The following is a 143,645-nucleotide window of genomic DNA, read 5'->3' as shown; positions in this document are numbered from 1 at the left end:
CAAACGGTTTGGACTCCATCCTCCACGCTAGGGGTAACTAAAGCTATTGAAGGTTTTGAATAGAGAGATGATGTGCTCGGTTTCTACCCACGTCTAATGAGCGTTTACCGTGTGCCAGGAGTCCTCCGGTCTTTTCATACACGGTTATATCATTTAATGTTTTCAGTGGTTCTGTGGGGGGTAGGTTTGATCCCTTCCTCCCTCGCTTCATCCATCCATCCATCCATCCAATAATTTTTTACAAATTGAAGATAGCTCTGTGCTAGTCACTGTGTTTATGTTCTTCCACCAGATGAGAAAACTGAAGGGTTCTCACTCCCAGAAGATTAAATCAGTTCCCAAAAGGCATTATTTAGAAAGAGGCTTGGTCGAGATTTAAATCTAGGAAAGCAGGCTCCAGGGCAAAGGCTTTCCCCTAGGTCAGCAGCATTGCTCAGCTCTCCTCTGGGGTGGGACTGCAGGCCCTGGCTCTGTCCTGAAGGCAAGGTCATCTGGGGGTTGAGGTATGAATTGATCTTGAATAAGAGCAAAGGGTTGGTGAGGCTTCTGTAGACAGGTAAATAGGCTACAAGGCACATGTGTGTAAGAGCCTGGCACACCTGGTCACCTGCCATTTCTCTGCTTGCTTTCTTGCTAACAGAACTCATGTTTTTTTTTTTTTTTTGGGGGGGGGCAAAGTGTAGGAGAACTGCAATGTATCCACCTGCCAGGTATGAATTGTAATTGGTTTTAAGCCAATCATGGCTAAGCTAATACCGTTTACTAGGCATTCACCTTTGCTGCCCCATTTGTAGCTATTGGGGGCCAGGTGATCAAGTGTTTGTCAGTGAGAGAGAGAGGAAATCTACTGAGGGCTTCTGAAACACGTTTTTGATTCCCCTGATGCAAGGTGGTGACATTAGCCCTCTCTGGCTGCCTCACTGCATTCCGATTTTGAATGTAGCCATGATTCCTGGAGCTGTGGCAGACATGTTGTGACCATGAAGAAACAGACACAAAGACAAAAAACTGACAAACGGAAGGTGGCAGAGAGAAAAGACCTCAGTTCTTAATAAGCTTGAGTAGCTAAAGTAATGGCAGCAAGGACTGCCTTCCAGATGTCCTGATACTGTGAAAAAAGTGAATTCCTCGGAGTTTACATTTTTTTCATTGCGTCCAGCTAACCATGTGCTAAATCATGTACTAAGACAGCGAGGAGGAGGCAGGAAGAAGAGAACTTATCAGGAGTGTAGGGTGATGTGTAGCGCGCCAGTGAGAATGTTGCTTTGTTTCCTGATTATTTTATGTGTCGTAAATCTTGAAGACAGAGTCACCTTTTCTTTTCTATTTTTTTTCTTTCCTGTATGTACTCACCTAATCTTTGCCTTTTCTTTGAATCACATTAAGTCCACGAACTCCATGACCATTGGTTCGGAATGAAGAATTTCCCCCTTTGTTGAGTGTCCTGCACCTTTGTCAAGCTATCCGAATTTTCCAGGGCAGAGAGCAGAGCCGTAAACTCACTGTGCTCCTGACGACTTTCACAGATGCTCTGCTTATCATTTTGTTTAGTGCCCAGAAGGGAGGCTGATAATTTAGAATCGTAAGTGGCCCTTTGGGAAGAAAAAAATGACCTCAAGCTGGCAAATGTCATAAAGGATTTAGAATGGGGGAGGAAGGCAGTTGTAAAAATAAAATGACAAAGACAATGGAAGAAAGGGAAAGAAAGGATGAAAGAGTTTTTTTGTAAAGGCTCCAGGATTCCCTGCCCCACCCAACACACAGTCCTCTGCTTAAATCCTAGAAGCAGACTGATGTCTTTTCTAGCAGTGAAGGCACATTTCGGAGATATCTAATTATAATAGCCTCCCATGGCCTCGCTGTTGGTTACCTTGCACACAGCTGTTACCCAAATTTACCTTAATCTATGAGAACAGAATTCTATTTTTAATTACCCTCCAAAGTGTGGCAACACTATTCAAATTAGAAAGGCCTTGCAGTGGCCCTAGACCCAGAGTAGGGAATCTCGTTTTCCCATGGGTAAGTTGCTTCTTATGCATGAGCAAAGAGTTTTCTTGAGATGGGATCTACTGGTGAAGATGCCATGAAGGTTGTCGAAATGACCACAAAGGATTTAGACTATTGTATAAATTTAATTGATAAAGCAGAGGCAGCGTTCGAGAAGACCGACTCCGATTTTGGAAGACGTTCTACTGTAGGTAAAACGCTATCAATCAGCATCGCATGCTACAGAGAAATCGTTTGTAAAAGGAAGAGTTAATCTATGCAGCAAACTTCATTGTTGTCTTATTTTAAGAAATTGCCACAGCCATCCCAGCCTTCAGGAACCACCACCCTGACCAGTCAACAGCCATCAACATGGAGGCAAGATCCTCCACCAGCAAAAAGATTATGACTCAGCTGATCATTTGCAAAAAAGTATTTGTTAGTAATATAGTATTTTTATTTAACGTATACACATAAGTTTTTGAACATAATGCTATTGCACGCTTAATAGATTATAGTATCGTGTAGACGCAACTTTTATTTGCATCGGGAAACCAAAAAAATTCATGTGATTCACTTTATTGCAGTAGTCTAGAACCAAACCCTCAATATCTCTGAGGTATATTTGTATACAAAATATACAAAGAATGCTCAAAATTCAATAGTAAGAAAATAATCTAATTTTTTTGAATGGGCAAAAAATTTGAACAAATATTTTACCCAGAAAGATATATGCATGGCAAATAAAAATATGGAAAGATGTTTGACATAATTAGTCATTAGAGAAATCTGAACTAAAATCACACTGAGATACTACTACCTACTTATTACAATGGCTAACATTAAAAAGACTGGCCACACCTAGTGTTAATGGAGTGTGAATCAACTGAAACTCTCACACCTGCTGGTGGGAATGTAAAATGGTAGGACCACATGGAAATAGTTTGGCAATTTCTTAAAGGTTAAATATATCTCTCCATATGACCCAGCCATTCCATTTGTATTTACTCCCCCCGCCCCCGCCCGGGCCCCAAATACAAGCATCTGTTTATACAAAGACTTGAACGTGAATATTCATATTGGCTGTATTTGTAACAGCCAAAACCTAAAAATGGTTTCGATTGTGGAAACAATCAAAATGGCCATGAACAGATGAATGAATAAGGTGACGTGTAGTCATTCAGTGAAATATTACATAATAATAAAAAGAGAGGAAGTATTGAGTTGATATATGCAGCATCATAGGTAACCCATTAAATAATTATGTGAGTGATAGAAGCCAGCCAAAGAAGAACATACTATATGAGTCTAATTTTTTATAAAATCCTAGGAAAGCAAATATATCTATAGTGACAGCTGTTTAATAAGTCAATTAGGGAGGAATGAGAGGGAGAAATTATAAAGAGGAAGAAGAAAACTTTTGGAAGTGATGGATATGTTCATTATCCATTATTGATTGTAGTGATAGTTTCATGCATATATACATATGTCAACACTTATCAAATCAAATGCTGTAAATCTATATAGTGTACTAAATGTCATTATAACAAAAAATCTTTAGGAAATAATAACAGATACCATAAAAATGTATTTATAAGAATGTTCGTTGCATAAATATTTATAGTAGCATAAAAATTTAGAGGCAGATTAAGTGTTCAATAATAGGAGGGTATAAAGTAAATTATTCTACCTTATAAAAGTATGTATTAAACATTTGTATAATGTGAGATTCATGATGGACTTTTACTGACTTGTGGAAGGAACACAATATATTAATGAAAAAAAGTAGGGTATAAAACCTTGGGGTCTAATCACAATTTAGCTCACACTCACTTTCTTAAGAAGATGTACTAAAATTATCTCTAGGTACTGATATTATAGCTGTTTTTTTTTTTCTATCTTATTTATTCTTTTACTCCCATATTTTCCAAATTTTTTTTTTACAATAATCACAATTAACTTTTTTTATCCAGAGAAATAATAATTCTTCTTAAAGAGAAAGAATTATCCAGATTGGTGACTATATGATTCGTAAACCATCAGCTACTAGGTGGCTTCTCCTATGTGTTGCCGGTCTCTTGGCTTGTTCATTATGCCCACACACTTGTTCGTGGTAGGTAGTATTTTTGGTCACACCTTTTTGTTCCTTTCCTGTAAAATATATTGACAGACTCAGCCATGTGACTTGCTTTAATGAGATGTGAGCAAACATGATCAGGGCCGCAGCGAAGGCGAAGCTTCAGATGCAATTGTGTGGTTTGGCTCAACCACTTGGATTCCTGCCCTCTGTCGTAAATATCACGACACACGAAGAAGACATGTGGAGTAGACCCAAAGTCATCGTGTCATCTGTAATTCTCATGTAACAAGAGCGACAAGAGCAAGAAATAAATGTTTGATGCTGGAAAGCTCTGAGATTTTTGGACTTGTTTGTTACCCAGCAAGAGCTGAGCAGTACATTTTGTACATCATAAGTTCTAACCTCTTAGGTAGCAAGGACTGAAAACTGTAGTATGGCACAGCAGCGTGTGCACCACAAAACCTAGAATCCGAGTCAGGAGACTACTATGCTCTAAATTCCGCACCTTGGGGTAGAGGTGTATGGATGAGGGGTGGGGCCTTAGGCGTGGTGCTGGGTAATGCTTGAAGACACCCCTCTAAAAAGGGAGAAGGGAAAAGGAAACTTCAGAAAGAAGGAGAAGAAAACTTTGAATATGGGGATGACAAGAATGAGGCGAGACCGTAGAGATGGAAAGAAATGGGTAAGAAAGATGGAGAGGAAAGAAGACACGTAATCAAAAAGTAGTGGAGAAACGCTTTCCAGAACAGCTCCCACAGGTATCCTTTCTGTTCTTAAAAATGGTATTGGCCTTATTTCTTCCTCAAGTTCACCTTTCACCTCATTTCCTCCTCCAGAAAGTAGAAAATGCCCCAGTGTGGATTTTAATGAAAGTTAAAATCTACTGTCCTCGCAGCTTAGGGCACCATTGGGGCCAGGTTTTTTTTCTTATCAAACATGAGAGATTCCTTTTAGGTTCTCTTGTGTACATTGCTTTTTTTGGGGTCTACTTGTCTCTGAATTTTCCTTTTTTCTTAACCTGCAGGTCTCCAACTCACGTCCACCCTGTGCATTTAATTTCTCTCAGGGAACATACCAGCATCTTTAGATGTGTGTACAGTGCTTTTCCTCCTTCCTTGGAAAACAGGGTAATTTGATATCGTTGGCCCAAGAAATGTCACTGAACTTTGAGATATAGGTGGCGAGAATTTAAATTCATATTTAATAAGCAACTTGCCATTTTTATAAAGTCTTTTTTTAAGTAAAAAGAATCTATGTTCAAGAGAAATTCACTTAGAATTAATTCACTAGGAATTAAATTGAAAAAAGGTAATGCTGTTAATGGTCTTTTTAAAAAAAATAATTCAAATTAGAAACACTAATTATAGGAACTCTTTTATATAACATGAAACACAGTTCTGTGCGGCACGAGAAGAGGGCTGGCTAGAGAACTCTCAGAGAACAAAGTTTCTGATTTCTGGAGGAATTTGAATGAGGAATGGAATTTTCCTCGAGGAAGTACTTCATCGTTCTGCTGATAATCTGTGTGGTTGTTTGCGGGAGACCAAAAGACATAGTAATATCAATATTTAATTCTGGGATCTAAGGGTTCACCATCTTGGACGTATGTAAAGTCAGGAAGGAAGGAAGCCAGAATGTTCGAGGGGACCCCCCTGATCGGGAACACACAGGGAGCGAGTGATAAGGCTGGGATGTCTGTGTTTCGCCCAGAGCGTTTGTTCTTCTTACTTCTCAAAGTCCTCCTGAGGACAGGCAAGGATTTCAATCACGATCAGGAGGCTGTGCCTTCTGACTCATTATCATTATCGAGGTTATATTTGCCAGTCAGGGTGAGGCCAAGGTGCTAAACTGTGATTTTCAAACTGTGGATTGTGTCTTATTATTGGGTCATGAAATCAAGTTTTAGAGCATCTTACTGTGTATTTAAAAAAAAAAAAAAAAAGAACAGAATAGGAACTACCAGACTATATTAGATGCATGCAGAAAAAGTTTAATAGGTTGAATGTGTCTCCCTACTCCCATTCATACATTGAAATCCCAACTCCCAGCACCTCAGAGGGTGACTGTATTTAGAGACAGGGTCTCTAAAGGGGCAATGAGGTTAAAATGAGGCCATTAGGGCGTGTCCTAGTCAAACATGCTGGTTTCCTTATAAGAAGAGGCGATTGGGACACAGACCCACAGAGGGAAGACACTGTGAAGCATGGTAAGAAGGCAGGCATCTACACGCCCAGGAGAGAGGCCTTGGAAGAAACCGACCCTGCCAACACCGAGTTCTTAACTTCTAGCCTCCAGAACTGTGAGAAAATAAGTTTCTGTTATTTAAACCACCCAGTCTGTGACACTTGGTTAAGGCAGTTCTAGTACATTAAAAGAAGGGGTATTATTTTGTAGAGTTTTAATTCCAATCACAATCTCTCTCTCTCTCTCTTTCTCTCTCTCTCTCTCTCTCTCTCTCTCTCTCTCTCTCTCTCTCTCACACACACACACACACACACACACTCTCTTACTATAGACTTATAGCCTAAAATTATTGAGGAACGTTGAGTTAGAACGAGGCCACAACATTTCCACATTCAGGGAGCGAGCCGCGGAGAACATCTGCAGCCATTCGAGGCAGAAGAGCGATGACAGGACACAGGCCCTCGTACCCGGAGCAAGCAAAGGCTTCCTGTGGCGTCCTCAGGAACAAGAGAGAGAAGCCCTGGACTTGGCACAGGGACCTCTTCTTTCCTGTATATGAAATCCAGTGTTTCTCTTTACCAGGGAAAAAGAATGTGTCAGAACAAAGCAACGATCTCTAAGTGCAAATTATTTATATTGATTTTTTTAATGGAGCAATTTATTACCCAGTGAGGTCAGCCATTTGGAATTCACCCAGGAGCCTAGAAGAAAGCCAAAAAGTTTACAAGTCAGTAAGCCTCAGTGTCATAAAATCCGTGCTCTGAAGTTTACCAACTTTATTCGCTCACAGGAAAGCTCCTCTGGTTTTTGCTCAATCGTTTTATTTTTATTTTACACCGTCAGAGTTTTAAAGAAGTATTATTTTAACTTTAAAACATTTTAAATGGCATTATATTTGTTGGCCAAAACCAAGAGTCGATTTTCTCCTAATTCAAATCTAATTCTGGGTGATGAGGTAAATGTTTTAGGACACCTGAAACTAAAACTTAGACTCCTCAAAGAGCCATTTTGATTTCCCTTTATTTTCTATTCAAAAAAATAATACCTTTTTCTCTTTCTTCTTTCTTTCTTTCTTTCTTTCTTTCTTTCTTTCTTTCTTTCTTTCTTTCTTTCTTTTCTTTCTTTCTTTTTTTTTTAGATATAACCATGCAGATTTCTCTTTTATTAGTGAGATGATTTACATCTGCACAGGTCAGAGCAGACCAGGATGGCCCACCTTGTAAGGATCCTGCACCTGGGGTCTGCTCAAGAAGAGGAGAAATTGCTGGACCTTTCATGGCCTTCTTTTGGGGTAAATCTGATTGACAGCAACAACGTCCAATCACATGTTTATTACCCGATTAGTACAGGCTTAATGGGCCTTCCCCTTTCCATTCTTTGGAACAAATTTCTCGAAAGAGCTTTGTTACAATGCTGTGAATTGCATTGAGGTACACACGACTCTTATTTCTTGAATATAGCACCTACTGGTATTAATTTAATATCTTCTTTTCCTCTCAAAAGAGGGAGGAAAATCACAAATTGTGAGGTTAAGGCTTGTAAAGGGGAATTTGACCAAGGGTCTCCCAGAGCAATCACTCTGATAAATCTAGTACTCATCTGACACCATACATAGTTATTACAATATTATTGGCTATATTCCTTATGCTATGCTTTATACTTCCATAACTATTTTTGTAATTACCAGTTTGTACTTCTTAACCTCTTCCCCTTTTCATTCGTCTAACTCCCCTCCCATTAGGCAACCATCAAAATGTTCTCTGTATCTATGAGTTTCTTTCTGCTTTGTTTATGTTGTTCTTCATCTTCCACATGTAAATAAAATCATGTGGCATTTATCTTTCTCTGTCTGACTTACTCTACTCAGACAGAATCCTCTACGTCCATCCATCTTGTTGCAGATGGCAAGATTTCATTCTTTCTTTATGGCTGAGTAACATTCCATTGTGTATGGGCACCACCTGTTCTTTATCCATTCGTCTATTATTGGACACTCAGGTTGACTCCACATCTTGAATATTATAAATAATGCTGCAATGAATATATGAACTCATGTCTTTCAAAATAGTGCTTTGAGTTTCTTTGAAAAAATACCCGGAAGTGGGATCACTGAGTTCTTTTTTGTCTCTTGGTATAGCCTTTGTTTTAAAGTCTATTTTATCTGGTGCAAGTATTGCTACCCTGCTTTTTTGTTTTTCCATCTGTTTACTTCCAGTCGCTGTTTTTTCAATCTGAAGCGTCTCTTGTAGACAGCATATGTAAGGGTCTTGTTTTCTTATCCATTCGGCCACCCTGCCTTTTGATTAGAGCATTTAATCCCTTTCAATATAAAGTAATTGTTGATAGATATGTAGTTATTGCCATTTTATTATTCGTATTCTTGGTCTTTTTTTTCTTTTTTCTTTTTCTTAAATAAGTTCTTCCAACGTTTTCTATAATACTGGCTCAGTGGTGATAAACTCCTTTAGCTTTTTGTCTGGGAAGCTCTTTATTTGCACTTTAATTCTAAATGATAGCTTTGCTGGATAGAGTAATCTTGGTTGTAGGTCCTTGGTTTTCATCACTTTGAATATTTTGTGCCAATTCCTTCTAGTTGGCAAGGTTTCTGCTGAGAGATGAGCTGACAGTCTTATGGGAGCTCCCTTGTAGGTAACTGCTTTCTCTTGCTGCTTTCAAGATTCTCTCTTTGTCTTTAACCTTTGGCATTTTAATTATAACGTGTCTTGGTGTGGGCCTTTTTGGGTTCATCCTGTTTGGGACTCTCTGTGCTTCCTGGGCTGTGTGTTTACTTCCTTTGTCATGTTAAGGAAATTTTCTGTCCTTATTTCTTGAAATAGTTTTTCGATTCCTTGCCCTCTCTCTTCTTCTGGTATCCTCAGGATGTGAAAGTTGGTATGCTTGATGTTATCCCAGAGGCCCCTTAAACTAGCCTCATTTTTTCAGATCCTTTTTTCTTATTGCTCCTCTGATTGGGTGTTTTCTGCTACATTTTTTTCTAAACTGCTGATTTGATCCTCTGCTTCATCTAATCTACTGTTGATTCCTTCTAAGGTATTCTTTGTTTTAGTTATTGTATTCTTCCTTTCTGACAGGCTCTTTTTTATGTTTTCTTTCTCCACTTTGTTGTTTTCTATCTCTTTGTTAAAGTTTTCACCGAGTTCATCTACTCTTCCCCTAAGTTCATTGAGCATCTTCATAACCAGTGTTTTGAACTCTGTATCTGGTAGATTGCTTGCCTCAGTTGTGTTTAGTTCTTTTTCTAGAGCTATATTCTATTCTTTCATGTGGGTCGTGTTTCTTTGTCTCCCTATTTTTCCTGCCTCTCTTTGTTCATCTCTATGTGTTAGGTAGGGCTGTTATGTCTCCCTGTCTCAGTAGAGTGGCCTTACATTGTAGCCGTACTGTGGGGCCTAGTGGCACAGTTTCCCTGGTCATCTGAGTCAGATGCTCTACCTGTGTCCCGCGTATGGGTTGTGAGTGCCCTTCTGTTGTAGTTGAGCCTTGGTTGCTGTTTGCAAGTCAATGGGAGGGACTGACTCTCAGGCCACTTGGTTGTGAGGACTGGCTGTGACCAGTGTAGGAACTATTGTGCAGGGCCTGACTCTACAGAGAAGGATTTGCTTTAGCAGGGCTCTGATGCCTACCCAGTCTGCCTTTTAGATGTGTCATCCTCATATGTGATTCTGGGTTGTGCTCTAGCTCAGGCCGAAGCCAGCCATCAGGCACACAGGCCAGGGACACCTGGGAAGGGCCCTGCCACAGGCAGACCAAGTTCAACTGTAGCCTGTGCCCTGCACAGGGCTACTTGGCATGAGCCACTGAGCAATTCACAGATGGCCACCACCCACACTGGGCTTGGAGGTACCTCAAGAGGCCAAGCTCCTAACTGAGGCCAGCTGCTGCTAGTACCTGGCTTGGGGCTGTTCAGCTAGAGGTATGGGGCATGCTGAGGCATGCTTGTTTAGTTTTTATGAACCTTTGAGAGATTTTAGGAAAGTGCAGCATGAGTCAAGACAGAACAAGCCACCGGAAGTGGCTTGGGTGGGCCCACACATTTGGAGGGGCAGGTTCTCAGGGAATCACTTGGACAAGGCAAGTGTTAGCTATGATGATAGAGACTCATATACGGCAGCCACCTGTGTCTGCAAGCCAGGCTGGGGAGGGCTCAACAAAGGAACAGTGCCGCCAGCACTTCTGCCTAAAAGGAAGCTGCCCTTCAAGCCCTTGGCCTGAAGCCAGATAATTCAGTTTCTCCCCATATGTCCTTGGCTCTTGCCACAGTGCTGGAGCTCAGAGCACGTGAGTCCGTCAACAAGTAAGTCCACACATGGGCCCCTTAAGAGGAACGTCTGTGATGCCCTCAGCCCTCTGTCTCACTGAGCCACAATCTTTGCTGGTTTTTACATCTAGAAGTTATGGGGACTTCTCTTCCTGGTACTGAAACCTTGGGCTGCGAAGCCTGGTGTGGGGCTGGGACCTCTCGCTCTTCTGGGGGGACCTCTGCAACTGAGATATTTCTCAGATTCTTGACCACCGCACAGGTGTGGGACTGGCCTGTTTTGTGTCTTTGCTCCTCCTACCAGTCTCGAGGTGGCCTCTTATGTGTGTGCCCAGTTGTAGGACTTCTGTTCAACTAGACTTTCAGTGACTCTCAATTATGACTGTAGTTGAGTTGTAATTTTGATGTGGTTGTGAGATGAGGCGAGTACAGGTCTACCTACTCCACCTGGAAGACTATGCTTAGCTTTTTGAAGAACCATTAAACTGTTTTCCACAGTGGTCACACCATTTTACATTTCCATTAGTGGTGTATGAGGCTTTCAATTCCTTTACATCCTTACCAACACTTGTTAATTTCTGTTTTTGTTTTCGTTTTTATAGTCATCCTATTAGGTATGAAGTGGTATATCACTGTGGTTTTAACTTGCATTTCCCTAACAACTGATGATGTTGAGCACCTTTTTGTGACCTTATTGACCATTTGTATATCTTTTTTGTAGAAATGTCTATTCAAATTTTTTGCCCATTTTTAAATAGGGTTGTTTGTCTTTTTTGTTGTTGAATTGTAGGAGTTCTTTATATATTCCAGATATTAAGCCCATATCAGATATATGATTTGCTAATATTTTCTCTTATTCTGTAGGTTGTCTTTTTGTCCTTTGATGGATAAAATTTTTTATTTTAATCAAGTCCAGTCTATCTGTGCTTTCTTTTTGTGGCTTGTGCTTTGGCGTTATATCTAGGAGTCCATTGCCAAACCCAATGTCATGAAGATTTGCTTCCATGTTTTCTTTTAAGACTTTTGTGCTTATAGCTTTTATGTTTAGGTCATTGATCTATTCTGAGTTAATTTTTATATATGGTATAATGTAAGGGTCCAATCCTTTTGCATGCAGAAATCCAGTTGTTGCAAAAACATTTTGTTGAAGAGACTGTTCTTTTCTCATTGAATAGTCTTGGGACCCTTGTCAAAAGTCAATCCACCCATGTATATGTGGGTTTATTTCTGGACTCTCTCTCAGTTCTTTTTAATTGTTCTATCTATCCTTATGCCAATACTACACTGTTTGATTATTTTCACATCGTAGTAACTTTTGAAATCAGGACACATGAGTCCTCTGACTTTGTTCCTCTTTTTTAAGCTTGCTTTGGCTATTCGGAACCTCTGGCAATTCTATGCAAATTTTAGGATTGACTTTTCCATCTTAAAAAAAAAAAAGATTGCTGGAATTTTGTAAAGAATTTGCTGGAATTTTGATAGGAATTGCATTGAATTTGTAGGTCACTTTGGATCCAGTTCTGGCTTTTTTCCTGGACTATTAGGACTATCAAGAAGCCTTCTCACCTGATCCCAGAGGAGCTAACCTTGGAACTTCTTAGCCAGGAGGTTCAGCACCTGCCCAGGGCTCTGTACATGGTGAGTTGGTGAGTTTGGAGCAGTGAGGTCAGTCAGAACATTCAGTGCCTGTCTCTTCTCCCAGTACTGTCTGAATGTATCATTCAAAACACAGCACATCTCTCTCTTGCATTTGTTCCAGCCTGTAGACCAAAGTATAGAACCCACTGTCTTAGTGGTTGATGAATCAGCACCCAATTGAGGAACTGAAATTGGACCAGATGGGTGTTCTGAGGCTAATTGGGAAGCAGACATTGAATTAACCCTTAGTTTTCCAGTAGCTTTTCCATTTTTGTGAATGTATTTAGTACTTTCGGATTTAAATATATTTTTCAATTCACAACCATATTGGCTAGGAATGCATTCAGTTACATGTAACAGTAGATTTATTTTTCTCATACAATAAGAAGCTGAAAGGTAGGTGGCTCCTGGCATTACTTCCATTCGTTCTGGCACTAAAGATTTCAGGGTTGACATCTTTGCAGTTCTCTTTGCCTTCACCCACAATCTCAAGATGGATTCTCCACTTCAAATATTACATCTACAGGAAATATTACATCTACAGGAAAGCATGGGAGGGGCACCCCAGCGCTTACATCAAGAAGACACATTTCCTAGAAGCCCACAAAAGTCTTCCTATTATATTTTGTTAGAATTGTGTCCCATGGCTAGCTGTAGTCACAAAAGATCTGGGAATTTAGGGAACAAGATTGTAATGATTGGCTTCAACCAATCCTGACCCATTGCTTGGAACTAGGTGCATTACCTTCCTCAACGAAATTGGGATTCTTTGGGCAAGGAATAAAACTTAAGAGTAGAATATCAGTATTTTTGTGTGTGTGTGTATATATACACACACACACACACACACACACACACACACACTTACATACAATTATTTTATCATATGTTTCTTTAACACTATCTTTTGCTCATGAGGTTGTTCTCATCCCTGGTATTCTAAGAATACCAGAAGTCACTTGTTTTCTTTATTTCCCTCTTGAGCCTATGTAGTGGGTTTGGCACATAGTGAGTGCCCAATAAATATGGGGTGGTCTCACCAACAGACAAGTTAGAAAGTTGACTTCTTTAGGATAGTATGTGCAAGACAGGACTAGAAACTGATTTTTGTCTTCTGCTGGTTAAAGTCTGATTATATTAGTGAAGAGAAGACAGGATGTGGACGTCCTGTGAGACCGTAAGCAAACCTGAGCAGGGTCGTGGGCTGTGTCTTTAAGAACTTAATTCACACTATCTATAGTATGCTTCCTAATTATATCCTTTAAATGTTAAAACACTTTCTTTTCTTGTCCTTTAGGGGAAAAAGTCATGCTTCAAAAAAAAACATCTCATCAATGATTCAATCAAAGAAATGTCTTAATGAGAAGACAAAGTGAAAAAAAAAAAATCCCCAACATTATATTTGGGTAGATTTCAATAGTTAATTTAGATTTCAAAATGTGAATGTAAATTAAAAGACTAAATACTTAAAAGTAAAAAAATATTCCATATTTGACATTAAAGTCAGTGAATTGATCACATTTGCTGAGTGTAGCTAGTAAAAAGTGCTAATTTATGGCTAAGTAATTAAACAGGGAGGCAGATGGAGAATCAAATGAGTTTTCCTCACATCCAAATTTGCATACTGTTTCCAATGGTGCACACAGTTATGTCTCTATATGGCGCCCTCCAGTATTGGAAGAACATGGAGAGCTATTTATGTCAGTTTTGCTCACGCATCACCAAAGGAAGAAAAGGGGAATTACATGGAAACATAGACTTAGAAGATAAACTACAGAGCTCTTGTTCTCTCTTGTTCTTCACTCGTTTATTCCTTTTGTTCCCATTTCACAATGGGAAGAACAGGCAACTGCGAAGTAACAAAATTCTCTCCATTCTCCACTGTGTAATGGAAAACACACTGGTCTAGGAATCAGAAGACCATTTAATTCCAGTTATCTCAGTAAGTAGGTATGTGACATTGGGTAACCCTCTTCTCTCTAGTCCTGAGTTGCCTCATTAGACACTTGAGTTTATGTTGACTAGATTATCTCTGGACAGTATGGTGTTGTGGAAGAAGCAAGGGCTCCTTTAATCTTGGACCAACTACATACTAGCTGAGGGATCCTAAAAGAATTACTTTAACCACTGTGTGCTACAGTTTTCTATCAGAAAAATGGGACTGTTGGCTGAATATTTCATGTAAAACTCTTAAAAAGTGCTTGGGATATAATAAGTACACCTCAGATGTTAGCTATTATCTTTAAGATTGTCTCTTGCACTAAGAGTCTCTGAGTCTATTGAAATATGAAGACAGGTAACTTAATGACAGCCAATCTGGGCTGTTCCTTCCTTGTATCACCCTGTGGTTTCTAGAAATCACTAGCAGGGGTTATTTAACTGTTGGGACCTTATTTATACTGTCCTTGATGCCATAGTGCCAGCAGAGGTTAAATTTTCAATCCCTTCCAGGCTGTGCGAGTGCTCATACCCACCCGGGTGGAGCCGACTGGGGCAAACAGTTCGTCAATAGCACCATGCGCAGAGTTGTGTTCAGGATTGCCAGTGGAAGTTGCAGAAGGAAACCTCGACCTCCATCTCCCATGCCTTTAGTCCCAACGCTCAATAGAGAGTGTGTATGGCTCTGGGATGGCATAAAAAGTACAAAATGTGACCTAGACTTGAGCTGTCAGACACCTTCCCTCACCCACACATACACTAACACAGAGCTGTGCCAAGGAGAGAAGCAATTCCCTTATCGCTGTGTGCAGAGGTCATTATTTAATCTTTCGCTGGCATTTTAATCTCTCATGAATAGAATGATCAGGGGCCAGTTGGTTTTACCATCTACTGAATTTTCATTTTTGTGTGGTAGCCAGTTGTTTGGGATTACAAAAGTACTGAAGTCTTTAAAATAAAGTTGTAATAGTTGTCCCTCACTGGAAATGAGGCCGCTTTTTTTTCTTAAAGTATCTTAATTTACTTCTTCATGTTCTACTGTAATAGAAAATCAAGATGCTCTGCTCTTCCCTACCCAAGAGCTGAGAACCGAGTCCAAACCAGGCAACTTGGATTCTTTTGTCTTGTGATATCCGTAGATTATGTATGTATACATATATACATATATATGAATATACATGTAATGTAATACACTTTTAAGTTCATCTTTATTAAGGCTTCTGTTGTGTGGGAGTCTAGCGTGGCTTTCTTGAAGAGTATCTAAGATATCATCTTGTATTTTCTTCTGCCCTGGGTTTTTTTTCTAGCTCAAGATCAACTTTTATACTAATTTCCAGTGTTGATGTTTCCTGGACTCTACAATTAGTGTAAATTAGAATCTCAGATGCATGAGGCAGTGGCTTAATTTTTATTTCTTTTTATTTTTTACCTAGAGCCCAAGTGAAAAAAGGATGAGCTTTCTTCCTTAACTAATGGCTGTGCTGATGGATGAGTTTTTTTCTGGTCCGCCCTTTTGCTGAAGTTGCAGCTACTTGACAATTTAGCTTCATGTTGGGGTGTTCACTCCCCCTTCTTCATGTCACCTGGGGCCCACCTAGCACCCATCCCTATATGAATATGGAAACCCAAATCCCTTGATCATCTGGATCAGCAACCACCCCCCAGTGTATCTACAGTGTCAGCTCATGTGGGGGTTTTCAGTTCTCTCTTCTACGCAGCCCTGGGAATTCTTTTTTCTCTTATGAGCTCAACCTTAACATTTTAAAAGGTTTTTTCAAACTATATTTTAGGCAGCATTTCTAGGAATTTTTTGAGAGAGGTTTACGTTATCTCAGCCAACCATCTTGCCAGCAGCATATGCCCTCCCCCCATTATTGTTTTCAACACGTCTTTTGCTAAGAAATCACTGTTACTGGAATGATATGAGCACTAGGCTCATTATGCATAGCAGGTTAGTTACATTTATAGGAAGAGAGAGAGAGAGAGAGAGAGAGATTTAGTAAGAAGGGGAATTCTTTTACATCGAAAATATAATTTTGAATCAGTTTTCTGGGGCTTATCAGTTTTTAGTCTTCCATAACTTATAGTCTGAACACAGGGGGTTGAATTATTGTTTTAGGACTAATTGCCCAATGTGTGAATTCTTAGATATTTTGCTTTCATTTTTTTTCCTCTATTTGTTAGCATCTCTACTTTTGGCTAGACCATGAAAAAAAGATGTCATGCAAAACACTTAACAAAGCTATTTAGTAACAATCATTAACATCTTTGATAGAACCATGATTGGAAAGTAATAGGAACAAGAGGCTAAAAAAAGACCTGAATCTTCACCATCCCTGCTCTTGTCCTCTTATTTTATATGTACAAATTTGACAGCTGAATCTGAAATCCATAGGACCACACTGTTACTATGGGAATTTAAAACTCTGCTCTGTGGACCTATAGAGTTCCCCAGAGAGTCCTCAAAGAATTCTGCAGGAAATAATCTATCTGTTTATTTATTCAGCAAATATTCACTGAGTGCTGGCCAGATGTCTGGCACTGGGTTGCGTATGGTCTTTGGGGAGATAGAACTGCCAAGATTCTGGTCCTCACTCTTTTAACCAAAGCATTTCTGCTGGCATCTGTTTTAGAGCCAGCATTCTGTATAGAGGGGGTTCTGGTTAAAGAAGTTTGAAATCTTCTGTGACATAAGGCCCTTATCGAATAGAAGTTTCTATTAAGCAAACCTATTTTGGGGCCATGGCCTAACAGTTGTGCAAATATATTGCACATCTAGCAAAATGGTGAACACATACTGGGCGTGAGTATTGTTCAGTGTGGCTATATTCTGCTACTGTAAACAATGACCCCCAAACCTCAGTGGCTTACAACATAAAAGGTTTATTTCTTGCTCATGTTATATGTCCATCACACATCTTGTATGGCTTTGCTTCACATATCATCCTACTTTGGGACTCAGGCTGACAGAGCAGTCTATACTCTGAACGTTGCTGGCCCATGGCAGGGGTCAGAGAACGTGGAAAAATTTACATTGGCTCTTGCGCCTTCCACCTGGAAACTATGCATATCACTGCTAGAGACTTTTCATTGGCTAAAACAAATTATATAGTTTCACCTGACATTATTGGCATGAAGAAATACAATTGTCTCACAAGGAGGGGCAGCAAATATTTGAGAACGATAAAGCAAAGTGTCATAATACTCGGCAAATATTTGTCAGTTCAACAACTCCGCACAACAAATAATCATGTGCCAGTGTATTCTCAAATCCCAACCACATAAGCCAGTCTCTCTGAGTGAAAGTCTATGATTGTGTGCATTTTTAATTAGTTTAAAATAATCTCAAGATTTTTTTTTTTTTTTTTTTTGCCACAACTAAGTAACAACTACCCTTCAACAACTGGGTAAAGAAACGACAGCATCCTTTGCCCCAACCCCACATCTCTTCTGCTTTTTCAAAGTGCATTGTAAAACATCGGAAAGAAAAAGGTCCAGAACTTCTAAGGATTAAGAAGAAATTCGCATCAGCAGAAAGCTAGGCTGTAAACCCCAAGGAGTTGAAGAGCTTAGTTCCGGAGCCAGATTGTATAAGACAGGGCTTAAAAAATAATCTGGAGCCATCCTATGCAAAACAAATTGTCCGCCAAGAGGGAGCCTCAAAGGGTTGCAGGGTATGAAGGAATGAAATGGATTCCAGACTACCATGAAAATTTTCTTGATTGAAACAAGACCAATTTATGGAATCATGCTCTCTGTGAATCTATGATTTCCTCCCTTTTTTTTCTGCACAACTATGAAGGAAAGCATATAGAAAATTTTGGCGTGGCTGGACTACATACAGGAGAGATGCTTCTCTGTGTAAAGAGATATATGGATGAAAGCTATGGTTGCACTCTGCTATGCAAGCGACTGGGACATTTGACTTAAACTACCTTTAGCAAAAGGGAATAATACTGGACTAATTTGTGCAAAGGTGTCCTGACTGTATGCTCTAATGGCCTGGCTTCGGCTCTCTCTCCAGCAGCCTCTCTCATCGCTCTGCCCTAGCCACAGCGAGCTCCCTGCCCCCATGAACACCCTCGTTCCCGGCTCTTTGCTGTAGCAGTTGTGGGACTCTTCATCTTGAATGCTCTTCACATGGCTGACTCATTCTTGGTTTGAGATCTCTGTCCAAATACTGCCTCCTCAAAAAGGTCTTCCTTGACCACCCTAATCCAGTGACTGTCCTGGTCAAGTTACCCACTTATTTAGTGATTCCATAAATGTTTAACAGATGCCTACTATGTGCCAGGCATTGTTCTGTTTGTTGGAACATTGAATCAAACAGACAAGAATTCCTGCCACGTGGAGGTTTCTTTCAAATGGTGAGAGATGGACAGTAGATGGAATGGTTAATTTTGTGTTTCAGCTTGGCTAGGCCATGGTGTCCGGGTGTTTGAGCAAACACCAGTCCAGATATTTCTGTAAAAGTATTTTCTAGACGCGATCAAAATTTAAACCTGGTGGGTGGGCCTCATCCAATCCACTGAAAGCCAGAAGAGAAAAGACTGTTTCCTGAGGAAGAGGAATTCTGCTTCCAGCCTGCATTCAGGCTTGAGACTGCATTCTTCTAGAGGTCTCCGGCCCGCTCTGCAGACTTTGGGCTTGCCAGTCTTCCGATCATATGAACAAATTCCTTAAAATAAATATTCTCTCTCTCTCTCTCTCTCTCTCTCTCTCTCTCTCTCTCTCTCTCTCTCTCTCTTTCCCTCCCACTTCCCTCCCTCATATATATGTATGTATTTGTGGGGTCCACTGTGAAATGAATATGTAGGACTCTTGGTAAAAAATTATTAACAGTGGAGCATTAAACCAGGCACGAGGCCCTTCTTGTGCCCATAAAGCCAGCCCTGCTCCCAGGACTGGGCTGCCTCAGTATCCCCACTGTGCTCAGTCACTGCCCGGCAGCAGCCGTGGGCAGCGTGGCCCAGTGCCGGGCACTGATGGATTTTAAAGCCCAGCAGGCAGGGTCCTCTGTCAGTTCTGCTCCTTGTCATGAAGGCCTGTGAGATGCAATTCAGGGCGTCCACAGTTGTGCTCAAATTTATTTTGTGTGTATGCGTTTTTCGTATTTTGTCTCTTAAGAAAGTGGAGAATGAACATATTTTCCTCTCTTTCCACTGAATACCTTAAAAATGGGGCTTTAATTCTGATATAATTTATTTGTATTAGTGGTGCGAATTGAAGTGGCGATTTGATTCGTGAGCATGTCTTTGTACGCTTTTCTAGGAATTCTTCTAAGGATAAATTTCTACAAGATAAATTGCTGGGTCAAAAGTTATGCACATTTTCAGGATCTTTCAATGTATTCATGCATCATGGTTTTCTCATTTCCGAAGATGCAAAACTAAATATTTCACAAAACTCTTTTTGCATGTTTTAAGTTAGATTTATTTTCTCTAAAACAATAAGGGGTTAATATATTTTTCACTATTCTAAATGATTATCTTTATGGCTTTTGCTTTTTTATACTTGGTATTTTAATAAAATCAGTAGTGCTTCTGAAAGAAATATCAGGAGGCTTTCTAAAAATATCACATCTTTGCAAAACTGTTCAGATTTAAAAATGAAATGTGTCCCTAATAATTGAATCCCACTGAAAACCAATTCATTGCAATTCTAAGGAGGAGAGAAAAAATTGCATGGTGAGAGGCGTGACTGTCGCATGTCACCCATGACTTGCAAACTTGCTTGAACAAAAACCTGGAGCCCAGATGTACACGAAGAAAAAAATTCAAGCTTTTCGCTTCACGATAGTACTATGACGCTTCATCTCTTAGAACAGGACAGTGTGCTCTGATTTTAATCTTGTTAGGGACCACCCTGTGTCTTTCATTTTTGCATGCCTTTAGTTCTATTAATGGTGGGTGTTAAACTGATGCATAGTCTAATTTTTATGGTTGCACTAAAGTTGCAGAGTAAAGAAACGTGCTCTCATAGCACACCATGCAGCTAGAGCTGCATTTACAATTTATAGTCTCTGTATAATCAAGTGCTCCTTAAATTAGTATTTTAAATGCTACATGCTTAAAAGTTGCACTTTCTGTGAAGCAGCTGGTTTCATGGTATCAAGGAGTGTGATGCCTCCAGCTTTGTTCTTCTTTTTCAAGAGTACTTTGGCTATTTGGTGTCTTTTGTGGTTCCGTACAAATTTTAGGATTGTTTTTCTATTTCTGTGAAAAATTCCATTGGACGTTTGATAGGGATTGCATTGACTTTGTAGATTGCTTTGGGTAGTATGGACATTTTAACAATATTAATTATTTAAGTCCATAAACATGGACTTTCATTTATTTGTATTTTCTTTAATTTCTTTCATCAATATCTTACAGTGTTCATTGTACAAGCCTTTCATCTTCTTGGTTAAATTTATTTCTAGGTACTTTGTTCTTTTTGATGTAATTATAAATGGATTGTTTTCTTAATTTCTCTTTCTGATTATTTGTTTTTAGTTCTAACACTTTTCTTGGTGGTACCTTTAGGGTTTTCTATATATAATATCATATCATCTTCAAATAAAGACAAATTTACTTCTTCCCTTCTGTCTTGGATGTCTTTTATTTCTTTTTCTTGCTTATTGCTCTGGCTAGTACTATGTTCCAGTACTATATTTAATAAAAGTGATGAAAGTGGGGATCCCTGTCTTGTTCCTGATCTTAAAGAAAAAGGTCTGTTTTCCACCATTGCATTAGATGCCAGCCGTGAGCTTGTCGTATACAGCCTTTATTCTGTTGAAGTATGTTCCCTCTATACTCAATTTGTTGAGAGTTTCTGTCATGAATAGTCAAGTTCATTTCAATGACTTGTCACTATTACTGATCCCAGCATCTAATGAACAGTATCAAGATCTCTGTTCAGTAGGTACTTCCTACTACGTCTTTGTAAGCACTTGTCTTTTTAACATGTGTCTGGCGTGGTATTTCCACTAAAGCAGATGATCACAGTCTTTAGTACACGGTATGCAGTCTTCGATCTGGTGGATGTATTCTTTTCTATCACAATACGGAAGTAGAAAAAAAAACAATTTGCATTCACTTAGAACAGGCGATAGTATACACTTACAGTTTTGCATTGAGTTATGTTAATTCTCCCCCTCTATATTATATATATAGTCTAAAGAGAATTGGTCCAGCTGGACATCCTGCAGCGTGTCACCTTGACCCACTCTATCAATACGTTGTGACAATCGAATGGTGAACAAGGGGCAGCGAGTGTACTGGAGGTGTTGGTGAGAATTTTGGAAGATAAAGCCCATGTTTTAGAGGCCCACTGCATCATGGTAAGAGTCAAGTGGTTTGAGGTATGCTGGAGCCTGCTCTCCAGAATAAAGGACAAACTATCGTGTCTCATATCTCCCATCATGAAGAAGACAGCACAGCTGGTAGGTCCTATAGTTCTGGAGGTGGCGTATGCTGTACCTGGGAATACTCTCTCAACCCATAGGCTGGGGTACGCAGAAGGCTGCTAGCTTTAAGTAAGGCCCAGAGGGAGGTCTCTGGAGGAGATCCAGGCTTCAGTGCAAGTGTCTCTGCTGCTTAAGCCATAGAAGACAGCAGACCTTAGGTTATAAGAGATCAGTGGTGGGAAAAGATCACCATGTGCAGCTTACAATAAGTCCCAGTAGGAGAATTATAATGCAGACTCCTAGGGTTTTGGAATAAGACCAGGCCAAGTGCACTGGAGAATTTTACATTCTTCAAAAAAGAGATGCTGGTGCACTGCTCTGGACTCTGATAGATAGAGCATCTGGACACAGGACACCAAGTGATGTACCTCCAGAGCTGCCCATCATAGGCTGGATTCTGTCAGACTCATCAGGGTAAGACTCAGTGGGCTCCGTAGCATCCACTGCAAGAGAGAAGCTCAGCATCCAAATTGAAAACAAGCAGGGCCTGTGGGCCCAAGGGAGCTGTGAAAGCAGGTGGCTTAGACCTCCATACCCTGCATTGCTGTTGCACGAGCAACTCCCCATCAGCTCATGCCTATGGCCACGATTGGGACCGGGTCCCTTATGACATGCTGATGGAGGAGGAAGAAGCATAAGCTTTGGTTCTTGGATGGTGTTCGTGTGAGTGCAAGCCAAAAGGAGACAGTGAATGTACTGTGGCTGCCCTTGGGACTGGCCTTAAAGATATCTGTGAGGGGAACGTCTTCTGCTGGATGGAGCTTCAGTGGCAAACCTGGTCATCACCTGGTCTGGATGGAGAATTCTCTCTTCTCTCTCTCTCTCTCTCTCTGTCTGTCATCTCTCTCTCTCTCTCTCTCTCTCTCTCTCTCTCTCTCTCTCTCTCTCTATCATCTATCTATGTATCATCTATCACCTACCTACCTACCTACCTACCTACCTATACAGACTCATTGGCAAGTAACAAATGGCCTCGTCAGTTAATCAAGAGCCTAGAAAGAGTAAAATTTGAATATCAGGGTTATGGAGGTCCGAGGTAGGGGTGTTTAACGGACCTATGACGGTGGGCACAAAGCGTGAAGGCATTTGCACCCACGTCAGCATGCGCTAGAAAGCCTCCACATTGGAAAGAAGAGGCGCTGAACAACTGCAGCTTTCAACCATTAACTTTTCATTTTATTTTAAATTTACTGTTTTCTAATTTATGTCTTAGACACTTTCCATTTTGACTTAAGACAACAATAACCAAAACAGTTTCTATCTGTGTGACATATTCATGTATATTTGTCTCATTTTATCTTGGCAACAGTCCTGGGAGCTAGAAATGACAGAGAGGAGTTATTTCTTTTTCAGATGGAGAAAACTAATGTTCAGAGATGATAACTGCCCTGTCCAGGGTCAGGGAGCCAGCCAGTGAGGGAGGTTCTGGTTTCTGGGAGTTTTCTGTCTGTGGTTCCTCGGGCATCCTCTCAGTCTGTAGAGGGAAAGAAGAGCAGAGTCAGTCAGCAGGGGGCGCCTGCCTCTTCTTGCCTGCATCCTGCTGCCTGCCAGCCCTCTGCCATCACCCTGCCTGAGTGCCCAGGCTGTGACTGGAAAGTGGGCTCAGGTCCAGAATGCCTTTCTCTCATAGCATCTCCTCTCAGTGGTCACATTTTAGAGTTACCCCTGACGTGTGCTCTCTCCAGGTCCCACTGCACACCGGTTGACGCCGCCCATTTCTTCAAGAAATAGACAGGCGTTAGCACCTACAGATGGAGGCCATAAATTTCAGGCTTCGTGCTAATAATAACCTCTCCTTCCTCCATAATACAAATGTGGAGCCTGTCGTGGAGGTTTATCTCTGTGGCACGAATATTGATTTTCTTCAAATATGCCTTTTATGATGCATGCTTTCTCCAGCAGGACTCAGTTTCATTGTGTTTCTTTTTTCTGCTTCCCCATTTATTACGGTCCCCTCTTCCACAACAGGAGACTCTGTGAATCACAAATCCGTTCACCCACGACAGGTTCGTATTGAGTACCTCCCATGTGCCAGGCACCAAACATAGGGCACTTGAAAACAAACCCCAGCCCTCGTGGGACCTCCTTTCTAAGGAGGGAGGCAGATAGGAAACAAAACAAATAAGGAAACTATATGGTTTTTCACATGGCATGAAGTGCCATGAAGAAACACAAAGCAGAGAAGGGGAGTGGGGAGTTGGGAGGGGGCGGGGGGGGGCGGGGGATGCGGCAGGAAGTGTGTGTGGGGGCGGGGGGTGGGGTGGGGGAGGGTGTGGTCTGGAGGAAGCTTTCGTTGTAAATGAAGAGGTCAGACATGGGCTCCCAGAGAGGATGACAGTTGAACTAAGGCCCTAAAATATTTGGGAGAAAGCTATTCCAGGAAACTGATAACGTAAAGGGCCCACTGCAGGAGAGAGCCTGGCGTGTTGAGGAGCAGCACGCGGGCCGTTTGGGCTGCGGTAGATGTAAGCAGGCAGAGATAAGGTCAGAGAAGCGGAGGACGGAGGGAAGGCGCATGCGCCCCTCACAGGGTGGGATGCCACGCGGATGACGTTGGTACTGACTTGACTTAAGATGGGAAGCCACTTCCAAATGAGAGATGCATGCGAGGAGAGACCGTTCAAAGCAGTATGTGTGATGGCCTCTTCCTGTGGAATATTTTAATTTCCCTCCCTTCTCAATAGCTTGTTTCTGGATTTGGAGGAAGGAGCCAAACTTCAAGATGTGGAGCCCTAATACCCTGGGCTCCTCTGTGGCTGGGTGTGTGCATTTTCTCTTACTGAAATACCCATGGCATTGGCCTGGGAAGACTGGTGGAGGTACAACCGTGGTAAGAATCTGGCTCTTCTGAGGGTAGCCATCAGCATCCTGTTTGAAGAATGCTCGTTTCTCTCCCTGAATAATTAGCTCAGAGTTGCCGGGAAGTGAGTGGTTGTAGGAGGGCAGGCTTGGTACCACCACCCGCCCTCCATCACTCTCCAGGTGCCACACAGAGCCCAGAGACTCTCTCCTCTAACGCACGGGCAGATCGGAGTTGAGATGACGTAGCACAGAAACCTAAAACGTGCCAGGTGTGCACAGGGGTTGGGATGCAGACAAAGTCCCCGGCTTTCTAGAACTTAAATTTGGGAGGAAGAGACAATAAACTCATAAACTAATGTGCGCTCTTCTGTCAGCTACTGATGAATGGCGTGAGGAAAGTCAGAGCAGGGGGTGAGGTTAGAGAGTATGGCTCTTTGATTGAGAGAGCAGAGTCCTCAATGAAGGGAGGGACAGATCCTAAGAAGATCTAGAAGGGCATTGCTGGCAGAGGGAGCATCGAGGGCAAAGGCTCTAAGGTGGGAAGAGCTTGGTGGTTTGCAAGAATGCAAGAGGCAGGTACAGCTGGGTCTCAGGAGCCCAGACGTTGAAGAGGGAAGAGAAAGGCAGAGGCCAGGCTAGGATAAGGTGTTGAGGGTGTCTTCCCTGTGATGGGGACATTTTGGGGCAGGAAAGTGATATGATCTGATTCTGATTTTTAAGAGATGGTTTTGGCTTTGGAGTGGAAGTAAGAGAAATCAAGAGATGATGGAGGATGGTGGCTTATAGATGGTGACAGAGGATGGTGAGAAATGACCCCACGTGGGTGTATCATGAAAGTAGAGTCCACAGGGTTTGCCAAGGGATTGCATATGGGGGTCAGGAAGGACGGGAAGCGAGGGAAGACTCTTAGATTTAGATTTTTGGGTGAATTTGGGTGAAATCTTAGGAAAGGAGTGAGGGTGTGTGTGTGTGTGTGTGTGCGATCTTTTCCCACCACTGTATCTCTTATAACCTGAGGTCTGCTGGCTTCTATGGCCTAAGCAGCAGAGACACTTGCACTGAAGCCTGGATCTCCTCCAGAGACCTCCCTCTGGGCCTTACTTAAAGCTGGCAGCTTCTGTGTCCCCCAGTCTGTGGGTTGGGAGAGTATTCCCAGGTACGACCTATGCCACCTCCAGAACTATTGGTGTGTGTGTGTGTGTGTGTGTGTGTGTGTGTGTGTGTGTGTGGTGAGTCCAGCCTAAGTCTGGGGTCCTATCAGATACCTGGTGGAGATGAAAAGAGTCAGCCACAGGACTTGGGATTCAGGGGAGAGATCCAACCTGAGGAAAATGCTTTGAGATTCCTCAATAATAGGGACAGTCACGTTTGGGAAATTCTGGGGGATTCTCGAGTGACTTCTCTCAGTGTTGTGATATTGATGGAAGAAGTGAGAACTAAGATTTGTCATGTGCTTCTAAAGTGGCAGGCACTAGGCTAGGTGTTTTATGTGCATAATCTCATTTCGTCTTCACACGTCCTTGATGCCCCAGTTTTACAGATGAGGGAAACCGAGGCACAGAGAAGTGATGAGTCACGATTTATTTTCAGAGAATTATTTTAAGTAGTTCTAAGTCCACGCTCGGCCACCTTCACACACCACCAGAATCGATGACTAAGGAACCCATCCTTCCTCAGCCTTGCATTGTGTGCATTCGTCGGCCGAGTGTTGCGGAAAGAATCATGGGGAACATGGACCCTGAGGACATGGGTACAAGCCCTGCCTCTGTCATTTACCGGAAGCTTTGTTTAAGGAGAATTAGTGTATAGAGTTCACAGAACGTCCTGCAGGCAAAGTTTATTCATGCCTGCCGTCTTGGCTTTGCTATCCGGTTCCTTCTCCAGTCACCGGCCAACTTCATTTCCTGGCCGTGCCAGCCCGATTACTTCTAATTGTCTTTGACTGCTTCCAGCTGGGTCTCCTCACTGGCGTTCTGTGGGAGCACAAAGACGGTCTCCCAAGCATATGGAGGAAGAAGATGGGGAAGGAGATGATGGGGAGGAAGGAAGCAGCTGGTACAAGTCAACCGAGGAAGCTTTTCGGGGCTGTCCAGCCCACTATGATCGGTAACTTTTTTTTTTTTTTTTTAAGGGTTAACTCATCTAAGTTAGAGAATGGCCCATTTTGACATGACAATTTTTTATTTGTTGACCCCCAAAGCAACCGACAGTTAACTGCAAATGCTTTTAGAAGGTTATCAGAAATATCCCCCCAGGACAGACATGGTCTTGTTCTCTGGAGCCATGAAACTCCACTCACTTGAGAATCAGTGAACAATGACTTTCACTCATTTATTCAACAAATACTTATTGAACAATGGTCATGTCTCAGGCATTGTGCTCGGTGCTCTAGGGCAAATAAAATATGAAATAAGACATAGCTCCTGTTCTCAACAAGTCTAAATATAAGAAAAAGAAAGACATTCATTCATAGTAATAGAGGACTTAAGAAGAAAGTACAATGAGTGATATGTAGTAAGAATGGAGATGTGATTTGCCTCGTGCAGCTTGTTGATTGCAGAGGACTTCGTGGGGAAGGGGACATCCATACTTGGTAGAAAGGAGGCAGAGGCAGCAGACTGGGGGTGGGGGTAGCAGGGTGCCATAGGCAAAGGTGCAGAGGTGAGGAAGCCTGATCCTGGATGAAGACGCTGAAATCTAGCGCCCGGGGAGACCCCACAGGAGAATCAGAAATTTAAGATAATTAGTAGAGAATCTTCAATGCCGGACGTATCTAATAGGGGGGCAATACACAATTGTTTTGTGCACTAATTTGTCTTACATACAGGCATTTCTGGGGTTACTCCTTATTAAGCAACGTCATTTCATAGAACAGGACCTGTAGTTCAAAAACCAGTTCCTAAGCCCAGGCAGGTGTAGGATTTGGACTTCTCTTTGGCCTCCATCCCAGCTGATGGAATTAGCAGTGAACTTGAATCAGACCCAGGCATCAGGCTTGAAAAAGATTTAATGGGCCTGGTTTTTCTCTCTTCTTCACCCCTTTCCTGACCTCCACCCCGAGAGGATAATTAAAGGGAAAGAAAATCCCTATTTCATTGTAAATGTCTTCCACCATTTTTTGTACCTGATGCTATTTTTTTTTTTTTTTTTGGCCATAAAGAAGCTTTGACAAACAGTCTCTGACATTTGCCTCACACCATAATATCGGAATTTCTAAGTTTTCATATAGAGCTCATGTGCTGATATTTTTAAAAGTCATACTCTATTAACATAACATTGGGGGAACTCCAAAACCTTTTCTGAGATAAGATTCAGAATGGTTTTAAGCCCTAATTGAGCTCAGTCATCCTCATTCATTAGACAGTTGAACATTTACTCTGCAGGTGCTTGGCTGGCTATCCAGCCCGCCCATCCCCCTCCCGTGTTACTGTCCTCTTAAAAGGTGATTATTGAATCAGAGCCATTAAAGCAATCGGGTGGGCCTTGTAGAAGTTGCAAGGGTGGGGTGGTGGCAAAAGAAGTCCCTTAAGCACAGCAAGAAAAACATTTGGAACTGTGTCTTTAATATTGGAAAATGAAAACAATGAGACTGAGACAACACCACTCAGTCATAACAAGGCTGGTGACTTGTAACATGTGACTAGTTGATTATAGCATACAATTTAAAATTAGATGTGTCTCTGGGTCATCTTTCAGATGGGTCAGAAAGCCCCTAAGACGCTGGATTAATGACAACTGTTCTCCCCATCGATTCCCGCCGCCCCCTCCCCCCCTTTAATTTCACAGCCTTGACATGGATCATGCATTACTTATTTGCTAAGAAGTCAAATGAAAGGAACTTGGTTGGTTGGGACCGAATCTTCTCTTTCAACTCTGACGTTGTATGATCAGGGGTTAAGTATGCAACAAGCGTTGGTGCCTTTTACCTGGCTGCTCAACAGGTAGCATTTTGTAAATGCCTCTCCCTACCTAGCCCCCAGCTTCTCCCTCACGAGATTCTCATTTTGGGTTTGAGAAAACGCTGTGAATCCCGGAGAAGATCAGAATCCCCAGGGCAGCTGTATTTGTTTATGAGGAATGAGCACAATCCAGAGGCGCGCAGAACAAAAGCCTCCCGGAGCAGGGAGCGCTGGTCCACCTCGTCCTGCAATCGCCCGCAGCATTTCAATGGAGAGCGAAGGTGTACACGAACAGGCAGCGGCAGCAAACGCCCTGCCTGGTTCCTACGTGGCTGCTGCTACTCTTATTGTTGCAGCTGCTCCTCCTCCAGCACAGCAGTCTGGTGTGCATGCGAGCGGGAGCAGACGTCCCGCCACCTCCCAACCCTTCCTTCCACCCATGCACTCAGGGTCCAGAGGGCCCTACTGTGTGCCAGGCCCCGGGGTGGACACCCGGCATCTAACCAAGAGTCTATAAGGCGCCTCCCTCCCTTCCTCCGGCCCCGGATGGGTGCGGCCGGTGGGGGATTTCACCGCCACAAGGTCCAGAAAGCCCAAGCCCAGATTCCGGGCGAGAGGCGCAGCCGGAGGTGACCCGACTTGGGCGGCGGGGAGCGCGCGTCTCCGAGGCTGCGCGGGGTCCCCCTGTCTGGCGCTCAGGTGGCTCCGCCGCGCTCTCGGCCGCTCCCCTCGCAGGGCCCTCCCCCCTCCAGCGAGGGTCGAGTTTGGCTGTTGCGCGCGGGGAAGGAGGGGCTACGAGGGATTTGAAAGTGCCCAGGCTGCGGAGTGGAGCTCGCATCTGTTCCCGCCGCCCGCGACCGGATTAAATTTCTGCAAATTCGAACTGAATAGGGCTTTCTTCTGCTGCCTTCCAGAGGGCGCCTGCAGCCCGCCGCGCGCTGCTCCGGGGCGGGAGCGGCCGCCGGGCGCCCAGCAAGGAGCCAGCCAGCGAGCCGGACCCGAGTCCGTGCGGGCCGGAGGCGGCGGCAGGGCGGAGGCTGCGGAGGTGCCCGGGATCGGGGACCGCGGCGCGGGACCGCGCCCCCCGCCGCCCCTCCCCGGCCGGCGCGGCTCCCCGCTCCCCCGAGTGGGGCGACTGTCACCGGCCGCCCCGACGGAACCCCAGGCGGGGTCCCATGTCCTGAAAGGGGCCCGGGCGGCCCTCTGAAGAAGAACTTCTTGGGGGCGGGTCCCCGGGACCCCGTCTCCTGGGCGGCCGCTATTGTCTGCGCGCGGCGCTCGGCGGCGGCCCGGGGCGCGGGAGACGCGGACCGGGCGGGGCCGGCCCCGGGGCGGCGGCAGGAGGAGCCGGGGCGGCCCGGGGAGCCGCAGTCGGAGGAGGAGCTGCGAGCGCGGGAGCCGGGCCGGGGGCGCGCGGGCCGCGGGCGGGCGCGATGCCGGCGGCGGCGGGCGACGGGCTCCTGGGCGAGCCGGCGGCGCCCGGGGGCGGCGGGGGCGCCGAAGACGCGGCCAGGCCGGCGGCGGCCTGCGAGGGAAGTTTCCTGCCGGCCTGGGTGAGCGGCGTGCCCCGCGAGCGGCTCCGCGACTTCCAGCACCACAAGCGCGTGGGCAACTACCTCATCGGCAGCAGGAAGCTGGGCGAGGGCTCCTTCGCCAAGGTGCGCGAGGGGCTGCACGTGCTGACCGGGGAGAAGGTGAGCCGCCCGCGGCGCGCGTCCCTGGCCCCGGGGTTGGGGGCGGGGATCGAGGCAGGAGGGCCGCGCGGACCCTGCAGAGAGCACTGCGCTGGGAGTCCCGCTGCGTAGTCCCGGCCGGGCGCCTCCCACGCCGCCTGCTTTCCTTCTTGGGTTGCAGGAGGGGTCGAGCCAAACGCCTGTGCAGGCCGTCGCAGCCGGGGTACCGGCCTTTCCCCAGGGGTACTCTGGGGTCAGTTTCCCCTTGGGGGGCCTGGTTTCCCCGCGAAGTCGCCCGCAGCCCTTTGGCTCTCGGAAGGGCGCCGCCTGGCGGACACCAGCGCAGGGGTTGGGGGGGGGGGGGTCTTGGCTCTCCCGGGCTCCACCGAAGGAGGATGAGCAGAGTAGCAGCAACCCGGACAGCAGCGCGTGGGCCCGTCTGTTAAGGATGGGAGGGCGGATTAGCCAACCCTTGCGGGGACTTAGAGTGCGAGCCCCCTGGGCTCTGGGGGAGAAGGTGGGGAACAGGGACGCTCCTCTCTAGCTGTGGCCTGGGGCAGCTGCGGAAGTTAGTAATGCTCTAGGAGAGTTTTCGTCTCTCCTTCTCCTCTCTCCCTACCCCTCTCCGTTCCCTGGGTGGAAGCTGCAGCAAGGACCCTGCTCTGGTAGGTATAGACTACACAGTGATACCCCAAACTTCAGGGGTTGAGAGGAGCCTTCTTATATTTCTGGAAGAGGGGAAAGCAAAAGAAGACAGCCCAGTCCCCCTCAGCGCAGGCCCAGAGGGGCACTGTCTCCAGCCTTGGGAGAAGTTGGAAGTTAGTTGTGAACCTTTGCCAGGCCAGGCCCAGGTACATCTAAATTGTAATTCAGATCTGTGAGAAGAAACCCAAGATATGATGACTTAACTTTCGAGATGAGTGGCCCTGGCACTGGGTCACCCCAAGCAGTGAGGCTGAACCAGCCTGGGAGTTGCCTCAAGGTTGGAGCTACTTCGGCCCCAAGCTCGTGGGCATCTCAGACTCAAGGCTTCCCCCAGGCTGGGACCTAAACCCCTTTTCCCCTTTTCATAGCCCGTCGCCCAGGGAGGCATCGAGAGTATGGGAGGGACAGGGTTGCTTCCTGCTTCCTGCGTCCCTTCCGCCTGCTGACCTGGGGTCCTCTGCCCAGCCTGGGAGCTCCCGGGGTTGCCCTGCTGTGGGACCTGCTGTGGGACCTGGGACTGCAGTGTGGGCCGCCCTGCCCTCCTGTCCCCAGTATCTCCTGCCTTTAGTTTCCCTCCTCGGTTCCCCACTGTGTCTTGGAGCACCTTGCAATTGAGTGCAGGTCTCCATCGCCCTTGTCATTTGTCCTTGGTCCCTACGGAAGCTCGGTGCGGGACGCCCCTTTGTTTTGGGTATGCGAGGGTTGAGTAATTTAAAAAGTGCCTTTTGCTTGAATTTCCATGCAAAAAAGGGAGTGTTTCAGGCTGAACTCACTGAATTGAATAACACTTCAAAGAAGACGCAAACAGCCCCCAAAACTCCAGACCTCATTTTGGTCCAGAGAGAATTGGCATATTTTAACCGGTTGGTTCTCGGCAGGCCAGCGACTTACACATCCCGCCAGGGCGCAGCCTCCTAATTACAGCGCGCGCCCTTCTCCGTCCCTGTTTAATTCGTGTTGGCACGGGTGGTAGAACTTTATTTTCATTCCAAACATATAGGACTCAGTCCGGTTGTGTATGTTTCCTCTTGAAACTTAGCAAAGAGAGACGAGGCTTTATGCTGACAGCATAATGGCCAACATTACGGCCAACATTACAAGCACGTTTATCTCGCCTGGCCTGCCGCTAGGCGCCTGCTGGCTTCTCTCCACCTTCCCGTTCTGGTCCGTGTCGTGGCTCCCGCCCCTCGCCGGTGCATTTTTGCTTCATAACATCAGGCTGTTAGCTTTGGCCGAACGGAGCGAGGTCGCACTCGAAGCTCAGTAAGTGTGGCGTTCCCCTCCCCCACCCCCATCCCCTCGTGGTTTCTGGAGCTCTGCGCTGGGCCCACGGGGCACACCGGAATGTGGGCGCTCCTGCCCAAATGGGGTCCAAATGTGGAACTCCCCTGCACCCCTACGTGCTCATGCCTTCTCTCACCGTACCTTTGTCAAATAATGAATCTCGCTTCCTCTCAGCAAGGGAAGAATGATTAATTGGGGGTAAAATTATTGTGATGGACTAGTTGGTTGGATCTGGTTAAGGACAGTCGTTCTTAGGGTGGAGGAGGGTGGAGGAGGTCGGAGGAGGTTGGAGGAGGTCAGAGGAGGTGGGGAGGTTTTCCTGATGTTCATTCGCCAGCCTCCAGCATCGTGAGAAATCTGGATTTGAGTTCCCTAATTGCCAGCTTTAAAGAAACAATGGGTGTCATTCATTGCTTTTATCTCTGAAATCCAGCACCTTTAGTGCTTAACTAATAGAATTGGGTTTTGGCAGATGGAGAGAGATTAAAGTGTGTGTGTGTGTGTGTGTGTGTGTGTGTGAGAGAGAGAGAGAGAGAGAGAGAGAGAGAGAGAGAGAGAGAGAGAGAGAGAGAGACAGAGACAGACAGAGACAGAGACACAGAGAGACTGACTGACTCTGCCTGGGAAAGATTGCTGAGCTCCTGAGTCCCCATCCCCACTCATGTTCTGAATATTTTCTTACTAAGGCCAAAACAAAGGTGAAGTCAACCTCACGCCACTTGCTTGCAGCCTTGTGATCTCTTTGAAAGGTGAGCTATTAAGAGGGTTTTCCCTAGAGAAGAGTTACTCATGTGAGCTAAGCCAGGGGAGACTTTGAGGTGACAGGACCTCCAGGAAGGGAAATGAAGCATCCCCCACCATGGGCGATATGAGTGGCCTGGGAAGGCCTCTCACCCAGACGCTTTTTGGATAAAGCACTTTGCTTTTCTCCTTATTAAAAAGACACAGACCACAGCGAGAGTGGAGTTACAGTCATGAGCACCGTAGGAAGAAATAGATGTATGCCTCTGTGCCACTCCGAGTGGAAGGATCCAGGGCAGCAAGTGGTGGGGAATCAGTTCTTGAAACAGCTGGAAGAAGGAATGGAAAAAGGGAACAAAGTGGGGTGCTACCCACATTTGGTCTGCTTCCCAGTTGCAGTCTCAAACTATGCACTTTGCTTTGGGTAATTTATGCCAAGATATTCAGAGTACTGCTGATGTGTGTGTGTGTGTGTGTGTGTGTGTGTGTATGTGTGTGTGTGTGTGTGTTGTCTTTTAACTTGGTGCATATTTTCAGAAAGATTTGGGTGAAATCCTCCATGGCTTGCTGGGAATTACTGTCTGCGTCCAGATGACAAACAGCCACTTTTTCTGGCTTTCATTTCAGGCTTCAGTCTTATCTTATCAAGCGGCTTCTTTTCCCACCACAGCCTGCCTACATGACAGTATTTTGCCTGCCTTTCCTCTGAAGTTGTTTGTTTGAAAGTCATTTGAATCTAGATGGCCCTTTTACTGCTCAACTTTGGGCGAGACCTAATTTTGTCCTCTTTAGCTCTCAGTTGAAGCAGTCTCTGTTAATATGGCTTTAAAAATAAATAAGCCACTTGGTCCTGTGAAACTCTTAATTGGTACCTTCTCAGAAGTCAGGGCTGGCTGTCTTTGATGAAACCTAACTTGATGATTGGAGGAGGGAAAATGGTCAGAAGATCCAGATTTTGAGAACTATTCTCTGTGGCTTTCAGACAAAGAGCTAAGTTGCTGAGCAGAAGTAACCAGTGATGACTGCAAGACCCATAGAGATCGTGTTTGCTGCCCCTCACATTGACCTCTGATACCTATGAAATGCATAGTCTCTGGCTCATCAGTACATTAAAAAAAAAAAATTAATAAAAATATAGTTGAAAGGCTCATGGAGAAAGGCATAGGTGTACCTCAGGTCTAGAGCTGGTTTCCTGGGCTGCGAAAATGGGAACGTGCTTGATGCCACAGTCACCTTCTTCAGTGATTAAGTCTAAGATACAAAGTTGGGTACCAAACATGATTGGTTAAGATGTTTAAATAGCATGTTCTAACCTTTGGTTAAAAAAAAATAAGCCTGTTTATTACTTTCATTGGAGCTATTTTGGGGCTAAAAATAAAAATCGCCTGCTTAGTAAGTTGCCAATAATTATGCTTTGAGCACGATTGCCAGATACCTGGAGTGAAGGAGTTACTAAAAATACAACTTACTATGTTTTGCAGAGCAGGATATATGACTAATTTTAAAGGTGGCCTTTTAGCAGATCTGTTTTTAGCAAGTATTTCTGAAACAAACAGGTGCTAAATCCTGTTTTTTTTGTTTTTTTGTTTTTTTGTTTTTTTGAAGTGCTAGAAATTCAGGGGTAATAGCTCAGAGGAATAAGAAATGCTTAGAGAACTGGAAACTCCTATTAATCCTCAGCAGGGATTTCTTGGCAAAAAGGAGGCGTTTGGCACAAGCACCTGCTCAGTGTGTCGTGTGTGACAAGGCAGGACCTATAATTTCCGAGATTGCATGCTTCAGTGTTGGGTGCAGTCTTTTTTTGAACTTTTTGCCTTGCCTCATCTTTTTGAAGTCCTGGCGCACGATGGAAATTGGCACGTAGCGCTCTGCTGTTAGCATTCATTGATATCCAGGCTCCGCGGACTTCAAAGGGTGCTTTGAGTCGGCACAACAGGGCTGTATGGTACCCACGGGGAGGAGTACAACCTGAAATTTGCTCTGCAGGTGTCGAGTCACTAGCACGGGCTGAGAGTTTGGGAACAGTGTTCTGCACGCTGCCGGCTGTTCTAAGTGCAGTGTGGAAGTCATCCTCCCCCATGGTCACCCTCCCAGCAGGTGCGGAGAGTGGCAGCTGTGCCTGCCCGAGGAGATGGGCAGGCTGGGTGTCCTCCATGGGAAGGTGGCTTGGGCATGAAGTGTCATTTACCTTAAGGTAGACACTCTGTCTTGATTATTCATGGTAACAGAGCGGCTTGCTTTCTTAGCCAATCTAAACCCAGAGATCATCCCTGAGCCTTATTTTAGCAAACTGGTGAAAACCCTTCCTCTGGACACTTCCAAGTGCTGACCTGAACTGAATTTCACGTTCTCTGATGGGGTCCTGCCGGCTGGCTGGTAAGATGACCAATGGAAAAAGATGAACCATGGGGCCTGAGTACTCGCCGAGTAGGCTGATAGCTTTACAAGGTAGAGAGAGCTGTTGTTGCTCCTGCATCGTAAATACCAGCTCAGTGGTGTAGTGTTTTGTGGTTTATTCAAGGTCCTCCATTCCACGTTAGACGCTTGCAGCAACCCTGCGCCTTGACTAAGGGAGGAATGCCTTGAGTCGATTTCCCCTCTGACCTTCTCTATTGTTAGGGCTGCTGTGACGGTAACCACAGACTGGTGGCTTAAAAGAACAGAAATTTATTCTTTCACACTTCTGAAGTCCCGAAGTTCCAAACCAAGGTGTCAGCAGGGCCACGCTCCCTCTGAAGGCCCCAGGGGACGGTCCTTCCTGCCTCTTCCAGTTTCCTGTGCTTCCCCTCCTTCCTTGGAGTTCCTTGGCTTAGAGATGCGACACTCCAAATCTCTGCCTCTGTTATCCCATACCTTCTTCCCTCTGTGTGCCGCCTCTGCCTCCAGATCTCCCTCTTCTTCCTTATAAGGACACCTGTCATCGGATTTAGGGCTGACCCTCACCCAATAGGATGGCATCTTAACTTGATTACATCTGCAAAAACCCCTTTCCAATAAGGCGACATTCACAGGTACCAGGGGTTAGGACTTCAACATATCTTTTTGTGGGACACAATTCGACCCATAACATCTTTTCTTAGATTGTTAGAAGAGCGTTGCAGGTGATGTCCTGGTAAGTGGGCTTTGAGCGAGAGACAAAGGGGGCTTTAGGGAACGGACTCAGGACCAGTACTCCCGAGGGGAGGACAGGGCAGGGGCGGAGCACAGTGGCTTCGGGCTCCAGTGCAGTACTAACCGAAGCTCCTGCTCATGCCATGGTGAGCCTTGGAGCTGAGATGGCCCTTCAGAGGTGTCCAGTTTGGGGCCAGGGGACTGGGCCTTTATACGTCTGCACAGACCCATCATTGGATGGGGGCTGCCCTGGGCAGGCGGCATGGCCTTGGACACTTGCTGAGGGCAGTTCCTGGGGCGAGGTCACAGCTGAGAGCCAGCAGCGGCAGCAGCCTAGGGAGGAAGTTCTTCAGCCCCGAAGTGAAACTTGGGCAGCGTGGCTTGGTGTCCGCACCTTTCTGAGGGAGGTGGGACCAGGGCCGAAGGACTCTTAACCTGAGTCCCGGCCAGCTCCACAGAGGAAGTGATGGCTTCTATATTCTATATTCTATATTCTATATTCTATATTCTATATTCTATATTCTATATTCTATATTCTATATTCTATATTCTACCAGTGAATCTATGTTCCAAATGCTCTTAACGTCGAGGAAATGTTCTGGCCTCATGTTTCTCTTCACTTGGAAGTCTCTCTGTTGGGTTTATGGTACTTTTATGTGTTCTATGTGTTTCCTCTTTGGTTTGGGACAAATATTTGAGTGGACAAAAAGTCTGCTTGGGTCAGAGCCATCTCTCAAAAACCTCTTTCCCCCTCCACCATGCTAGCTCTGTTCTATCCAGCTAGGTGATTGTAATTACTGAGTTGTTTTTTTGTTTTTGATTGTTTTTGTTTATTTTAAAGGTCCATTTGGTTAAGTGTGGTGTGGTTAATGCAAACACATGGTCCGCAATTCAAAGGTTTCAGGGGGCCATGAGGTGAGAGGTGATTCTGCCTCTCCCCTTCGTGCTTTGGTGAGCGTCCCCAGCTTCCAGTTTCCTGTGTGTCCTCCCTGAGCTACTCCGTATGCACACACGCGTGTGTACATATTTGTAAACGTACAGGTACAGAACGATGTATTTTTACACCGTGCATGCTGTTCAGTGTCTGACTTTTTTCACTCGGCAATATGTCTTGAACATCCTTACCCAAAATGACAACAGGATTCCCTTATTCCTTTTAATTACTGCAGAGTGTTCATCGCATGGCAGTAACATGCTTACTTCACTGATCCTTGCTGGTTAAGTCATTGCACCTTATTTAAAGAGTTAAAGACAGTTAAAGAATGGACTTTTTAGTCTGTATGCAATTTCCTACTGTCCCCAAACCGTGCCCCAGTAAATATCTGTGCCTATTTGTCATTTCATGAATGTTTCTATTATATCTGAGTGATAAATCCCTTGTCTCAGGTGAAGGGATCTGACTGTCTCTCAGCTATTGATAAATATTGCCAGATTTTGTCTTCCTTGGAGGCTTTCTCAGTTTATACTCACGTGAACCTGGCGCGGGAGTATCTTTTCACATGTTTGTCCATGTGAAGCACTCTTAAACACACCTGTCCTTCGTCACTCTCTGCACCTTCGCCCTGTTCCGTCTTTCCTCAGAGTGCTTCTCGTCACCTGTATTAGTTTTCTAGGGCCGCTGTAACAAAGTGCCGCAAACGTGGTGGCTTAAATAGCAGAGATTTATTGTCGCACGACTCTAGAGGCTGGAAGTCCGCAATGAAGGTGTCAGCGAGGCTGGTTCATTCCGAGGGCTGTGAGGGCCCCTTCCAGGCCTTTCTCCTTGGTTTGTAGAAAACCGTCTTCTCCCCATGCTTCTTCTGTCATCTTGGCTCTACGTGTGTCTGTCTCTGTCTCTGTATTTCCCTCTTTTTATGAGGACACCAGTCATGTTAGATTCGGGCCCGCCTTGATGACATCACTTCCTCTTGATTACTTCTGTAAGTCCGTTATTAGTTGTACTTGGACATGCCTCCAAATAGAGGTCATATAAGGCCACATTTTGAGGCACTGCAGGTTAGAACTTGCTAGCACCCGAATGTTTGTGTTTCCCCCACAATTTATATGTTGAAACTTAACCCACCACTTGAGGGTGGGGCCTTTGGGAGGTGATTAAGCCATGAGGGCAGAGAGCTTCATGAGTAGGATTAGTGGTCTTATAAGAGACCCCAGAAAGCTCCTCCCTGGCCCCTTGTGAGGACACAGCGAGAAGATGGCTGTCTGTGAGCCAGAAAGAGAACTCTCACCAGACAGCAAATCTGTCGGTGTCATAATCTTGGACTTCCTGCTTTCAGAAGTGTGAGACATAAATCTCTGTTGTTTATAAGCCACCTAGCCTATGCTATTTTGTTATAGCAGCCTAAGTGGTCCAAGACAAGACTTAAACATATGAATTTTGGGGGGAGGGGGGGACACACTTCAGCTCATAATACCATCTGACCCCACGGTATATATTTATGCGTTGATGTGTTTATCGTTCGTTTCCCCGTTAGACTGTAAGCCCTGTGAGGAGGGGATCACTGTTCTCTCCCGGGTGCCCGGAACAGGACCTGAAACAGAGACGATGTTCAGTAAACACCTTTTCAATGGATCATAGGATACTTTGATCTTCTCTGGACAGGAGGACAGATCCCAGATGACGGTGTCCAAGTTGGCAGGGAACAGTTCTGGAAGCGCTGTCTCTTTCACCCCTTGCAGGTGATGAGACTGAGGGGTGCACCTGTGCAGGTGATGAGACTGAGGTTGTCCCTCTGGCGCTCTTTGGGAAAAACCCAGCCCCAGAACAGCTGTGCCTTCTGCAGGGACTTGTTAAGGAAGGCACCTAGGTATCAGAGTGACAGGTGAGCAGCCAGAAGCAGAAAAATATTTTGCCGTGTCATGGGACTTTTAATGGACCCTCAGCTCTTTCCTAAAAAAAAAAAAAAAAAGTACCAACAGTGCAACAGATGGGCAATGCTGTTATTTGCAAACATACATTTTTGGGATGTTTCCCATGGAGATATATGGAAGTTTGGATCTGTCTCTTTGACTATAATTTTTTTTATAAATTTGTCAGTCTCTGAAGCCAAGTCGCTGCCAAAACATTTTGTAATCCTGCTTGCTTCTCTTGCCCGTTCTCTGAGCCATTTGACTCATTCTCATCTCCCACCCTGCATTACTTCTGCCATTTTTTATCCCCTCTCGAGTTCTTGTCTTACATCCCATCCCACCCTTTGGCTTTTGGGTAAGGCATCTGGTTGTCTTTCTGCCTCTGCTCCAGACATTCTCGTTCCATGAAGCTCCTCTCTTGGTCACTACCTGTTCTTTGTCAGAGCTCAGTGATAGCACACGGGAGAGTGGCCGTCATTGCTGGCTGTCCGCTGAGCACCGAGTGTGGTCTGAGGGTCTAAGGAAGGGGAAGATGTAGCAGCTGCGCTTGAGAAGTCTTACAATCACTGTGTGGAGATGCTAGGCTGAGGCTCAGACGCCCAGGAACTCCTCTGTCTACCTGGAGCAGAACAGGGATTTTATGACCTCCCAATCTCAGATACCTACAGGAAAGAACTGAGTGCCACTCTTTGCTTTGCCCACGAGAGTGTAATACTGATAATGATAATTAACACTGATAGCGCTCATACTGTCTGCTTGGTTCTGTGCTAGATGCTTTGCTGCATAATAGAATTTATTCCTTACAGTGGCCTTTTTTTGGTTGTTCCAATTTTGCAGATTAGGGGGACCAGCTGTCCTGGTGTATCCAGGACTCTCTTGAGTTTAGCACGGAAAGTCCTGCATTGTGGGAAACTTCTCAGATAATGGCAAAACCAGATTTACCCAAGAAAATATTTCATCAGAGTGTATGGAATGTCATTGAGGGTTTTCCAAAGATATGAATGAGCAGCTAGTCAGGCCACGCATGAATCAGCAATGAATAAACCACAGTCCAAAGCCTCAGGCATAAGCGGGGTGCTTGTGGCTGATAACTCTCCACACGTGGTCTCAGGCAGTGACGGGCACGTCTCCAACCCCTTTGCTCCACCGTACTAGGTCGCAGGGCACTCACAGTCTCTAAGTGTGATCAGCGGTACTGCTCAGCCAGCTTTTACAAGTCCACTGTGAGCTGAGGAGTGTGAACCTTCTGTGTGAGTGTATGTGTGTGTACCATCCACACGTAACTGTACATATATGTATTTGCACTTGACCCTTAACTCAGAGATGAGGGGCACTGACTCCGTGCAGTCGAAAATCCACGCATAATTTTTGACTCTCCCCGAAACTTTACAGTTGGCTCTTCATATCTGCAGATTTCACATCTACAGATTCAACCAACTGCTGATCCAGAACAGTAATATTGGTCCGTGGTTGGGAATTTGAAGATGCAGAAGGCCGATTGTGCTAACAGCCCACTGTTGACGGAAAGCCTCACCGATAACGTAAACATTCAGTTAACACATACTTTGTATGTTACATGTGTCATATACTGTATTCTTGCAACAAAGTTAGCTACAGAGAAGAAAGTGTTATTAAGAAAATCGTAAGGAAGAGAAAATACAGTTACTGTATTTATTGAAAAAAATCTGTGTATAAGTGTACCCATGTAGTTCCAGCCCGTGTTGTTGAAGGGTTAACTGTATATGTATATACACAAATGTATGTGTGTGTGGATATATATATATCCACACACACATACTATTACATGTAAATCGTGATATTATGCTAAATATAAATATAAACAAATAACGTTTTGGTAGCAGATTTTCTTAGGGAACGGAGCAGCAGGGACATGACTGGCAGCTATTTTGAGTAGCTCTGGTCAGCACTCAGTCTTAGTTTCAGTACTTTTCTTTTGCACTGGAGAGAGACAAATCTCTAGGAGGGGAGAGCATTTTGAATCCTATGGTGCCACCGCAAGTGCGTGTCTTATGTAGCACACCCGACGGTCCCCTGGAGTCTTCTCATGAAATTGCCCTCCTGCAAGAACGAACACAGGTTGCTTATTACGAACAAAACGAAGAAGCCAGTGCCTTTGCCGCATTTATTATGCACACTATCTGGAGCTAGACCAGCGTTTCCAAGCTCTCTTTGGGCTGAGAAGGGGCATCATCAGAGGTAAATGGAATGAGGAAGTGCTCAGGTGAACAAGCATCTCAAGGAAAGTTGGCCATTGAGTCCTGGAACCGAATATTCTAGCATTTTATCGGAGCTCTGTCTTAGTGGAACCGAATGGGTAAAGATAAGTGTTATCACTTACGTAATCTGGTTTTTAGTTGGAATTACTGCCGCTCTGATGGAGAAGTCGGGCTTTCTAAGTGCATTCTTTATTTCAGGTTAAAAATTTAATTAGCGAAATGATGACTCAGTTCTCAGCTGAGCATTTACATTTAGTAACATGAATAAAAAAAAAACTTGTTTTGAAAACATGTCTCCAGGTTTGTAAAGTGCCATTCCCTCAGGATGACATTTTATTCTATTAAAAACTAACATTTGTGAGCAGTAGTTGCAATTTCAAGCCCAATTTGACGTAATGAAACTTGAATTTCCCTCTGGAGGGAATGTGCTATATGGCTATTGTACTCCCACCTAATTCATTACTCTGAGATGCTTTTTGCTGGACCAAGAAGAGCTTTTGATCATAGAGAGCCATTAAATGAAAGCACCGGAGAGTGTGTAGAGTAACAAATAGCTCCTTTTCAGTAATAAGACGTAGAATAATGCCTTCCAGTTTCTAAAGGGTCATAGTTCCTTAAAAGTAGATACACATCATCTCATATAAATCAGTATCTTTCTTATGGTCAACTATAAATATTTTTAAAATAAAATTTTAAAGAATTTTAAAGTATAAATATTTATTTAAATTATTTATTTTGAAGTATGAAGTATAAATACTTAAAAAAATTTTTAAAGTATTTTTGACCAAGTATTTAGTGTTTTAAAATTCTTTAAACCACTTCAGTCACAGGTATATTCTAGAACATTTAAAGTTGTCAATCAATCACAATAAATTCTGGGCTGATATTTGTTCATTGCCATGTATTTTTCTTACACAGCTGCTTACATGTGTACTTTTCATTATAAACTCTGCCGCGAATCACATTTTGTTATCTCTTCCCCTTCTGTTTTCGATACCTTAAAAAAGTTACCCTTTTTCTTCCCATTAATTAAACATGATTTTTTTTTAAACCCTGGTTTCTTGTGGAAAATAAACAGAAACACAAAGAAGAAAATGAAAATTAACACTGCGATCACACAACGCAGCAAGAATCACACTGAGCATTCAGGCGTTTGGAACATTTGATGTAGATGCGCGTGGACGAATAGATTCACAGGCACGTGCCACTCAATGCAATTTCTGTCAACAGTCGGCCACATATTCCGCTGTGGTCCCATAAGATCATAAGGTTGCTGAACAATTCCTGTCGCCTGGTGACTTGAAGCTGTCCTAACATCATAGCTCCATGCATTACTCAAGTTCACGGCGATGCTGGTGTAAAGAAACCTATTGCCCTGCCAGTCATATAAAAGTATAGCACAGATATGTACCTACCGTACGTCATACTGGGTAATAATCATGAATGACTATGTTACTGGTTTATGTGTTGATTATATACTATTTATCGCACTCTTTCTCCTTGTGAAAAATGAAGTTTGCTGTAAAACAGTATGTTGCGTTACACCAGCAGCAGCCTCAGACATCTCGTGTGCACTGCATCTCTCGAGTGCATCATTTTCTCTCGCGCTAATCTCTTGTTATTTTGTGGAGTAATGTGCTGTACAGGCTTGTAGCCCGGGAGCAGTCGGCTATAGCATGGAGCCTGGGTGTGCAGTAGGCCGTGCCGTCTAAGGCTTGTGTGTGCTCTGTGATGTTTGCACAATGACACGTTGCTCAGAACGTGTCTTCATGTTAGGCAGTGTAACGATAGTTGATTTTTTCCTCTTTTTTTTTTTTTTAAGTTGCACTTCAGAAAGATGTCAAATGACAGAATAGTGTATAGAAGTAACTTTTTAAAAGTGCAATTTTATAATTGGTAGGGTTAATCATAATATATGTACTTGATTGAAAATTGGTTTCTTTTGTTGCTTTTAGGTTTATATCCCACATATAAGTGATAGGTGGTTTTCAACTTTTTCTGTCTGGCTTATTTCTCTTAGCATGATTATCTTGAGGTCCATCCATGTAGTCACAAATGGCAGCATTTTATCTCTTCTTATGGCTGAGTAATATTCCGTCGTATTTATGTACCACAGCTTCTTTATCCAGTCATCTATCATAGGACACTTCAATTGCTTCCATGTCCCGGCCACTGCGAATAATGCTACTATGAACATCAGTGTGCAAATATCTTTTCTTTTGACTATTACTCTATTTTGACTATTTCCTCCCATTATTCTCTTTTTTTGTGTTATCAATTTATATAAACTCTTCACCTGTCGAGACTATTAGCCTTTTACCTTTGTTACGTTGCCAATATTTTCTCCCAGTTGGTCATTTGCCTTTTGATTCAGTTTTCTGTCTTTCTCTTTTTTTCCTTTTTTTTTTGGAGGGGGCACATAAAAATGTTATATTTTGTTTAGTCAAACCAATTAGTCTTTTTTTCTTTAGTTTTATTTTTTAGGCTTCAGTAAACTATAGAGTTTGTTAGTGATTTTGCTTTATAATTCTCAGCGAGTCCTGACAACATTTCATTGTTGTCTGCAGGAATATCTTTGTGTTTGGTACGGATTTTTGACTTTATTTTCTAACTTGTTGTGTAACGATTTAACATAATGGTGTCATGCACTAAAGCAGACGTGGGTTCCTATCTCCTTTCTGCTACTTCGTAGCCGTGTGATCATCTGCAGGGTATTCAAATGCTTTAAACTTCAGTTTCTGTATCTGTGAAATGATGATAGTATTACCTTATGGGAATTTAATGGGAATTTGATTAAATACATACGCGTGTATTAAAAATATGTAATATAAATATACATATATTCATACGTGTTTGTGTATATGTATAAAGCCCCTACCCTGAAAATATATTGTGTTAGTGAACAAATAGCACTTGGTAATTAATTCTCTTCTAGTCGGCTTTTGTATTTATATTTAACCCTTAAAAGTGTGTTAATGAGGCTCTTCCAGATAGCAAGAAATAGATAGCCTCTCAGTTTATCATGGATGGTGGAGTTTTATTTTAAGGATAAAACGGAAGTGAGGAAGACGATTATGGTGGTACTTCTGACTTCTGTAGTCAACGCCCCCTGAGGACTGGAAAGCCACGCAGGTCACCCCAGGGGGTCTAGATGTCTACGTTCTTCAAATTCCATTCCCCTCCTCTCTGCTTCCGCCAGCCGCTTCCAGCAGCTTCCGTGGCTTCTAGAGACTATTCCTCTGTCCAGGGCTTCTCACTATTGCTGGCTTCTCTGCCTCCTGGTATCTACTTTCTGCTTTCTCTAGGTATTACTGGGTTCCCTTACATTTCTTGGATTGTTGACATGGTGCTAGGAAGGTACCATCGAGTCCTGATTGGCTTAATCTTCCTGTCATCTTCTTGGCACTGAGCATCCTTTACCAGTAGAAAATTATTTTAACAGTGGAGGGAAGAGTAAATCTATAGATGATTCCCCACTAGTTACCAGACTGGTATGGTGTGGAAAAATGTGTCGGACAACTTAATTCCCTATATTTGGGTTTGATAGCCAACACTTTCCTCAACACGCAACAACACATTATTCTTTCCTTAGGGGTTGTGATTTCTTATGCATTTGTTAACTGGCCCTTTGCTAGAAGTCCCATTATTTTCAATGTGATCTACGATCTCTTTAGATTCCAGGATTGGGTTGAGACTTTTGTCTCGGATTGTCACTGGCCAAATTTCTGTGTTTCCAGTTGTCATGGCACCCCTCCCGTCTTCCCCAAGGCTCCTTTATCCTTGTACCTTCTCAGCTCCATTTGGCTGCCAGGCATCCTATGATGCGAGAATAGAATATTGATTGTTTCCTCTTGCCTTTGGGACAGGACTGCTTCTTGAATTAGAGCTAATTTTGGAGTTCAAAGTATTAAATGTCAAATTTTGAAGACAGCACGTCTAAGATCTCTTTGTACAGACGAGAAGGTCATCCGAGGCCCAGGGATAGAGAAAGGGAAAAAAAGAAAGTAGCTGATGCCTTCTCCCGCTCTAAATTATTCCCTCTACACTCATGGAAAACTCTCGTTTTTCTAACATCCCTTTTAAAAAATTTATTTCTTGATCTAAAGCCATTTGCTAGGTGTCCTGTGAGGTTAGCATGCACACTGCTGGAGAAATTTCCCAGTTGTAACCAGTTTTAAAAAAATAAAAGCATTACCTTTACTTGGCCACTGGAGATGATCCTGTGTTTCTTCCTTCAAACATTTGATTGTCTTCGTACTGCAGAGCTGCTGGTAGGGGCTTCTGGGCAAATTAGAAAGAGGCGCCTAGGCAGACCATTCAGAAATAGGCATTTTCTCTGGGTGGACCAGTTGGGAAACTGTGCCCTTTGTGCATAGTGGCAGCCCCGTGGTGCAGGGTTTGGCAAGCAGACCACACTGCAGGAGGGAAACCTTCCCTTTGCTCCAGGGTACACAGGTCGGCCAGCCGCGTGGATCTGGGTTTCTGACCCAAACGGCCCTCTCTGGCGGATATTTTTGTGTAAAGTACCAAATGCGCTGTGAATAGGGACCAGAATCAGATCTGCCCTCAAAGAAACCTGGGTCTTAGAGTCAGAACCGAGCCACAAACACAGTAGTCATGACATTACAGCGAAACCGTCTCCTAAGAGAGTGACAGATTACATGTCCTAGGGCTTTAGGGGATCTCAAGGAAAACTGCGGAATCCGAATCCGGCCTGGTTCCCCTCTGGGCAAGTCCACTTCTCTGCTTTGGGTGAGAGATAAATCCAGTTGTGTTTGTATCACGCTCTGCCTGGGAGACACAAGGCAGCTAGCGTAGGTAACAGCTAGGGTTTGGGGGAAACGCCCTTCGCTGGACGCTCAAGACGGTGAGCCTTCTGTCTCCTGAGTCATCATTCATCCCTCCTGATGGAGGGGCCCAGGGCTCAGACTTCCTGTGTGTTCAAAGCCGCAGCAACTGTTCAATCAGGGTCCCAGTGACCACACTCTACGAGTTCGAAGAGAAAAATCTTCCCCAAGTGCTGATGGCTCGTCAGCCCCCTCTGCACATTTCCTTCCTTGCCTGGGTAAAGAGTGTGACAGCTTAATAAGGGGCTGGGGCCAATTACGTGCCAGTGGAGAGAATGAAAAGCGAGAGCCTTTGCACCGAGCCCCCTCCCCGGCACCCAAAGGGACGTGGCGGTTTTGGGTTTCTCCGTGTGTAAGCGGAGAGGCTCATCCATCTCGGTGTGACAGAGGGAAATTTCAGCGTTAGGAAAGTAACTTCTGATCGATCACAAACAGCTGGGTGGGCCGTGCCTCGCTGGTACCCAGCAGAAGCAGCCTTTGCGATGTAGTTGCTCAGAGCGGCTCAGCTTCTGAAACGGCCCGTAAGCTGCGCTTGGTCCAAGTTTTGCGTGGTCGTTGAGCCGCTGGCGTCCTGAGCATCATTTAGGGTTTTTTTTTTTTTTTTTTTTTTAGTGATTTGAAAGTGTTTCAGGTGTATCCTCCTCCCCACCCCCCAATTCCTATGTCAGTGTCTTAACCTGTACTCAGTGTGACTCTATGTGGAGATGGGGCCATTAGAGAGGTAATTATGGTAAAATGAGGTTGTTAGGGTGGGCCCTGATCCAATCTGACTGTGTCCCAATAAGAAGAGAGTTGGACACGGTGCACTGAGGGAGACCAAGTGAGCACCCAGTGAGGAGACTACAAGCCAAGGAGAGCGGCCTCGGGGCAAACCAAAGCCATTGACACCTTAATCTTGAACTTCCAGCCTCTAGAGCTGTGAGAGAATAAATTTTGTTGTTTAAGTCTGTAGTGTCTTCTTATGGCTGCCCTAGCAAAAGAATACAGAGTTTATATATCCGAATGGGCCCGGGTCCCGGAGGGGAGGCCCAGCCTCAGGCGTCATGCTGGAGACTGCAGTGGGTTATTGAGACCGCTTTCCCGTGGAACCCTCTGGCTTCGGCTAACTTCTTTCTCTCTCACACGCTTTGCTTCTCCAACTTCCGTTCCGTCGCGAACCACATTATGTGCAGACGCTGCCAGGGCCGGGAGAGAGACCCCCCTCTCCGTAAGGACACTGCTGTCGCCCACCGAGCTCCTGATTATGTTTTCGTTGCGTGCTGTTTGCTTCTGTGTGGGAATAACAGAAACAGTCAATCGATCGATCAATCAATCAATCACATTTAAAAGCCCTCTTTAGTTCCAGTAGTGATTTGTATTTTTCTTGTCTATTTATTTCTACAGCCTTCGGGGAGACTAAGGTGTTTTGAATTTCTACTAGAGTTTCCTAAGGGACAAATTTAGGTATGTGCAATTCTAAGCGGCGTCCACAAAGGCACTTGTATTTTGTTTGTTTGAAGGATACTGCTCTGTGGCTTATGCATAATTTGCATATGATTTGTGGGAACCCAAATGGCTATTCTCTGTGCCTCTCGCAATGCCAGTAGCATTTTGTCCCGTGTCTTCATTTGCTACAACGGAACCACAGAGCCGATGGCTTAAGCAACAGAAATTCACTGTTTCACAGTTTTGGAAGCTGGAAGTCTGAATTGAGGTGGCGGCGGGGTTGGTTCCTTCTGCGGCTGTGAGGAAAGGATGAGGCCCGGGCCTCTCTCCCAACGGCCTCAGGCGTTCCTCAGCTTGTAGCTGGGTCTCCCTGCGGCTTCGCATTGGCTTCCCTCTTTGTGTGTTTGTCTCTGTCCAGATGTCTCCTAATAAGGACACGGCCAACTCACCCGAATGCCTTTATCTCAACTTGGTTATCTGCAAAAGACCTCGTTTTCAAATAAGGTCACATTCATAGGTACTAGGAGTCAGGACTTGAGCATCTTTTTTGGGGACACAATTCGACCCACAACCTCATGGGAGAACTTTTCTCCTCCTTATCTCGTCTCACTCACTAGCCCTGAAAAGGCCTTTGGACCCTCAAAGCAAAGAGCAAGAGATAGGCTGGGTCAAGGGGGCGGTGAGGCAGATGGAGCCCTGGGACCTGGGCATTGGTGTCTCTTGGGCTTTGGGCAGACGGTGCTGCCTGGACTTCTGTGGAGCTTCGTCCTCCCTGTTCCCCATGGTCTAGCTTTCCGAGGTACTCAGCCTGCTCCCTGCACCCCTGCATGCCCCCAGGATGCTGGTCACTGTTAGCTTAGGGCTCATAGTGGAGTGACAGTTAATTCGGGGAGAGAGACAAGGGGGACATGTCGTGGAAATGCAGGTGGTGGCTCCAGAGAAGGCACGAGACCCTGATCACAGATCTGAGCTTTGAGCCCCCCGAGGTGGGCCGGCTTCCATGGGGAAGGCAAAGAGGTGAACAACACTGGGCAGAATTTCTCAGCCTTACTGTTCACCCACATGCCCCAGAGTGAATCCCCACCTGGCAAAACCATTTTATTTTTCATGGTTATCATCAGGACACGTTTTATGTTATTACGTGGTTTAATTAGGGCAAAAAGAAGTGTATTGAACATGTGTTTCGCAAGCTCTCTTTTCTTCTAGACTCTGGGTGTCTGTCCTTTGTCTCTGTCAGCCCTGTGAAAAGAGGCCCAGTGTCGAACTTTGCTGCGAGGAGGGGTGGGCCCAGGGGTGAGGGTGGGGGTGGGAGGAGAGGCTAGCAGAAGTGTGAGGAGAGGCTGATAAATGTGCCACTAGCCCTGGGTGAAGCAACAAGTTCCAGAAGTCTGAGAGAGAGGACAGTTTCTGCCCACACTAAAACAGAGGGATTGGAAAGTGAATCCTTTCATATCCACCAAGCATCCAATCGGTATGCGTAAATAGTTGTTAGGGGCCTCCCGAGGAAGACCATGTGGGAAGCGCTTCTCTTTTATGGCTTAGGGTTCCGAATGTTTACAATGTATGTTAGCGTGGAAACAGTTTCCATGATAGAAGTCGCTCTTAAGTTATCACCGCTCCACTGTCTGGAGATACGAGAGCGTAACGGGGAAAAGCTTGCACTGCCCTCATGGCTATGCAGAAGGCGATCTTCCAGCCGGTGTGCATTTCCCCCTGAACCAACCTAACCCAGGTCTCCTTGTTTTCATATTCTGTATTCGTTCCCTGGGCCTGCCCTAACAGAGTGCCACAAACGAGATGGCTTAAAACAGCAGAAACGCGTCGCCTCGCAGTTCTGGAGACTGGAAGTCCGACATCAAGGTGTCGCCGGGACCGAGCTCCCTGTGAAACCTGCAGTGGGACCCTCCCTTGCCTCTCTCTGGCCTCCGGTGGTGGTTTGCCAGCAGTCCTGGGTGCTTCTTGGCTTGAAGCTGCGGCGCTCCCATCTCTGCCTCTTTCACAGGCGGTCTCCCTGTGTCTTCTCTTCTTGTAAGGACACCAGCCCTGTCAGATTAAGGACCCTTCCTATCTCCTGTATGACCTCATCTTGCCTGAACTCATTACGTCTGCCCTGACTCTGTTTCCAAATTAGGTTCCATTCCGGGGTCCTGAGGGTTAGGACTCCAGTGTACCGTTTCGAGGGGGCGCAGCCCGACCCCTCACCCACCGCGCGCCTCATTCGCGGCCTCCCGCCACGACCCGCTGTGCCGCCCCGTGCCCCTCTTTGTCCTTCCCTACGATTCCTTCCCTGAATCTTGGTGTCGTCTCATTTCCTCAGCTCCTGTCGTTTTTTTTTTTTTTTTTTGCCGCCCCTGGGAGTTCCGCCTCCGAGTCGCCTTTTGATTTTATCTCCCGCTGAGCAGTCCCTTGGCCACGTTTTGGTTTCGTTCTCATTAATTTCCCCCGTTCCCAGTTTCTCACGGCCGTCATTCTCCTAGCCTTCTAGAAACGCACTCTAATCATGCTGCAGCCCAGCTAAAAAAACAAAAAACAAAAAACAAAAAACCTTGATTGGTTGGTTCCCTTAGTCCCTACAGAGAAAATTCCACATTCCATCCGCTGTGTTCAGGGCCCTGTGTGATCCGGCCCCAGGGTGTGTTCTGCTTTCTCTCCCACCACCACTCGCGTCGGCCCCCGGGTCCGTGGGTTCTCTGCCCTGTGAGTGTCCTTTGTGGGGGCCTGCGGGGGTGCCTCTGCTCCCTGCCGGCGCCTCCTGCAGGCCCCCCTTTTCTAGCCCTGCTGCAATGCCCCGTTCTGCCCGGAAGCCTGCCCTGATCGCCTCTCACACTTCACGTGGCATCGTGGGCCTTAGTGAGAGTACGTCAGCTTCCTCGTCAGTTTGCGGGGTCATCTAGGGTAGAGCTAAGCTTTAGCTGTTTTAAAAAGATGCTCCTCGGTGCCCGTCCCGAGGTGTCGCAGATGGTGGGGCTGGGGACAGCTCGGCAGCACGCGCGGCTTCCTGCGGGAGCTCTGGCTGCACTCTGCCACGCTCCGGAGGCTTCCTCCTTGAGTCTGACTCTTGACCACCTCGCTCTGCAGAGCCCTGTGTGGTAGATACCCGGGTTAATCAGTGCTTCATCCAAACTCAGCCTCAGGCTCTTGAGGTTTATTTTTAACTTCCTGATGGACTGGATGGGGAGTGGTGGGAAAGAATTTCCCCGCGGTCTCAGGTCGGGCCAGATGCTGGTAGCGCCTGGGTTTAGTTTCCTGGGGCTGCCGTAACAAAGTAGTACCACAACCCGGGTGGCTTGGAGCACCAGAAGTTTGTCGTCTCACAGTCCTGGAGGCCAGAGGTCTGAAGGCTCTAGAGGAGGGTCTGTTCTGGGCCTCTCTACTGAGTTCTGGGAGTTTCTTGGCCTCGTGTGCATCTGTGTCCAAATGTCCCCTTTTCGTAAGGCCTGACAGTAGTATTGGATGAGGGGCCACCCTAGTGACTTTATCTTAACTAATTAATCACATCTGTAACGTGACCAGTTTCCAAAGGTCACATTCTGAGGCACTGAGGTCAGAACTTCAACATGAATTTTTTTTTGGGAAACACAGTCGAGCCTAGAACAATTAGTAAGCTCCGGGTCTCCCATAGAGCCTGGGGTATGCTGCTGGGGTGACTCGGGCCAAGCTCTGAAATTCGTACCTTCAGGGGCGGAGGAGTTGGTGGGGGGTGGCCATCTCCATTTGTACCGTTCCCCTCTAGTTTCTGGAAAAACAGTTTGGGGCCTGTATACCTGGCCGTTGATACCTTGCCAGCAGTGCTTGGCTGTCAAGGCCTGAGGCTGGCCTGGGGATGCAGGCAGTGGTCCGCCCTGCCCGTCCGGTCAGCGGGGATCGGTAGGCCCGCTGCGAGGGGGCTTTCGAGATCTCGGCGTTAGGGACCTAGCGTCGGTCACATCTCTGTGTAGCTAAGGTTTCAACTTGTAACTCACCCTTTTCTGTCTACACCACCCCACCATGCTGTCTTCTCCTGTTAACCAAATCCTGGGGGAAGCGGTGTCATCAAACTGCATCCTCTGGGCTGGGACAGACAGCGCAGGGTGTCTCGTCAGGCAGTGGAGGGATGTAGAGATTTGGAAACTATGCTTTTAACATGATCAATGTGGAAAGTAAGATAATCTGTTTTGTTTTGTTTTGTTTTTCTTGGTTACATTGAATTACCTGCTTTAGCTGTTTATAATAATCAAATAACCCACTTGGGCAGCCATGACAAGAAGCAGTTTAGCTGTGGGTTGAGGGTCAAATCCAGCCCGCACCATGCCTCACTCACCTGGGCAGCCTGTGAGCATGTTTCTCAATCTGCGTGAACCAAGTTTCCTTGCTCGTTAAAAGGGAGAGGAATGGGATCTTTTTCATCGAGTCATGGGAGTCGTACAACGTCTTGCTTGTCAAGTGCTTAACGAATGGGGCTGATTCCATCTGAGATTTATGTGGTTTGGTGACTGTGGCCCCACGAGTGTGTTTTTATTTGTGTTCACGCTACACAGTTGACAAAGAAATGGCAATTGTCCGGATAGCTCATTAATTTTATGTTTATAGGCAACTAAACTAGATAGTTCAGATCGTTCAATGGATCCCCAGCTGGTTTGGATATTTACATAGCTTAAGTTGCCCACATCGATTGATTGATTTATCTAGACCATGGAGACTCACGCCGAATTACAACATGAACTTTTAATACTGTTCGTACTATTAGTTAATCTTTTCTTTATGTCATGGTAAAAATGTGTTCAACCTAATGAGATTATCAGTACTGATCCACTTAAAAATATGATAATGATCAGAGTTGTTTTTTGTTTTTTTTTTTTTTTTTTGGTAGAGAGGGGAAGTAGGGTTTACAACCAGTTAGTCTTGCCTCCTATGAAGAACGCTATTAAAATCTTTCCAGCTCGATTTTGACGTAACAAAGCCTCATTAATTTCGATAGTAGAAATGGATAACTAGTGCTCGACTCAGATTCACAGTATGGGACCCAGTCGGATGGGAAATAATAAAATGAAAACAATGACTGTAATCACAGGTACCCCTCCTCCGAAAATAAAAAAAAGATATCTCAGAAGTTAAAATGTGTTTTTATAGTTAGTAATCATGTTCTTTTAAGTGGGAAACATAATTCTTTTTACTGGACTTTATGAATATTCAACTTGCTGTATGTGTATAACTCATATTGTCTCACTACGTTTTCGCCATTGGGATAGTAAAAAATTGTTTGCTGGATATTGAAAATAGTGTTGGATTGGAAATAACTTTAATTCTTGGCCAGACAGGGTAACTCATTCTTGCCAAAAAAAAAAAAAAAATTACCTTTACAGCAGGCAGTTGACTAAATGATGAGTAAAAAGTCTTTATTTAAAGAGAATTCTGAACATCAGTGTCCTGGGTAGGATCAGAATAATTGTGTTCCAGTCTGGGAATTGCTACATTGTCAGCACGACCCTGGGAAAGTCCCCAAACTGCTACTAAATACAATTTACCTCCTTCCATTAATGAAAGCGAAACGACCAACCCCGTCTTAAATGGTCACATTCCTGAAGAGGTTTTGCTAAGAAAATCGCGCTTTTGCAAGATGAGGAAGATTTTAGGGAAAATAAGAGAAATATTTTAAGTTAGTTTTTCTAAAGCATACTCAGGTCTTATCTAATGGGATGAAGAGTGTTGATTAAGGATAGTTTCTTTCTTTCTTTCTTTCTTTCTTTCTTTCTTTCTTTCTTTCTTTCTTTCTTTCTTTCTTTCTTTCTTTCTTTCCTTCCTTCCTTCCTTCCTTCCTTCCTTCCTTCCTTCCTTCCTTCCTTCCTTCCTTCCTTCCTTCCTTCCTTCCCTCCCTTTCTTTCTTTCAGCTGATTTGAGTAATGTTACTCTGAAGTCATGATACCATATAAGAAAACTAAACAATATCATTGGAAAAAATCGCCTCTTTGGAGGTGGGTGTGAATTTTTCACCTGATAATTGAAGTTACTGCAAGAGTTTTAAAGACTTCTTTGTGAAGGAGGGAGTCAAAAACAGTTCTTTTCTTCCTAGAACCCTTTTCCTGTAAGCTAAGTAATTAGTCACAGCTTTCTGTCCAGTGTTCACATCAGGACTATTCACCACGAAGGATTTATTGGCTTTTTAAGTTCAAATATTGAAACTCTGGCAGATCCCCAACATGGATGTGCTTCAGAAATCTTTTTGGGTCTGCTTTTGAGGCTCCTTCCTGTCTCTGTTTACTTTTTGCTGAACTTCAAATGGTTGAACAAATGATAAAGTGTAGAAAGCATATTTTATCTGCTGATTTCCTAAACTTTGTGCATCGCTAAAAGCAGGTTAAAAAAGGAAACCCGAGGTGACAAATGCATATAAAAAAGATGGCAGCCTCCTCTTCCAAAGATAAGCAGGAAGTAGATGTCCAAAATTAAGACGCAAAGATATGTTTATTTGTAGAAAAGTTAATAACTTAAAGTGGTAAGTTATGACTTAAAGTCGTAAGTTATTAACTTTCTACTGAAATTTATAAGCAGGGAAACAGGTGACAGAGGTAAAAAGAAACCCAAAGCACTGTGATTCTTGGAGCTGAGGTTACTCAAGTCACAGCGCTTACACGTGGGAGTGTTAGCAAGTCTCCTTTAAATTCCTCATTTTCTTATTACTAAAATTTGTGAGAAGTTTTACTAGGTGCGATAGGATAAGTTATGTTTTCCCCAAATTCCTGTGTTGAAGTCCTAACCCCTAGTAGCTCAGAATGTGACTATATTTGGAGACGGGGGTCTTTAAACGGGTAATTAAATTTAAACAAGGTCACTAGGGTGGGTCCTGATCCAATCTGACTGGTGTCCTTATAAGGAGAAGAAATTAGGACAGGGACCTGCACAGAGGGAATACCACGTGAGGACCTGTGAGGACACACAGGTCGAGGGTGGCCATCTGCAAGTCAGAGAGAGAGAGGCATCAGAGGAAACCAGCCCAGCTGACACCTAGCAGCCTCCAGGACTCCAAGAAAATAAATTTCTGTCGTCACAGCCACCCAGCCTGTGGTACTTTGTCATGGCGGCCCTCGCAAAGTCATACATTGGCAGATATTAACTAAAACGATTGAAAAACAACTTGTGTTAAAAAAAAAAAAGATAAAGGAGTCAAGTGCTCGGTGTTATGATTTCACCAAGGCAACCTCCATTGCCGCCCCCACCTTGCGCACACGTGCGTGCAAACACGCGCACCCCTCCCACCGAGGTCCCTTGTTACCTGCTCGTGAATTCCTTGCCCCTCCTGAGAGCCATTATCTGCTGTCACTGGAGGCAGAGCATCCCCTGTTCCCAGTGAGCAGAAGGGGAGGCCCGGAGGATTTACGGTGTCGTCACAGGGTCACAAATTCCGCTTTCCTACAGACTGACAGCGTAAATGCACAGGTATAAATCAGAGTGGGGAACAGACCTGGCTTCCCCTTTCTGATGGACACCGGCACCCGGGCTAGCCCTGATGGTTAATGAGCGATGTAAGTGGAGAGGAGAAGGCCTGTGTGCAAGTGGCGTGGAGAAGCCGTCTGCAGGTGTTTATCGAGGACCTCGTGTGGAAGGGTCACCAGCATCCTGGGGGCAGGAGACGGGAGGGCCGGTAAGGGCTGCTGTGCTCAGTACACAACTATAATTTCAACCCCTTTCCTGGGACCACCAGTCTCTCCCTCCTTTGGCCTTTGCCCTCTGGAGTGGAGGAGGGTGGTGAACTCTTGATCCACCGTGAGCAGCTCATCCCTTCTCTTTGGAGGTCTCCATGACACCCCCCCCCCTTTCCTGTAGTACTGACTTTCTTTCTTATTCCCCATTAGCATCGTCTGCATATATCAGTTATATTCTTATTTCAGTATATTGTGACTATTGGTTTTTTATTTTTAATGAACGGTCACTACGTGTTAAATACTTTAGGTGATGGACCTTGGCCACCATTATTGATTGCTCTGCTTTACTGATGAACAACCAATCTGGGGATTACTGAGGTTGAGTTTCTTGCCTGGGATTTCTCAGTTCTGGGGTTCTGAGTTTGGCCGGGTTCCCAAACGCATGATCTCATTCTCACTGCAGCTTTGTGGGATTGGTAATCTTGTGCACAGTTTGCAGATGAGAAAATAGAGCATTCCTTCCTTCCCTCCCTTCCTCCCTCTCTTTCTTCACTAGACTTTTTTTTTGTTAAGTGCTCCATTTCAGGCATTGTGCTGGGTCCTGGGCTCAGATGGTAAGGGACTTAACCAAAGACAAGGAGCCACGATTGCACTGTCAACACCGACCAGTTGTCACATGTGAATGTTGAACACTGGAGACGTGTTGGGTTTACATCGAGATGTGCTGTTAAGTATAAAATACACACTAGACTGCCCGTAGTATGAATAAAAGAATGTACAATATCTGGTTAAGAATAATTCACAGTAGCCAACTTATGGCAGCAACCTAAATGCCTATTGATAGATGGATGGATATATCATATAGACATATAAAATTTATGAAATACATAATTTATGTTCTATTTAGGGTATCAAACAGACTATTATTCGGCCATGAGAAAGAAGGAAGTCCTGCCATTTGTGACAGTATGGGTGAGCCTGGAGAACATTACGCTAAGTGAAATGAGGCAAACACAGAAAGACAAATATCACATGATCTCCGTCATATGTGGAATTAAAAAAAAAAAAAGCCAAGCTCATGGTAACAAGGGTAGAAGAAAGGGTTATCAGAGGCTGGGGTGTGGGGAAAAAGGGGAAATGAATAAAATAAAGAAAGCAAAATTGCACGGCCGTTGCCAGGGCCCAGGGGGAGGGAGTCACGGGGGGTTATTATTTAATGGGTACAGAGCTTCAGTGCTGCAGGATGAGCAGCGTTTTGGAGCCGGCGGTGGTGACGGCTGCACGGCAGCGTGGCTGTAGTCGGTGCCGCCAAACCGTGGACTTCATTATGGTCGATTAATGTTCGGTGTCTTTTTTCAAATCAAAAATTAAAAAAAGGAAAAAGGAACCAACAAAAACTTATTTAAGGACTATTCGTTTCGCTGTGACTATTATGAGTAAAAACAGTTAAAGAACGAGAACTTTGATTGAAAGCAATCGGGGTAAACGCACGTTGATAGAATGTAAGCTAGTCACAATACGGCTTTGTTTAAATGAAGCGGGGAGGAGGTACGGTCAGGGGGGTTGGTGCCAGACAATGAAGGATTTTTAATTTCTCATCAAGGAATTGTTTCTTTTAAAGATTTCTGAGCACAGAACATAATGGATGCCATCCTTGGCAAGGAAGCCCTGGCAAAGGAGGGAACTCAGGTGGAGAAGGGAGCAGTGGGGAGACTTGGGGGAGCCCTGGGCAGCCCTTAGGGGGCTGGCCAGTAGCAGTGCGGGTGCTGAGGAAGGAAGGAACCTTCCGGAAGAGACTGGTTAGCAGTTGGGGATGGTGATGGCCTCCGGGTAGGACGAGAGATTGTCTTAGAGGAGGAATGGTGACCAGTGTGATCATGGAGAGGGTGGGTTGGGGTGGTCGGGGTGCAGGCTGTCCATGTGGGGTGTCCACTGAGCAGAGGGGAAGTTGCTGTTCTCAGCATGTTGACAATGATGGCTGGTGAGGGCCAGGGCTAGTCATGTATAACCAACCCGTTATCTCGTGGAGTCCGTGGATCTTTTAGATGATACCATTTGAGGCTTCCTTCTATGGTTCCCGAGTTATATTCTGGTTAATTAAAAATGGGTCCAAATTGGAAGAGAACTAGATCAGTCAGAGGCTGCTGGGGAATCAGAGGTGGAGGGTATTTGAGACAATTGGGCATTCATTTTTTAACCAATATATTTATTGAGTCAATGTATTTGATGTTTCAGAAGCCGAGCATTGTGGGAAGACTGATATGAATTAATTACCCCTGGTCTCAAAACACTTGTAATCTGCTACTGAGCTGGGGCCTTTTTGACTCTTTTCCAAAACCAAAGAGAAGATTCTAGCATTGCCTTTTTAAAATTTGTACCTCATCTCCCCTTTAGATTCCTGGATTTTGGTAAATTTGTACTGAGCAGGAAATTTGGGGTTCGTTTTATCCTTGTGGATAAGAAATACGTTTTGACGAGGAAGGAAGCATGCTCATTCTCACTAAGTAGATGGGTTTCGGTGGGAATTCCAACAGCTGCACGGTGGCCGCCCTTGTAGGTGCGAGCTGGTAGATCTACTTTGCTATCTCAAAGTTCTCCGTATTGCATTTTTCTTCCTTTGTAGGAACCAGTTCCAGGCTTTTCACCAGCAGGATGTTTCCAGCATGTCAGGACATGATTTGCTTTCGGAATTGGAGCTAGATTCAGGGCACAGACGATCCCAGTGACTGTGGCTTCAGAGCTCCGTGGAGCAGGCATGAGAGGGTCTCCCAGCCCTTCGCCAGCTGACTTTGTTTTTCCCTTTGGGGTAGAGTTGAGCGCTTTTGCCTTCGCTCAGCACTGGTTTCTAGTGTGGTCGCCACCATCAGTCCTAATGAGCTCTGCTGTTTAAACTGGGGGAGGAAACTTTTCCCCCTCATTTACAAAAAGACAGATTTTAACACGGAGCAGCAGGAGGGTGGCCAGCAGTGAGCCAGGGGTCAGAAGCTGTCTCCTGTGCTACATAAATAGCAGCAATTAATGGGCCCCTATAAAAGACAGCGGTGTGTATTCGGTGTCTAGCATCAACCGTCTGTGAATCGGAACCACCCTGAAATTAATTATAAAGCCAGCAGAAGGATATTTTCTGTGTCCTGTTAAATAAGTGTCTTCCACACAGGAGCACATTCCACTCGGATGCTTCGCGTGCATTTACACACACCATTTCCTGGAAGAAGGCGTGAAACTGATTTATTTTCGAACCTTCCCACTGGGTCATGCTAATCACCACAGTTTTCAACTCTTTCACACCAAATTGAGGCTTGGGTTTGTGGCCCGGAGCCTCCAAGACCTTGGTCCCTGTCATTTTCTTCATGACTTTTTGGGGCATCCTCCCTAGCTCACCCCTGCTCAATTCATTTCATCCAGCCTGGTCTCCCAGATTTTATTGTTATGATGTGATTTACAAAGTGAGCCGGTCTGTCATCGCTACCGACTTTCATGAAGGTTCTGCATGAGTTTGCCAGGGCTGCCTTGACAAAATACCATACACTGGGTATTTTGACACAGGCTGAAACAACAGAAATTTGTTTTCTCACAGTTCTGGAGGCGGGAAGCCCGAGATCAAGGTGTTGGAAAGTTTGGTTTCTCCCGAGGCCTCTCACCTTGGCTTGCAGATGGCCGCCTTCTCACTGTGTCCCCACAGGGCTGTTCCTGTCCTATTGGATTAGAGACCCATTCCCTATTTTCTCATTTATCCGTAATTACTTCTTTAAGGGCCCTATCTTTAAATAGTCACATTGGGGGTTCGGTCTTCAACATAAGAGTTTGGTGGTGGTGGGGGGGGTGGGACAGAGGGAGACACACACAATTTAGTTGATAACAGATTCGAATATAGTTAACACAGTCTTTTCCTTTCAACTGCACTTGGATTCATTCATTCATTGATCCATTCATTCATTCAAGGACTATTTGTTGAGAGCTGTCCACGTGCCAGAGACTGTCGTGAACACTTATAGTGTGATAGCGAAGAAGGCGAAGGACCGTCCCCTCCCTTCTGGAGTTTCCGTGGGTCAGACGGGTTTCACACTCAGTTAATGAGTTCTGTAGGATCTAAGATGAGTGATGAGTGCCACAGGGAAAATAGACTGGGGTGAGGAGGTTGTGAGTGCCAGGCGGGTGTAGCTATAAACAGGTGGGTCAGGGAGCCTCTCCGACAGGTGAGGTTTCAGCAAAGCCCTGGAGGCGAGGGCATGAGCCTGCAGCCAAGGCCGCGCAGTGGGAAGACGGGGAAGGAGGCCAGAGGGAGATGAGGTCAGAGAGCGACGGGCCTGTGGGCATCGCCAAGAGTTTGGCTCTTTGTCCAGGAGAAACTGGATTCTGGGCGCGTTTGACTGGTACTCGTTTCTGGGGAACATTCCTGTCCCCCTAGATTGGCTGCTCTGGAGGGGGCGACTGATGGTTCAGACAAATTTGGGAGGGAAAAAGGGCTCTCATCAGGGGCACAGCCCAGAATTAGGTGTTGGGGTGAGGGGGACTTCGGGTGGCATGAGGGGTGGCTGGTGGAGAACGAGGCCTCTCCTGTGATGGAACACTGGGGTCCCCAAGCGACATGTGTCCATGCTGGCCATGGCCGTCTCTCCAGCACCCCTTCTCCCAGCTCTCAGCCAGGCTCTCAGGAAGCCAGACGCTGCTTTCTGCAGCAGGATGGAGGGTTCCAGTCCGCATGCGATGAGCAGGGGACAACGAACGGTCCACCGCCTTCAGCTTGGCAGTGATCCTAAATTTCTCTCTCTGCTCCCACTCACTCAGAGAGGGTCACCTGCAATGTCCTTTGCTCAGTGGTGTCCTCTTATCTATTTCCTAGCCTGAGCATTTAGTGTCTGGCTTCTGTCCAGTCCAAAGCGGATCCTACAAGGCGGCTGTGTACCTGGGGAGGCCTGTAGCCATCCACCTCTCCTCCCTTCCTCTCTTCTTCCTTCCGTCGCCTGTACATCCATTGTCTGTGCCATTCGTCCAGGACACGGTCGTCGAGCCCCTTCTCCATTCCTGACGCTGTGCTAGACACAGGGCTTGCAGGGGTGAGCCACCATTAAAGTGACAGGGGGCCCTGGTGTCAGCAGGGCGGGTTCTAGGAGAGTGTCTAAGAGAAGCATGAGGTTTGACAAAGGGTGAGAAGGATCCAGCAGGGTCACTCACACAGTCTGGGAAGAGGGCTTAGAGGCGGGAGAATGTGCCGTGAGTGAGGGCTGGGCTGTGTAACCCAGTGGAAAAACGGAACCGAGTGGGGGGCTTGTGAGTGCCATGTGGGGGTGGAGGGCGGGGTGCAGGTGGCCTTGGGCTGGCCAGGGAAGCCTCTGTGAGGAGGTGACGTTTCTCAAAGGGGGCTTCTGCATCTTTGCGTCACAATCATGCACGAGCTGAAACCGTGTCTAAAGGCGGCATTGCGTTTTATAAATTTAATGGTTGAAGGGAAGGACTTTGCTGTGCCTGCATCGTAGCTGAGGAAGGGGAGGAGGGCTCCAGTGGTCAGACGTACCCACGGCAGGAGGAGAGATGACCAAGAGCTCACCGTACTGACCGCCCGTAGCAGACTGGTTGGGTTTTCCGTTCATTCACTCATTCATTCATTCATTCTTCATTCATTCATTCCCTCTCTCACTTGTTCTCAACGAGCCAAGCACAGTGGGACAAGCGAGGAGGCCAGATACAGCCCCTGCCCTCCTGGAACTTTCAGTGGAGGGCGAGGCAAGCAGTGAAGAGCTGAGTGATGGGTGTGACAGCCGGGGAAGTGCAGGGTGGCCTGAGCCCGGCAGGAGTGGAGAAGCAAACCGTCATCTGAGGCCTGAGATATGAGGGGCAGTTTGGTTACCTAAGAGCTCTGTGTGGGAGGGAATTCCAGGCAGGGGTGGGTGGGGGCAGGAGGCAGGAGGTGGGGGGAGGGGAGGGCGGTGAGTGAGCAGCAAGGGGGATGCGGGGTGGGGACGGCATGGGGAGATCTTAGGGGTGGAGGTGACGGGCCCTGGTGATCGATTAGGTGTGGGACTAGGGGTGGGGTAGGTGGAGGACACGCAGTCGGGGTTCGGGCTACCTGTGAAGGGAGGCGCTATAGGTTGAGCTGGGGAGCCCCAGAGGGGAGCAGAGGGAGGCGAGGGGTTTGAGGGCGCCATGGATCATTCAGGTGGAGACGTCCGCAGGCACGAATGTCATTGCTCAGGAGAGAAGCGTGAGCAGGATGTAGGTGTTGGGACTCATTAGCATACGGATGCTCGTATGAGTCATGGAAGCGGAGGAGATGGACAGACAGTACGTCCCTAATGTACAGAGGGGCAGGAGAGATGTGAGTTCCTGGACTGGACGGTGAGGAGGGCAGCAGGGACCCTGGGGGAGACTTCCGGCAGTGGTCGGGGTAGGAGCCGGTTGCAGGGATGAGGGGAAGGGGGGGTGGGGCACCCCGGCTTCTGTTTCTAGCCACTCTTTTTGCACAAAACAGTCAAATCCTAATGGTGAACATTTTTTGAAGGCTTCCACGAATGCTTCTGGTGCTTACCACCCTTCCTGGGATTCCTCATTCATTTCTCCACCATCTCTGTGCGGTGGCTTTATTAGCCCATTTTTTTAAAGTGAGGGAACTAAAGGTTAGAGAGGTCCAAGCAGCCAAGTGCAGAGACAGGGGTTGGGGTCGAGGTGCTGGGCCTCGGCTCCATGCTGTGCTCTCTGTGCGCAACTGGAGTGAGGTCAGCAAGGGCTGACCCCAGCCCTCGGCGAGAGGACATTCATCAGCTCTTGATTCTTACTTAACATGTTCGCTCTCCTGCAGGAAGAAGGGGCCCCGCAGAATTGTCTGATGCTCAGATGGTCTATTAGTCTGGTCTGGCAGCCATGACAAAAGCCTGCAGACTGCGGGGCTCAAACAACAGACATTTGTTTTCTCATAGTTACGGAGACGGGGTGTCCAACGAGGCGCCTGTAGGATTGGTTTCCAGTGAGGCCTTTCTCCTTGGTTCGTAGATGGGCATCCTCTTGCTGGGTCCCCCCACATGGCCTTTCCTCTGCTTGTGTGGAGGGAGAGATCTCTGGTGTCTCCTCTTATATGGAAGGTTAAGGGCCTCACTCTTAGGACCTCATTTAACCTTAATTACTTCCTCAGGGCCTTATCTCCAAATAGAGTTACACTGGGGGTTAGGACTTCAACATATGAATTTGAGGGGGATACAGTTCAGCCTATAACAGATGGTAATCTTGAACCCCTATAAAGAACCCTCATTATCCTCACAAATGGGCTTGAAGATCCACATCTTTTTCAGAATGTACACTTGGCGGGCAGAATAGTATGGAGTATGTTTTAGGTGCCTAATAAACGTTTGCCGAAGAAGAAAAGGTTCATTTGAGTTTAACATACAGTAGTCATTAAGAAATGGAAGTGTTCTGGAAAGAGCTCTTTTTGGCTAATTTCCATGTAAAAAGAACATTCCGTCGATCAGGGCCCACTATTCCCTGGGCATTCCGATTCTTTCAAACATTACGGCGTAAAATCGCTTTGATTAAAGGAAGACTATGAACTTTCGAAAACACAGCACATGTTGTATAATGGGTAAAACATGTAAGTATGTTTTGTGACATTAAAGAGTCGTCTCTTGGATCAGTATTTTTCCTTCTCTCAGTTGTATGGAAAATCCATTTTACATCTGCCGTTTCATTTTGGAGTTTGGATTCATCAACCATTCTCGATGTGTTTCAGAGTAATGAATTTTAAAGGCGGTGAAGGGTGACCCCCGATGAAGGGATGAATTTTAAATCCCGTTAACTCTGATCCTATGTACACAATCTTGACTAAGTCAATATTTAAAGAAGATGAGAGACTAGACTGATATTAAGCCACCGCCTTCGGATTTAAAAGCAACTCTATTCCAGAGAGTTCGAAACACTGAAATGTGGTTCAGGCTTCTTTTTTTCATATGCTACAACTTATGCAGGTCAAGGAAATGCACATTTTTTTTTCTCTTGGCTGAACTAAGCTCGAATGCTTTTTCACCCTTTCTGTAAGTTGGTTCTGTGATAGTAAAATGCTAATGATAATACAGATAATAAGAGTCAGTTTAAGGAGCACTAAGCTATGAGCCAGACATCATGTGAGTGCTTTACCTACCTTATCTTTGATACCATTGGTTTACGGAAGTGACTGGGGCCATGTGCTTGTGTGCATTCTTCACGCGAAGTCCAATTTTATGTTATAATTTTTTTTCTCCTAATGCATAACAGGGTCCATTAAGCATAAACTTCTTTCTGCCAGTGACCCCTCTCTCGATCAAGTGGGACCTCTAGCTTTGGCTGCTCCTCATTTCCCATGTTGGGGGGCGGTGCAGACACATCTACCTCTTCCTCTCCTTCCTCGGGGTCTCGGCGCCTGCAGTCACCCCTTTCCTGCGCTCCCATAGCTGACACTGGTCATCTTGGATCTGCCTTTTTTTTTTTTTTTTTTTTTTAGCAGGAAGAGTCTTGGGGGATTTCCTTCGCTTTCTTACGAGCTTAGCTATTTAAAAGTTAGTTTGCTGATTTTATCCATCACGAGTGGGCGTTTTTTTTTGGAGGGTGTGGAGGATGTAGGGGTGGTGGTGAAGAAGAGGGTGGAGTTGTCATATTGGTAGAAATGCAATTTCTTAATTAACAAGAGAGATCGATGAAGTACTCGATGGAGCTGTGATCATCTTTACACATTGCCCATTGCCTGGGAGATATGGGAGCAATTTTGGGAGGCTTTGCAACTTGGATCTGTTGAAGAGCTGGAGTCTTTGTTTTATTGACTTTTCACGGCACGATTGTGTTTCGATGTGCTCGGGATGACATCTGGGCTTAGTCCCTTGTTACTCCCTCCCTCAACACACTCGAGGACCAGGTCTTCCGGTCTGGGTCTGGGGCGTGGTCCTCAGCGAGTCTGTGCAGCCTTCATTTTAAAACTCTTTAAAATCCTCCTGACTTCAAGCAGTTGATCTTTTCAACGAGAGACCCATCTTCGTCCCAGGCTTGACCCTCGTAGAATCATTGCCCGCACATCTCTGATTACTGTCAAAATGAATCAGATGCCTCCTTTTGCTGGGTGATCTTTGCCTTTTCCTTAATCTTGCCTCAGTGTTTCCCATTTCGGTTGCTATGGACGAAGTTGATTAAACAATTTTGTGTAATGAAGAATGGCATTCCTTTTTCAAGTATTCCCAATGCGGCGCTCGTACGTTTAGAGGATGAATGAAAAGCAGCCTGTTGAAAAGCTGGTGTTTCAGCATGGAAATGGGCTTAATAGGAAACCTTCGAGTGAGCGCTTCCGAGGGCAGGGTGTTCATGGAGGGACCCTCAGAACCAGAAGCACTCGGGAACAAAAACGGCAAGTGTGGTGGGCGCACACTGGGTGTGTTAGCCTCCTGTGGCTGCTGTCACAAATTACTACACACGTGGTGGCTTAAAACAACGGAAATTTATTGTCTCACAGTCTGGAGGCCAGGAGTCTAAAACCCATGTCATCGGACCAAAATCAAGGTGTTGCCGAGGCCGCGTTCCCAGCGATGGCTCCAGGGGGCATCGTCCTTGCTCTCTGCCGGCTCCCGATGGCTGTGGCATTCCTCGGCTTATGGCCTGTCACGGCCGTCTCTGCCTCATTTTCACAGCCTTTCCCTCTGTGTATCTGTGCGAACTCTTTCTCTGCCTCTGTTTTTTTTAGGGACACTTGTGACATGGATAACGCAGGTTAATCTCATCTTAGAATCCTTTACTTTTTCCAAATGAGGTCACATCCACACAGCCCAGAGATTAGGATTTAATGTCTTTGGGTGGCTGTTGCATAACCTACTACAGGCAATGAGAGAGCTAACTAAATTATCCTCACAGTAATTGTGTGCCGTTAAAAAGGGAGATCGTATTCCTGCTAGGCTTTCCGATTATTGTTTATTCATAGGGCTTGAAAGAGTTTCATTGCCAAAGGGTGTAATTTTTAAAACATTGTAACACGGACTCCAGCAAAGACAGAATCTAATTGTGCTCTTCAGCATCGATCTTTCTCCCACCCCACGAGATGATGGATGAGTGTGTGTGTGTGTCTTTGGGGTTATGAATGAGTACTGTCTTAAGAAGCTTTGAGTCTAGCGTCTACTGAACTAGTTGGGGCCAAACTACAGCAAGAGTGTACCTGTAACTTCTGTGGGCAGGTAGCACCAGCCTTGGGTTGAACTATGCGGTGATGGATATTAACTCTAACTTATTGCGATAATCATTTTGAAATATGCAATATATCTCAATTAAAAAAAAAAAAAGACAGCTTTCCAGAAGAGAGAGCAAAGTAAGCTGTTTACAGCTATTTTTGCTTCAATGGTAAAAAAAAAAAAAAGTTCAGTGATTTGCTCAGTAATCTGTTGGTTGCATTGTTTATAAAGTATGGTGTGTGTTGAAGACGGGAGCGGTCCCTGAGTTGAAGGATGAGTGGCTTAAATGGTATCGCGGTAAGTGAGGAAGGAGAGGTAAAGGGACTCACTCTCTAGAAGGGGATAGGACTTGAGTTAGCATCTGAAGGTTGGGGGTGGGCATCGGAGGCCTGTGACTGGGTGATGAGGGTGGTGTGAGTATGAGCTTGGAGAGCAACTCAGCGTGTGCTCTGGGAGAGTGAGGAGCCAAAGGTCAGGGCCGGACGGTGGCGGGGCTGCTGGTGGTGCTGGTGGAGATGCTCGAGTGCTGGACTGAGTGTGGACCTTGCCCTGTAGGTCGGCAGGCACCCCTGAAGAGCTTTACGCAGGAAATCAGAGTTCCAGACCCATTGTTTTCGAGGCAGGATGAGCATCAGGGATGGGATGTAGGACATGGATGCAATAGTCCAGGCTAGTGGTGGCCAGACTTTTATTCTTCTTCTTTTTTAAAAAATCACAATCCTATGTCAAGAAAATAGCATTTGAGTCCCTTACTGCAATACGTATGTATCATCTATATCTGTCTATCATTGATTAAGCATTTATCTATTGACCCATATCATACTTCTGTATTAATAGATATTAGCGTGTCATAAAAACAGTTACAACAAATACTTACCAAAAAAGGAAATAAGTGGAAACGGAAGGCCTGCCATTTTCGTCCTGCACCTAGGTGGTGTGGTAGCCTTGTATAAGAATGTCCCTCGGTTGCCCGAGTCTCACTTGGAGGCAGTGTTTCTGGATGCTGGGAGGCAAGGTCCTAAAGGAAGCAGCCTGGGGGCGTCATGAATAGAGGGGGACGGGTGAGAGAGGCGGTTAGCAGAAGGAGTCCACAGGGCTGTCGTGGCCGGTCACATTAGAGAGAGGAGCGGCGATGTAAGGAAAGAAGAGGCCAACACAGTGGTGTGCTTTATTTAGGGCTTGGCGAGTGGACAGGCGACTGCCACCAAAGGAAAGGGGACAGCTGGGAAGGGGTACAGATTCGGGTGGCAAAGACAATTTCTCTTCCCTTCCATCTCTCCATCCTTCCCTCCGTTCTTCCCTTCCTCCTTCCCTCCCTCTATACAAGGCTGGAGGGTCCACGGTGGGGGAAGTAACCCGGGAGGGGCGTCCAGACAGAGGCTGGGTCCAGATAGAGGGCCTTCGTGGTAATTCCCTAGAGGAAAGAGGTCAACACCGGAGGCCAGAGGCAGCCTGGCCTGAGGGCCCGGTGCAGGGCAGAGAGAGGGCGGGGAGGAAGGTGGGGAACCGTGTCGTTGGGCATAGCATTCCCCAGCTCCCCAACCACACCCTGAAACGGAAGATGGGGGCCGCTTCGGCTGTTTCAGAAGTGGTGGCAGGGGATGGTGGCGAGGCCCCAGGGGGCGAGGAGACGCCCTTTGCTGGCGGGGCACTTGGTGTTTCGTCCCGTGAAGAACCGGGTTTGACACTGAGCCTTCTCTGAGCCTCCCAGATGGCCATTCAAGTTTGCTTTAAGTAAATCTCATTGTCTTCCTTAATAATTGAATCTTCTGATCTTTGCTGATGTTGAATTTTTTTCCCCCCCTCGATGCTCTCTTAGATAGCGTTGTTCTCCTGGTGCAGGAAGTAGCTGTGTGTTTCCCCAGGGTTTTTGTGAATTGTCGGAGAATAACCTTTGTCTGCACTGTCTGACGACAGCCGTGTTCTTGGTGTCTCCTTAGGTGGCCATAAAAGTCATTGACAAAAAGAGGGCCAAAAAAGACACCTATGTCACCAAAAACCTCCGGCGAGAGGGGCAGATCCAGCAGATGATCCGCCACCCTAACATCACCCAGCTCCTCGACATCTTAGAGACGGAAAACAGCTACTACCTGGTCATGGAGCTGTGTCCCGGGGGCAACCTGATGCACAAGATATACGAGAAGAAGAGGCTGGAGGAATCCGAAGCCCGCAGATACATCAGGCAGCTCATCTCCGCGGTGGAGCACCTGCACCGGGCAGGCGTGGTCCACAGGTAAGGGCAGAGCCACGCTGACCTTTGCGGCTCTGTGCCGAATGGGCGGCACCGTGCTTTAGCGTGCTCCAAGCAAGGCTGAAGCGCTGTGGCATGTTTTACTCCTACATCTTCGCTCCATGAGGTTGTCTTGTGAGTTGGGTTAATGCCAGTGTCGGGTTGCGAGAGTGGCGTCTGAAGGCAGAGCGTCTGGGCTTGTATCCTGGCCCCGCCCTTTAATTGCTCTGTGGCCCTTGCCACAATTACTTAACCACTCTGAACCTTGGTCTCTTCTTCTGTCAAATGGAAATGATGATACTTATTTTGTGGTTGGGGTGAAGGTTAACATAGAGACTGTGACGAATTAATGTATGGAAAGAACTTGGACCATGTTTAGTACACAATAAGGGCCACGTAAGTGTTGGTCGCTATTCTCATTATTGGCAACACGATGAGACCAGCCGCTCAGGGGCCTGAAAGAAGCATCAGTTTTAGGATGGAATGAGACCGTTTTTCAGCTAGTGCTAGGGATTGTGCTTTCATCGTATTTGCTATATTCTGTATGCTAGTTGCTCAATACCTGTTTTCTTCAATTAAATTGAATTATCATTTGAATTGTGAACTTGCCCTTGAAAGTGAAAGGTGTTCCCCATAAGCTAGAACAACCTTACACATAATTATGAAAATCAAACTTAAAAAAATTTTTTTTTTAAATTTGGAAAGCCTGTTCCCTCCTGTGGATGAGCTCCATAAGGAAAGCAACTGGACACAGCGTTTCTAGTAGTGTTATTGTTGGGGGTGGGTGTCTATTTTAGTGCTATTCCAGAATAAAATCAGAAAATAAAAATGCCCTTTTTTCCTCCCGAGAAAGTGTTGACCTCACCAATAAAAAGCATAGTTCTTCCTTCCTGAAATTATAATCAGTAATTACTCTGGGTTGTTTGAGAAAATTTAGGACTCATGTTTAATGGATTCTCATTTTAAAAAGCAAGATCAAGGCATAAAATATGTCGTGTGTGCATGTACAGACACATATATGTTTAACATTTTTTTAATTGAGAAATATAATTCAAATACCATAACACTCACCAGTTTTAAGTGTGCCATTCAATAGTTTTTAAAAAAATATATTTGCAGAGTTGCGCAACTATCACCACTGTCTAATTTTAGAATATTTTCATCGCCTCGGAAAGAAACCCCATATCCATTAGCAGGCCTTCTCCATTCTCCCCCCTCCCCAGCCCCGGACAGCCACTAATGTCCTTTCTATCTCTAAGGAATTGCCTGTTCTAGATATCCCATGTAAATAGAAACAAACAATATGTGTTCTTTTATGACTGACTTCTTTCTCTTAGTGTAATGCTTGCAGGATTCATTCCCGTTGTGGCATCTATTAGTACTTCATTCCTTTTCATGGCTGAATAGTATTCCACTGTGTGAGCGTACCACAATCGGTTTATCCAGTCATCCGTTGATGGACATTTGGGCGGTTTCCACCTCTGGGTTGTTGTGAACAGTGCCGCTATGAACATTCGTACACAAGTTTTAGTGTGAACATGTATTTTCACTTCGGAGAATTCCACTCTTAGCCATTGCTGTGTCATATGGTAAACTTATGTTTAACCCTTTTGAAGAAACGTATCTTTTTAAAAATTTAACTTCTCATGGTGCCTTTTATCTGTTTGGAAGCCATTCACACAGTCTGACTAGTGAAGGAAGCAGCTCTAGGCCTGTAAGGGATAGAAATTGTGGGCTTTCGGGGTGGAGAGGGGAATTTGCACACTAATGGGATTGGTGCCACAATGCTCTACCCTGTCATTCCTAAACCCAGGGACACTGTGGGGGTGGTCGTCTGAGCCAGCCTGAACCAGGCAGCATTCAGGCTGATCATTTCCTCAGTGAGGTGAGTGAACCTCTTCGTGGACATATTTTTAGTCGCACGCGTTGTCACGAAATCACGCTTCATTAGAAGTCTTTGAATTTCAGATCAGCAAGGAAGGGAACATTCAGAAATTTCAGGTGAATAACACTATTTTTGGCTCTTTCCAACAATAGCTTGTGTAGCCTGCTGTGTCATAACTCTGCCATTATCAGTAAAATGGTGGTCGTAAGTGTGCCTGGATCCCGTCTCTGTTTATTAGGATGACAAAGGCAGAAACCTCGTGGATGAATCAGCTCAGATTACTGACTCCACTGGTCACAGGGGAAAATAGAACTGAGGCTGAGCTTTCTGTGGGACTCAGGGTGTTATTATAAGCGTTTCATGCTTTCAAAAATTCACCGTGCAGAGCTTCGCGGGATTTTGAAGACAACAAAGGGAAAAGCGAGTGAACACTGGGCATTGCTCACTGGACTCTCCCGGAGGAAATTCTCCACAACCCTTTTAAAGTAATTTTAACAAAATCCTTTCCTTCTCAGTGCAATTACTGTCAGAATGTCACAGGAATGAATTTAATGTTTTGATAGCAAAGATGGTATACTTTTCCCGCTCTGATGTCTCGTATTGTGGCTTCTTCCTCTCTCCTCGGAAGGAAATCTAGTCACAAGCCCCGAATGGCAGAGACTCAGATCTTTGAAAGTTAGGGAGGTTTGGAATATAGGTATCGTTGAAGAGGAGTTCTTCGTTTTTCTCCCTAGGAATCACATTAATGAGTGTCACTTTACATGGAGGTGGGTGATTAGGTGCTTGAGACGCTGCATGAAAATGTTGGTTTGGAATATACCCATGGGTGGCTTTAACTGAACATCTTGCCTTTCAAAGGTTCAATACCACTAATTTGCAGCACACGTAATCTAGCTCAACGCTGGCATACTATTTACCATAGCCCTTTCCTACAGTGGAGAATTTTCACCTTGATGCTGCAAAGGTGGAATGAATTTCATAAATTATTTTCAAACGAGCGCGAGAGAGTACATAGCATTTCAGAGATGCACTGGAGTCTTTAGTGGGAAGATTTCTGAGTAAACAGATTGGATCATCCAAAAGGACTTAGGATGAATTTTGGTGGCTACGTGGTATGATTTAAAGGGCTTTTGATTACGTGTGTTAGAGGAGGCTTTAAAAACACAGTTTCTCCTTAGGCTGACAGTATATTGTTATATCTCATCAACTTGATGCTTAGCACAGCCCTCTTTCCTGTGATATTAAATCTATATATTTAGTTATCTACCCAGAACTATTTTAATATCATTTAAAGGAAGCACATCTTTAAAATCATGTAAACATTACAAGTAGAAAGGAAAAAAAAAAAAAGGAAACTAAACCTTCATAAAGCAGATTTCCTTAGCTGGCAGGGAACATTTTAAAGGACCTGCCATAGCTTTTGTGTTTTTGGTACAATAAGGCTGTTGTTAACTTTGACAAAAGTAGACTATGGCCTCAACTTCTTACTCCATTTCATGATTGCCTGAGATACTCCACATTTAAAATCTAGTGGTTTTTTTTTTCCTTTTTCTCAAACGTGTTCACCCAACAGGATGCTAAAATGCGATGATTTGCCTCTTGTATACAGAGCGTTGACTCTTAACATCGATCATCAAGAACGCTGATTCTGCTGATTCTGCTAATTTGAGATTCATCCCTTCATTCAAACTAACAAAGTCCAATCAAACCATACAGACAAAACATAACAAAGTAACATAATACCGCCATCCCTAAGCAGGAAGAGACAAGCCGTGGGGGCCCAGGACTAGGAGGGAGAGACACTCATGATCAAAGGGGGCTGGAGCCTGTGCTTGGATGCGCTGTTGACGCTGTGGCCTCAAGGGCATGACCTCATTCATTCACCAATACTGGGAAAGGGGCCCGTGCGCTCGGGAGGAATGCAGCGGAAGAGAGGGGGCCCTTCTTTGTTCTTGTGGGCCTGACGAGAAGCAGGCACAACGTGGACTCGGCGGGTATTAAGTTCTTTTAACTCGTGGGTTTTTGTGGTAAGGGGGGAAGGTGGGGGAGGCAGATGCCAGGGGAACACCTTCTGATCACATCCAGGGGCTGTTGGAGATGCCAGGGCCTTCCGCCGAGAGCGAGCCAGTATCTGGAAGCACTGGTTACATATCTATCAAAGATTTTGTGTTTAATTGGGTTTTTTAAAAAGATGGCGGAAATGTGAGATTTTACAAAGCTCGGTAGAGCTCAGCAGCTCTGTGGATTGGGGCGGACAGCGGTCAGCGGCAGTGATTCTGAGGCCGGACCTCCTGCATCTGCATGTCTGCTCGGCCTCTTAAACGCCTCATCAGGCAACACACGCAGGCTTTTGCGCCCGCTCTTCTCACGTCTACAAAACAGAAATGAGGGATTATCCACTTCATGTGATTGTCGGGAGGATTAAATGAATCTGTTCATGTAAATTGCTTAATACTGAGACTTTATAAGTACAGTAAGCCCTCAATGTCGTCATGTGTGGGTTTTGTGACTTTAAGCGAAACCACGTATAACGAAACCAGTTTTACCATAGGCTAATTGATATAAGCAAGAGTTAGGTTCCTACAATGTTCTAACGAAACGCCGTTGAACCAAATGACGTTATTCAAGGACCTGCTGTGCTGAGCACACGTCCGCTGTAATTATTATCACTGAGTCTATCCCATTTATTTTATACATGGGGGGCTGGCTGAGTTCTCTGTGCTCAAACCCTACAGCTAGCTGTTCTCTGCTTCTACTGCCCTTGCCATCTCTGACTGGCTGAATCCTACTCATCCTTCAGGTCCCAGCTCTAAGCTCACCTCCTCCAGGAGGCCCTCCGGGCTAAGCCCCCGATGATGGATGCCCACCTTCTACTTTGCTTTCCAAACCCTTTTCACATGATGACTTCTTTGATATGTCTTCTGCACAGGCCACAACCCAGCGCAGTGCCCAGCCCAGTGGGCACACAGTAAGACTGTGCAAGTGAAGACTTTGGGAAATCGAATGGCTATAGGTAGCGTCAGAATTAGCACTGAGGTAGAAGCTTTTGGGTAGCCAGTTCCATGTTCTTTCTGGAATAGTCCATGTTTTCCCTAGAATTTCAAGGGTCTTCCTTCATTGACTTAGTATCAGTTCGTTTATTTCTCAGGTAACCGTTTGTGGACTGGGCATCTTTTTTGGTGAATGAATGAGTCTTTCATTTGATAAACACAATTGGTTTCTGGAGCATTGTAGGACCTCAATGAAGGTTTCATTTCGAATAAATAAAATCAGTGTTTAACAAATTATTCTTGTGTTTTACCACATTACCCATGTTGTAAATAAATCAAAGATTAAAAAATCATTTGGTTTTAAATACAGTGCTTTTGAAGATAAAACCTAACCCCAAAAAACTCTTGTTTACTGCAAAATGCTGATTGTCTTGGGAGTTATTTGCTTTTCTTGAATGCAGTGTTCTCCGCTTATTACTAAAATCCATCTTGTGGCCATCTTCACGCTGCCCCCGCCCTCCACGCCCGCCCCCGCCTTGTATGAGTTTGGCCTGGCCCTGTCCCCTACTTATCTCTGACCTTTCTTTGGAGGGCTAATGCCCCCAATACTGTTTGCTTATCGCTATATTAATCATCCCTTTTAGGTCTTTCTGGAATCTCCCCCTTCTCTTGTCTCGGAATCTTTTAACTTTATTATCCTCACCTCTTATATATTAGCATTTGTTTAGCCGGGAGTGGCCCATAAAACACTTAGGCTTACATTTTCTCATTTCTTCCTGCTAATGGCCCTGCCAGGTAACCCGTCTTTTGAGGCCATTATTCAAAGAAGAATCTGAAGCAGAGAGTTTAAATGACTTGCCCAGGGCTGGTCCGCGGTGGAAAGGTCAGTTAGAGAAAACCGACCCCAGAGCCTGCCTTGTTTCACTTCCCAGACGGCCATGTTTTCTCACGTGAGTCTTTGCTTAGCTTCCCTGCCTGAGTCTTCATTGGCTCCTCCGAGTCTCACTCTGTCCTTTTGCCCCCTTCCTTGAATCCTGGTGGCCTCCACCTCCATTTTATGCCACTCGGCTCCTCACTTTCATTTTGGGTCTCAACCTTGAGTGGCTCTCCCAGGCCTAGGGTTTGTTAGAGGGCCGACCCTTGACCTTCACTGCTAGGCTGGGCATGCATGCCTTAGGGAGGCCTGGGAAGAAACCCTCTCCATCATTTCCATCCCGGTCTTCTGGATGGGGGTGTGTGCACATGCGCACACACACTCATACGTATGCGCATGTGTATACGCAGACACACGTGTGCTCTTCCATACAGGTGGGCACGGACGCAACACATCCACACACGTGCCCGCTCCTACTCATACACAGGTGCGTACACACACCCATATAAGTGTACACCCATGCTTCCCCCATATGCATGCATCTCCACATAGTTACACGTACATGAACGTGCACACACACACCCATGTGTGCTCATTCTCAAGTGTACACATGCACGGGCACGTGTGCGTGTGCACACGTGTGCACGCACACACGCGCACACACACACTCCCTCTCCGCACCTCTCCAGTACTGCTCTTGTCTGCCTCTTTGCTGTGCAGAGTCCACCAGTTGCTTCTCCTCCCCTCCCCAAATAGGCACCTTTATGTTTGTTATGGCAACAGGGTCCGCCCCCGCTGATTGGAGTTCTTGGTGGCCAGTCTCCAACCCTTAGAGGTTACCATCTTTAAAGACACGCAAGGACAGTGTGAGTGGGTGAGGAGTGCACTTGGTAGGTTTGTGGGTGAATCTTTAATGGTTAGCCATAGCCTGTTGGAGCTTGTTCTTTTGAAGTCGCCTAGAACAAAGAGCTGGTGATTAAGGCTCTCCTCTTTGGGTCCCCAGACGGTCTCTGACCCCCGCCCCCAAGCACAGTGGAGAGCACAGCCCAGCGTCTGGTCTGCGGGGGGCCTTGCTGAGCGTCCCACTGGGCAGTTCCTCCTGGAGCCGCCCGCCTGGCTACTAGACAAGGGGCCGGAAGCCTCAGTGCCTGTGCCCACGGTGGCCACTTCTCCCTGGGCTCCCTCCTCATGGCTATTCCTTTGTTCCCAAGACATGGGCTCCCTGCCACACCCCACCCCCTCATCCTGGAACCTGACCCAGCACCCCTCATACTACTAGAGTGTACCCCATTCTCTTTCTTACTTGCCTTTACCTCTCTTAGAAGCCCCTTTGGCCAAGGGAAATCCTGTTCACCCTCCACCCAAGGGCCATTGTCTTCTTCCTTTTCATTCTCAGTTATAAGTTCACCATGAACTTCCATTTGCCAGCCGCTCTCCATGCTGCGAGACCGTGCAGAAAGAGCTCTTACTTCTTTCTCCCCTCTGCAAAGTGACTGATCCAATCAAGGGGCATTGATGTGAAATCGAGCACTGCCTCCCTCATCATGTGCAAACAGGTCCGCTGTCAAAACCTTCCTTCCCATATGGCCAATAGGACACTTAACAGAGTCGAATATTTTGCTCTCGGGATCAGAGCTAGAGTAAACACCATGCTGCTCCATGGACCACATGTGAAACCCAAAGGAGATTTTCTGGTTAATAGAGGCCTACTAGTATTTTTTTTTTCCTTTTAATATACTAACACTGAAACTTTATGAGTATGTTCATCCTTTTTTGTTATTCAAGAAGTCGTTTCTCAGTTTTGTGGTACCTTGGCATCATTTTTGGCCTCTTTGGTCATTGCCGAGTGGCTGGGCGGAGGGTATGGGTGGCCCACTGTGCCAAATGGACCGTTAATTAGTTTTAGGTAGTTAAGGGTACTCCACTGCGAACAAACGCATCCTGAGTGAGGCACTCAGTTGTAGCCATTCCATTCCTAGTAAGTCATCTCTTAGGAAAGGGAAAAATGCCCCAAATCTACTTTTAAAAACTTAATAGGTTTACAGAAAAATGGTGCTGAAACTAGAGGATCATCCCTTCCCTCCCCCTTCCGCACATCGTTTTGGCTGTTATTGACAGCTCGTGATAGTGTAGTCCCTTTGTTAGGATCGAAGGACCAGTATTAATACATTGTTATTAAGCAAGGTACGCAGTTTACATTAGGGTTCGTATTAGGGTACGTGGTACATTAGGGTGCGCTTTGTATTGCGTATCCAATGGATTTTGAAAAATGCATGATGTCATTTAGCCACCATTACGGTATCATAAAGAACAATTTCACCACTGTAAGGAAAACTGGGCCCCGCTGATTTGTCCTCGCCTGCCTCCCGCAAGCTCTGGCAACCACCGGCCTTATATATTTATTTATTTTTTAGGCGAAGCGACCCTTGGTTGACCTCAAAGATTGCAAGGACCTTATCAACTTACAATCCCTTACTTTTTAATTTTTCAAATGCCTACAGCACCTGGTCTTCGTAGGTGGTCTCCTATCCAGGTATTCCCCAGGCCCGACCCTGCTTAGCTTCTGAGAACAGACGGGATCTGGCTCGTTCAGGGTGGCATGGCCATAGACCACTGACCTTTTTAATGTCTTTCTAGGTTTGCCTTTTCCAGAAGGTCGTACAATTGGAACACAGTACTTCACCTTCTCGGACCAACTTCTTTCACTTAGAAATGTGTTTAGGGTTTCTCTGTGGCTTTTCATGACTCAATAGCGCGTTTCTTCTTATTGCTGAATAATATTCTGCTCCCCAGATGTATCGAAGTCCGCGTATCCATTCACCCATCGAAGCCACCAACATCTTGGTTGCTTCTAAATTTTGGCGGTTATGAATAAAGTTGCTCTAAACATCTGTGTCCATAAATTTTCAGATTGTCTCGGTAAATAGGCAAAAGCTACTTTTAAAAAATATGATTTTTGTGCCTGTTTTCCTAGAAACGTTTCAAAGGACAAAGCAGGAGGTGGAAATAAACGAAGGCGAAAGAGGTCGGAGGTTCCTTTCATTTGGGTAGGGTGGTTACACCGATCCGGCCGGATGACACTGTGGCTCACCTTTCCACTCACTAGTTATGGTACCTTTAGGCAGTTAGATTGGTTATCGCTGATATCTTTCAAAAACCTTGACAAAAAGGTGATAGATGCAGAAAAACTCTGGTTAATCAGGTTTGTTCTGAGCATTTTCCCTGGGGTGGGTTATTATGGGATCCAGTGGTTGGGAAGATAGTGACTTTTAAAGGATTTAATTTTTAGCATTTTGCCTAATAATTAGTTTTATACTCCTCCCTTGGTTTTATGACATTTCCCCGATTTTTAATAAAAGTATTTGTTTCTTTTTGCATTTTCTCTTATTTTTAGTCTTCTATTTATATCATTCTTCTAATCACTATGGTGTTCTCTAGGCTTTTGTGGCCCCAGAACTATCCAACCTGGCTTTATTATTCTTGGCAATTGTTTTCTTTTACCTCACTTTTTTAAAAGCTATTTTTCTCCGTAGTATTTGTTCTGAACCAAATTTCTCTTTTAATGCCTTGGCATGGCTTCCATTCTTCCCAGCGAAAGAGTTTTAATTTTGCTGGAAACAAACTGGCCTTCCTTTAGATTAAAATAGTGCTGCTGAGTTATAATCAGTTTTCACAGAATCACAGTTTGGGCTATTGCTGGCATTCTCTTGCATGTGTGTGTGTATTTTGGAATTACCATATATGCTTGAATATAAGGTCAGGATTAGATCATGTCCTAAGTATCTTAAGAGGAAGTACCTTATAATGTCCTTGTAAAGTCTCTCATATTGACTCACTGATGACTTTGGGCGCTTTTAGAAGTCTCCTGAGGAAACCAGTAGGAAGGAAAGAAAGACATTTTTTGTGGCTTTCATAATAACCTCTAGGGACGCAACCTCAAAATTGCCATGGTTTGTGAGACCGCCCTAAAAACAATTCACTGAGTGGTTCACTTGTAGAGATTTTTAATGGACACTTATTAAGTGGCTTGGGTAAGAGTCCCAGCAAGTACATCGTACACAGATTCAAAAAGTGCTTTTTCTTAAACTTCCAGTCTACTTGAAGATCTTGTTACACTGGAGACACCTTTCCATGACACTCTTTCCTGGTCCTGCTTGTGACAAGTTTTAATAAAATTGTTTCACAGAATGTGAGGTTGTGAGAGCGATGTTTCTAAAATTAATTATATTAACATCGTAGTACATGCTCTTAAATAAGAGGGCACCATCTTCCCATTGGAAAAGTGGGGAGAGTTACCTAATATTTGGGGTCACCTTGCGTTTGGACATATGTGATCCCCTTTAAAGGTTGTCGTAGTTTTAACATAGTCTGTGTATTGTTTGATTGATCTGAGTTGAAGTGGAGGTATAAAATTCTTCCTTTCATAGGTTGGTGCGTTTGGGTTGGGGACTGTATTTCTTAGATGCAGGGTTCAGCACAGATCTTTTTCTCTTTTCACTCAATTCTCTGTCTACCATCTACCTTCCAATTTTGAAATCCATTAGACATTTTTTAGAGCTCACCTTTTTTCTGCACTTGACCCTTTGACCCTTCCTCCCATTTTTACCTGCCGCCCTTCATGGTTCCTGTGACAACGGTTCCCTCACGGTTCCTTCCCAGTCTGCTCCCCACGTGCTGTCCTTGACCTCTCCCCCTCATTCTGTGCCCTCTCCCTGGGCAATCTCACGTCCTTTTAAGGCGTAGCTTCCACTTGAGTTTGAAAGTTGGGAGTCTGCAGGCCATATCTTGCCTGCCAGATCGGCACACTTGGTGAGGTATGTTATTGTTGTTTTAAATGTGAATTGGTTGCCAACATTTTAAAATTGGGGTCAAGTCCAGATTTCTAGCTTCTCTTAGAAAAAGGATGAGCTGGCAGTGCTGGGAGGGAGCTGCGAGCGACTGTCTCTGTTAAATGGGACGTTGCTCCCCCGGTTACCACAGTTCTAGCAACTGCTTCCTTTTGTCTCGAGACTTGGATGTGATGTTATTAGTTGCCATTTGGGTTTATGATGCTCACGCTGTTCTGTTCCTTACAACAGAGAGATAAGAGGGGAAAAAGAATCCTTCTGCCCATGTCTCTATTCAAAAGCGAAGAAATAAAAGCTAGACCAAGAATGCTGTGTTTCCCAACAGTGGAAGAAAGCATTTGTGTGTATGTGTGTGTGTGTGTGTGTGGAAAGGAAGAATATTCTTACATTTTAGTATTCATGGCATATCTGAGTTGGCAGGCTACAACTTAAGATGCTTCTGGATGTTGATGGTTTTGATGACCAAATATGTGTTTTCGCCTACATTTTTTTTTTTCTTCTGAAATCCAAAACGATCTCTTTGGTAATGTAGATTCATTGGTGTCTGCTGAGTACCTGGGATGTGCAGAGGTTCTGGGGAGTCCAGTGGTAAGCCAGGCAGGCGTATTGTCTTTGCTCAAAGATCCATGGTCCTCAGCCCAGATTGCACAGGCCCCTCGCGCTCAGCATGACCCTCGTGTGTTTCTCCTTCCCACCTCCCGTCACCTCCGTATCAATGACCGAAGACCCTCCTTATCTGATTAGCAATCTTCATCCCATCTGCAAACTAAATTCCCTGTGATCCTGTAAGGTTAACATACAGTCAGGCCTAATATCAGGGATTATGCCACTGCCATATTCGGGCTCCATTTTTCTGCCCACCATAATATCCACCTGCTAAAAAGATTAATTTGTTAATCACCTGCCAATTTGTGGATGACATTTAGACTCCACGCGTAGAGGCTGCAGGGCTAACAACTTATATCTGTGTTCAGTGTTTTTTTTTTTTAAGCTGCTGCCCCGAGTCTGTTTCTTCCTCTGGCTGGTGTCTCTCGCCGTCTCACATTTGTATTTCCTTGACAGTTCAGGCAGTGCCCGTCCTGACAATGCCTTCCCCTGTCTCCTCGGCGATTCCGTTTAACTCCCAGGTTTCAGCTTTGGTCCGTTCCACTTCTGAAACTTCTCATGATCTGTTCTGCTCTCAGAGCTCTTTGTCCTCTCCGAAATCCTCCAGCTGTTTTCATCTGCAGCAATTAACTGTATCATGTTTTATAAATATTGACTTACTGATTGTGCACATTTTAGCAGAAAGCTTTCTGGGCTGGTTCAAAGTGGCTCAAAAACAGTTCGTTTTCCCTAAGAAGCAAAATGTTATCCCACTACATCAAACGCCTGTCTGAAATGTTGTGTGGTTTTGTTTATTTCAGAGACTTGAAGATAGAAAATTTGCTACTAGATGAAGACAATAATATCAAGCTGATTGGTATGACTCTTTTTTTTGACTTTTTTTTTGTTTTGTTTTAAAGCAAGATTATTCTTTAAATGTTGTGTTGTCAATTTTTAGTTATATATTCCTTGATTGACTTAGATAATTATTCCTGGTCTATTTTTTAATCCCCAGACAATGCTTCTAGATCACTTCTTTTTACCTCCAATATTTAATAATGATTTCGAAAATGAAAATTAATTTTAATAATAATTTAAACATAATTAGAAAGATAAATGCTAAAGTAACCATAAAACGCTCAAGTAACCATAAAATGATGGTTAAATGTTCTTTGTATTATTCAAGCTTCCGGTTCTCCATAAATCCAGATGGATCTTGACTTTTATAGGGGTTATTTTTATTTGGATTAACCATAAACTTCTCAAAAAGAGTGCAAAATAGTTTGTTTCAGAAGTGCTGCCCTTAGCTCAGCTAAATCTCATTTCACTTTTCAATAAATGTAGGGACACTGAAATAATGGGGAACACAATTTACCTTCACTTTTAATATAATCTATCCAAGCCCAGTCATACAATGGTGGCTGTGCAGAGAGAAATCCCCACAGAGGGATCATTTAGAGGTCTGTACAATTAGAAGGAGGCTCCAGGAGACAGTGAGTCATAATTGGTTCACAGTTCAGAGTCCATAAGTGAATTTGCTTCGTGGTTGATTCTCTAGATGACTTCCATTTTTGTTTGTCTGTGTGGTGGCTCTTAGCAAAATTTCCAGGGCACCATTTTTACACCCCGATGTTGGCACTGGCTTTCACTCCTCTCTTTCCTTTCTTTTCCCACCTCAGGTGCAAGTAATTTCTTCCAACTCAATGTCTTGAAAAAGACTTTCTGTTAGGGGATAGAAGGAGCAATAGAACTTTGTGAATTTAGCGTTTGTACTTAAGAAGGAAATTTTGTTTGACAAATACTGAAAACTATCTTAGGACTTTCTAAAACATATCATTCCAATGACCAATTAGATGCTTTGGAATCACAGCTGGCTCCCAACACAGTATCAGGCGGGAGGCTTCGGGGACTCCAGACCCTTCGGCTGGGTGATGAAGCACCCATTGACAGGTGCTGATGAATTACAGTCATTACTAGAAGACTAAAAATTAAGAGGGAACCATTTTTTTTTTCTTAAAAGATTTTAGAGAATGTAGTTTTAGAAGATTCTTGGGCAAGTCAAAGAATTTTCTTTTTATCAAATTGTTTCGCTATTGCATTTCGATTGTCCTGTGGGCCAAATACAGCAGCATTAAACAAGGCAGATGATGAAATGCCTGCAGGATGTCTTTCTGGTCCTCGTTGCTGGGATCAGTGGCATTAAACCAAGGCACGTCTCGGTCAGGGGAGAGGAATGGAGAAAAGGAGGCTGTTTTAGGTTCCCTCGCAGGCTGATGTGTAACTTGTCTTCAGAAAATGTGGAGGTGATGAGGACAGGGTTGCCCTAACAGCAGAGATTGCAAGTGAGCAGGCTGTGTGAAGGCCAGATGTGTGTTACATAAAAGTTAGAGTAGTTCCCTTCCGCGCATCATCTAGATCGAGGCTGGTAACTCTAGCCCGGTGCAGTCCACTGGGGGGTGGTTTCCATATCCCAATTCAGCATTGTCCGTACTGTTTTTTCCTTCCTGTTTGCCTTCCTTTCTGCCTCTGCACCTATCCTCTCTTCTCTCTCCCCAAGGAATAGCCCTAGATGACCATTTAGAAAACTAGAGATGTACTAGAATAAACGGTGTTGAACAGCACAGACCTTTCATTGGTTAGAACTTTGCTGAGAAGATTCTGGAGGAACCAATCGCTGTAAATGGCGGCTATATTTATAAGTAGCTTACAGATGGGCCACATAACAAAACCTGGACAAATAAGATGAAGAGCGAATGTACCTAGATTAGAGCCCCTGTTCCCCTAGGTGTGAGTGGGATGGCAGTTCTTTGGGTACCGGGAGCCATTTTATTCAAACTCTTCAGAGTCCTCCCCTCTCAGCTCGGCTCCCAAGTGGACATATCAGCTCTTTGGGCCCAAATGGGCCTCTCAGGAACCAGAATTCCCAAAACTGCTGCAAAGGAGGCTCTGAAAATTAGATTTTCTTTTGTTAGAAGTTTTCACGTGGCGTCTGATTCTGTCATGACCAGGCACAACCAAAGAGCCTTAACTCGTACCCATAATCAAAGCAGACATTATGCCACTCCACAGGGCAACTGGAAATTGCTTTTTGTTCAGCAGAGTCTGCATTTCCTCACTTTTTCATAGACGGGATAGCCTGAGGAGGGAAGAGAAGATTCTGGAGGGAAGAAAGGCCCAGTGTCTTCTGGGTTTTCTTATACCTGGGTTGGGCAATTCGGATCAGATGTCTCCACGATAGTCTTTTTGCAAGCTTGAAAGCCCTTTGAAAGTTTGCTTCAAAGGAGTTTTACCTAATTGTTTTTCAAAGGTTGATTATAGTTATTACCATTTCTTCTTAATAGTTTCTCTTTCTTTGAAATAATAAATTTACCGAAGTCATGTAAGCCATGTTTCAAATGAACTAGAATTAACCTGGACTAAGATTTGATTTAATCGGGACTTTCCCCTTCAAAAACAAAGCGATCTGATGTTTGATAGTTTAGTATCATCTTAAAATGTCAGAGCCTCCAACTTAGAACAATATTGTACTTCAGTTTTCCAAAGCAACTTTCAGTTGGGTGTTTTTGAGATTCATTTTGCAGCTCTCGGAAAATTGAGTAATAGTTGGCTTATGTACTTACCAAATTAAATGGAGGCCAACTCGTGTGACGTTACTGGGAACTTCTCTCTGGTTTCACAACTTTAATTATAGGCATATGTGTAAAATTTTAATAATTACAATTACGAATGTGAAATGTACTGGTTACTTTTCTACACATATATTTTCAATTAAACCCTTTTGGCTGGGTCAACATAAATCACTTAAAATGCAGATTTTATCTCTTCCACTCCCCAAACCCTCTGCTGATTTATCTTCTTGAAACTGTGCTTAAGACAAGGCAAGCCACTTAAGACAAGGCAAGCCACGGTGTCCCCAAACTTGCCTGGGAACCGTGTGGGGTGATCTGGCCTCTTATCTTGCTCGACCCGCCCTGTCTGTTATCAAGCATTTCTTTACAGACCCAGGTCCAGGAGCTGAGGAAGTGCTGTTACTGGAAGGAACACCATGGAGATTAGAAATAGTGTCTCTTGTTTTAATCGCGGAAATCCAGAGGTCAGCTTGGAAGATTGGGCCTCTAACCTGACTGCTTATAAAACGTCTCTTAAAATGTTTCCCCCAAATAACATAGTCTACATTCCATGGCGTTGTCTTTCCATTTCACCATAGCGGGTGCTCCCGATGCATTCGCTGTTTCTTTCACATTTCCGTAGGCTGGTTTTCAAACCCAAAGCATTTAAATGGCCATCTAATTTAAAGAGCAATATGATTTTTCTTCTTATAAAAATATTCACACACTCCCTTCTCCCACTTCAGTGATCCTGGGTGGGGCCTGAGCACAGAGGCCCTCAGATCCTTTCCAACAGAGGTCACTTCCTAAGATTGGAATCAGAGCTGGCTCCTGAGGGGCCTTCTTGGGCACCTGACGTGGGACCTACTGGTGCTGGCTGGGTCAATGGAATAAGGAAATGGGGACCGGGCGAGGGCGGGCCATGGGAGAGCAGGGAGCAAAGGAAGAGAGGAGAGGGAGGCTATGAGAAAAAAAAAGAATGAATCATAAAAACAAAGGAAGAGTGACATGCGTGAACGCAATTTCCGGCTGGTTTGCCGATCCCGATTGTAGGTTCGGATTCTTCATTTCCAATCCTGAGGTGGAGACGTCGGGTGACTTTCAGAACCTCGAAGAACTCTGCCGAGATGGGGTTCGGAAAAGCTCTGTGTCGGGATTTTTAGTGGCGCTCCCCGGACACACAGCCCCGTGCTGTGATTTCCTTTCCCGAGTTTTCCCACACCTTTACCCATAGTCATTCATTCAGCAGGTGGCCACACGTTAGAGTCAAGGAGAAAACGCAGTTGCGGAACGAGATACAAATCCGGCTGCTTAGTTCAAGGTGTGCAGCTGGTCTCTCTGGCCATAGCCCCTTTCAGGCCCTGTGGGCTGACTAGGACGAGAACCATAAAATTGACATTGAAATTCAAAGGAGGAAACATGATCTTAATTCTCAGCTCAAAAAAGATTGGGGACTATCTCAGATGAGGAGGGAACACTAACAGCTCTGTAATTACCTGCCTTTAAGATCAAAAGTAAACACCGCCCCAAAGGCAGAACGGGCCCAGGTGCTCTAGAGGCCCCGGCTGCTGCTTCTCTCTCCCCAGTCGCCTTCATCATCCAGGAACGAGGCGATGCTCTGAGGTCGCGCGGCCTCATTCTCACTGCTGTCTTCCTGGCATTATTTTTCCAGCCCACATTCAGCGTCGTCTAAATCGCTGGGTGTATTTCCCCCCCCCCCCCCTTCACATCACCATATGTTGCATGCATTTGGGAGCATTTCGAAAAGACTTGCATGAGACGAAAACATTCAGCCGAAAAAGTCAGCTCTAAAGGGCGGGATCGCATGTCACTTGGGGTGTCGCTGACATCAGCCAGAGAAAATCCATCCTCCTTCAACTTTTCCCCGCTTGGCCGCTTGGAAGCTGGATCGCTGACCCCAAGGCCCACTGCTTGTTCTCGCTTCCTGCCTCAGTCCTAGAAAGCAAAGCCTCTCTTTTTTTCCTGGATGATTCATTTCCAAGATTCGATATAAACATGTTTCGGTTCAGCATTCTTGTAGCCCGCGCTGGATTTTATAGCGAGGCCTGATGTAAAACGTTTCCAGGGAAGCCAAGGAACCACCAGCTGACACCCTTGTGCCTCGAGGCTCACATCCAGGGGTTATAGTTTGCAGCTGCCGGTTTTCCTTTTGGATGCTAAACGATGTGCTAGCCTGAGAGAATGTTTCCTTTCCCGCTGCCTTTTTTTCCTTTTTTTTTTTTTTTTTTTTTTATTCCTTCTTCGTTTCCACAGTTTTCTGATTCAGGGCTGGTCTTCCCCTCCTCTCTTCGCAGACTTCGGTTTGAGCAACTGTGCGGGCATCCTCGGCCACTCGGACCCGTTCAGCACGCAGTGCGGCAGCCCTGCCTACGCCGCGCCCGAACTGCTTGCCAGGAAGAAATATGGCCCCAAAATTGACGTCTGGTCCATGTGAGTTATCGAGCTTCTGAGAGCGAATGCTCCCTACTGCCGTCTCTTCCTTATGAAATAACATTCGAGTGTTTGGTGAGAGTGTATTATATTATGGGCTCTGGGATATGCATTCCGTGATTCTTTGGGGCCTGGCTTTCCGCTTCTGTTCCTTCTATTTCCGCCCCCCCCTCCCCCACAAATTGCCAGAAAGGCCTTTACCAAAATCCGTTTCGGTGCCGGGGAGACAAGAGCACGAAGTCCTGTCCTCACAGATCTCACGTCTGTTTTCACGAATCACTCGTATCTTTTCCCTGCTTCAAATCCTCCCAGGCTTTCCATCAGCATCCCAATGAACCGAGCCTGGGTGCCCAGGCCCTACTCCCTGCAGGACCCGCTCTGCCCCCTCTCCACCTCCTACCCCGCCCTCTGCTCACGGTTCCTCAGACTCGCTGGCCGCGGTTTCATCTCTCCCATCTCTGGGCTTTGCTCATTTCTCTCCTTTGCCAGGAATGCCATTTCACAGCTCTCCAAATGGCTTACCCATCCCCAGGGTCAAGTTTTAATCCAGTGCCACCTCTACAGAGACCATCTCTGAGTGCCCTGTTAAAAAGGGTCCCCCATGACTCTGTCTTCTCACCCTTTATTTTCTTCTTAATCGATTTATTGTCTGACTCCCCAATAAATAGTTGAAGGAATGAGACGTGGGTTGCCGCAGCAGCCCTGGTCCCCGAATCCAGGTCCCTCAGGGTCCCCCCATCATCCTATGTGAATAGTACAGGGGGCCGTGAAGAGTCCTGGGTTCTGGGGTTAGGACTAAATTCCTTGACGTGAGGAAATGGGCTTTGGATGGACAGAGGGCGGGCTCCCGATTAAGAAAAAGAAGCCAGAGATGAGAGGGGCCGATCCGAACCAAAAGTGTGTTGTTCTAAAATGTTTCTGGAATTCCTCGACTTCCGTCCGTTTCCACCGCACTTCCCTTGTCCAGGTTGCAGAACAGCTAAAGTTTGCTGCGTGCTTGGTGAACGGCAGCCCCTATGTCATTTAATTGTCATGGTCACCCAGTGACGCTGTCACTTTCTGTTATCCCAGTTTTATCGAGGGAGAAGCTGTTCATAAGAAAAATTAATACAATTTCTCAAGGTCACGGAGCCACTGCGTGGTGGAGCTGAGGTCGGAATCAGGCTGTTTCTCCCGGGTCTCGAGATAAAGTACTGAATCTTGAACACGGTGCGCGCGGCCCTTGCTTGGCCTTGGTGGCTCGCTGGAAGCCATTGTTCCTCTCCCTGTCCACCATTCATTCGAGAGCTAACTCTACACTGTTTCCTGTCCCTTGAACGCAGCCCGCCTCCCTCTAGATTCCTGCCCTTGTGTGCACAGTTCCTTCAGCTGGGAAGTCTTTTTCCTGGTCCTGTACCTTTCTTTTTCCCCCTTGTTTTGCTGGAGACCAGTTCCCCTGGGCAGCTCTCTGTCTCCTGCAGGCTGGCTTGGAGGCCTCCAGTGTCTCCTCAAGTACCCTGACCTCTGCTCTCCTGGCCCTCACCCTGCGGTCACTGGGTCATTGCTCGCCTGCAGGCTGAGGGGCGGAGACCATCGTCTTGTTCCAGGGACTCCTCAGCACTTGGCACGGAGCCTGGGCTAGAGAGGAAGGAAGGAAGGAAACAAACCAGGGAGGAGGGATGAGGGAAGGGAGAGGCAAGTCTTCCAGGTGAACAGATGTAGACGTTCAGGGGCTGTCATTGGCAGTGCAAGCAAACAGACAAATGTCACCAGTGCAAGGACTTAGAAGTAAGAGAAATTCTGGAAATTCTGGTGGAAGACTGAGAGGAACCAGAAACCAGAACGAGAGTCTGAGGTCTACTGAATTCTCTGCAAAGTCTCAGAAAGGGCCAGCTCTCCCTGGACGCCGGCTCGTCAGCAGAGGGTGAAACGAGTTAGTCAGGAATCAGCCTCCTTTCCCGAGGAGCAGCTTCGTCATCCTCACTGAGCCTCAGGACACAGGAGAGAGGCTCAGTGGGTAGCGTGGCCAGAGGCGCACGCCGCCTTTAAGTGGTGGGGCTGCGCTTTGCACCCAGGGCTCTGCCCTGAAGCTTGAGCTCCTGGTTACTTCACTGCCTCTCGACAGAAGGTGTGGTTGAGACTGCAGATGGAGGGTGTGTGGAGTCTAATGACTCACTCACCATGGCATCTGGGGCCACGCGGAGTGGGTGGGAATGGGCAGAGGACTGTGGGTGGTTTGGCCGGCATTGCTAATCACAGACTCTCTACTGGGCCCAGGACGGCCTCAGAATCCTTCTCAGCTCACCCTGCAGGCAGCCACTACCGGTGGACCAGTCTATACACGAGGTGACATCTATTCTTGGTCCCTTCCGATGCTTGAGAATTCTCATAAGTGTCTGGCACATAATTTCTCTCAATAAATATTTATTGGGTGGCTGAATTTGAATGTTTGAGTGTATAATCACCTTCATTTCTTAACAGTTGAGGAACTCATTTATACTAAACGGAAAGCTTTGTATGGGACAGTTTGTGCGTGCGCATGCACACACACACACACACACACACACACACACGCACAAGCTGTGGAGAATGCGGAGCCTGTAAACATCTCAGTGGCGTCATGCAACTGTGGTGACAGGGAAGGAGGTGGGGACACATAGTGACCAAACGGAGGGAGAAGACCATAGTTGGGAGAACAGGTGTCAGTGTGCTCCTGAGGTCTCAAGGGGGATGAGACAGTACGGTGCCACCAGTTGTCATGGTGACGGGGCTCAGCCCGTGGAAGGGGAACCTTCCCGGTCATAACCAGAGAAGCCGGCATCTCCTCCAAGTCTGGACCTGCTGGAGGATGGAGGCAGCCCTGCGGGCTGTCAGGGCTGTGGGAGAGCATGCGCGCCTCGAGGCAGCGTGAGGCCCCTCGTCCCCTCCTGCTAATGGCGAGGTGGGAACAAAGCGTTCATCCTGTCTGGGGAAGCACGAAGGGACAGGGGACGCACGGGCCGCGAAAGGCGGCACTGTCTGAGGGTCAGGTCAGCTCCGACTCTGTTTCCACCCCTCTGCCAAGTCCCTTGACCTAGGAAAGAACCCGCATTTAGTGACCGTAGACACTCCATTTCTCAGTTTTGGGGACTCATGATTAAAATAAAGGGACCTGTCCATTGCCACCTGCTGTGTCCCTATCCGCTAACCAGAAGCCGTGACTCCACCTGGAAATAATGGTGGCATCGAGGAGAGGGGGGGAGGGGAAGCTGCAGGAAGGATGGAGATGACCCAAGACTGGGATGTTTGGATACTCGCCTCCTCCGCCCTGGCTGCATGGCGTGGTCGGGCTGCTCCTGGGGCTGCATGGATATTTTTTTGCTATCTTCCACTTACTTGCTTTTTTTTTATTTTCAAGAAAGCGATGTGCAGCAGGAGGTCTTCCAAAAAGCTCTAATCAGGCTTCATCCTTAGTCCTGGTGCTCTGAATTAACATATGCGAAAGCCTTTGCTAAAGGCTAATGCACCACATAGACATTGCTCTTTAATTTATGATGGTGTAGCTCCGGAGGCTCAGGTGGGACCTCCAGGTGGGACCTCCAGGTGGACCGGAAACTGCAGCCCTACAAGTCCCTGTCTAGGTGCCCTATTGTGGGAGTTGAGGTGGAGATGCACACCTTTGCTCAGGTACGAAGGATCATATTTTATTCTTTCTTTAAAAAAAAAAATACCTACAGCACCTGGTCTTCCTAGGTGGTCTCCCATCCAAGTACTAACCAGGCCCAACTGCTTAGCTTCCGAGATCAGACGAGATCGGGCATGTTCAGGGTGGCATGGCCGTAGACTTATTCTTTCTTATAAACGAGGTTTCCCTGGAGCAGCTCTGTGTCAGAGTCCCTGGAACATTCCCAGGGGACGAGGCTGCATGACCCATGTCTAACTCACAGGGATGGCATAAATTAGGCCCTTTTCAGAAGCTGTGATAAAGCTTAGAAAAACAAAAGGAGGCAACGTGAGCAACATATGGCCGATCAGAAATTTGTTTGTTTGGCAAATATTTGTCGAGCCAGGCACCGTGCCGAGCTCTGGGGGCACGCACGGAGGCGAGTACACCTGCCTCGGTCGGCCCCTGCGCCTGTAGTAATCCTCGTTAACCCTCACATCACCTCCGACTGAGCGATGAGCAGGCTTCCAAAGAGCTTTACATGTGTTAGCTTATCTCCTTCACCTAACAACCCTTCCAGGGAGTGCTCCATTATCCCACTTTACAGAGGAAACTGAGACATGGAGAGCCTTCGGCGCTCGCCCAGGTAACACAGCTGGTGTGAGATAGAGCCAGGATTTAACCAAGATGGTTTGTCTCTGGGTTCTGCCTCTGCTTGTCACTCTCTACTGCTTCTACTGTGTTCTACGTCCTCTTACAGGGTTTGCATTCTAGCAGGGCAGATGGACAAAGTTTTTAAAAGCTATAAACTGAGCGTGGTAACTGCTATGGCAGAAGTGGGCAGGATTCAGGGAATGAGGATACCGTGGCCTGCTGAGGAGATGACCTCAAAGCCCTTTGGTGGGGGGAGTGGCAAGGAATTTATGGCCTTTTTTTTTTGCAATCTACACATTTACCTACTGCTATGGACCGACTTGTGTCCCCCGCCCACCCTCCCTGCAATTTCATCTTTTGAAGCTCTAACCCCCAATGTGATGGTATTTGGAGGTGAGACCTTAGGAAGGTAATTAGGTGTAGATGAGGTCATGAGGATGGAACCCCACGATGAGATTAGTGTCCTTATAAGAAGAGATGACAGAGAGCTTGCTTGCTTTGCTCTCCAACATGTGTGTAGACCTAGCAAGAAGGCAGCTGTCTGCAAGCCCGGAAGAGAGCCCTCACCAGAACCCAACCATACTGGTACCCTGATCTCAGACTTCCAGCCCGAGATCAGAGAAAAGGAGTGAAATGTCTGCTAGTTAAGCCACCCCATCTGTGATATTTGTTGCGGCAGCCCAAGCTGACTAAGACGCCTGCTCGGGTGTACATCTCATCTATAAACGAAGAGAGCATGTTAGGAGGTATAATGCAGAGAACAAATACATCTGCACAGCTGGGCTGCTAACTCAAGAAGGCATGGGAGGTGACTTTAATCTTCTTCCGAAGGATGAAGTGGAGTTTGAAATGTGAGGAAGAGGAGGGGAAACTTTGCATATGCAAAGGCGGGAAGGTGATTACCTTTGATTACTGTTGCTCTTAATCTTGGTGAAAAGGTAAAAGTTAAGGACCTTCTGTGAGAGGTTAATTTTCCACTGTTTTGGGATGTTGTGGCTGAGATATAGTTAGGTTTTTGTTTGGTGCCCACGACTTTGCTGTCAGAATTGGAAATTGAAAACCCAAAGAGAATTTAATTTAAAAGGCTGTTTAAAAAGAGAGTGAAAATGGGACCAATTTTCTTCCTGGGTCAGAGACTGTTATTACCCAACATCCTTTTTTATTGCTCCGAAACAACAACAGAATGAAGGAGTTTATTTCCAAAATCAAAAGCAAATGCCCGTTTTCAGAGGTTTTGGACCTTGATGGGGGCAGATAAGGCCTTTTCCCAAGACTTCTAAGACTGACTTAGGAAGAAAACCGGCTTGTCACTTGAGGAAGCCTTGGGAAAGAAAGCTCTTCCCCATAAATGGGGTCCGTAGATCCTTCTCCTCTGTGGAATCAGGAATGACCAATGCAAATGGAAAATGCTGCACTCTATCTTGGGGGTTTTCCATTATTTTCAGTGGTCATTATTTTCATATATAGACCATATACGAATATCTTGAAAATCATTTGTTTCTTTCCCTTAGTCCAGATGAGTGAAATATCTCTCCAATGAACTTTGAGATTTCAGACACAAAAACAAAAACCTTCATTCTGGTGCAGTGAACCTTTTGTACTGCTAACTGACTTCTCTTCAGAGTGGCATATACGCTCATTAAAAAAACCCTTATCTGCAGAAGTATTTTGCAAATGAAAAGAATCAAAATTAACTTTATTTTCAGAATATTGTCATGCTCATTTGAGAACTTCCGTGCATCTCTGAGGGTAAGGACAATGGAAATTGAGAGTTCTATTCCCAAAAGATAGAAAACATGACCAAAGCTGTTCTTTGCTCCCACGGGGACGTCAGCGGTGGGTGAGGCGTTTGTGTGAAGACCAGATGCCTGGTGGAGAGTCATGTGCAGCACGCCCAGACCCCCTTCCCACCTCAGCGAATTTGTTTTCACTTCGTGGGAAAAATCTCTGTCCCCAGCATCGTTCCTTTGGGTAGATAAGTTGGCCAAAGGAAGTCATGTTGTTTCCAGCCCACACAGACCTAGGTAGGTATCCAGGAGGGAGCATGGGAGAATTTGTTCCAGGCCTCAGACTCTTTCATAAAAATATACCAGACACCCTCAGCTAATGCCAGGGGTGAAGTATGGAAGGATGGTATTATTATTATTATTATTATTATTATTATTCAGATTCCCTCAAAATGAAGGGCTGCAGGAGAAAGGGGATGGAAAGAGGAGACCCGTGGCTTCATTTGGGTAGCTTAGGGATTTTAATTTTTAAGAGAGAAGATTCCTGTAGCTTCTGAGATTTTTTAGTTATAAAATATAAGACTTTGTTTGTTTGTTTTGTAGCTAGTATGGGCATTTAAAATAGAAGAGGGGAAGGAGGAAAGAATGAGAAAAAAGTCTTATAATCCACCAGCCAATAATTTCTTGCTGAAAACACATCACTTAATGGCGCAATCATGACGTTCGAGATTTTCCAAATGGGTGTATTCGTTCCCACTCTACTTTCAAGACCTTTAATCAGAAGTTATATTGCACGTTGATACTGAGAGATGGAAGGATATTGCTTTTAGGTGGAGAGTTGCAATTTCTCTTTTGAAGAATCTCACGGAAGCGAGGTGTGTCAGCGAAGGTTCTCAGCTGCACTCTGGTGATGAACAGGGCAGTTTCTGGGGATTCTGCCCACCTGCCCCGTCAGGACTGGTAATCAGACCCTCCACCTGGCAGCACAGCTCCGCCAATGGATTCGTTCGTCCCTTGTGGCTTGTTAACGTTCCCAGACGACTTCTCCGGGGAATGGGGACTTTTGTTTTTCAGGGATGGCAGCTGATACCCTAGCTTTTCCTTTAGGGAATATTTTTGTGTATCCGACTAAAGAACAGGACCGCCATTTGGCTCCTGATTTAATCTCGAAGATTCCATGTTTATATTTTGCGAAGCCCTTCCCCCGCTTCTTCCAGCTGCCCTTCGGTCTCTCCTGTTCTTTCTCTTTTAACATCAAAGTATTCCATACCGGCCAGGATCTTTGGGTTCCCTTCCACCCCTATTCCTTCTGCTTGGAAAAACTTGAATCGTATTTGCTCGTTGCCTGCCTTCATCCCAGAGTCTCATCGCTCTCTCTCTCTTTGAAGCTGTGTGTGATTCTTGGGGGCCCCACATCTGCCACGGAGAAGCTAGAAAAACCTCAGGCCAAATTTCAGAAGACACATCAGGAAATTCTGAACGTGTTTGGAAACTCCTACGAATTCTGTGGGATTACAGAGATTTATAAACCACATTCCACATTTTTTCCTTGGCAATCTCACATACTTCCGAAACGTCAAAAGGACTAGATTTTTCTTTAAACAGATACAAGGGGTGTCTTTTCTTCTCAGGGAGAGGAATTAAGATGCTCAGTCTGGTTTCCCTCTTAAAATCTCCTAGGACTGCATGACTATTGACATAGGTTTCCTTTATTACTTGGCGTTGGGATACAAATTGTAACTTCTTCTCCTGTCGTGTTTTAAAGTTTTGTGATGAAACGACGGATCACATTTATCAGGCACCGTATTTATGCCAGGCACAGCATTTAGCGCTTTTCGTGGCTTAGTTCATTTGACCCTCATGTAACCTGAGAGGCAGGTACTTTTATTATCCACATTTTGTAGATGAGAGACCCTGGGATGAGAGAGGTGGGTGCTCTTTAAAGATTTGTGACCGTTTTTGTTGATGATATACCCTTCCAAGAGAAATGGACTTCTGGAGACAGTTTGGTAAAACAACCAAGTTAGAGTTACTATAAAAACCACTTGTTCAATCCTGGTCTGGCCACAGGGTTTGCTGGCACCATCTTTAGGACAAGCATCTGTTTACCTTTATATGTGGTCCCAGGCAGATGATGAGGAATGGCAGCGACTTGAGATTTTCGTCCTTTTTTTTTTGCAGCCAATTGGGTGACAAGGGCATAAGAAGTTTGATGTCTCGAGGACGCTTCGAAGAAAGAAACTTTCGTCACAGTTTTACCTTTGGTCCTCTGGCGTTCACTACGCGCCTTCCGCTGCGGTCCCTCCCGTCACCGTAGCCTAGGGGTGGCATTCTGTAGCATTCCCGTAGCATTCTGCACTATTTCATGCTCACCACCGGTGACAGGAAGCTCTGTGTCCCCTAAAGATAAAGGGAAACGTGAAAGGTCATAGGGCAATATTCTTCGAACTTCAGTATTGTAAAGTCTTCCTGTAAAGGAAGAACATTTTCGGTAACCCCTCTTCTTGATTTGTTATTTTTATTTCTTTTACTTGATGTTCACCAAGGTAACATTAAACTTACCTTATGGTTCTGTACGAAGAAGCAAAAAATAATTTACAAGTGAAATCTAACCAAGACCGAAAGAGCCTCCAAATATTCAAATTAGTGACATCGACTACAGCCACGGCTGCCGTTCCGTGAGAACTGAACTGCTGAGCACAGTCTGGCGACCGCTCGGCACCCCCTTTCCACTCTTCCAGTGGCTTTCAAACGGGAGTGTGCGTTCGAAGCATCGGAAGAACTTGCGAAGACACAGATTGCGGGGCCCTACCCCGAGAATGTCTGATTCAGCAGGCCTGGGGTGGGGCCTAAGAACATGCATTTCTAACAAGTTCCCAGGAGATGCTGTGGCCGCCGGTCTGAGGACCACACTTGGGGAACCTCTGCCTACTCATCATCGGGAGACTTTCTTTTCCACAGATAGAAGCACAGAAACATCAATGATAATTTAAATCCACCTCTCTTCCTTTCTCATTAGCCTTTGACAGGAAAAGTGATATATTTTGGCCATCATTGTATGTTGGTAAACAAATGCAAAAAAGCAGACGCCGAAATCGAGGGTGTATGGTGGAGGGTACACGTGGTTGTATGGAGATCATCCGATGTCCTTGGTTAGGCTTCGTTTACAAAGCTTCGTTTAGTATTTTAGCAAAAGAAGGTAAAAATTAGAACTGGTAAGCTCCCAAGAATATGTCCATGTACCTCAGTTTGAGAAACACTGTATGCATTGGGTGTTATAAAACATCTATCTGCAGAAAATGTGCCATTGTGTAAGTACCAGCCTCTTCGGCTTTAGGTATGAATGTTAGCGCCAAGGTTAAGGCACAGAGAAGTGGGCAGGGGCAGGATCAACTGATCTTATCCCCCAGCCCATAGATAGAGGTCACAGACTTTGGCATGTTATTGGGAAGCCCCGCCCCATGCACAGAAGGGAATGAGCAGCATCAGGGAGACTGGAAGCAGCTTGTGTCAGAGGCTGATCGGTGCTCTCCAAAGACAGCTTTGTGGGATGTTTCAGGGGGTTTCCACAAAAGCCGTGGGTCTGAGAGCCCTTCACATGCAAAAATTCTACAACTTAGGACCTCCCTTAGCTTTCCCTCTTATCTGTCTTCCAGAGTCCTCCAAAGCAAGGATGTGTAGCTCTACTTCAGACACATCCCAAATGCAGCATTGCATTGTAGGTTCTCAACCATGTTACCAGCCTTCGGCGTGCTTCCCTCCACCCCCAGACCGGCTCACCCCCCCAGCTTCCTCTGTTCTCTCATGCTTACTGTTCATCCGGTTTCCAGGATTGAAACTTGGCACATCCTCTTCAAATGTCTCTATTGCTCATTTGCCTTTTTCTTCCCATCGTAGGCATCACGCCCACTCCAGCTTTATTAGCAACATGCTGGATTTAGCGCCACAGTCTCCTGCTCCCAATTCTGAGCCCCTTTAATCCACTCCATACCAGATGACTTACTCCCCAAATTATTTGGGTGTAGGACTTTTACTCACCCGACATCTATACTTATTCTGGGGAGTGTGTTCCACTAAACACACAGGGAAATTCCGCTCTCACTGGCTTGCATGCATAGTTTCTGCTCATTGTTGTCTCCATTTCTTGGTCTTTGCAGCTTGTCTTCTCGATTTGCACGTCCAGCCAGCCAAAGACAGATAAATTCACACACACGTACTTACCCCCTGAGAGGCCTCCTGTCTTCAAGCTTTTATTATAGCCCTCTTTCTCCCTTAATTGGACTCTGTGGCTGAAAGCAGCACAGTTCAGCATTTCTCATTCCCTCTGCACGCATCGCCACTTAAAAGGATTGTGCTTGTTGTTTGTTTACCTGTTGACTGTGTTCCCCGGACCCCGTTCAAGATGGCGGGTCCTTGTCTGGTTCACCCCTACCCAGCGCCTGTACCGCTGTGTGGGACAGAGATTCAGCCAGCAAGTATTTGTGGAATGGGTGTTTACGTAACTGTCTCCCTAACTCGACAGTGAGTTACGGAGCAGGAACTGGGTCTTAGTGTACGTCTGCAGTTTGAGAATGATTTCTAGCTGGAGCCTGTGGGCTCCGTACCTGTCTTAGCGCTGTAATTCAGAGGCACCTCTGTGGAATTGGGCCCCGGGGGTCTTCATTTCAATCAGTCTCATTGGATTTGTTTTGACTGGAAATCCTATTGCCTGTTTTTAAGACCTATTCCCTTGGGCGTTTTTGAACACTTGAGGCCTCTTGGCAGGCAAGCATTTCATCCCATCAGGAAATCTCATCAAAATGATATTACACTTATACATCAGGAAAATAAAAATCCTCCAAGGAGATGTTGCTGTTCTCTAGAATGTAAGCGGTTTAGCCCATTTGGACGATATTTCAAACACATCTGAGATGTTGGGCCTGGGCTGGGGTGCAGAATCTCACAGTAAACCATGATATAAAAGGTAAGAGTGGGAAGGACACCTCCCCTCCTCTCCCCTCCAAGGAATTTCTTTAGTCAGAGGCCAAAACAGAATTCAAAGGATGAGTAAAACACGAGTTTTTCGTATAAGATTTTCGTTTGAAAGGGATGAACAGTGTCCAGGCGCGCGGGCTTGGCTCCGCTCAGCTCGGCGGTGACCTGTTCTGCCATGCAAGGACTCGCCCTACAGGTTTTGGTCTGGCCTCCTCCAGGCTCCACCTTGTAAACCACACTTGGAAAACCGCATAATGACAAGACCGTATTTATTTGAGGTTCCTACCATCTCCCAGGTACTTTCCACATAATTTGGTCTGGACCTCCATTCAGAAGGAAGGGGCATGGTTTCTGCCTCAGGCGGGCAGCTCTTGGAGGCCTTTAGATGCCTCTTCTCTCCGTCATTCCCTGTCCGCAGCCTCCACAGTCCTGCGTTCACCGGACCTTTCACTTCTGCTGCTTCGGTGTGCTGAGGGTTCTAGAAGGACGGTTATGAAGAGGCCTCTTAAGGTGGACGTGAACGTGACAGGACCGAAACGTTGCCAAGGCCAAGCCTTCTGTGTCGACCTCTCCCTGGGAGCCTTTTTCTGGTCTCATGCTTTGGCGTCTCTCTTTTCAGAGGTGTGAACATGTACGCCATGTTGACGGGGACCCTGCCTTTCACAGTGGAGCCTTTCAGCCTGAGGGCTTTGTACCAGAAGATGGTGGACAAGGAAATGAACCCCCTCCCCACCCAGCTCTCCACAGGTAATGCACCTGCTGTTTCGGATTCTGGGTTTCAGGACTTGAGTACCACCCAGTTTGGGTCCATCTGAAGCTATATTTGTTTTGCAGCAAGGGGATGAGGACTACCCACAATTCTAGAGTTAGAACTAGTCACCACAGTGGTGACTAGCCACACCTGTCATTTCACCTTGAGCCTCTTTTCCATTATAATTCTGAGTCCCTAACTTCCTCCTTCCTCCTTCTACCTAAAACATATCAAAAGGATCTTAGATTGTCCATCGGAAAAAATAATTGCAGGCTTGATTGCTTTAGCCTCCACAGATTCTGCCCTCCGTAGGATAATGTTGACTTTGAAAAGAGCGTTTATAATCATGTTTCTATTGTGGTTTCCCTTAGTCAATTCACTGTAAAGAAATATTAGTTTTTTTCAAGTTCGGTCTGTAGTTGGTTTTGCTATTTGAATTTTTGAGCCTGTTCAAAAACTTTTACTTACACACACACACACACACACACACACACACACACACACATTCAGTTACATGATTAGACTGAATCATCAGGTGTGTGTGTGGAGCTATTCTCAAACTTTAGCTGGTTCACATTTCAGTAAACAGTTCACATTAAGGTTTGGTTTCAGATCCAGTAAATTAGTACAGTTTGTTCTTTTGTTTGGATCACGATTCACTTCAAGTTCCTGGCCTCAGGCTGGTCTTCACAATCATTTAATTGACTTTTAGAATAAACTCAGCTTCACTGAGATAAGGCATGTGGCAAAAAAGAAAAAAAAAAGTAATTATTTAATTTCAACTTATGGTACACAGTTAAAATATAGCATTTTTATTTTACGACTGTTATATATTTTTCTCTTGCCTTTATAAAGCATCCTTGAAGCTGACCCTGAATTTATGCTTGCCAAATGGAATCCAAGCCAAAATGATTTCTCACATGTAATTATCTAATTTGGTCCATACTTTCACCTTTCCTAGGGAGGGTAGAATCTGTGGAAGCTAAAAGCAAAGGAGGCATTAATTATGTAGTTATGAAGTTAGGGAAATACTTATGTACTTAGGGAAAACGAGTTATGGTTCTGTCATTACAAAAGAAATATTTCCGCACTGAGAACAGTGACTCTTGGAGTTAGAAAATGTGCAAAATATTGAACGAATTGTTATATTTAGGTTTCAGAGCTTCCAGAAATGTTGAAAGTGCTGCAAAGCACTATGAGGAGTGCTCATTCATTCATTCATTCATTCTGTATTTCGTATTCATTCAGTTATTCCAAGAATATGTATTGTGCACCAGCTATATGCTAGGAATACTCTAGGTGCCAGGAAGACAGAAGACAAAACAGATTCAGTCCTCACCCATCTAGAGCTCGCATATCAATGGGGGAGGTTAACAATAAGCAAGCACCTAAGCATGCGTGATGTTCGGTAGTGTAAGTGTAAGAAAATATAATAAATCACAATAAGGGGATAGAGAGTCAAGATAGTTTTTTTGACAGATAAAAATTTTAAAAACCTTTTTATCCGGGTGTAGTTGTAGGTTCACATGTAGTAGCTAGGAATCATGGCGGTCTGTCCTGTTTTAACCTCGTTTCCCCCCGACACCCCTTGTGGGTAACGTATTGCATAACTGCAGTATGATATTACCACCAGGAAACTGACATTGATGAAATCCATTGACCTTATTCACATTTAATGTACTTGAGTGTGTTGGTGTATGTTGAATTCTATGCAATTTTATCACAGGTGTAGATTCATATGGCCACCACCACATTCAAGGTACAGAACAGCTAGTCCCATGACGAGAATCCCCCTTGCTACCCTTCTGTAGCCAAGGACACCTTCCTGCCTCTCACTCTCCTTAACACTAACCTGTTCTTCATCACTATAATTTTGTCATTTTAAAAATGCTATGTGTGTGGCTTTTTTCACTCAGCTTGATTTCCTTGAGATCCATCTGAGTTGTTGCACGTATCAATCCTTTGTTTCCCTTCATTGCTGAGTAGAATTCCAAGGTATAGCTATATCGCAGTTTGTTTAATCTTTCACCCGTTGGTGGACATTGGGTTGTTTCCATCTTTGGGCTACTGCGAATAAAGCTGCCGTCAACATTCACATACTGGTTTTCGTGTGAACATGTTTTCCTTGCTCTGGGACAAATGTCTAAGCGTGAAATTGCAGGTCCTATAGTAGGCACTCATTTAGTTTTGTAAGGAACTGCCACTCTCTTGTCCAGAGTGGCTGTACCATTTTGCATGCCCATTAGCAATGGATGAGTGATCCTGTTTCTTTGCAACTTTGCCAGCATTTAATACTATCACTATTTTTTTATTTTAGCCATTCTGATAGGGGTCTAATGGTGTCTTGTAGTAATTACTAAGATTTAATGTTTACAAATAAATACAGTCTTTCACAGCAATCTCTCGGAGTGATTCTGGGGTTCCTCTTATGGTTCAGAGCCTTTTTTGTCCTGATGACCCATAACAAAGGACAGTAGGAGAGTGTCTGGATCCCCTTGCCTGCAAAAGGTAGACATTTTGAATCCCAGTGGATTCCTGAGGGGCTGGAGAACTTCTTCTCAGAGTATTAGTCAGGATAGGCCAGGTTATGCTGCAGTAACAAATAGCCCTGAAATCTCAGTGGCTTAAGAAATAATGATTTATTTCTCATTCGTGCCACTTATCTATCAAGAGTCTGATGGAGGATTGAAAAGTTCTTCCCATCCCAGTCAGTCAGGGTCCCAGACCTGCGGTACACTCACCGCTTCAAACACATCTAGTCCTAGAAGAGGGAAAGAGAAATCTAGATCTCTCACCAGCACATAAATCTTCTACCAGCATTCCACGCATAGCTCCTGACTTTCTAAAACATCACATGGCTTCACCCAAGTAAAGGGATTGGGAAAGAGCAACCCTACCACGTGTCTAGAAGGCACAAAGCCAGAAATACCTGTTGAACAGCATCCTTGTGGGGCATAGGCTGCGGGAGGGGGACCCGGCTGTGATCGCCACTGGGGCGGGTCGGGCAGCAGGGGGAGGGCAGGGAGATTAACCACACGAGAAAATCAGTCTCTTTACTTCAGAACCAACCCATTTTCAACCTCCGATACTAGACTCAGACTTAGTAGTTTTCGGATTGTAGAAATCAAATTGACTCTCAAGACGTGAACGGTGCTCCCCCGAAGAAATTAACAAAGAATCCAAAGGAAATTCCAAAGAAGACATACTAGAAATGTTCTGAGCGATTTCAGCATCACTGGAGCTGGTATCCAACCTCGAACAGCTCCTGTTCCAAGCAGATGGTTTCGCCTTTGGCCTTAAGCTCTGTGCGTGCTTGTTAAAGATCTTCACATTCCTACAGGATTTGTTGTCTTGGCTCGCCAAGCATGAATTGCATGTTTATATCTGATTTTACATTAAGGAATTTTGGCCCCCACCTCCTTATTATTATTATTGTTGTTGTTATTACTATTATTATTTACTATTGGGATATGTAAATATCTCAACTAGGGCTTTAACCCTTTGTGCCAGGTATCAAGCATAGTGTTTGCACAAATAGATGTGTGTGAATCTAGGTTGCTGATTCCGGCGTTAAAGCGTGTGGCCTGGGAAGGCAGTTCACGGGTTCAGGCTGGGAACTGGCCCGATGTGGTAAGGCCCTTAGCTGCTCACCAGCTGCTGAGGAAGATAAGGCATCTTATCTTGTTTACTGAGCGAGCGACTTCCGTTTTGGGGATCTGCCACTGCCCTTCTGACAGCCCCCTGTTTCTCCAACTCTTTGCCTTTGCACCCCACCAAGTTTCTCTCTTCTCCCTTCCAACCAGCCTGAGCCACCTTCAAAAATGATACCATCTGTTTACATCCCCAAATACTTGTTTACCAGTAAACGAGAGTAGCTGCTGTTTATCGAATGGCCATGTGTGGGTGCCTTTCCTACTCTCTCTCTTGTCCTCATAAACACAGGTAAGTACTGTTATTCCCAGTTTATCAGTGAGGACAAAACTGAGTCTCAGCGAGATTAAGCACCTTCTCTCTTTTTGAATCTATGTCTGCTTGAACCCACCCAACCTGGATTTTACTACTGTACTCTACTCTTTCCTCTTTTTTACCTTATTTTATTCAGTATAAGATGCCGCCGCCACCACTCCCCCGCCCGATATTTGGTGGTATTATCTGCTGTCCTTATGTTTTGACTAATATCAAAATCGAATTGCCCAAATTGAAAACACGCCATTTTATTAAGTGTCCCATGTGCACGTCTTATAAATGTGAAGATGGAAGACAATATGTATAATGACGGTCCCCCATGTGTATAATGACTTCTTCACGTCTATTGTTTAATAGTATACTTTTTTTTAGATTAAGTTGGAAGAATTTTTGCCAACTTTGAGTTAAAAAAATGCATTGTTGTTGTCCTTGTGGGTACTTCATGCATGCTTTGGAAGAATTGTCCCTTATTTTTACCATGTACAGATGCTCTACAACTTATGATGGGGTTATGTCCTGATAAAGCCATTGTAAGTTGAAAATACTATATAAGTCAAAAACGCATGTAATACACCTAACCTACCAAGCCTAGCTTAGCCCTGCCTACCTGAAACATGCCTAGAACAGCTGCCTCAGCCTACAGCTGGGCAAAATCATCTAACACAAAGCCTATTTTATACTAAAGTGTCGACTGTCTCATGTAATTTATTATGTGTATCGCTTTCGCACTGTCGAAAAGTCCAAAAATCACAAGCCGAACAATCGTAAATCAAGGACCGTTTGTAGTTTGAAAACTTAAGCTTTTGGGGCCTTTCCAGTTCTCGCTCCTAGACAGTGTCTGTTTCTGCTTGTTGGCGCTTGTGTATCACAGAGTCGCGAATGCCTTTCACGGCTCACGCGTTTTTCAGACAGCTTACCTTTTCATCGCTACACTTCAGCGATGGCACTTATAATACATTCCGAACAATCCCTTCAGATCAAGAGGTTTTGTAAGGTGTAGTCACTGAAGTGAAGCTGCAGACGAGGCGTTAGCATTTGCGAGGGTTGAGCCAATGCCAGTTAGGATTTCTGAGAACCCTCAGCTGTCAAATCATTGTCATTGCTGCTTTCCCAGGGAGGTGATGAGGAAGGAGCCTCAGGTGGGGATGGGACTCTACCTGCGTCCAGTGGGCTCCACTAATGCAACAAGTCTGATTGCTCTGCGTCCTGTGGCCCTTTCCCTTGGCACAGGTCAAGGTGCTCGCACGAGCTGGTTCAGACTTTGGAAAGCTGATGCCTCGTGAAGGAAAGTAAGTTTTGCATAAGAGTGGTGTGTGCTGTACAAAGATGGGGAGTACGGAGAGGGGCCACCCCTTGTCGGTCACCCCCCACTCTCAGGCCTGAGTGGAGAGCCCATGTCCTGCCTGGCTCAGAAGAGTGGCATGGGATGGCTGGCCATGCCCACCACGGCTTTCCAGGGCAGTGGAGAATTACCTTAGTTCCTTTTGCTCATGAGACATCAGGATTGGCAAGACCCTCACGCAAACTTCAGAGAGCTCTGAGGACATCTTTAATGTCTTTGTAGGATAATGCAATGTTCGTAATGTCCGAAGTAATAAAATTTGTCAGTACGGAGTTGAACTAAAATTACTTGGGCTCGTCAGCAATTCGTGAAGATGTGGAGCATTTGGTTCTGAAAATAGAACGAAAATTCACATCCAGTCTGTTTTTAGCTCCCCTGGTTAATGACACTCTGAAGAAACCCGGCAGTAGCCTGGGTCTGCCGTCCGGGTCCTTCGAGGGTAAGCGACAGGGATGTCTCAGAAGCATATCAGTTACCGGACAGTCTCCCCATTTCAGTTCATTGAGCCCACATCTTTTTTTTCTTTGACCAATACATGTGCCCAATGAAGCCTCCAATTGACCGTTGTAACGTAAGGGAGTTGAGGGAAGGAGGAGAACCCCTCTTTTTGGAGATCCAGTTGCTTCTCAGACCATTGAAGACTTGACTATAACATGTAGAATGATAAATGAATTTCATGACTGCTTTGGTGTATACCCATGTCTTTTTTACCTACTACATTTTTAAAGGGAAATGACCTTCCGGTGACCTCGTCAACTGTATGGGAACTCACCTGGAAGAGTTACCTGGCGGCATGATCTAGCAAAAGTTGTTTTTTGGGGAGTTGATCCTGGCACCATAATTAGCCCCTTTTTTTTGATGGCTTCATTTCTACATTGCAGAAAATGGTTGATAGGAAACACTCATCATTCTGTAAAGGACAGTTTTAAAATGACAACGAACGCCTGTGAGAAAGTGAGAATTTTTATGACTTTTCCTCAGAAGGTTAGATTATCTTAGAAAACTGAAAAATAGCTTTGGAGAAAAGGATAGAAAAGTTTGGGGACCAAGCAAATGAAGATGATTTTCCAGGATCTGTTATTCGACATAATGGAAATTAGATATCGTGTACAAAACTGTGTAAAAGAATGCTTTTATATTGTAAAGACTACATGACAAAGATGCACAAAATAAGGAATATAGAATAAGAAAATATCGTGGTCCCACAGCTCAAGCAAGACAGACCATTCTGAAGCAATCCCCGGTGTTCTTTGTTCATGTGATGACACGAATATCCCCATGCCGAACGACGTTGGAGCTTGTAACCTTTATGTGCCTTGTAGATATATTTTTTCACATCATGCAGTTGTCTCCATTCTTATAAATCTCGAAGGAGGCAAATATTCTACCTAGAGGAGAACCAGCGTTCTGTCCCTAGTGCCTGGGTGGACAGCAGGTGCTCTGTAAATGTTTAATAAAAGGAGGCCCAGGGCATCTGACAAAATGGCTTTTGCCCGAGATGGAAGGGAAAGGGGCTGTGGAGATTTCGTAGCTTGCCGGTTGATTCTCATATTCTTCCCTTACCCAGCATGCTCCGTGTAAGCGATGAGACCGCAGCAGACTTTGGTAGGCTGAAAAAGAAGGACGAACCTTCTTGGCATACTTTGCATTCAGGCGGCCCCATCATTTTGAGGGACGGCACAAAAGGAAGAGGGGCCATCGAATAGCGTGGCGCCAGCTGGAACTTTGTACGTGAGCTTGAATTTTAAAACTCGAGTCGCCGTTAGAAAACTGGCTCTCTGGCGTTTTATCGGCCTGATGGGCTCAGCCAAGTGGGCAGGCTCAGCCTGCTGCACCATTGGTTCAGAGTCTGGGGACTAACCTGGCAGCCATGGAGAGAATGGCTTTAAAACAAAGGACCAGAAAGAAAACAGATCCTCTCTGGCCTCTTGAGACTCAGGGTGTCACACAGTGAGGGACAAGTTAGAGCGTCTAGTCCTTTACCCTGGTTCCTTTCCCAGTGCTCGCAAACCTACCTTGAGATCAAGCATCCTCTCTTCACTTTATTTCATCCCTTCAAGCCTGTGAATGGAGCATCTCTTTGGTTCACGTTTTGGGTGGACCACAAGAAAAGGTCACAGGTTGTGCTAGGGAGTGCAGGGCATCGGAGACCCCGAATGCTGCTTACTCTACCGTGTACCAGCTGCCTTCCTCGAACAGAGATCTTAGACTTTTTGGATTTGTGGCACCCAGAGCTTCAGAGACGAGATCGGTGCTGGGAGAGGTGGTGGGTCGTGCGCCTCGAGCCTCAGTGGCATCTGCACTTTGGCCTGTAACACTGGTGTGTTCTTTGCCGAATGTCTTCACAGGAGCCATCAACTTCCTGCGCTCTCTGCTGGAGCCTGATCCTGTGAAGAGGCCCAACATTCAGCAAGCACTGGCGAATCGCTGGCTTAACGAGAATTACATGGGCAAAGTACCATATAATGTCACCTATCCCAACAGGTAATCAAGTGCACACAACAGAGGGACCCCCTTCTAGGGCCAGGTGGGGCCTGTCCTATAAGCCCTGAATAGTTCTGGACAGGAAGCGGTGCGTGATTCAAGGGCAAGCTGCATTTCCTCTTGGCCGTCCTTCCCCGCTTCTCACCCACACGCCCACGGACGAAGCCACCTCAGTGCTCAAGAGGATGTGTAGGTGGGCCATCCGTGTGTCCTACAGGGGACGCTTGGCAGAGGTGGGCAGGGGCCGAAATCCAGGCTACACTTACGTTGTCAAACCTGCTACAGAGGGGCGGTTTCTTCCCAGAGAGATACCTCTTTCTAATTTGTACAAAGGATCCTTTAGACTAGCTGTGGCTGAATGAGTATGTGCGTGTGCGTGTGTGTGTGCGTGTGCGTGTGCGTGTGTGTGTGGTCCATGCGTGGATTCTCCCGCCAGCATCATTCAGAATCCAGTGGAATTGCATCCATCCCCTTTCAACCCACCCCTTGAGCTCCTCATCTGCCCCCTTCTTTGCTCTGATGTTTATCTCAGCCCTAAGTCAATCCACTGCCTTAAAATGTTGGGGGCGGGAAGAAAAGGCAATGGAAGGAGTCATTAGCTTTGGGCTGTGTTAGCAGATTCCAGGAGGTGGAATCCTTAAGGAGTGCTTACAGGCAGGAGTCCACAGCGTGGAGACACCGAGGACTCCCCACCTCCATGCTGGGGTGCTGGCTGCAGAGTTGAAGCCGAGCATAAGAAAACATTTCCTTGCACGTCTTTCTACTCATTTAACATATGATTATAACTAACCCAAGTGAGGAAATGAGCAGGCATGGAGGCCAGACATCCAGGGGATTGGCACCCACGTTGACTCCTCCTTCCTTCAGACCTGCAGTGGTCAAGGTCACATGACACCAAGAGAACCATTGACGAAGGGGGACAAGTAGGGGAGACACAGAGCAAGGAAAGAGGTGTCTTCTGCAATCATATTTTCAAAATGCCCAGGAAGGTCTGGAAACTTCCACCGATCCTTCTGAAAGCTATGATGCTGATTTCTCCAAATGAGATGGGCCAACAGAACTCTGTCTTCAGGTGGAAATTCTAGAAGAAACTTGAGAGGGTCTGGGTAGACATTCCTGTCTGTGTCCGTGCTTCTGGGTCAAACCTACACTCGCCACGGTCTTAGATGAGGTGGTTGCCATCTAGAATTCTAGCATTTGACTCATGGGAGGTAATTTAAAGTCTCGGTTACTTAGGTTACCAGGGGAACCTGGAAATAAACTGCTGCTTTCCAACACCGGCTCGATTTGGGCCCGTATCTGAAACAGACACCAGAAATATCACCCCAACCTGAGACGGAAAGCAGAGCCAAGGGGCCATGCTTCGTCCCCGATGCTCACGATGAGAGCAGCACACAGGTCCCCTTTCTGTTAAAGGCAGGGGACACGGGTAGCAGCCAAATCAGTCATTAAGCTACTGTAATCACAATCTAAATGAGCGTGATCAATCCACTCAACATGGCAGCTGTCGAAGGAGGCGGAGCTGGTATCCGAAGTACAGCCTCCCCTCCTCATTGGCCGAATCTTCATTCAAAAAGGATCGTGCCGTGGTGTCTCAGTTTTTAGCTTTTCCTCCGGTCGTAGACTGGCTTTTGTAGATGAAAATTTAAACTCAAGTATTCTAACTGGTTTGTCCAGGTTAAGATTTTTGAACTCGGACTTGGTCAGAAGCATAAGAGCTGCATAGGAACTAGTTAGATAGATTGTAAAAAATGTTTAAGATCTTGTATGTTAAAGAAAACACTGCTTCATGTCTTTTGTTTATGTAAGTAAGATCTATAACTCATACTAGAGGCAAATCGGTGTTCAGTTTTTAAGTAATGAAACTGGAATTCTCAGCTGTTGCGGGGAGCTCACGTTATTTACAATCTTTATTTTGAAAAACGTTTAAGGTGGGGAAAAGTGATCATTATTTTGCTGGTTTTACCACCCACAGATAAATGGAGTAATAACATGTAACCCAAGAAATATTTTCTTTATAAAGTATATTTTATAGCTTCCCAACATAGCCAGCCCCAGATTTAATTATTTTAGAGGTTGTCAGTGTTTTTCTGTTGGGAAAGAAAGAAAATAAAGGTCCTGTGTTTTATATCACTCTTCTGGAAAAACTTGTTAAGTCATTTGAGCCTCCAGGTTGATCTCCAAAAGGCAAGAGCAAAATGTCTTTAAGGGTGAACTTTTCGTAGTAAGTGTTCATGCCAATTACTCAGCAGATGTTTGTTTGCTGTGTACAAGGCTGCCTCTCGTCTCCCTACCCAGGCGTCTCCCAGGAGAGACTCCCAGGCCCTTGAGCTAGCTCTGGAGAGGGTGGGAAGGTAAGGAGGTTGTTGGTAACACAGGACAGAGTTAAACCAAAGTGGCGTACAAATGGATTTTCTGAGAATTTATTCAGAATTATATCTAGTGTTCGGGAATATTTTACCGTTGTTTATATCATCCAAACATGGAGCGAAAATACAAATTCAGTAACTGATATTGGCAAACACCAAATATATACATGCTTATTGAAAAATGTTTAAAATATTACTCTTGGTCAGGAGTCACTTGACAGTCTATGTTTTGGCACAGCTCTCCTGTTTTTGAAGGCGGAGATGGGGTGTCTGCCTCTGCTCATATACCTTCTTCTCCTGTCCACCCCCAGCCCCACCCTGGTGGCACCCCACATCCAGAGCACTCTCCCTTCTGGAGCCAGCTTCTAGTAGAGAGTGGGGCCCACTAAGTGTGGCGGTGGGTTGATGGGCCGGGGGTAGGATCACCAGGGCGGTACTCTGATTGGTCAGGGGTGAGGCCATGAGGCTGTGATTGGACTGGCCAAGGTCAGGGCACACAACAGTGGTCTGATTGGCCAGGGGCAGGCCCATGAGGCCGTGGCTGATTGACCACGGTTAGGGCTCATGGGCAGTGGTCTGGTTTTCCAGGAATGGGGTCCAGTGCCTGTGGTCTGATTGGCTGGGGCAGGGTCACTCCCACACAAACATTACCAGGTAGTTTCACACGACAGAGACTTATGTGTTAAGTGTTTTGGCAATCTTAAAGTAATTGTATTCTTTTTTAACAGTTTCTTACCATTCGTCATTCCAACCCTCTTCCTACCCATTATCTAGAATTTGTGATTTTGTGGCCAGCAGGAGTGAGGAAGGTAGATTTCCTGGTTTCTTGGGCACATTTTGTTTGCATGGCACTTAGTCAAATTCAGCAGAGGGATTGGTGGCATAGGTTACACTGGCAAGTGGTGGAAGAGGGTCAGCTGACCTGGGTCTGCTGATTCCGCCCCTACCAACTGGCCTATGAGCTTGGCAGGTGAGTTTCCTCTTCTCTTACCAATAGGAGGTTGCACCCTGTGGTTTCTCAGGGCGTTATGGTTCTGGGAGTCTATCAAAAATGTCTTCGCACACTCCGGTGGGAGCTGCAGAGCTTTCTAGCCAGATGTGCTAGCCTTCTGCTCACAGAGTGCCCTATTTGTATCTTCTTCAGGGATTTAGAATGTTCTAGCTGATGACGCACCCCCTGCTACCAACACACTTGCTCAATACTCCTCAGCCGGCTTTCTTGTTCTCCATAGTCATTCAGAGTATCTGTTTATCTGAGAGGCAGTGAGTGGAGAGGTCTAGAATCTTATCTCAGCTGGGCTTCCAGGGGGTTGAATTCTGGGGCGGCTACTTCCTGCCTGTGTGACCATGGGCACATGCTTCATTGCTGGGCGCTTTAGTTTCTTCATCTGTAAAATGGGGATAGTAATAGTACCCACTCATAAGACTGTTGTGAAGACTAAATGAATGTATTTTCTCTCTTCACTGGGCTGTGAACTCCATGGGGCAGGGACTTGTTGAATGAATGAGTGAGTGAATGAATGAATGATTGAATAAGTGGATAAATGAATGCTGGTGTTTCTTTGGTACTTTATCTCAAGGAGTTTATCTTCATACAACTCCTGCGAAGAAGCTTTAACCTTTACTCTGAGTACCCTGCTTTGCAGCTGAGCCACGAATTCTCTATTTGTGAACTTGTGAGCTCACACATGGTCTGGGCTGGCTCCTGAGCACACTCCTTTCCCTGCCCAACTTACACCCAACTTCAGTGTGGGCTCCACCCAGGTCCAGTTAAGTCCATTTTAAGGAACGTATGTCAAATTGTGAAGAAATGTGGGGACACCTGGAGAAATCTGAATATAGTCTAGATATTAGAGAATATTAAAAGATGACTAAAATTTTGTCAGGTGTGTTGATGGTATTGTGACTCTGCAGGAGAGCTCCTGTATTTTTAAAGAGGCACACCAGGGCGTTCAGGGGTGAAATGTCATGATATCTGTGACGTAAAATACTTCAGTGACAAATCGATCAAGCAAACAAGTATGGCAAAGTGTTAACAGTGGGTATCTCCAGATGTTGGGCACAGCTAGGCTGATCCTTCACTTTTCTGCGTATGTGAAACTTTGCATCATAAAAAGTTAAGCGGACAAAGGGGCAACTGAACGAGGAGACCCGATCATCCTGTGCGGCCACTTTTGTGGGCATCACCAAGGAGCCCCGAGCCTCTCCGTGAAGGCGGAGAAGCGACCGGCTCTCTGTCCCTCTGCCATGCAGGATCTCCCTGGAGGATCTGAGCCCGAGCGTGGTGCTGCACATGACCGAGAAGCTGGGCTACAAGAACAGCGACGTGATCAACACCGTGCTCTCCAACCGCGCCTGCCACATCCTCGCCATCTACTTCCTCTTAAACAAGAAACTCGAGCGCTATCTGTCAGGGGTAAGTGGGGCCCTGATGGCAGCTTCTGTCTGTGGAAAAAGGAGCTCGTACACGCACGGGTTTCCTAGGTGCTGACACTTGATCCGAGCCGTTAATTGAAACTGATGTGACAATGAGTTTCCTGAACGTGGGATAAAATAGCAGCAAAACCTGCTTCTCAGGTAGCTAGTGTTTTTTATCTGACGTGTTTTTCCAATATTCTCCCACAGAGTTCAGCTCTGGGCAGACTTGTGGGGAGGTTCAGGCCTCTTTGCCCTCAAGCTTCTCTTCTGCTTTTTTCATTCTGCCTTGTAGCACCTTGTGCCCCACATTAGAGGCTTCGGGGACCTGTGTGGTTATGAAAGTTGGGGAGCCGTGCCTCTCAGGCAGTCGCTTCTAAAGCATGGTATTGGAGAAAGCTTCTTTTTACGTTTACTTGTCCAGAAAATAAGAATGAAATTGAGCTTCACTAGCTTGACCCTGGCTTCTTCTCTCAGTCTGGGTGTCAGAGACTCCAGATGACCCGGGTCACGTGAGGCACAGCTGAGAGTCCTATATCCTGAGGTGAACAGTGGTACCCTCATGCTTTGGTCACCTTCTTCCTTCTGCCACAAGCAGTTCGTGTGTGCCCGGGTAAGGGAATTTACATGCTTTGGTATCCAGGATTTAGTTTTGACTAAATCATCTCCTCCAAGTGGATAATGGCTTCAAAATAATTCTGCAAAGAATATTGCATCAAAGTCAGTATGGATTCTGCATATCACTCCTCCAGTTTCTTCTACTCAGAGTGGTGGGGGGCTGACCAGATGGTGGGGGCTAATGGGAATAGCACCTCAGAAATTCAACATTGTCAGGAAACTTGAAATTTGATTTCATGCTCACTGTCATGAAGGATGACCTTCAACCTATGTGTATGGCAGGCACCTTGAGATCTGATCATGGGGGTCATCACTGTTAGGGAGACATTTAGAATCCAGAACATGAAGATGAACTTCCAGAATTTGTTCAGTGCTACTTAAAGTCATGTGATAGCCTGCTTAACATCTCATCGGCTTAGAACCCTTTTGTGAGGTTTCCGTGTTAGAGGTAAAGATGAAAATCCACCCACAACGGGGGAAATGGTATTCTCGCTGCCATGGCGGAAGTGACCAAAATCATGCCCGGAAGACAAGATGGTTTGATTCTGTCTCTTCAGCGAATAGATTTGGGGGATGTCTAGAAAACATTGCTGAGTAGATGAAGAAGCTCGATGGGAGGTTTGGGAAATAGCTGGATGAAACAGTACAGATGTTTCTAAGCTGAATCAGCTTAGGGTGTTTGCTAGATTTTGCGTCACCAGGAAATTATCCTCAGAATTACTTTTTTTTTGGTGAACCACCAAAAGAAAGATGTACACGAGAAGAAACACTCTCAACAGTAACAGGCTTTTAAACATAAGAGCCATGTTTTATGGAGAGGGGAAAAAAAAGGTGCCCCACGTAAGCAGAGATGGGATGACAATTCTAATGGGGAAAAATACACAGCTTTGAGGCTAGATTTTAGAGATAGGGCCACGGTCCCAGGAGAGCTACTGCAGGACAGAAACCGAGGCCAGAGAGACAGCACCTTTGACACGTAGCATATGATTTCTATCATGTGTGATGGATAAGGAGCGATTGTGAAAATTTCTTGTGCCATGCAGTGGTTCTCTGTTCTTAAAAGACAGTTTATGACGATCAACTTAAAAGACAGTTGGGCTTGAAGCTGTTTTTTTATTTCTCTTTTATAAGAAGACCCAATGTCCCTCATTTCTTTCTTATTTTTAATTTTAATTTTATTACATATTTTATAATATACATATTAGTATAGTGTTACAGGATTATAATTTATAAGTAAATGTAAATAGATTGTATGTGCCTGCTTACAATTTTTTTATTTGTGTGGGCTCAAGTGACAACATTTGGGATCACCATGGCAGAGGGCAATGGTTAAGAATGTAAATTATTAAGTAAAAGGAAGAGAAGATCAACACACTGATTTTCTTTTTTCAATGATGAATGTTTTTCGAAAATTAGTTTTTAGAAAGTCTTTCTATGAAACCGACTGTCGAGTTCATGATTTCACATTTTTAAAATGACATTGCTATTTTCCTGAGTAAGCTTGCAGATTCCAACCTTCTCCTTTTGGTAGAACTAGTTTTTTTCTTTTTTTTTTTGAGGAAGCTGGTCAATCAGATGGAGGGGCTTTAGTTTCTTTAAATACGTTTTTCCCCGTGTCTCCCTCCACATCCACAAATACAAACTTGCTCACTCACACTCTTTCCGAATATTCATGCGGCTCATCCCAAGCGCGAGAGACAAGAGATGTTTTGTCCAGAGTTCTGAGGCCCTGTCGTGACTTGTCCGATTGTCTTGCCTTCTGCTGTGTTTCTGGTCCCCCACTCGGCCCAGCGTCAGGGTTGCGGTGCTGAAGTGTTGCGAAACTGAGCCCGACTTTGTCTCCCGAGAATGTTTCTTGGAAACTCGGCTAATGGAGTTCTAACTGGAGAAGGTTCTTATTTCATTGTGTCCATTTTTGCACTTAACCCTTAAATCATAGGATGTCCCTAGTCTGACAACCAATGTCTAGGAAAGTGGATGCTTTTTAAAAAATTATTATAAGAGTTTATTTGCGCCAAACTGATGCTATGTCGGAAACCAAGATCTTAAATTCTCCCGGCGAGTGACTGCTTTTAACTGGAGTGAATTAGTCCCCACAGACAACTACAGCTGGGCCGCTCAGTAATTTCTACATATGGCTAATTTAATTGCACTGTATGCACTGTCCCAGTTATTAATCTCATCAACCAATTACTAACAACTCATGTATAATTTCGAAAACAAAGCTAGTTTCCTTTTCCTAAAGCCAAGAAGCATGGATTTTAACTTGGAGGTAATGTAAGGACGTTCTGCGAATATTTGTTGGTTTATAAATTAAGTCATTGGTCATTTAATTTTCACCTGTCTCCAGATGGATTCACACCTAACTCAGGCCCCCAGATCATTTCGGGTGCTGTCGTCCACCTTCTTCTTTTAGCTACGTTGTGACTTGCTGTGACTTTTATTAGGCTGGGGCAGGGGGCAGACAGGGACTAGGGCCGTTTCTAAATAAGCAAATGAGCGATCCGTTATCCTATTTAGCAGTTCAGTAAAATAAATTACTCTTCCCAGCTCACATATTTGGTTTCTGCTTTCAGATCTTAGATAGTCTTCGTTGCACAGGTGAAAGAACTGAGGCCAGCAAGGAGCAGTGACCTGCCCAGGGTCACCTGGGCTCTTTCCTGGCAGAGCCAGTGACATAAGGAGGTCTCCTGACGCTGGGCCGGGGCTCTCTCTCCATGCTTCATGCTGCCTCGGGTGAGGCTTTGCTTTGCAATTAACTTGGCTTGCCAACTGGTTCCTTTGTCAGCCAAACACTGGTATAAACACTAATGACTGTGGAACGGACATTTCTCTTTCTTGCGAGTGAAGCCATCCATGCTTTTTTCTCTTCTCCTCTGTCAGAAACCTGACATCCAGGACAGTGTCTGCTGCAAGACCCAGCTCTACCAGATAGAAAAGTGCAGGCCCACCAAAGAGCCCTGCGAGGTGAGTGAGCCTGAAGCCGAGCCCAGGACCTCCGAGGAAGTTTGGATTTTCATTTCGTGGGGGAGAGTGGAAAGGGAACCAATTACTGTGGGGCATAGAAGTGGTGAAAGGCAAATGGTTTGCAGTGGAGCCGCCGTCACTCAGCCTCCAAACTGTGGCCCTCAACCTGTGGCCGCACGTTAGAGTCGCTCAGGGCATTTAAACACCTAGATGCCTGGGCCTAGATCCCACCGACTCCGTCGAATCTCAGGGTGAGATGGGAGTGGGGGGTGAGTGTTATTTGGAAGATGCCTGGCTGATTCCACGGGACAGCTGAAGCTGGAAACCACTGTCAGATCTCCAAAAGGTAGAAACGAGATGCTCAGAAATGAAAGGGAACGTAACCCTTGGCATTGGGAGAAGAAAGTGAGGTGAGGAACGGAAAAAGGTTTTGGACGAAAGCTTGGTTTTCTAGTCTGCTGTCCCTGGTGACTTGATGCGACCTGGCACACACCTGAGAGGAAACGCTGAGGTTCTTTGATTTCAGAGTAAACACTGATATCATATGGCGAGTTATCCCAAATTCGGGCCCCGCATACAGGCTTGTAAAGAGATCGTGCCTGGGAACTTACGGTCCAGGGCCAGGAGCAGAAGGTGAGGGAGGTGGAAACTGAGTGCTCCACGGCAGCGAGAGACAGCAAGAGGGACCTGGCCTGGACAGTCCCGTGGCGTCCGAGTACTAAGCTGTCGGGCGGCACATGTAAATGCGTCAGGAGCACCGGGAAGGGGCCGCCTCGCGCGTCCAGGCCGGGGGAGGAGGGTGCCGCTGTCCGAGCCGCACGGCCGAGGGGGTGCCGTGAGTTTCGAAGGCAGAGGAGACACTGATGACAGAGAAACCGGCGAAGACGACAAGGGCCACCCTGGGAGGGGGACCCGGGAGGGAACCATGCCAGGAAGGCCACGGGAAAGGTCAAGAATAAAACAATGGGGCAGCCGAGCAGCTGGTCGAGCAGCTGGTCGTCCTGGAGACCTCAGAGAAGACAGTTTGGTGGAGGCGGCAGAGGCAGCAGCGGGATTTCACGGACTTAGGGGGCGTGGGGAGAGGGGATGTGCAGACAGCGAGCGTGGATGTCTGTCCACGGCACTGGCCATGAAGAGGAGGAGAGGACCTGGCCTCTGCTTGACCGATACCTGGGGTTGGGGAGGAGTGAAGGTGGGGGAAAGAGGGGAGGGTGTGGATTCAGAGCAGCTCAGGCGGGGCTTAGCCTTGACCCCAGACTGCAGGCCTCCATCCGGGAGATGGGCTTTCAGAGGGTGGGCGTGTGGGCGGGGCTGAGCAGGGGAGCCGAGGTGGCGCAGGGGGCAGACTCCCCTGAGCTCCAAGCCCCTCCGGCCAATTGCTTACCAAACCTCCTTTGCATGAATGAAAGTGCCAGGCACACAGTAGGTGCTCCATAAATATTTGCTATATAAACAAATAAAAGAATCAAGTGGAGCTTGACCCAAACCTCAGAAAACAGAATTGGAACAGCACCTGGAGCAGGTGGGACAGTCCAGGCGGGACGCCTAGCTTGCTTAAAGCAGCGGGGAACCTGCAACACAGTGAGCACGTTGCGTCATCACCACCAGATGACCATGCCCTAAGGCGGGAGGGACCTCTTACAGGCGCTCGCTCTGAGGGCGGCCGCCTCTGAGGGCGGTCGCCTCGGCTGGCCTCCAGAGGAGGCAGAAGGCACTGGTAGGACCTCCTGCCTTCTGATTTGCATTTGGCTCTTTAGAGCCTCAAGTGACAACGCAAACTTTGACGCACCAACCAAGTGTCCCTCCTGTGTGCCCTAAGTGGCCTCTCAGCCACTTTGCCGATACCCATGTCCTTAACTGCCCTTGGGCCCAACCCCCTACAGTCGTGTGTTTGAAAATGTCAAACGTGCGATGGAAAAGGGGCCTCTTTTTTTTTTATCCAGATTGTTTTTCCCGGATGATTATTTCGTTTGGCCCCCAAAGTCGTAGAGGTTGAAACATTTGTTGAAATATTTAACGGTTAGAGCTTAAATAGGGACACTGGCTGGAAAACGGCATTTCAACTCTCTGTGACCCATTTGTTTCCTCCGAAGTGCAGCGATGCCCCTGCTAATTAAATTCCAGGCTGCCGCTCATCCCCTTCGGCACCTGGAAAGTGGAATGAGGCCAGTTAGGAGAAGTGTGACGGAAGTCTGAAGAGCCCGGATTTTCTGGGCGGTGCCCCCCTCAGCCTCCGCGGGTCCTTTTCCCGTCGCCTTCAGCTGGTCCGGGAGGAGAAGCCGCCAGGCGGCAGGGCAGGGGGTAGGTGGGTAGACGGGGTGGTGGCTAGAACTTTCAGGTTGAGCCCCAGCTGGTGCGGGGCCACGTCGCCACACTGAGCGCGGGCGGGCCCCTTTGTTCTTTCCAGCTCCACTTCCTTTTCTCCTAGGAGACAAAGGAGCTGAATAAGTTGACAAACCTTCCCTCTTGGGATTTCAGTGCTGTGATGTTACGACTTGGCCACTTTCTCCACCTCTTCTCCCTGTAAAAGGCAGAGAATATGTCTGTAAAAGTAGGACACGGGTCTCATCTAAGAACGCCTCAGCCAGGTGCCCCAGGGACTCCCCTACCTAAAAAGTGGGGACCCTTTGAGGACCATGGGGGTTGAGGCTGGGCAGCCGTCACTTTTAAATGGGTTTATTAAAGCCACGTGGAGCCAGGAGCCATTTCTGTTAAAGTCCTTAAAAATCGTGTTAATTTGTAGAAGAACGTAAAATAGAACCAGGAGGGCTTCTCTGTAGTGTCGAAGTAAGATAGTGGAGGGTAGCAGAGGGACTGTGTGAGTTTGTTAGGGCTGCCGTGACAAAGGACTGCAGACTGGGCAGCTTAACCAACAGACAGGTATTTTCTCACGGTTCCGGAGGCCAGAAGCCTGAGGTCAAGGTGTCAGCAGGTCTGAGTTCCCCAGAGGTTGTGTGGGAGTGTCTCTTTTATGCCTCTCCCCCGGCTTCTGGTGGTTGCTGGCAGTCTTTGGTTCCTCGGCTTGTAGAAGCATCACCCCAATCTCTGTATCCATGGGTACATGGCGCCCCCCATGTGTGTGCCTGTGTCCAATTTCCCTCCATTTATAAGAATACCAGTCACATCGCCTTAGGGCTCACCCTAATGACCTCATTTTAACTTGATTACCTCTGTCAAGGTAACCCCCACAGGTCCCCTTCTAAAAGGCAAAGGAGAGTGAGCTTTCACACACCCCACTCTTCCCAAACTTCGAAGGGAACATGATGGGCTTGTCCTGACTCTGTCTTCAAATCAGATCACATTCTGAGGTCGTGGGGGTTAGGACTCCAACAATACAAATTCTGGGGGGTTACGACCCAACTCATTATGAAGACTATAAGTTTAAAGGTAAAATATTAAAATGTTCACTTCGTGTCTTATTTCAAAGTCTATACGACTTTTAAAAATTAAGTTTGGAATCAGGTCAAATGGTCCATGTTGTTAGAAATCAGAATGGCAGTTACCTTGGGGACTGGAAGGGGACGTGGCTGGGGGTAGGAGGGTGCTGGTGGGTGCTGGGTTTTGATCTGGGTGCCATTTCCAGGCGTGTTTTTGCTGTTTGAGAAAACTCACTGAACTGCTCACTCATCCCTAGAGCACACCTTGCTCTATGTGTCTTGGACTTTAATAAACTTATCTAGGAAATCTGTTCATGCATGAATTAGGACATCTGCTGCCTGCTTCCACAATGATTTAGGAGTTTGGCTTCTTGTCTGTAAACACTGAAACGAATAATTTTCAATCAGAGGTGCAAGTGATAGAATTTAGGGGATAAACAGCAGGTGCAGCTTCTCGAATTGCTGAAAAATGCTGTTTTCACAGACCTCCCTGGACACCTGGACAAGAGACCTTGAATTCCACGCTGTGCAGGTAAGAATCTGGGGAGTTATGATGGATTGTTCAGAGTTCTCCAGAGTAACAGAAACAATATTGTTGAGTGAATGTGTGTGTGTGTGTGTGTGCATGCATGTGTGTGTCTCCGTCTGTCTGTCTGTCTGTCTGTCTGTCTGATGCTTGGTCATCCAGGGAAGAACTGATGTCTCAGCTTGAGTACCACAGCCTTTTGGAGGTAGAATTTCTTCTTTCTCAGGGCACTTCAGTCTTTTTCTCTTAAGGCCCTCACCTGATTGCACAAGGCCCACCCACAGATGGAGGGTAATCTGCTTCACTCCAAGTGCACTGATTTAAATGTTAATCTCATCAAAAAATACCTTCGCAGCAACATTAGACTAGTGTTTGACCAAACACTGGGTGCCGTGGCCTACCCGAGTTAACACGTGAAATTAACCGTCATATATGCCCCTGAAGGCTAGTGGATCTCTGCCCAGGGCCCTGGGCTCTGCACACCCTAACCTTGTCTCGAATTAGAATGTGCGGAATCCTGTTTTGATTTGGTTTATCAGAATCCTCTCAGATCAGATGGGTGTTCTCTATGTTCAGTTGACTCTAATATTTCCTTGTTCTAACTACACGCTTGGCTGTGCATCCACGTTTACCTGTATGAAAAATGAGGTTTGCAATTGTCTAGGGCTTTCTGGCCTAGTGGCTTAATTTACGAACCAAGCCCTCTTTTCTACAACTTATTCGATATTTTTCCTATGGTAAAATCAGGCCTCTGCAGCTTTCCCTTATGTGATAGGCAACAAGAAACAAAAATCAACCAGCACATGGCGCCGAGGCCCAATGACCACCCCAGGTACTCACAATCCACACCTAGTTCTGATGTCCCAAACAGCTAGGTGAGGTTAGCTCATCATCAAGGGGACTCCAGGCTCCAGAAAAGCCATGCTGAGCTGGACTTGGTCGTTACTTCAAACAGCTTCAGCTCCTCTCAAGCCCCTCAGGCCCCTCTGCCACTGGCATCACTTCCCGTGGTCATATGTGGGGCGATGAGATGGCGTGGCCACATCTGTCCCCGTTAAGCCGATGAAGCAGGCGAGATGTGAGGTTTGTTTTTATCCTCCAGGAGCCGGAAGGGCCCACCTTTTTGGTTCCAGCTGGGGGGACACTTCTCTTAAAGGGAGGTGACTGGCCAAAGGGCACCTTGCTGCACCCACAGGAGGGAAACCCGGAAGGAAGGGGGAGGGGTGCCGCTCTTTGGAAGCAGGAGGCTGGAGCCACAGGGGACCTGTGTCCCCGAGCTCAGAGTTCAGGACACAGAGGGCAGGGACCTGCTTCCTCCTCCCACTTGGTCATGTCCCAATGCTGTCACCTGCAGACAGCTCCCTCCGGAAGCCCAGTGGATCAGCCCTCCCCGGCTTCTTCCTCTCCATCCAACAATCCACAGCATTAAGAGAGTCTTGGCGGATCCTCCGTTACGGGGCCACATCTTCAAAGTGTCCAGTTTTGTAAATGTTCGTGTGCATATATAGTGGGTGGTTTAAAGAAAACGAGACGCTGTTTTTGCGTGGGGCTGGCATCTGGGGCCTCCTGTGGTCTCCTCTCTGATCTGCCTTACGGGGTTCGGGACTGCGTGGGGGTCCAAGGTGGACCTTTTGAACCAACAGCTTCAGATCCATCGCTGCCCTCGGGCCCGCGGTATGGGGAGCACTCCCAGCGAGCTTCAGGAGGAAGCCGGACAGGCCCGCGGGCGGCAGCAGCCTGCTGGGGAGGGGAGCTGGCCGTGGGCGTGGGCATGTCTGACGGGGAGCGTAATTAGTCCCTCTGCAGATTTGGCATCCTGCTCCTTAGGAAATCTCTTTTGTCGAGAAAATAGGCCATGCGAATGGAGAGTTGTAACTAGGTGATGTGTTGCCTTTGGTAACCTGTGCTTGGAGGTCACTGAGATTGGCTGATGTAAACAAACACCTATCCCATGGCCACATGGACCGACCCAGCGTTTGTCCCAAGCAGGGAGGAGACAAAGTGGGGGTGGGGCGAATTCTTAGCATCCCCTGAGAAACAGGTCACTGTGAAATCACCCATTATTTTAGGCTAGAGGAGGAGGTTCAAGGGGCTTTTGGAGGAAACACCCAAGCGCACGATCCTGGGGTTTAGGTAGACAGGGCGGTTGGAGCAGGAGCTCCCAGAATTTTCGGTCCTCAGGCCATTTCTCTTTCTTCAGCCTCTACGACGGGCTGTCCACTCATTGCCAAATATCCCTTTGTCAGTTTTAGGTCTCTTTCTACAGCAAAGTCATGCCTCATACACCCCTCGGTGCTGGGTGGCAATACTGGCCCCCAGAAATTCTGCATCTTGATTCTTTAGCTTTGTCTTTTCTTCTAAATGCCGTTTCATAGCATATCATGAAAGTATATTTGGTTTCTTTTTTCCTGTTTAAGGTGTTAACATGTAGACCTGGGGATTTTTTTTTTTCTTTTAAGAAGAGAGATAGCACAGAGCGAAAGGAGGAAATTCTGTCAGACTTCTCAGGACAGGCCCATCATGTCCTCTTCGAAAGTGTGAAAGTTCGATGTCTTTTGCCTTTGACGAGGGGGCCTATGGGTGTTTTGCAGAAATAGGGAGAGAGAAAGGTGGTGAATTACGATTGGCCTTGGCCAAGGCGACCTGGCGCTGTCGGGCCCCTTCCTGCCCCGCAGCATCCCGTGTGATAACCTGGGACACGCGGCTTCGTTCGTAGCATCCCGTGTGATGAGCGTGGTCTCCGCCTCTGGCCAGTGCTGTGTCCGGCCTTTCTGTCCACCCCTGGAGTCACCTGGCCCTGCCCCGGGCTCTCAGAGGGTAGTGTGGAGTCAAGGGTTAAGCACTCTGAATTTCAGGGCTGCCAAAATCTGAGTTTTCCTCTTGCTCCTGGGTGGATTATGTAACCACTCCAGCTGTTCCCTCGACTGTCAGAGGGGGTAACAGAGCTGGCCTCTTCGTGGGACAGGCTTTCGTGCAGCATGCGACACTCTGAGTGTCCTCGGTAAAGGCCGATGGCGGCTGCTCAGATGCCAGGGAAGGAGTTTGTGGAAGTGTTGCCTCTCGTTTTTTCCTGCCTGCCCTCTGCACTGGGGACAGGCCACCTCAGCCGTGGCTCAGACCCCTCTCGGTGACACCCAGGCTCAGCTCGGCATCCCCACTTCCCATGGCTTCCCTGTCACTCTTTCCCATTCGAGCACTAGAATAATGAACCACCCCACCCCACCCCCCGTTCACGAAGGCTTTGAAAGTCCTCATTGGAAAAGCCTGTCCCAGTGCAAGGAGATGTTTCCTTGAGACACTTTGCAACAACGTCAATGAAAAATAGATGAGCGCTCTCGAATCGCAGATGCTCTTAAAGTGTAAGGCAAAAATGTGAAAATCTGCCTTTTTTCCCCCCTCGCTCGGGATGAGGTCAGGGATTCAGCTGCCTCTGTTTGATAGTAAAGATCAAACACAGTCTTTAGGGCCAGAAAAAGAACAGCTTCTTAGCGGCTTCACCCTTCCCAGGAGCATGAACTCAGTTCGTTTTAATTCCTTTCGGTTTCCACTGGCTTCCTATTCTTCTTTCCTTCCTTCCTTCCTTCCTTCCTTCCTTCCTTCCTTCCTTCCTTCCTTCCTTCCTTCCTTCCTTCTTCTTTCTCTTTCTTTCTTTCTTTCTTTTTTCTTTCTTTCTTTCTTTCTTTCTTTCTTTCTTTCTTCCTTTCTTTTTAAATACCTGATAACTATTTATTAAATCTTCTCTATGTGCCTGGCTTTATACTCAAGGCTGTGGGTTTGAAGATACAATAGTCAAATTTACTTCTGTCAGAGGGATTTTAATTGAGTTGAAGAAAGGCAAGATTACTGCAAAAATGGTGCTAGTTTTAAGTGCACAAGTTAAGTGCTCGCATGACCAGGGAGCGGGAAAATGTCAGAAACTCACCCAGGGTGGCCCTGGGCCCGGAGGGTTTCTCGTCCACTTCTGGGCTTAACTGAACACACGGGAACAGAGGTCAAGATGAAGTGGCTGCATTTTCTTTGCAAAGTTGCTGTTGCAAAATCGCTACAGTGGGCAGAATCTTAGGGCCCCGCTTTAAATAAGAAGGCAGATTTCCAGAAGGCCTCCTCTGCTTTGCCTTAGCTTGTTACGCTCTTTCTAGAATAACTGACCTCCTAGGGATGACCTTGCCCTTGCTGGAACACCTTGAAGCAGCTCCGGGCAGGGAGCTGGCGACGACCAACGCCTGCTCGTGGCCCAGAGGGAGGGGGCCGGAGCATCCGCGGGGCCTCGGCCCTTCCCTTGTTCAACATGCATTTGGGAGCATAGAGTCCTGAAAAGCTGGGGTTCTTCCTCTACTCGGATAGCTCTTCAAACAGGGATCACGTCGTATATCCTTGTGGGGATCTGAGTACATCCATGTGTTTGCTTCTGATTTGAAGGATAAAAAGCCCAAAGAACAAGAGAAAAGAGGGGATTTTCTTCATCGGCCGTTTTCCAAGAAGCTGGACAAGAACCAGCCCTCGCACAAACAGCCCTCGGCCTCGCTCATCGCGCAGATCCAGAACACCAAGGCCCTGCTGAGGGACCGGAAGGCCCCCAAGTCCGGCTTCCCCGACAAAGGTGAGTCAGCTCGGGGTGCTCTCCAGGCCGTGTGTGTTGAGCAGTGTGGCTGCTGTGTGGGCCCCTGGGACAGACGTGATTCCCGTGCCTGTGGGGAAGCCGAGTTAATGCACCTCGATTAACCTGGAAACAATGAACGTCTGCTCCGCGTGGTACTGGCCACCTGTGCGGAAAGGGTTCGAGAAAGCAGAGGTGGGGTGCGCGAGATCGTGGGAACAGAAATCAGGGTGCAAGGAGTAGAGGTTGGGGTGCAGGAACAGAATTCGGGAGGGATGGTATTGCAGAAGCCGTTACAGGGGGCAGAGATTGGGGTACATGGTATTGTGGGAACGGAGATCAGGGAGTAAGGTATGGCAGGAGTAGAGATCGGGGTACAGGAGTAGAGATTGAGGTGCACGGCGTTATGCAACTAGGGACAGGGGTCAGTCTGCAGGGGCAGAGACTGGGGTGTGGGAACCCTCCCCGGGGAAGTGGACCCCGATGGGCTCTGAGGTGAGGTTGACAGAGTCTGAGCTCAGGCCCCAGCTCCACGGCTCCTGTGGCCCGAGGTCCTTAGCCTCGGGGTTTCAGCTGGTTTGTTTGCTTGTGAAAGGAAACCTACCTGTCAGAGCCATCGGGTGGATTAAGGGAGATACGTACGTGGGCTTCTCTGCCACGATCAGAGGCCAGCACGTCAGATAACCGGGAAACACGAGTCTCCTTCCTCCGGGACGAGCACTGAGGGGCACAGGGAGCTGGGTTGTGTCCTGAAGCAAGCCGTGGGGTGGAGGAGAGGTTCTTATTACCGCAGGGGGATGGGAGAGACTGCCAAGTCCGATCCTCAGTCCCTTTGTTTTGAATATGAAGAGACTGAGGGTCCAAGAGGACCCCAGCTGTCTGAGGTCAACTGGTGGTTACCTGGGGCGGCAGGAAAGCACGGGGAGATTCGTTCCTGGTTCTTGCCCGGAGAAGAACAATTCCATTTGGTTCAGTTTCTTCCTCTAGGCCTCAGAAAGGCAGGGTCTCGCCGGAGGGGCTCTGCTGGTCCCTCCTTCATGGGCTCTTTTCTGGCTTTGTGACCAGCTGCAAGTTTGGGCCCTTGACTGTGCCATCCTGTGGGTCTCCCCGAGGAAATCCGGGTCAGCCCTGCATATTTTGGGGTAACTTTTGATACCCCAGAGCTGGAGTCTGTTCCTCGGCACTTTCCTGGGCCGAGTGTCATTTGTTTCTTTGCATTTTTCTTTCATCCTGGGATGTGAGAGCGTGTTCACCCCGAGGTGCCCTGGAGCCCAGGCAGTCGCTGGCACCGAGCCTCGCTGTGGGCGGGCACTGTTTCCAGCTCTCCTCCCAGTGAGACTATTCTCACCCTCGTTTCTAGAGCCAAGGAAGTGGGCACAGGGACGCGTCCAAAGTCAGGGAGCTGGTCAGTGGCAGAGTCCAGCCTTCCAGCCGTGCAGCCTGGCTCTAGAGCTTTCTTTCCTGAACGCTGTCACCTCCTGCTTCCTGGGAGGGGTTGCAGGCAGGACGAGGGGCGCGCGTGGTCACAGGGTCCTTCTGGTGACCGTGTTTTGTTTTTTGTATTTTTGCTGGGGCCGCGTGGTGTCCGGGTCAGTGCCCTGGGGGCTGGCTCTGAGGCGGACATCAGTAGGGTGCCTTCAGGGGCACCCTCTCGAGATCTGGGGGGTGAAGGAAGCAGGACTGGACCAAAAGTGGGGGGGGCTGAGCTGAGAGCCGGGAGCACGAAGCCATCTCACGGAGGGGAGGGGGACACTCCTGGAGCACTGGGGACACCAGCCCTTCGTGAAATTTTCCTTCTTTCTGCTGGTGAGCCTCAGGCGCCTGCGCCAGCCTGAGGAGGCGGTTTCCTTTGGCGTCTGTGTGTTCGTTTATGGAACGCGAGGGTTCCCAGTGCCCTCGGATGTGGCCCGGTTTGCTCCCCCCGGGCAGCGGCTTGTTCCTGCCACCGGGCCCTGACAGGGGCCTGTAAAATGTGACGGCAGAAAAAGGAGCCTGTCCCATGGGAACTTGGCTCTGTTTCCTGCGGCTGCACATTGGTGGGGCTTTTCCCTTTCTTTGCTGGCACAGTCTGCAAACCTGGATTCCAGTCCGTGCCAACTTGAGCTGGAAACCGTAGGGACTGGCTCGTTGCCTGAAATATATAGATGGAGAGTGTGTCACCCCTGGTTCAGAATTGGCTGAGGCTCCCGGGAGGTCAGAAGTCACGAGGGAACCTTAAAAAGGAAGGAAATCCTGGCACATACTACAACTCGGATGAACCCTGAGGACATCGTGCTCGGTGAAACAAGCCGGTCACTAAAGGACAAATGCTGTAGATTCCACTTAACACGAGGCGTCTAGTGTAGTCCAATTCAGAGACAGAAAATCGGATGGTGGTTGCCAGGGGCCGGGGGAGCGGGGTGGGGAGCTTTTGTGTGGTGGGTACTGAGTTTCAGATTTATAGGAAGAGCTGTTTCACAATGATGTGAATGTACCTGATGCTACTGAACTGTACACTTGAAAACAGCTAGAATAAGGAATTTGTGTTACGTCTTTTTTACCATAGTTTTTAAAAAGGTCACGAGAGGCGACCTTCCAGGGTTCGCAGGCCCTCCGTACTCAGGCCCAGTGTGCCGCTGGCTGTTCGGTCCCCGCTCTGTCGAGCTGGGAGCCTTTTTCATTCAAAGGCTCTTTGGCAGGGTCCAGGATTTTAAAAGGAGAGCAGATATTAGGCCGGTGCCACGAGGCAAATCGGAGCCCAGGAGGCCTCCGGTCACCAGCCTCCGGTCCCCGCCATTCTAGCAGGACCTTCCGGTCCCTGCGGGGAGAGCCGGATGCCGGGGCCGTTTGCTTCTTGGTTCCTTGTGCCCTCCGGGCAGGGGGGAGAAGGGCCGCGCCCCCGGCCGACGTGGCCGTCCTCCTCTCATGATTTCCTTTGCTGTGTCGGTGCAGATTCCTTCGGCTGCCGCAATCTTTTCCGCAAAACCTCGGACTCCAGTTGTGTGGCTTCGTCTTCCATGGAGTTCATCCCCGTCCCACCGCCCAGGACCCCCAGGATCGTCAAGAAGCCGGAGTGCCCTCAGCAGGGGCCCGGGAGCAGCAGCATCTCCGCCAAGGAAGACCCCCTGGTGCTGGATATGGTCCGTTCCTTCGAGTCCGTGGATCACGAGGACCACACGGAACTGCTCTCCCCGTCCCATCACTATAGGATCCTGAACTCCCCCGTGGGCTTGGCCCGTGGAAACCCCAGCGAGCGGACACTGTCCCCGGCTCTGCTGCCCGGAAGCCCGTCGCCTCTCCAAACCCCTTTGCATCCCACTCTGGTCTCCTTTGCTCACGAAGATAAAAACGGTCCCCCCAAAGAGGAGGGTGTGTGTTCCCCACCTCCGGTTTGCAGTAACGGCACCACACACCCCCTGGGGAGCCCAAACTGTGTGAAAAGCCGAGGCAGGTTCCCCATGATGGGCATCGGACAGATGCTGAGGAAGCGGCATCAGAGCCTGCAGCCCTCTGCCGACAGGGCCTTGGAGGCCAGCATGCCCCCGCTGCAGCCCATGGCCCCCGTGAGCCTCGCCTTCGACCTGGCCGATGGCGTGAAAGGCCAGTGTTAGCCTGGGCCAGCGACGGGACTCTGGGTGTGTCTAAGGACGGTCATGGAACAGAGCTCCACACGCACGGCAGGATGTGACGATTCAAAGGGAGGCCTCCCGTGCAGTATCCTTCATGCCTCATGGCCTCCCGCCAGGCGGTGTCCTACCTGTGGAACAGCTGAAGTCTGTAGGCCGAACGCCTGCAGCACCCAGTCTTGCCTAGGGACCCCGGAGATGCTGGCATTTACTGGGAGGGTTGGCTGCAGCTGCTGCCAGTCACCGTTCACGCCTTCCTTCCTCCCGCCCTGCTCACTGGCCCTCCGCCCACCTCGCTCGGCCGGGCTCCCTCCGCGCTGAGCACCACGCATCCGCGCCTGGGCCGCTCAGGTCGCAGACTGTTACCAGATCTTTCTTCACTGTGTGCTCTGCGTGTGCCTCTCAGTGGATCGTTCTCTTTTCAGCAATCGGCCACCGTCGTGTGCGGACTGAGGGCCCCGTCACAGAGCGCTTTATCCAGACCACGGTTTTCCTTCCTTTTGTAGAGGTGAACACCTGAAACACTGGGCCCCAGGAGCCTCAGAGGAAGATGGGCGGGAGTCTCTGCCCCCAGCGCCACCCCTCAGAGCGGAAAGGGGCAGCTGGGCAAAGACCCATCCAGACAGTGAGGACTCCAGGGGAAGGAAAGACCAAAGAGAGGCACTCATTTCCGAAACAAGATTTTGACAGTTTGGTTTTTTTTTTTTTTTTTGGTTGAAACTTACTCATAGTTAAATTATCTTCTCCAAAGATGACTTTTCTTTATGTGATGTCATTTAAGTCACAGTAGCATAATTTTTAAAAACCTTGATGAAGAGATGAGAAGTGATCCTACTCAACTCCTGTTTTAATGGGGGGATAAGCACCAGGGCCTAAAAGCTCCCCCGGGTGGCGTTTTTTGGTGGCCGGTCGCCTACAGTGACCTGCAGGAGAGGGGTGTGGTCACGGCTGGCTATCAACGAAACCCCGATCCTTCTGGAAGGCATAGAACATCATAACTTCAGGACATTATTGAGAAGGCGAGAAAACGATTAAGGTTGAATTCGGAGGCATCCGGAAGGCACGTTGCTCTGTGCGATGCGGATTTCGAGAAGACAAGCGTGACTGACCGGGAGCGTGGCTCGTTTGCCGTGAGCTTTGAGCAGCCTCGCCCGCCAGGGAGCGTGTTCGGAATGGAGCACCGTGTCTTCCCTGAGGAAAGCAGGGCTCCGCAGACAGGCTTTGAGTTCACGTTCCGTTTTCACACCCTTTTTTCAAGGATCGAACCAAAGACGCATCTCCGGTTCCGTGTCCGTGTCGTCTCTGCGTGCGTGTTCCGTGGACCCCGTGTTGTCTGAGCGTGTCGAGCTGGAGCCTGCCAGGGGGGGCGTCTGCCTCCACGTGGGGCCTGGGCCCTGGCACTTGGTGGGGACCCCTTGGTCATGAGCAGAATTGGAAGAAGAAGAATGATGGGCATAGGTTGGAGAGCGGTTCATCCAGGAGGCAGATTGCTCAACGACGTGGAGTCCTCGGCTGCTGGTTAGTGCAGGTGTGACAGTTACCACCGCTGTGGCCGCCCCAGGATTCGTCCTCTCAGCTCACTGAAACGGGCCGCTCCTTAAGAACTGCGAAGCCCGCCTTCGTTTTCCCCAGCAGCCAGCCCATGGCGGAGAGCGGCGGACAGGTTTTCATCTTCGGTCATTTACCAGTGGTGACCTCGCTCTGCCCCACAGGCCTCCGAGCAAGGAGCGAGCGGGTATTGGCTGGCCCCTGAAGCCATGGCGATGCCCAGTCTGCGCGGACCTTGATCAGACCTGGAGCTGCTGCTTCCCACTCGGTGGGGTCGCCCCAGCTCTAAGGCTTCCTAGGAGGGAGTCAGGCTCCTTCCTGGCTGTGGGTGTTATTTCTTTGTATCTTCCAGACTGGGTTCTGGAACTCTCCACTGAAAACAGAGCTTTTCAAGCAGAAAAAAAGAGCCCCTCTCCATCTGACATGAAAACGTTTGGATGTCGATTGGTGAAGGGAGCCTTTTTGAAGATGGTTTCCGGCTGCAGGTGGCCCGCTGTGCAGGTTCGCAGGCTGTGTATCTGTGCCTTGTGAACTTCTAGTCCTTGATGTCTCTTTCCTTTATTTTACTTTCCTTGAGAACGTGAGCATTTCTGTGTCATCGTTAGCTCATCGGGACATGTTCCCCATTCCTCGCATGCTTCAGGAACAGCTGTAGCCTGTCATTCCAACGAACTGACCCTGTCACCATTGGTAACTTGAACTGTGAACTCAGGTTTATTCCAAACCCAGTGAGAGATGAGAGGGAGTGAGGAAGGGGGTAAACTGTATTTTTGTGTGTGTGTGAGCACCTGACAAATCTATGAATTCGAATGAAAGAAGAAATGTTAAATTCTTTATTATTTTATTATATTTATATGGAAAACTTGACTATCCCTTTGGTAAGTACAAAGTGTGTCATCTCTTTGACCCATGACTGTCCATCATTAGTCTGTGCCTGTGACCTCAGTCAGCCTGTAGTTACTGATGGAAATGACTGAACTGTGATTGTGTGACGTCCGGGAGGAAATGTCAACTTTAATTGTATAATTTGGTCATAAGTAAGAACTGTATTTATGTCACCATTATTAAATGTATGTACTTTTATAATGACTGTGAAATACACTTTTCCCTCACTATGATGGCTTCATTTATTTGCTGATAAATCCTAAAACACTGAGGACATTGCAAATAGTTGTATTGTCTTCTACATAAAGTTCTTGGCCCAGCAAATGACAAGATACAAGTGGGAATCTAATTGCGGGGCATTCGAAGGCTTTTTCTGCTCCAGAATCCTTGCTTCGTTTCACCTGTAACAGGTATGTGTCTACAGAAGTCATGTGACTGACATATGGCAAATGGCAGCTCAAGATGTGTCAGCATTTTTCTCTTTTGGGGGAGAGGTTCAGGATCGCCCACGAAGACTCTGAAAATGGCACATGAAGATTGACATCTGTGAGCATTACCCCTAGATTCTGTCCTCATTTTAGGCCTTGGCGTTGAGGTAAGAGGGGGTGAGGAGATGGAATGGGAGGGGGGCCTGCATTGGCTGTTTGGATTGTCACCGTTCTGACTTGATTCATAACTGTTCACCAGAAGTTTTTCATATGTACCTTCTTGCTCACACCCTTGTGTCCCCTGTACAATGTGGCTCAGAGGGTGGCATTTTAAACGTGAGATCCCCTGCAGGAAGCAACGAAGTGTGAAGCATCTGGTTTTGATGATGATATATCTCTTAGTAATCAGAACATTTTAGAACAGGAAGGGGCCAGAGATTATCTGGTTCAACGCCAGCTTTTTTTCGAAGAAGAGAAAACTGGTTTTGGTTTACGGACTCCCCAGGGTCTCCAAATGAGCTGGCCCCAGGGCACGTCTGGGGTACAAGCCTCCCCCTCGACACAGAAATCAGGGAGAGTGGCTGCCATGGACGGAGGGCAGCAGCAGAACAAGCTGTCATTGCAGCAGGTGTCTGAGGCCCCTCCATGGACCGAGTCTTTGCATCTTAAGTCATTCTCAAATCGTGCAGTTTTTTGAGATTCTGAATATCACACTCTTTCTACCACCCACCATCAACTCCCGAAGCTAGAGAAAGACTCTTTTCCTTCTCAACAAATATCCCAAGTAAGCAGCATCTGCTAGATAGCCTTGTTATCTACTGTAGCCATAAAAAGGCTATTGGGTTTTACCAGATTAAATCAATAAAACATTTTTTTTTTTTTTATAAATATAGTCATGTCATAAAGTGAGACAAATTGAGAGAGAATGTAAGACTGATTTTTAGGGGGAGGATGGGTCTGGGAGTCCCTTGGTTATTGTATTTGTTTCCTTTGCAGGACCCTCTATGTGCTACAGGCACCATAAGAATAATTTAGAGCAGTTCTGGGAACTGGTTCAATTTAATGTCATCACTTTTCAATGAAAGGAGTGTATTTCCTGAGTAGTAAATGAGTGTATTATTTGTGGCAGCTTTTTTGTCAAGGGAGCTTTTCAGACATCTGGTTCCAAAGACAAATGGGAGATACACACACGTGTACACACACACACACACACACGTATACATACATACATACATACATACATATATACATACATATGTATATATATATATATAGAGAGAGAGATCTATATGTATTTCTTTTCTGTGGACCTATTTTCAGGACACACAGTAATCTCACATCTGATGTCTGTGGCACCAAAAGACTTGGGGCGGGGGATGGTGGGGAGCATTTTAGCCTTTGCAACCGCCTTCCACAGGTACATGCATGTCTGAGCTGGAGCGTGGATAAGGAGGCATTTGGGGCAGCCAACTCTGGGAACGTAGAGTTCACATCAGCGGAACAGGGATGAACTGGAGCCGAGTGGCGTAAAACTAACCAATGATGGATGCGTTGCAGAGGACGATGCCACAAAGCTGCATTATTAAAGGCTTGAAAAAAGGCCCTGACTTACAGGCCCAAGCTAGTTACATAACACGTTCCCGGCTCAGAAGATGGCCATAAGCTGTTTGGAAAGGAAAGTCTTTGGATGATATTTTACCAACCCTCAGATATAACAAGAATTTATTCTCTCCGGGCCCCGTGACCACAGCTGGCTGGAGAAGGGCAGGATGCAAGCCCGTGTCAGGACCCAGACGTCTCGGCCAAAGTCAGGCAGTGAGGTCACGGCGGGTCCGAGCTTGCTTTCCACGGCCCCTTCGCCAGTGTCCATCTCTCCTCTGGCAACCAGCATGATAGATAGGTTAGGCCATGATAGCAGATTAAACCCCAAATCTCTGCGACTTGCAGAGATTTGGACTCCAGAGCAACCATCTTCCATGCAGTGACTCAGGAAGCCAGGCTGCTCCCAGCGTGCGGCTCCATCCTCTCAAAACGAAACCTCTCTGGCTGCTCCAGCACAAGAAGGGCCGTTGGAGAGTTTTCCACTGGTCCTTGAGTTCTCTGCAAGGACTGGAACTAGTCCTATGGCCCTGCCTATGAGTAACAGGCTGAGAAATGTGGGGGCATGTGCATATTTGGGGTGCAGTTAATGTTTTTGCCTCAGGGAAGGCACAGATGCCTACCCCTTAAAGGTCTCCTAAAATTGGACTGACCTTTCCCATTGGTGCACAACTATGGCCCCTTGCAGTGTGTAAGGATGGTTTGTTCTAAATGAAAGGATCTGTATTGTTAATTATTAATACTTAAGGAGGTATTAATGGGCTGAATGGTATTCCCCCCAAAATTTGCACATTGGATTCCAAACCCCTAGTACCTCAGAATGGCTGTGTTGGAGATAGGACCTTTAAAGAGAAGAGTAAATTAAAATAAGACCATATCCAGTCTGACTGGTGTCATTATAAAAGGACATTTGATCACACAGAGAGACACAGGGATGTGTGTACACAGAGAAAAGACCATGTGAAGACACATGAAGAAAGCAGCCACCTGCAAGCCAAGGAGAGAGGCCTCAGGGAAAAACAAACCTGCCGGCACCTTGATCTTGGACTTCCAGCCTCCAGAACTGTGAGAAATTCAGTTTCTGTTGTTTAACCACCCTATCTGTGTTTTTTGTTTTGTTTTGTTTTTGTTTTTGTTTTTTTAATGGCAGCCCTAGCTGACTAACACCCACCAACCCAAGGTGTGGAAATCACGAAGATCACCCAGTGGGAACATACGGGCTGTTTATCGGGGCTTGCTGTAGCAAGGGGGTCAGAACCTTCACCTGCATTTGACGGAGACTCAGCGGCAGGCAGAGAAGTAGGAAAACTTTACAGCGGGGAAAAGAGAAGCTCTCAGGTGTGCGATGATGGGAGGCTGTTGGCACGGGGAAGCTGGAGGCAAGCCGACTATAAACAGGACATCTTACATGATTAGTTTGGGGAAGATTTGATTTTCTGGTTGGTTCTGAGTTGGAAGTGAGGGAGGCAGGCGGTCACTGACCAAGTCCTAACAGTCCGGGCTGATTGCTACAGAGGTGGCGGTTTGGCTTTCCAGGTTACTCCAGAGCCTGAGAGTTGGGGTTCTGTTGTCATATATGATCTGGCCATTGTCCATTTGTATATTCAGTACCTCACAGCGGGGATGGGATGACTTCTCGTCCCATTCGTCTGGCTGTATTAGTTTCCTGTGGCTGCTATAACACATTACCACAGACTTGGTGTCCTTACATGACAGAATTGTATTCTCTCACAGGGCTAGAGATGAGAAGTTTGGAAACAAGCTGAGGGCAGGGCCAAGCTCTAGGGGAGGACCCTTCTTTGCCTCGTCCCGCTGCTGTGGCTCTTGGCAATCCTCGGCATGCTTCAGCCGTGGACACCTCACTCCAATGTCTGCCTGTGTCCTCACATGGCCTTCCCCACGTGTCTTCACATGGTCTTCTTGTAGAGACACCAGCCATTGGATTCAGAGCCATCCCCAGTCCGGAGTGACCTCACCTTAACGAATTACATCTACAAAACTCCTATTTCCAAATCAAGTCACATTCTGAGGTTTCAGGTAGACACGAACTTTTGGGGAGACACTATTCAACCCAGCACGCTCATTAAGGACCCTCTATGTCTGTCACCAGGGTTGGAAGCCTGGCGATTTTGGGCTTGACACATGCTTTGGTCACTATGAAGTCTTGAGATGTTTAGAATAGAAGATGGTAGAGAGTGGAGCTTTGGGTGGGAACTTTGGGATGCTTAGAGGCAGGGAGGAGAGGAATTCACATCTGATCATGTGGAGTAATTGGCAGGTCTACTCCAAGGAAAGCGAACATGGGGGCCAGATTGATGCTCTGGACACCTCCTGACATAGACTGTAACAAAGGGACAGAGAGAGGGACAACTGAGGGGTGTGGGGCGTCATTGTGGGAATACTTCGACCAGGGGTCTATAAAGTCTTAATGTGACCCGTGTCCCCCCCCCCCCCCAAAGTCCATGGATCATCAACATGTTTTTGGCCCTCAAACTATACCAGAATATTCTCTCTGGAGCTTCAGGCGTGTTGATCAAACTCCGCACAAAATTCATTGTACCTAGAACAGACGATCTCATTCCCCAGACCAGCTTCTGTGTCCCGCCCCCTGCCCTTGTAGAGCATCACAGACTCTGCCCTGTCAAAGCCCCAGGCTGAGCATCATCCTGGACCACACTCTCCCCTACCTCCCACATCCAGTCCACTCACAAACCCCAAGTCCACCCTCCAAAGGTGAAGGGCTAGCAAGGGCCATCAGTACAAGCCTCACAGGCGAGGCACAAAACCTCTCCTTTCACTCTTGCCCTTTAGCACACGGCGCAGTGAAAGACACATCACATCTGGAACCGTCAGCAAAATAGGAATTTGGGGTAAGAGGGTAAAGGTGAGGATTCATTAGTTAACACATGCTAGAGACCTGGAGCCGTCTGGGACCGAGAGAGCGTGTCGAAGCCTTAGCTACTGCGTGGGGGTTGTGTTGTGCTGTCGTATGGAGCCGAGGGGCGTACGTCCTCAGCCTTGATCAGCATTGAAGAGCTACGAACGAGTCGCCTCACTCTCTGAGGACAGATGCCTCACTGAAATGAAACAAAAACAGGGTTGAGTTTAGCCCCTTGAGAGACTGAAGTCATATTTCGGGGTCGCTGCCATTTTTCAAAACGTGCTGTGGAATTCTGTTTTGATATTGCTCTTGGAATGCGTCGTATTCTTTTTATTTTTTTTTTAGGTGACTTTTTATTTTGGAAAATGTTTAGATTGACAGAAGAGTTGCCAAGGTAGTACAGATAGTTCTATATGTCCCTCACCCAGTTCCTCCATTTTTAATGTCTTAGATTACCAGGGTACATTTGTCACAATTAAGAATGTAACACTTGCCACAACTGAAAAATAATGACCTTCCTCAGTATTAACGAACCTGCGGACTTTATTTGGACACCAGCAGTTTTCCCATGGACGTCCTTTTTCTGTCCCAGGACCCAGTCCAGGGGGTCACATTGCATTTAGTTGCCCGTCTCCCCCGTCTCTTCTGGTCCGTGGCAGTTTTTCAGTCCTGCATTGTTTTTCATGACCTTGAGAGTCTTCAGGCATACTGGCCAAGCATCCCGTGAAACGTCCCCTAATCTGGGTTTGTCAGTTGATTTCTTCATGATCAGACTGGGGTTGTGGGTTTTTGTAAAGAATGCTGCAGAGGCATTCACACATCATATGAGGGTGTGTGTACATACATGGTAGACATACAACGTCATAGATGATATTAACCTTGAGCGCTTGGCTAAAGTAGAGTTCGCCAGCCTTCTCATTGTCAAGTTCCTGTTACCCTCTTTCTCTAGTCTTTGGAAGTCAGTGGCTAAGTCTGGCCCACCCTACTGGGAGAGTGGGAGGCATGGGGAAATCAAGCTCCCCCCTCTAGAGAAGGGAGAATTACATATATTATTTGAAATTCTTCTTTAAAGAAGATATGCTTTTTTCCTCCATTTATTTACTTACTTATTCTGTCACTTATTTGCATCAGTTTGGACCCATGGATATCTCTTCTGTATTTTAGGTTATAATTTAAGACCCCATTATTTATTTTGCCTCTCAAATTGTTCCAGCTTTGCCATCAGGAGCTCTTTCAGGTTGGTTGCTGTGTCCCTTTGACCTGTTTTCTTCCCTTTGTTTTTTGAGCACTCCCTTACTTTCTGGCACTGCAAGATGCTCCAGACACATCTTGTGTTTTCCCTGCCCTGGCCCTAGAACCGGCCATTTCTCCAAGGAGCCCTGGTTCATTACCTTCTTTTGAATGCCACGAAGAACAGCCAATCCAATTCCTTTGTGAGCGGATTTTTAAAATATTTTAACAATTGGAAGTCATTAAAAATCACATCTGATGAAATCGTAATCAAGTGGGTTAAATAACATTTTTCATCAAAAACTGTGCGACAGGAAGGAAGCAGCGAGCCAAAGCATTACCATGGTCGAGGAGCAAATCATTGCCGGAGTTCTGTTAAAAAGGTATTTAACATTTTCCAAAACTTTCGTATTTATGCATTAAAAAATGATCAGATCTCCGCTTTTGTGGGATGAATTGAGCACGATCAATGTCACTGATGTGAAAGAGACAAACGAACCCGTTCTTCACTTTTGATTTTGAAAATGGGTGTTTTCCTTTCCATCTTGGGGATGTTGACGCTTTCCACCACAAATGTCGACGCTTTGCTCTGGATCATAACAGAAACATTATGTTCCACGGTCGGTTCCTGTGTGTCTCGGGAGCATGTGTGCTTTCTTATTTTTTCAAACCCCCTTTGAAAAATCAGAGCAAATGCCAAGGCTTTTTAGTGTGAACTTCATCGTTCAAAATCCTCGGCCAGCTTCCACAGAAGTTTCCCTCATGCTCACGTTCTCTTCCATGCGAACGTAACACTCCGGCCATCATGCTCACGGCGAACTGTCTGCCATGCTGACCTCTCGGCATTTCCATTGCCCTTGCGAGTGACAAGGCAACTCCTTTGTGCTCCGTCACCGAACCGTCTCCTTCCTCTCTTCGACCTTTGCTGACAATCAAAAACCCTCTTCTTTACCATCTGTTCCTCCAAATGCTTCTTTTTAATATGTCAAATGCCGAGCTTGTCCATTATTTGACTTTATACAAAATTTGAGATTCTTTGCTCCGAAAACCATAATTTTGATTCAGGCATAAACAATATGCACATCTTCCTCTACCCTCTGGTACAGACCTGCCTGCTTAGTATGGGAGAACCCAGCTGCCACCAGGAAAAGACAGGTTGTAGCAAGTCCCTTTTAAGATCAGTCTTTGCTATAAGCCTCACAAGCCACCCTTTGGGGTACACAGAAATTCACTTTGGTAGATGGATAGGTATTCGTGGTACAAAGACAAAAACGTTCATTCTGTCTGTGATGATTAGTTTCACTGTGCCAAGTTGACTGGCTGTGGAGTGCCCAGATTAAACATTATTTCTGGGTGTGAGAATGTTAGATGAGATTAGCATTTGAATTGGTGGACTCGGTAAGACAGATGGCCCTCCCCAATGCGAGTAGGCACAGTCCAATCTGTAGAGGGCTTGAGTCCAATCTGTAGAGGGCTTGAATAGGACAAAGGACAGAAGAAGGAGAAATTCTCCCTGTTTCTCCTGCCTCACTCTTTGAGCAGGGACATCTCACCTTCTATGTTCAGTCTGAGATTTACATCACAGGCTCCCTGGGTCTCAGGTCTTCTGTCTCAGGTAGCCTTTCCTGAGTCTCCAGCTTGCAGACAACAATAGACTGTGGGACGTCTCAGCTTCCATAATCCTATGAGCCAAATCCTCATAACAAATCAATCTCTCTCTCTCGTTCTCTCTCTCTCTCTCTCTTCCTCTCTGCCTCTCTCAAGATATATTGCTGCTGTACCAACTTATTGTAAATGTAATCATTCAAAAAACATGAATTTTATATATATTTGTTTTTCTGGAGCATCCTACCACATTGTCCTTAGAAGGACCGCATGTCATTAGGCTGGGAGGAACCCTTAGCAATCCCCCCTCAGAGCCTCGTAAAGGACAGTACGCCACGCCAGTACTGCTCTACCTTGACCCAACTCAGTTCCAACTTGAATCTGTTCTCTCTTTCCCTTCTTCTCCAAAACTCCACATTCACTGCGGGTGTTCTCACAGTGGCCGCCTGCATTTCTTCACGCTGTTTTATTCGCCTCGGACCACTGCATTCTGTGTTCTCCTCCCACCGTTTGATTGAAATCATGCTCCAGCATCCTCGGGAACTTCCTCATTGTCAATTACGATGGAAATTTTTCATTTATCTCACTGTCCCTGTTGCAGACCGAATTGTGTCCTCTTCCATCCACAACAAATGTATATGTCAAAGCCCTACTTCCCAGGGTGACTGTGTTCGAAAACAGGGCCTTTAAGGAGATAATTAAGGGTAAATGAGATCCTAAGGGTGGACCCCGATAGGACAAAGGAGGCCTTATAATAAGAGAAAGAGACCCTAGGGATACACAGACACCGAGGAAAGTCCATGCGAAGGCACAGTGAGGAGACAGCCATCTACAGTCATGGAAAACACCCTCGGGAGAAATCAAACCCACTGACGCCTTCATCTGGGACTTCCAGCCTCCAGAACTGTGGCAACAAATAAATCTCTGTTGTTTCAACCACACAATCTATGGCACGGCGGGCCCTCGCACAGCGTCATTTCGTTCAGTGTTGTTTTATCATATCCTGGATGAAAGGCGCCACAGGAATGAGCTCTCGTTGGTATCGATTAGCCACAGTTCCAAGAACTTGTTCACAACGCTAAGTGAGGACTTACTGGATTTTTTTCTGTGTGCGGCAGCCGCAGTTGCCTAATACGCTTTCTTCCTAGAAACGCTCTGCGGGGCCAGTGCTGAGAGTCTCCTCTCCTCTCTCTGATGCTCTTGCTGATGACCCTTGGGCTGCCGTTTCCGCGCCCTCTTCCTAAGTGTCCCATGCCCCGCCCTCCCACTCGCGCTCATTGTTTCAGCTGCTACCTGCAAATCGAAGGTGCCAGCATCCGTATCGCCTTGAACTCCAGACACGGGTGTCCAGTTTCTGGTTGGAAGCCTCTCAGCTCGCTCATAGCTCACACGTGCAAAGCCAGACTTGCCAGTTGCTCTCTGGACCTTTTCTCTGTTCTCTGTTTTCACCTGCCCTTGGGCCCCCAGGCCAGGAGCCCGCCTGTCATGCGTGATTCCTCTTTTTCTCCAGGTCCCACATTCGACCCACCTCAAAATCTTGTTTTTTGTGTTTTTTTTTTTTTTCCCATCCGTTCAGTGAAGCCACTTGCCTTCAAGAGCCTATTATGCCAACCTTTATCTCTGGTCTTTATCGAATCGGTCACCTGAAGTCCATCTTTTGTCCACCTGCGCCACGGCTCTTTCTAATATTAAACTCTGACCATGTCCCTCCCCTGCTTAAGGCCCTTCGATGGGCCCTACAAATAGCCAGAGTCTAACATTTTTACTCCTTAGCAAAAATACAGGGCTCTGTGCAAGCCGCCATCTTCAAAGCTCAACTCTCACCACTTCTCGTCTACGACTCTGTGCTGAAGCCACGCTTAACCGCTCATGTCCCCCCCACACACACACACCCGCCGTCTTCTCTGCTGGGCCCCTCTCTCCCTTTTGTAAGACCACGTCAGACCTCCTCTCATCCGGGAGACATCCCTGTCTCAACTCCGACCCTCCTGGACCGGGTTGCCATGTGCCTGTATTAGTTCCTTGTTGCTGCTGTAGCAAATTACTACCAACCCAGTCATCAGACAACACACATTTGTTCCCTTAACGTCTCTGGAGGCCAGAAGTCTGAAATCGGTCTTTATGGGGCTAACACCAAGGCGTTGTCAGGGCCGGCTCCTTATGGAAGGCCAAAGGGGAGAATCTGTTTCCCGCCCCTTTTCAGATTCGAGTAGTTGCCTGCATTCCTTGGCTTGTGGCCACTTCATAGGGCACCTCTCCTCATCCTGCTTCCTTTATCATACTTCTTTTTTCTGACTCTGACCCTCCTCTCTCCTTCCCTCTAATATAGACCTTTGTGATTACACTGGGCCCACATGGATAATCCAGGATATTCTCTCCCATGGCAAGATCCTTAATTTAATCACATCTGCTTTGCCATAAGAAGTAACTCTGATCGGTTCTGTGGTGGACTCATCATTCACTCGACAGCGGTGCCTCTCTCTGACTCTCCTGTAGCTATTTATGTATATCCCGATCACTTCAATTATCATGTTAGTTGACAGCTTATTTCTGCATCTGCCTTGCCCCTCTGCTCCCAACTGCATGCTCTTCAAGCATAGGAATCATAGCTTCCTCATCTATTCCCAGGACCAGCTGTGCCTGGAGCATAATAGATGCTTAGCATACCTCTGCGGAATAACGAAATGAGTAGAGATCTCATCCTGGTTTGAATATTGGGCCTTGCGTCAGACCGGGTATGTACCGAGATCACCCAAGAATTCGGCCAGTTCAGAGAGGAAAGAGCACGGCAAGTTGTTTGCTCTCCTGGTGCCCCCACCCCCACACCCCAGCCCAGAGAAGCGGCATGTGTCACTTTTAAGGAGCCGCAGGTCCAGGCTGCACGGGCAGAACAGCCGGCAGATTCGGGGAGGGGAGGGCTCCCCACACGCGGCAGGTCTGAGGTTTGGAGATGTTCGTATGGCCGGGTTTTCATGTTGCCAAACCACACAGCATTGGCGCTCATGGTCCCATTCGAAACCACCAACCACCCTCCCCGTTGTGGTGCGTGGGCTGTGAATTTCCTTGATTCTGGGCCAAGCCACCAGCCATGGGTGTGGGGCCACCATTTACACTTCCCAGGGAGGGGAACGGGTGCCGCGATTTGGGGCCGTGCCCAGTCACCCCATTGACCTGGGAAATTCAAGGCTGTATAACTGGCTGTTTGGAGAGGTTACCACAAGGCCACATGCTTTTCTACCCTTCAGGATCCCAGTGCAGTTGGAGTCTTGGGTCCTACAGCTTATCGAGACTTGTGGTCCCTGTTCCAGACTGGCGAGATAGATTAGGGGGAGGGGGCCTTCTGGGTGGGTGTTAGTGTTAGGAGCCAGTTCATTGATGAGCGCTCGACCAGACTTGAAAATAATAAGGCAAAAGGACCAGAGGAGCACAGGGGACAAACTGTGTCTTTGAGGTACCAACAGGAAAACGGCCATTTCAGACTTGAGTCTGGAAAGGAGCATTTAAATGAGCAATGGCTGAGTCTAAAAGCAGAGCCTACTCATCAGAGGCCTGGCACAGGCTTGTCAGGAAGATGTTGAAGGCCAGTATCCCCGTCTGCGGAGGGGTCTGCCCTAGTGAGTGCCACAGGCTGGGCGGCTTAGGCGACAGGAATGGATTGTCTCACAGTTCCGGAGGCTACACATCCAAGATCAAGGTTTCGGCAGGTGACGCTCCTCGTGTGGGCTGTGAGGGAGAGTCTGTTCCTGGCCTCTCTCTGAGCTTCTGGTGGCCTCGAGTGTTTCCTGCCTTGGCCCTGTGTCTTCATGTTGTCTTCTCTCTGTGGGTGTCTGTCTCCGTATCCAAATATCTCCTTTTTTACAAGGACACCAGTCATACTGCGTTAGGGCCCCCCCTCGTGACTTCTTCTTAACTTGATACATCTAGAGAGACCCTGTCTCCAACCAAGGTCACATTCTGAAGTTACCAGGGATTAGGACTCCATCCAACATATAATTTCTTTTGGCGGGGGGAGGGACACAATTTAACCCATACTAGCCAGTCAGCTAGGAGATGAGAATTTATGCTCAAACTTTCCCAAATTGACTTTTCCATTCCAGAAAACCTTTCTCTGCAGTTTGCAGGGTGGATGGTGATGGGAGGAGCAGGTGGAAAAGGATGGCGAGGTGTGCCGAAAGACACCAGAAGCCCCGCGCTGTGATTGAGCTTTGCAGAAAAGCTTGCCGATCGCCAGCGAGAACGCCGCCAGTCTGCGGCAAGGAACTCCTCTCCTGTTCAGAATGTGGCACCCCTGACCTCAGCCTTGGCTGAGACCGCGGCCTTTGTTTCCTTTTCAACAACTGATTTGCCCAGTTTTCATGCCACCCCTGACTGGGATGGTCATTCCTTCATCAAAAATGTATTTGCATCAATAACTATAGATGTATAAATCCGTAAATATTTGTTTATGTATAAGCAAATTTTGTGCGAGTTGCTGGAGATCTTAAAATAATATCCTGTTCTGGCCCCTATGATGTCAAAAGAGACACCCTACTATGCGTGACTAGAAAAATAGCAAAAGAATTTTTAAAAGTAAAGCTTTTTCCCCTAACTTTAATAATAAGGTTGCATTTTAGCAAGTCTAGTAGATAAGAAAAAAGAAAAAAGTTCCTCCCGAATCTCATGACCTAGAAACAACAGTTGATATATAATATATCCTCTTAACAACTTTTTACGCATTTATGAATGCATTTTTACCCTTTATATGGCTTATTCATTTATTATTTTTTAAACTTTTTATTTAGAAATAATTTTAGGCTCATGAAAGTTTTGAAACTAGTATATAGAGTTCCCTTCCCCTGGTTTCCCCAGCGATAATACCTTTTTTTTTCAATTGTGGTAAAGCCTACATAATATAAAGTTTACTGTTTTACCTGTTTTAAGCATACAGTTCAGTGGCATTGAAGACATTTGCACTGTTGTGCAACCGTCACCATCATCCATCTTTAGAACTTTTGTATCTTGCAAAAAAAACTGAAGTGCTGTGCTCCTTAAATAACTCCCCATTCGACCCCCACCTCAGGTCCTGGCAGCTGCCCTCCTACTTTCCGTCTGTGATTTTGATTCCTCTGGGAACTGCGTGTAAGTGGAAGCACAGAGTATCCATCTTTTCGCGTCTGGCTTATTTCACATAGCATACCGGCTTCAAGGTTCATCCACGTGGTAGCACGTGCCAGGACTTCCTCCCTTTTCAAGGCTGTATAATATTCTGCATGTGTATGTACCACATTTCCTTTATCCATTCATTTGCTGATGGACACTTGGGCAGCTTCCATCCGTTGGCTACTGTGAATGATGAACGATGGGTGCACAAATGACTCTTTAGGATCCTGCTGTCATGTCTTTTAGGCATACATCCGGAAGCGGAATCGCTGGATCGTAGGGTTACTCTATGTTTTGTTTTTTTCAAACAATGCCATACCGTTTTCCACAGTGGCTACACCATTTTACATTCCCACTAGCAATGCAGAAGAACTCCAATTTCTCCACATCCTTCCTAGCACTTGCTATATTCTGTTTCGTTTCTTTTTTTTTTATATATAATAGCCATTTTAATGACTGTGCCCAGTGATAAAATCTTATAGAACCTAGTGCAATTATCGAGACTGTGAGTCGCGAAGCCTTCTTTCTTTTTAATCGCATCTGCGATCTTTGTTGCCACCAGCTTTATTTACCTAACAAAATACAAACACATAACGGAACCATTTGGCTCTGACACTAAAACCTGTCCATAAATACCATTTTATTTGGCATCTTCCTGTTCCACGAAGGGGCCAGGGCTTCTCCACTACGAATGAACTCGTGAGGAAGAAGAGGACCTCCAGCAGCAGGCGGTGGTGCGAGGAGAGCCGGTCGCTGGGTCTCCTGTGTCCCGGGCGACTTGCCGGGCCTGATGACCTGCCATGGGGATGCCAAGTGTGGAAACAGAGATTTCCTGCTGTGTGCTTGGCCCCTTTTCAGCCTAGTGGTGCAATAAGCCACCAGACGGAACTCTCGTGATAAGAGGCCCTTAGGGAGCACCGATTTCTTTTACAGGTTCTTGAGTCTCCAAAGATAAAACAGCAGTTTGGGGGTTCGCTTAGCTTTGAGCGAGGTTCACACTGACAGCGGCTGATTGCAGAGGCAGACCTGCCCCGGTAGAGACTGTGTTTGACCTGGACGTCGGGAAGCCAGGGCAGTGGGACCTCAGGACCTCAGCAAGTGCCCTTCCTGTTTCCGCCCACTAAGACATCCCTCCCATGCCCAGGGCCCGTACAGCCAGGCCTCTGAGTCCACAGCGACAGATCCCTCTTGCTTTAGTCTCCTGTAGCTATGGTAAAAAGTACTCAACTGAATGGCTTAGAGCACAAAAACTTAGAGTTTTTTTTTTTTTTTTTTTACAGTTCTGGAGACCAGAAATGTGAAATCACGGTATCCAAAACCATAGTTCTTTAGTCTTGGGCAAATCAGTTCATCTCCATGTACCTCACTTTGCTCATCTGTAAATCGGGATGATATTTGCACAAGGGGACACTCTTAATGCTCCGCCCACTCCCTAGGGACCCCTTTTACCCGTTCTGTGCGTGCATCCCCAGCTTCTGTGCTTTGCTTCTACTAGTGTGCACTTGCGACCTTCAGACACCTGCTACTGGATCTTCTTCACCTGCAAGGGCACGGCGCGGAAGTGTCTGGGAGCTCGTGTCCCTAGGGATGCCCAGAGCCTCGGTGCTCCCTGAAGACAATGCGAGGAGCACTGCCCTTTCGATGGCAGGAAGGGCTTGCAGTGTACACACTTACGACTCTCTAGGAAGGGTAGCGGAGGGCATGGGGACCTCTGGGTGGGGTGATGACCTTGTCCTGGTTTGCCCCACGCTTTCCCACTTTTCTCCCTGAAAGCCTGTTGGATTAGCCTGCTCAGGCTGCCGTAACAAAACGCCGCAGACTGGGAAGCTTGAACAAAGGACTTATTTTCTAGTAGTTCTGGAGGCTGGATGTCCAAGATCGAGGCGCTGTCACGGTTGGATTTCTGGTGAGACCTCTCTTGCTGGCTTGCAGGCGGCCAACACAGCTGTGTCCTCACATGGCCTTTTCTCTGAACAAACACACAGAGAAATCTCTGGAGTCTCTTCTTAGAACACACCCAGCTTTAAGATTGGGGTCCCGCCCTGATGACCTCGTCTAACCTTAATTAACTCCTTATAGGCCCCGTCTCCAAACACGGTCACACTGGAGGGTAGGGCTTCAACATAAGAATTACGGGGGGAGGTCACAATTCAGTCCACAACTGTCCCATGAAGGCTGGTCACAGATCTACTCGAAGATGCATGAACCTAAAAGGCAGCCTTCCGGGGCGATAATCCCGCCTCTCCTCTGGGTGTTGCTTCTGTGCTTGTGTGGATGATGTGGGACCCTTCGCTTGGCTCCCACTGCTGTGCCTGGCACTGCCACAAAAGAATGGGGGCTTTCAGGTGCCCCCTTTCCCCCTAGCTTGACCTCTTCCTTTGGCCATTGACTGCAGCCACAGAGAGTCAGAGCCAGGGCCGTGAGTGGCAGCGGCGTCCCCGGCATGACTGGTAAGGAGGTTCCCAGAGGAGTTCACGCTGGCCAAGGGCAGGGGAGCGGCAGGAAAGGCAGCCTCTCAGACACCCTAACCCACTGGGACAGGCATGCTGCTCTGTCTCCCAGCCCGTCCCATCCGCGTGGTGCGAGACAGCTCCTGGGCGGACACAGACTGGAATTTGAAGCCAAGCCTTAAATCTGTGGTCTTCTCTGCCTGTCAGAAGTCAGAAACCCCGGCTTGTTAGTTTCAAAGGCTTGAGGCAAAATGCACCACCACAGCGAGTTAGACCAGTTTATAAAAGAAGCCCCAAAGAGGTGGTTTTGCCAGCTCTTCTATTTCCCATGATCCTGCTATTTGACTTAAATATTTTGGTGAATTTCCCTGATGATCATGTTGATGGGGGCCAGTGAACTCCTACGAAACTTCCTCCGCTAATTCTGGAAAGTGGGTCCAGAGTACGTGATGACCCAGCACAAGAAGCCTCTCCTCTTCATCTTCCTTGGAAGGACCGCAGAGCTTTCCAAGGGACCTGCCACATTCCCTGCAGAAGGTAGCCCTCCCTGACGTTTCGCAGAGCTGTCAGTTTTGGAGGTAAAATGTGGAGAGACCAAAGCACAAGAGAAATGCTTCATGACATTTCTGCAATAAGGGAGGCTTCAGGTTCATTTCCTGATACCTCAGGAGGTGACTGAGATGGGAAGAAAATAGAAGGTCTCTTCTGGTAGGTGGAGTAAAAATCTGCCCTTCAACAAGTAAAGGGTGGAGGGGACGTGTAGATGTTCTTTCTTCATATTTCTGTTCATAGATGATGCTCGGTGATCAGTTTTATTTAAGAAGGGGGCCCAGCCAGAGAGCTCTCAGCTAAACCTCCAAATCTCAATTTTCACTGGATGGGGAAGGAGGAAGAATTAAAATAAGGTTCCTGGATTTTGGCAGCTCATTAGTTCTAGTGCCCAGACTCCAGCGGATGTGTGACAGGCAGGACTTGGAGTGGGAGTGGATGGGGGAGAGTCCAAGGGAGGAAGAAAGAGAAGGGTAACATGGAGACCAGATAATTTCTTTTTGCAAAACTCAAGGCTGGTTGTCAGCTCTGATTTCTCCCAATGAAACCTCCACAAGACCAATGACAAAGAAAAAAGGACTGTCATCTCACGAGATCGCCTTGAGTTATGATTTCAATAAATCCTAGGTACTATGCTTTTATTAAGATCCCAAATACCTACAACTTTTGTTGGTATAATAGTATTATTTTACTATCATAATAATAAAAAAAAAAACCTGAAGTCAGATTCATTTATATCTCGAGGCATCATCGTGGAGTTACAAGATTAAAGGTCTCCTTGCTCAGAAAGAGCTGAGACTACCTTCCTCAGTCGTTTAAAACCCTCCCAAGAAATTGTACTTTTTGATTCCCGTTCCTGGAATTACAAGTGAGGCTGACCATCTTATACTTATTCATCATTTCCATTTTTTTTCTAGAGACTTCAACCCTTAACGTGTATTTCCTTAACTCTCTCTGAG

The 143,645-nt window shown here is 46.5% G+C and overlaps 1 protein-coding gene and 2 pseudogenes across 1 annotated transcript; 1 reads left to right on the top strand and 2 right to left on the bottom strand.

Moving 5' to 3' along the window:
• Positions 1–29,686: 29,686 nt before the first annotated feature.
• On the top strand, positions 29,687–127,035 carry HUNK (hormonally up-regulated Neu-associated kinase). Its single transcript, XM_016162329.2, has 11 exons — positions 29,687–29,947; positions 66,849–67,141; positions 79,141–79,196; positions 84,243–84,378; positions 95,975–96,102; positions 103,763–103,898; positions 108,521–108,683; positions 112,184–112,267; positions 116,129–116,176; positions 120,590–120,770; positions 123,699–127,035. Exons 1-11 carry the CDS (start codon positions 29,687–29,689, stop codon positions 124,355–124,357), a joined length of 2,145 nt encoding a protein of 714 aa, XP_016017815.2. The 3' UTR covers positions 124,358–127,035.
• Positions 75,380–75,498, bottom strand: LOC118602635 (annotated as a pseudogene).
• Positions 88,065–88,181, bottom strand: LOC118602091 (annotated as a pseudogene).
• Positions 127,036–143,645: the final 16,610 nt, after the last annotated feature.

The sequence above is a fragment of the Rousettus aegyptiacus genome, unplaced genomic scaffold (genome assembly GCF_014176215.1).
Source record: "Rousettus aegyptiacus isolate mRouAeg1 unplaced genomic scaffold, mRouAeg1.p scaffold_m13_p_4, whole genome shotgun sequence".
Lineage (NCBI taxonomy): Eukaryota > Metazoa > Chordata > Mammalia > Chiroptera > Pteropodidae > Rousettus > Rousettus aegyptiacus.
Note: the sequence above shows the minus strand (reverse complement) of the source record. Positions and strands in the feature narration are given on the sequence as shown.

What these genes read in the sequence shown, in the direction of transcription:
- HUNK (XM_016162329.2), top strand. Translation starts at nt 29,687, where the DNA reads ATGCCGGCGGCGGCGGGCGACGGGCTCCTGGGCGAGCCGGCGGCGCCC. An exon ending in CAATAATATCAAGCTGATTG is followed by an intron (nt 79,197 to 84,242) that starts GTATGACTCTTT and finishes CTCTCTTCGCAG; the next exon opens with ACTTCGGTTTGAGCAACTGT. An exon ending in AATGTCACCTATCCCAACAG is followed by an intron (nt 103,899 to 108,520) that starts GTAATCAAGTGC and finishes TCTGCCATGCAG; the next exon opens with GATCTCCCTGGAGGATCTGA.